General features: G+C 38.1%; 1 protein-coding gene across 2 annotated transcripts; it reads left to right on the top strand.

Moving 5' to 3' along the window:
- Positions 1 to 1,698: 1,698 nt before the first annotated feature.
- LOC133538652 (uncharacterized) lies at positions 1,699 to 104,977 on the top strand. Of its 2 annotated transcripts, none has more exons than XM_061880336.1 (65): positions 1,699 to 1,815; positions 11,078 to 11,168; positions 12,740 to 12,758; positions 12,858 to 12,891; positions 13,082 to 13,204; positions 19,227 to 19,426; positions 19,500 to 19,603; positions 23,259 to 23,371; positions 23,451 to 23,684; positions 23,766 to 23,840; positions 26,915 to 27,174; positions 28,240 to 28,321; positions 30,902 to 31,045; positions 31,135 to 31,328; positions 31,499 to 31,650; positions 33,833 to 33,945; positions 34,018 to 34,194; positions 34,268 to 34,299; positions 34,445 to 34,542; positions 36,351 to 36,373; positions 36,460 to 36,481; positions 40,371 to 40,398; positions 40,484 to 40,562; positions 40,639 to 40,785; positions 40,864 to 41,075; positions 44,640 to 44,740; positions 44,822 to 44,940; positions 45,013 to 45,192; positions 47,294 to 47,334; positions 47,415 to 47,512; positions 51,239 to 51,261; positions 51,368 to 51,389; positions 51,459 to 51,486; positions 53,706 to 53,790; positions 53,868 to 54,014; positions 54,083 to 54,294; positions 54,374 to 54,477; positions 57,492 to 57,610; positions 60,242 to 60,397; positions 63,275 to 63,489; positions 63,574 to 63,659; positions 66,209 to 66,339; positions 66,426 to 66,551; positions 66,629 to 66,819; positions 66,897 to 66,985; positions 72,343 to 72,473; positions 72,555 to 72,682; positions 72,772 to 72,889; positions 76,962 to 77,180; positions 77,260 to 77,430; positions 80,645 to 80,794; positions 80,876 to 80,940; positions 81,012 to 81,141; positions 83,133 to 83,218; positions 83,299 to 83,428; positions 88,108 to 88,298; positions 88,388 to 88,478; positions 88,554 to 88,683; positions 88,775 to 88,965; positions 92,893 to 93,054; positions 93,135 to 93,271; positions 98,929 to 99,071; positions 99,148 to 99,242; positions 100,558 to 100,798; positions 104,431 to 104,977. In XM_061880336.1, exons 2-65 carry the CDS (start codon positions 11,117 to 11,119, stop codon positions 104,511 to 104,513), a joined length of 7,782 nt encoding a protein of 2,593 aa, XP_061736320.1. In that variant the 5' UTR covers positions 1,699 to 1,815; positions 11,078 to 11,116; the 3' UTR covers positions 104,514 to 104,977. The 2 variants fall into 2 exon arrangements, with proteins under 2 accessions (XP_061736320.1, XP_061736319.1); XM_061880335.1 differs by having other exon boundaries at positions 12,740 to 12,757; positions 12,851 to 12,891.
- The last annotated feature ends 8,781 nt before the right edge of the window (positions 104,978 to 113,758 follow it).

The raw sequence follows: 113,758 nt of genomic DNA on the forward strand, positions 1-113,758 counted from the left end.
ATCCATCCATCCCATCCATTTTCTACCGCTTATTCCCTTTCGGGGTCGCGGAGGGCGCTGGCGCCTATATATATATATATATATATATACATATATATATATATATATATATATATATATATATATATATATATATATATATATATATATATATATATATATATATATATATATATATGCGTGTATATATATATATATATATATACATATATATATATATAGGCGCCAGCGCCCTCCGCGACCCCGAAAGGGAATAAGCGGTAGAAAATGGATGGATGGATATATATATATATATATATATATGCGTGGCACAGTGGGAGAGTGGCCGTGTGCAACCCGAGGGTCCCTGGTTCGATTCCCACCTAGTACCAACCTCGTCATGTCTGTTGTGTCCTGAGCAAGACACTTCACCCTTGCTCCTGATGGGTGCTGGTTGGCGCCTTGCATGGCAGCTCCCTCCATCAGTGTGTGAATGTGTGTGTGAATGGGTAAATGTGGAAGTAGTGTCAAAGCGCTTTGAGTACCTTGAAGGTAGAAAAGCGCTATACAAGTACAACCCATTTATATATATATCCATCCATCCATTTTCCACCGCTTATTCCCTTTCGGGGTTGCGGGGGGCGCTGGCGCCTATATGAAATACTCGAGTTGATGAATTGTAGATATAAATATGCTCCTACCCTCTTAACCCCAACCACGCCTCCGCTCCACCCCCGACCACACCCCCCACCCCCCACCTCCCGAAATCTCAAGGTTGGCAAGTATGCCTAGGTGGGAAACGCACGGCCCACCACTGGTTGTAGGACAAGGACATTTTATTCATTTGGCAATATGCTTCACATAACCAAACCCAAAAAAATAATTTAAAAAAACATGGCATGAAACACATTTTAGTTGTCGAATAACGTAATTTTGATTGGAATAAAAAAAAGTACTTATATTTTATTACTCCAATATTCACAGTCTTAATCTTTGGTGGAATTTCCGCCCAATCTGAGGTAAATAAAATGTTCCATTTCCAACCAGATATCTGTTCTTGTTAATTATCACAAACCCACTAATAGCGGAGGTTTGCCAAAAATGTGGTCAAATAATACAAATGGCCCCCAGCCTCTCAGTGGAAAAAGTTCTGACTAAGCTGCAACCACACTGACAACCAAGCTAAATGGTCAGCTGCAATAACTATTCCCATATTGTTCATTCTAGCAAACTAGCAAACCAGTTCAACCAGACCTGTGGCAGCAGGCACGTGCAAATACACCACCCACACATTTTTTTTTTTCAACATTTTTTGCTTAGGTCATATTTGGCGGAAGTTGTATTTTTCCTTCCAGTAAGTAACTAGTCCAGCAATCCACATCAAAAACAATGTGTATTTACTGTGTGGTATAATAGGGTTATGACATCTAGTAGATAGGGGATTTGTTTCCCCCTTAATTATTCAATTTTTTTAATGTATATCTGCATGTCTTATTATCTGATTTTTATGTCACTGAACAATGTTTCAGCCTTCTTGCAAAAAAAGCTGTACAGTTAGAAGAACAAACAGTGAGCCCGTAAAACCACTTCTGTAAAAATTTAAATACACCATAATTACCATACAGAAATTAATACTCTTCAAAGCCGCACAAATACAAATCTCAACCCTCCTGGAGCACTCCTAAGAGCCGCAGCACCGCCCCTGACAAGCCCTGCATTGTACTGGGGACGTATGTGTCATAAGACCTCACTTATACACCTGTGTCTCATGTGTCAGCACTTATATACACACTCACACACACACAAAGACGCTGAACTTTGCAAAGACGTGATTTGGTAAGACCAATTCCATTACTTTCCAACATATTTGTATGGCTCCTCACAGTCAGAATTATTGTGAAAAATGGTGATAATTGAAAAATATCATCTTTAGGATTGAGTTAAAGCAAACGTACTTTTGCTGTGTGAGCCTGTTGTGTATCCCTGGCAAGATCATGTCTGTTGGGAAATTGTACAGTGGGGATCTGAACATGTGATGTACCTCATTAGGGCTTTTTGTCCTGCAATTAACAGCTTGTATGCGTAAACAAGGTGATTTAAGGTGATTAATCGCTTTTATTGTCTTTGGAATTGTTGTATATCGCCCACATTATTTGCATTATTTATACTGTGCTTTTTTTTATTTACCATTTGTGGTGTTTCACATTATTATTAAATAGTTCCTTTATTAACATCGTCAAACAATTATCATTGACCAACGTTATTTTGATTAATAATATATTGCATTAAGGTATTTTTATTTAAATCAATGCTTGTTTTAGTACTGAATGAAAGTGTGTACAGGATAATATGTCTGTATGTATGACGTAAGTATATTCATTATTCAATGCATTAAAAAGTTGCCGTAATTCCCTAAATTGCAGCAAAGTCGTTAATTAATTACCAGGTTGTTGGTTTAAATAATAATGCTTGGATTCCAATGGCAATATCTTGGAATTTACTATTTATTATTTGATCGAATTTGCCTTTTCCAGACTGAGAGACCTCGTTTTTATTTGTCAGGAATTTATCAAAGTTTTCTAACAAAATAAGAATCAATAATTATTATAATGAAATATGCTTTTAAATATTAGATAAATATCAATATATTGTGTACATACACTGCAGCAGTTAATTACTTACAATCAATTGACTATTTATTGATCCAATGCATTAAAGGAGGGGTCCCCAAACTACGGCCCACGGGCCAGATACGTCCCAAGTTAAAAAAATAATTTATTTAATTAGATTTTTTTTTTAAATTTTATTTAAATCATATTGCCTAAAAATGCCTTTTCTCAACGAAAATTTGACATCATTAGCGGCAAGTGTGCACTCTTTCAGTCAATTAGTATATATATATATATATACATATATATATATACATATATATATATATATATATATATATATATATATATATATATATATATATATATATATACACACACACACAAAAAACAGTGATATTTTCCTTTGTTTGTTTTTTATTGTAGTCACATGGTTAACATTTTGAAGACTTGTGTATGCGTGTGCTTGTTAATATATATATATATATATATATATATACACATACATATATATATATATATATATATATATATATATATATATATACATATATACATATATATATATATATATATATATATATATATATATATATACATGCCAGGGGCAAATTGTTCCAACCCAATGCAGCCCCCAGGTAGATAAGTTTGGGGACCCCTGCATTAAAGTGTGCAATTAATGTAATATTATTATTATTATTAATAACGTATTGAGACCTATAATATTTAAAGTTGTTAAATATCAATGTTTATGACTAAAGTCCTTTTAATAACGAGTGAATACATTTTACATGTGTATGTCTGCAGCTATCGATAATTTTAGTATTCGAGTAATCTATCGATAAGTTTGTTCGATTAATCGAATAATCGGATAGAGCACACTTTATAACCTCAGTGCGTATTTCACGGGAAATTGTTGACGATTTTTCTGCTTGCCTTAGCCTTCATTTTTAAAAAAAAATTTAATAAATGCATATGAACATCATTAAAATAGAAATTTTAACATGTGTGCATTAATTTTAAAAATATATATATAAACTCCGGTGCCACACAGATCACAGCACCCGCACACCACCGCTCTCATGTAAGCTCTATCCGAGCACACCATGCGGTCCGGATTTGATCCATTTGTATTAGTTACACTTATCAAAATATTAATAGAAGCATAAAAAGTTTTTTTCTAATCAAATTAAACAATTTAAATTATTATTTTTGCAGCCCCTATTACATGTACGTTAACGTACATTTAGGTTTTAGTGAAGAACCAAATTTGTAATTCCAGTCTTGAACTGAAAAGGGTTTGATCAACCCAGTTTTAAAAGTGATACTGTAGTACATACATAAGGAATGCAAAAAGGGATTAAAAAAGAACATGAACCTATTCAATGCTTTTCAACAAAGGTTCGGCTTTAGTAAACATCACAGACTGTGTTCATCAAGTTCCTGTTAGAACCAGCTTGAACAAACACTTGAGATTGCTATTGACTGGTCCACAAATAGATGAATGTTGCAATAGGGGCACGTTAAGAATTAGGGCAAAACTGCTGTACAGGGTGTCATTTACACATTTTTTCCTTTCTATTATTATATGTCTATGGATGTTCTCATGCATTCAGGTCATTGTATTTTCAGGGCAGTCAATCACAACTGGAGTTTGTCTTAGAAGACGTTTCGCCTTTCATCAATGTCGCCTTCATATGTAAATGCTCATAGACTTAAACTGGTCAGATCTAGTCTTGGACCTCGATTGGTCGGATCTAGTCATTAAGCTGGTGCCAAAACCCTAATGTAAATGTAAGGTAATACAAAACCCAAAACCAGGGAAGTTGGCACGTTGTGTAATTTGTAAATAGAAACTGTTGAACTTTGCGCCGAGAACAATCCAGATGGTTCGGTTCCTCTTTGTTCCGGAGGACACAACTTCCACAGTTTCCATAAACAATTTGCAATGTGGACTTGTAATACCACAGAACACTTTTCCACTTTGCATCAGTCCTGCTTCGATGAGCTCGGGCCCAGCGAAGCCGGTGGTGATTCTGGGTGTTGTCGATAAATGGCTTTTGCCTTGCATAGTAGAGTTTTAAATTGCATTAACGGGTGTGGCAACAAACTGTAATTACTGACAGTGGTTTTCTGAGCCCATGTGGTGATATCCTTCACACATTGATGTCGCTTTTTGATGTAGTACCGCCTGAGGGATCATAGGTCTGTAATATGTGCAGTGATTTCTCCAGATTCTCTGAACCTTTTGATGATATTACGGACCGTAGAAGGTGATATCCCTAAATTCCTTGCAATAGCTCGTTGAGAAATGTTGTTCGACAATTTGTTCACAGAGTGGTGACCCTCACCCCATCGTTGTTTGTGAATGACTGAGCTGCTTTTATACCCAATCATGGCACCCACCTGTTCCCAATTAGCCTGTTCAGCTGTGGGATGTTCCAAATAAGTGTTTAATGAACATTCGTCAACTTTTCCAGTCTTTTTTGCTACTTCTGCCAACTTTTTGAAACATGCTGCAGGCATCAAATTCCAAATTAGCTAAAATTTGCAAAAAATAACAACGTTTTCTAGTTCGAACGTTAAGTATCTTGTCTTTGCAGTCTATTCAATTCAATATAGGTTGAAAAGGATTTGCAAATTATTGTATTCTATTTTTATTTATGATTTACATAACGTGCCAAATTCACTGGTTTTGGGTTTTGTATAATAAAAAGAAAAGATGTCGCAATGCAAAAGAGCAACCCTTCTGTCAATGCCAACATTTGTTAAAATTGAATTTCCCCCTTATTGGCATTGAGGTATTGTGTGGCAAAACTATCGCTGTGGAACGAACACTAGCAGCCCGAAATCAGTCTTTGGACTGGAATCATGAATTTTGTCACTGAAAAGTGACCAAAAAAAAATGATATGACTGATGTGTACACTTGTACATCACCATGCAGTGGATCATCTTCTCTCGATATACAATCCTTAGGTATGCAGAGCCTGCTACAACTCCTAACAACGTCGCCCAATTAAGTCCACTATTACTTTAAATGTTATCCGATAGGAAATGTGCTGTCAAAATAACGTTTACATGAAATTAGGCGGATGTCACTAATGCTGGTTTCACGGTCACCTGAATGAAACTGATACGAAATTGTCGGTATTTTGATGTCATGTTAGTCAGGTGCCACCTCGCCCTAAACGCAGAGCCCGCGCTGCGTTTAGGGGCTTCGCTGTCAATGTGGGGCCCTGTTTTGTGTGAAGAAGCGCATGTCAAATGGAAATTATTGAATGAAAAGGCGCTTGTCATGCTTTTACTTTTTACAAACCCCGTTTCCATATGAGTTGGGAAATTGTGTTAGATGTAAATATAAACGGAATACAATGATTTGCAAATCCTTTTCAACCCATATTTAGTTGAATGCACTTCAAAGACGAGATATTTGTTCAAACTCATTAACTTGTTTTTTTTTTTTGCATATAATAATTAACTTAGAATTTCATGGCTGCAACACGTGCCAAAGTAGTTGGGAAAGGGCATGTTCACCACTGTGTTACATCAACTTTTCTTTTAACAAAACTCAATAAACGTTTGGGAACTGAGGAAACTAATTGTTGAAGCTTTGAACATGGAATTATTTCCCATTCTTGTTTTATGTAGAGCTTCAGTCGTTCAACAGTCCGGGGTCTCCGCTGTTGAATTTTAGGCTTCATAATGCGCCACACTTTTCTCAATGGGAGACAGGTCTGGACTGCAGGCGTGCAAGGAAAGTACCCACACTTTTTTTTTACGAATCCACGCTGTTGTAACACTTGTTTTGCTGAAATAAGCAGTGGAGTCCATGGTAACGTTGCTTGGATGACAACATATGTTGCTCCAAAAGCTGTATGGACCTTTCAGCATTAATGGTGCCTTCACAGATGTGTAAGTTACCCATGCCTTGGGCACTAATACACCCCAATACCATCACACATGCTGGCTTTTGAACTTTGCGCCTATAACAATCCGGATGGTTATTTTCCTCTTTGTTCTGGAGGACACCACGCCGTCTATTTCCAAATATTGTTAGAAATGTGGACTCGTCAGACCACAGAACACCTTTCCACTTTGCATCAGTCCATCTTAGGTGAGCTCGGGCCCAGCCAAGCCGGCGGCGTTTCAGGATATTGTTGATAAATGGGTTTGGTTTTGCATATTAGAGTTTTAACTTGCACTTACAGATGTAGCAACCAACTGCAGTTACTGACGGTGGTTTTATGAAGTGTTCCTGAGCCCATGTGATGATATCCTTTACACACTGATGTCGGTTTTTGATGGAGTACCGCCTGAGGGATCAAAAGTCCGTAATATCATCGTTTACGTGCAGTGATTTCTCCAGATTCTCTGAACTTTTTGATGATTTAATGGGCCGTAGATGGTAAAATCCCTAAATTCCTTGCAATAGCTCATTGGGAAATGTTGTTCTAAAACTAATCGACAATTTACTTAAAAAAGTGGTGACCCTCGCCCCATCCTTGTTTGTGAATTACTTAGCATTTCATGGGAGCTGCTTTTATACCCAATCATGGCACTCAACTGTTACCAATTAGACTGCACACCTGTGGGATGTTCCATATAAGTGTTTGATGAGCATTCCTCAACTTTATCAGTATTTATTGCCACCTTTCCCAACTTCTTTTTCACGTGTTGCTGGCATCAAATTCTAAAGTTAATGAATATTTGCCCAAAAAAAATGTTTATCAGTTTGAACATCAAATATGTTGTCTTTGTAGCATATTCAACTGAATACGGGTTGAAAAGGATTTGCAAATCCTAGTATTCCATTTATATTTACATCTAACACAATTTCCCAACTCATATGTAAACGGGATTTGTAGAATGTAAAGACAGATTTCTCGTCAAACTTCCAGTTTCTCTCGTGGCGTGAGTCACTCGTACTTGAAATTCTAAACACAAGATTGAAATCCATGTCGGAGATGAAATTTTGTAAAGTTTTTAAACTTATATTTTAATGATGTAAAAATTGTTAAATACGTCAAACTTCAGCATATCATGTTGTTCAAGGTGATATATCTTGCCGATTGTATTGTACCGTATGTCCCGGCAAGAAATCTGCGTTCAAAAGACTCCGGCTTATTAGTGATTCCTAGAGCTCAAAAAAAGTCTGCGGGCTATAGAGCGTTTTCCGTTCGGGCTCCAGTACTCTGGAATGCCCTCCCGGTAACAGTTCGAGATGCTACCTCAGTAGAAGCATTTAAGTCTCATCTTAAAACTCATCTGTATACTCTAGCCTTTAAATAGACCTCCTTTTTAGACCAGTTGATCTGCCGCTTCTTTTCTTTCTCCTATGCCCCCCCCTCCCTTGTGGAGGGGGTCCGGTCTGATGACCATGGATGAAGTACTGACTGTCCAGAGTCGAGACCCAGGATGGACTGCTCGTCGGGACCCAGGATGGACCGCTCGCCTGTATCGGTTGGGGACATCTCTACGCTGCTGATCCGCTTGAGATGGTTTCCTGTGGACGGGACTCTCACTGCTGTCTTGGAGCCACTATGGATTGAACTTTCACAGTATCATGTTAGACCCGCTCGACATCCATTGCTTTCGGTCCCCTAGAGGGGGGGGGTTGCCCACATCTGAGGTCCTCTCCAAGGTTTCTCATAGTCAGCATTGTCGCTGGCGTCCCACTGAATGTGAATTCTCCCTGCCCACTGGGTGTGAGTTTTCCTTGCCCTTTTGTGGGTTCTTCCGAGGATGTTGTAGTCGTAATGATTTGTGCAGTCCTTTGAGACATTTGTGATTTGGGGCTATATAAATAAACATTGATTGATATAGTTTATATAGTTGTGGGATACCCACGGTTTTAGCCTTTCAAAGCTCCTATTAGACCACCAATTTTTGACCACGGTATTTGTCAAATCCCAGTTACGGTCTCGACTGGAATCGCCCATGTTTGCATTCTATTCAGTTGTAAAAATGACACAGAAGGAGCATCTGTAACCGAAACGTTTCTAACTCCTGTTATATGTTGGAGGCTAACCAGTTGAGTCTTTTTGGAATGATTGAAAGGACAGAGTTGATAGGTGATGTTGCGGACCACTTTTTTTGTTCAGGGATGGTTTTCAACCTTGACATTGATGTTTCCCTTCATTCACCTTCCGTACCATCTGTCCTCCTTGTCCAGAATCTGTAAATGTGTGTTCTCTAAGGAGGGCTGTTTCTCCTTGAGGTGCAGGTAGACAGCTGAATTTTGGCCTGGAACATTTGCCTGTTTATGCTGTGCCATACATTGACCTAGTGGTTGGTTTGTTTCCCCAATGTATAAATCAGTGCATTCATTATTACACTGGACAGTATACACCAGATTATTTTTGTGAGTGTGGAGTGTCCAGTCTTTTGGATGCATTCGTCTTTCTCAGGGTGTTACCCAGTTTATAGTGCACTGGGGTGTTGTATTGGTTCAAGATTGGTTCATGTTCCTTCTCGAACTGAATATACTTTTCACAAACAACCACCTGGGTCAACCACAGGTTTTGAGGATTTCCCTCAAGTTCTTATGTTCTTTATCTGCCTGTGGGATTGTGGAACGTCACCCGCTCTGAGTGGTAGGGTTCTATTTATGCCCGATTTGTGTGGGTTGGTGGTGTGAGTCAAAAAATATCTAAAATGACTGATTTTGGGCAGGGAAGTGGTCATTCCACAGTGATCGTTTTGCTATCAAATACCTCAATGCTAACGAGGGAAAATTCCATTTTTAGCAAATGTTGATGGCATTGACAGAAGGGTTGCTCTTTTGCATTGCAATAGGGCAGAACCCGTCCATCCATTCATTTTCTACCACTTGGCCCTTTCGGGGTCGCGGGGGGTGCTCGAGCCTATCTCAGCTGCATCCGGGTGGAAGGTGGGCTACACCCTGGACAAGTGGCCACCTCATCACAGGGCCAACACCGATAGACAGACAACATTCACACTCAGAACTATATATATATATATATATATATATATATATATATATATATATATATATATATATATATATATATATGTATATATGTATATATGTATTAGGGCTGCGAATCTTTGTGTGTCCCACGATTTGATTCAATATCGATTCTTGGGGTCACGATTCGATTCAAAAATGTTTATTTTTTTTCAATTCAACACGATTCTCGATTCAAAAACAATTTTTTTCCAATTTAAAAGGATTCTGTATTCATTCAATACATAGGATTTCAGCAGGATCTACCCCAGTCTGCTGACATGCTAGCAGAGTAGTTGATTTTTTTTTAAAGTTTTTATAATTGTAAAGGACAATGTTTTATCAACTGATTGCAATAATGTAAATTTGTTTTAACTATTAAACGAACCAAAAATATGACTTATTTTATCTTTGTGAAAATATTGGACACAGTGTGTTGTCAAGTTTATGAGATGCCATGCAAGTGTAAGCCACTGTGACACTATTGTTCTTTTTTTTATTTTTATAAATGTCTAAGGATAATGTAAAGTAGGGATTTTTAATCACTGCTATGCTGAAATTATAACTAATATTGATACTGTTGTTGATATTTATTTTGTTCCACTACTTTTGGTTTGTTCTGTGTGGTGTTGTGTCTCCTCTCAATTGCTCTGTTTATTGCAGTTCTGAGTGTTGCTGGGTCAGGTTTGGTTTTGGAATTGGATTGCATTGTCATGGTATTGCTGTGTATTGTTGTGTTGAATTGATAAAAAAAAATAAAAATAAAAAATCGATTAAAAAAAAGAGAATCGATTCTGAATCGCACAACGTGAGAATCGCGATTCATATTTATATATATATATATATACATATATATATATATTAGGGGTGTGGTAAACCTCACTACCTGACAACCTGCAAAGCAGTGCTGGCTATTGGGTTGATAGTTCAGGCTTTGACGATCCAGATTTGAGTCCCGGATCGAACACAATGCAGGGACAGAACCAAATACAATATTCAAGTAGCCTGCTACATGGAAATGTTATTTAGAGTAAGTAGAGAGGTGATGAGATTGAGAAGCTGGTGACAACAAAATGTAATTGTTAAGCTCTATTTAGCAGAGAAATAAACCTTCATATTACACAGAAAAGATAAAAAACACATCATGTTCCCATGCTAACAAGTTGTATTTTGTTGTTTAAGAGTAGCATCAAGCTCTTTGTGTTCATTGTATAGACTTGGACAGTGTCGAATTTCAGCATTCTTCTCAGTGATGCAAAACAATATCTGAAACTCTTTGTGTCACAATATGATGAAGGTCACAGATTGTACTAGAGAAGTATCTGACTGGCCGCTCCCTGATTAGTATCGGCCGCGTCGCTCACATTACCAACTATCTTATGAGTTTAAACACAATCTAACTTTGATGAAACACAGACAGCATAAGCAGATGAGAATGGATTTACAGTAAATACACTTTATTGATCAGTATTCAAGTTTGATGTTGAGTGATTCATCTGACATCTCTGATATTCTCTCCAGAGATTTGCGCCCAGCCATCCTCATGAGAGCAGTGGCATCATGAAGTCACTCTATATTTTCCTGCTCCTCTACTTCCTGTGGGGCTGCGTTGGTAAGAGAAGATCAGCTTCTTTGTGATCGGTTGCTTTTCTGCTCAATAAACAGTGCAACCTCTGGGATTTGAGTTATTGGTTCAAATTTATACAGTTTCTCATAAAACCTCATGGAAATCATCTTTTTCAACCCTTTTTCAAAGTTATGTTTTAAGCAGCGTGTTAACATTTAAAATTATACATGTACAGCAGGGGTGTCCAAACTTTTTCCACAGAGGGCCGCACACGGAAAAATTTTGATACTTTTCATTTTCAAACCATAACAAAATATATGGATTTTTTTTTAATCCTTAGGGCTCCTGGGGAGCATAGAAGGTCTCAGTCACTAAAATGTTAAAAATAAGTCAAATTATTATTATTTTTTTTAATTTAATGCTTACAGTAAATCTCTATACCAACTTGAGGTTGATATAAAGTAAAACAAATACAGATTTATGCATTTTCTATCAAAGACAACTTTGTTTTTTATAATAAAACTGAAATATCCAGTTTCAGGAGAGTTCCTTTATTTAGCAATTAAAGCCCTCAAAGATCAATAATGCAGGACACCATTGATTTTAATTATTTGATATTTTTGAGTAATCACAGTGAAAAGTTAAATAAAATCCGACTAAATATATTTGAGATCCGAAAGGTTCCCCACTCATAAAGTGATACATTTTTATTAGTTTATTTTTTACTTTTAACACTTAAATTTCAAGATCAACTTCTGATATATCTAACGATTTGAAGTTTGAACTATTATTTTGTTTCGTTTTATGCTCTTTTGTCAAAACTTTGATGTTTTTATATGGCAACCACACAACACATGCAATATTTTTTCCACATAAAACATTTTAAAGTGATCATTTTTAAGTAATAATTCATTATAACACAGATTTTTTTGTCCTTTTTTTTTTTTGAGCAATGGAAAAAAAAGAAAATAAAGACAAAAGGAACGAAAAAACTGCCTGCATGGCAGCTTTGTGTCAACATTGGCACTTTTTCTCATTAGATTTCACCTCATTCCACTTTTTAAAATGTTTTATTTTTTATTTTTGCAATACTATCAATTTTGCAATTTTGCAGAATGTGTGGCAGGCCAGTAAACGATTAGCTCCGGGCCGCAAATGGCCCCCGGGCCGCACTTTGGACACCCCTGATGTATAGGAATACAAATAGAGACACTTTTGAGTGTACAGTATAAAAAATTATAATCGTTGATGGATCATAAGTCAAATATATAAAGTAAAACTTGATTTATGTAACTTTTATAATGTAGTTTTTCAATGTGTATGTTTGGGTGGATTCACTGAGACTGGTTTGGTGACTTAGACTCAAAGATTAATGCAACAATGCTGCTCTTTTACCTAGTGGGTAAACAATAGGATAAAAAACACAAAGAAATCGTGAAAAAGGATGTAGACTATGCTGACTTTGTGCTCACTCTATTGATGGCAACAAAAGTTTTAAATCTAACAGATTTAATCATGCAAACTGTACATTCGTACTTTTCCATGAATCCTTTCTTCGACTGAATGCACTGATTGATAATCACCTCATCGTGTATTTGTTTGTTTACCCTGAACAGTGCCATCAAGTCAACAAAGGTAAGATGAGAACTAATCCGTTGCATATTTTTTTGCATAATTAAAATTTTACGTCATCCTTTTTGTTTGTGTGTTCATTGCCGTGCAACACGGATGCAGAGATGAAACCTGCAACTCAACAGGAACCTGCTCCGTGAGTGAAGCAGAGCATTTTGCACTTATGAAACTGAGTGGGATTTTGTCTTTTGTGTTTTTTTCCCTTTCACTTGTTTCTTGATAGGACCAAAATCACTTCATACATACTGACCATCTGCTTTTTTTGGACAATCTATGTTAGTTTCATCTGTCTTTTTTGGTCAATGATGATGATTATTGTCTCCTAGGTACCAGATGCAGCGTCGGGCTTCCTCCAGTGCGTGGGCTTACCTGCATCAGATACCGGACGAGATCACTTGCAGAATGTGAAAGGAATGCTCGAAGCGGCAATGGACATGTTCACCTTCATGGTAGGCTGGAATGATCACACCCACAATCAAATATTTGGTACATGACTAAAGGAATGTTGTTGCAAAGTCTGACTTGACAGGTTCATTGTTCTTTACCGCGATTTCATAACATGGCACAGGCTAACAATTTATTTTGGTCATATGTTTGGTAGTTGAGGCTAACCAACAATGCCAAACAAAGAAACAAATGCAATATATTGGTCGGTTTGTTTTTTGTTTCCGAGGACTAGTCATTTTCATTTTAGTTGAATGGAATAAAAATGAAAATCCAACCATTTAGTTGATGGAGTTTCTACTTTTTGACATGAAAAAAGAAGAACACTTATTAAATTTTCAAAACGCTTTCTGTTTTTCAATTCCATTCATGAACAGTAAATTTAGTGACCCAAAGGACATTGTTCATTGTCAAAAAATGTTTCAAAATCCATTTCAAGATGCCAAGGTTGCCCAGAAGTTGATATCTGTAGACATTGACTTGTACGTAGGTCAACAGAGAAGAACACAATCAATCAATCAATCAATCAATCAACCAAAGTTCATTTATATGGCCTTTAATCACAAGTGTCTCAAAGGGCTGCACAAGCCACAACGACATCTTCGGCTCAGATCCCACATCAGGGCAAGAAAAAACTCAACCCAATGGATGTCAAGTGGACGTCCCGAACTGATGCAGGGATGAGTGGTCCACCCCGCGTCCTGACTTTGAACAGCTAGCTCCTCATCTGTGGTCACATGGTGGTTAAAGTGTCCGCCCTGAGATCGGTAGGTTGTGATTTCAAACCCCGGCCGAGTCATACCAAAGACTATAAAAATGGGACCCATTATACCTCCTTGCTTTGCAATCAGCATCAAGGGTTGGATTTGGGGGTTAAATCACCAAAAATGATTCCCGGGCGCGGCCACCCCTGCTGCTCACTGCTCCCCTCACTTCCCAGGGCGTGATCAAGAGTGATGGGTCAAATGCAGAGAAAAATTCGCCACACCTAGTGTGTGTGTGACAATCGTTGGTACTTTTAACTTTAACTAATTACCTCTTCACGCAGGAGAGGAGTCAGAGCAGAAGAGAGACAGCAGATCAACTGCTCTAAATAGAAAGGTCTATTTGAAGGCTAAAGTATACAAATGAGTTTTAAAATGGGACTTAAATGCTTCTACTGAGGTAGGAAGCAAAATGACTGATAGAGTGTAAATGAAGTTTAAGTTATGGGATGTATTTGGTCTGTGTACCTTCCATCCATCCATTTTGTAACACTTATTCCCTTCGGGTTCGCTGGAGCCTATCTCAGCTACAATCGGGCGGAAGGCGGGATACACCCAGGACAAGTCTCATGTACCTTTTGTTTATCCATCCATCCATCCATCCATCTATTTCCTACCGCTTATTCCCTTTGGGGTTGCGGGGGGCGCTGGTGCCAATCTCAGCTACAAGTCGCCACCTCATCACAGGGCCAACACAGATAGACAGACAACATTCACACTCACATTCACACACTAGGACCCATTTAGTGTTGCCAATCAACCTATCCCCAGGTGCATGTTTTTGGAAGTGGGAGGAAGCCGGAGTACCCGGAGGGAACCCACGCATTCTCAGGGAGAACATGCAAACTCCACACAGAAAGATCCCGAGCCCGGGATTGAACCCTGACTACTCAGGACCTTCGTATTGTGAGGCAAACGCACAAACCCCTCTTCCACCGTGAAACCCCCTTCCGTTCATTGTATTTCCAATTCTTTAATGCAAATCAAAAAACTAATTTCGGACCATTTTCTATATTTTCATTTCTGAAACAAAATTTGGACAACTATTTAATGACATTTTTTTAAAACGACAATAGGACTCCTGCTGAACAGAGATGTTACCGTTATGCTAAAAACATGCTAAACAAAGGAAAAGTTAATTTGTCATCACACAGATAACCAAGCATTTTGGCATTTATGATGTTTGTGTTTATCTGGAAAAATAAAAATCCATAAAAGGAAAACAGCACAAAATTAAATTTTTGGGCAATATTTGAATGAAAATCAACCCTTTTTTGTTTGTTTTAAAATCTGCCATACATAATAATAAAAAAAGGCCGTAATTTTGTTTTTGATTTGCATTTCAGAATTGGAAATAGAATGAACGGAAGGTAGATGCACCATATTTTTTTAAACCTAGCCAAACACCGATGCAGTACATTTTGTTTAACCTGCAAGCCAATGTCCACGGTTATCTACTGCCCGGTAAGCTTGTGTCTCAAATGGATACGCAAAAAATGAAAATGCCCTATATCCATTTTGTCCAATTTCCAATTGTGCATAAAATCAGAAATTTTAAAATGTATTTGTTATCTGTTTTGTTTTTTTATTTTGGGTATGAAAACAAATATTGGAAAAAACATTTAGCTATTTCTTGTTTTTATTGGTGGTTTAATTTTGAAAAATGAAAAAATGAACAGCTGGGAGGGGTTTCACGGTGGCAGAGGGGTTAGTGTGTCTGCCTCACAATACAAAGTTCCTGCAGTCCTGGGTTCAAAACCAGGCTCAGGATCTTTCTGTGTGGAGTTTGCATGTTCTCCCCGTGAATGCGTGGGTTCCCTCCGGGTACTCCGGCTTCCTCCCACTTCCAAAGACATGCACCTGGGGATAGGTTGATTGGCAACACTAAATGGTCCCTAGTGTGTGAATGTGAGTGTGAATGTTGTCTGTCTATCTGTGTTGGCCCTGCGATGAAGTGGCGACTTGTCCAGGGTGTGCTCCGCCTTCCGCCCGATTGTAGCTGAGATAGGCGCCAGCGCCCCCCGTGACCCCAAAAGGGAATAAGCGGTAGAAAATGGAAAATGGATGGAATAACTGGAAGGTACACAAACTGTCCGTGTCATTCTATTTCCAATTCTGAAACACAAATCAAAAAATAAAATTTGGCGGTTTTTTGAATTTTATTTTATATGGCAAATTTTAAAACAACAAAAAAGATACATTTTCATCAAAATATTGCCATAAAATTGGATTTTGTGCTGTTTTCCTTTTATGGATTTACATTTTTCCAGATGGACTCAAAAATCTAAAAAACATGTTCATCCAAAATGCTATCTCTGTGATGACAAATTTAACCGGGAGCAATATTTTTGCTTTTCCTTTGCGTTTAGCATGTTTTTAGCATAAGGGTAACATCTTTGTTCAGCAGGCGTCTTATTATATATAAGTAAACATTGATTGATATTGTCGTTTTAATACAATGTAATTAAGTAACGTTTGTTTCAGAAATGAAAATAGAAAAAAATGGTCCCAAATTTTTGGGGGGATTTGCATTTAAGAATTGGAAATAGAATGAATGGAACGTACACGGACCCCGAACCATACATGTTTGTCAATCAGCAAAATTCTCCCTGAAATTCAGTTGAAAATAACGACGATCAGTCGGAAAGACTCTGGAATATTCAGTTCAACATAGCAGCAAAACTTACAGAGTAGAGTCCCTTCTACTAAAACTAAATAGTAGCACTGATCATAAATAACACTTAGGTCACAGAGAAAGTAAAACTACTATATTTAGTCCAAAACACTAGAATGGAACTACAGAAGTGGTGTGCCAAACAATAAACCATGAAGGGAAAAAAGCAAAACCCAGACCCGAATTCTAACCTACCATTTTAACCCTTACAGAGCACTCTGGTAATACTTAAAACATTGGAAAACAAATTCAACAAATAATTGTTATATTATTTAAAAATGTTTGTTACCACTATAAAATACAGTTGCTTTCAATATATTTCATTACGGTATTTTCAGAACTACAAGTCAGATCTTTTTTCCCAAGCTTTGAACTCTGTGGGTCATTTTCAAAAATGCGGTTAATCCATGAATTTTTCTCCTAACGGATAATGTTATGGAATGGATTATCCAAAGAAATCAAACTGTTCAAACTCGAAGTGTTTACAAAGTGCAAGGTAGATGAATCCGTCAGAGTTAGTTGGTGACGAACCCCAAGATGCAGAGATGGAGGCAAGCATGGAGTGAGAAAACATGACTTAATAAAGATACTAAAACAAGAACAAACCAAAGGGGTACAACAAAAGCCGCGCACGAGGCGGATAACCAACTAAGAGAGCTAGCATGGGAGCTAGAAAATAAAAGGAGCTTAGCATGAAAGCTAGCAAAAACAAAAAGGGGCCTAGCGTGGAAGCTAGCGGGTAGCGAGCAAGAAAACAGAAGTCGTTACTTGTAGAATGAAAACAAAACAGAAGCAGGGAACAAAAGACAGTAAGCTACAAAAAGAAACCGAAATATAGCTTACCGCTACGCTGCAATCACACGACACGACAGGACAGGAATGACAATATGGAAGTAACATCGACAATAACCCAGCACTGACTGGATGGGAAGACAGGTCTAAATAGGAGCGGGCTGATTGACACCAGGTGTGGCCAGGTGCCAATCAGCCGCAGCTGAGGGGACACAGCAATCAGGGAAAAAGACAGGAAACAGATAAAATAAGAGCGCTGACAGGAACTAAAGACAGGAACTAAAGATAGGCAATACTACACACACACAGGAAAAACTAAAACACAAACAAACTGTCAGGCCAGGGGCAAGCCTGACAGAATCCTGATAAACATTTTGAACCTTATTTAAAAAAAGGACAACATCTTACTCATGTGATTAAATTATATTTGCCTAAATTTAGAACCACTTTAAAATCAATGTGCATTTCAGTGCGTGGAGTCAGTCTGTGGAACAACTTAGGGGACGAGTTAAAAACGTGTTCTAGCATGATTCAATTTAAAACACTGTTTAAAAAAGAAGTACTGAAGGAGTACGAGGAGGAAAGAGAGTGATGCCCTCAGCACAGAGCGATGGAAGACAGGTGTATGGTCGGAGAGTGTTTGGGCCCGTGTGTGTGTGTGTGTGTGTGTGTGTGTGTTTTGTCTCGTCTTGTCTTGTCTCATGGTATTGTTAGTGTACAGGAGTTTTTCTTGTTTTGTTTATAGAGTATTGTTTTTGTATTATATTGTTTATGTCAAATGTGGAATGAGTGAGAGGGGTTGGGCTATTATAAGCAGCTGCTTCATCCAACCCCTTTTCAAGCCTTGCATAAATATCTTCGCCAACATGTAAAAAAAACCAAAACTGTGTTTAGTTGTACTGTGCAGGTTTGAAATAAATATTTCAATTCAATTCAAATATGAATAAAGACATCAATTACTTTTCTGCTTTATCAGCTGTTTTACCGCCGTGCCAAAGGCACAATTTGGAGACAATAAAGGTATGTACATAAACATTTATAAATTTTTTCTATGTAAATATATCATAGAAAAAATTTGTAAATGTTTATGTACATACCTTTATTGTCTCCAAATTGTGCCTTTGGGGCTTCACGGTGGGAGAGGGGTTAGTGCGTCTGCCTCACAATACGAAGGTCCTGCAGTCCTGGGTTCAAATCCAGGCTCGGGATCTTTCTGTGTGGAGTTTGCATGTTCTCCCCGTGACTGCGTGGGTTCCCTTTGGGTACTCCGGCTTCCTCCCACTTCCAAAGACATGCACCTGGGGATAGGTTGATTGGCAACACTAAATGGTCCCTAGTGTGTGAATGTGAGTGTGAATGTTGTCTGTCTATCTGTGTTGGCCCTGCGATGAGGTGGCGACTTGTCCAGGGTGTACCCCGCCTTCCGCCCGATTGTAGCTGAGATAGGCGCCAGCGTCCCCCGCGACCCCGAAAGGGAATAAGCGGTAGAAAATGGATGGATGGATGGATACATATTTCATTTCACAACAACGTACCGGTTTATAACAGAAGCTTATAGTCCGATGCAACTAATTTAACTTTTTTCAAATTTCAAATTTATCTTGTGCGACTTTTTGTCCGGAAAATACGGTTTATATTTTTTTCCTGTGTGATCCTTTACCTGTGTTCTCTGATTGGCTGGTATAAATCACATGCTTCAGCTGCCTTACAGTGTGCATAATGTGTGAATAATGTCACCCAATATGCCTTACTCTTTTTTTCCGCCAACCTGCTTTCAACTTTATCATCATTTTGCAGAGGTCCAGTGCAGAAAGAGTGCCACTTTTCCACCTGCTGGCCAATATGACTTTGGACCCTGAAGCAGACCCCCTCCATAACGAGGCCCTGGTGAAGATGTGGCTGGAGGTCAAGATGAAACCATTGCTGAAATCCATAAACAGGCACATGCTGGCTTGTCTCAGCACCAAGAACTTCAGCTGCTCCGCCTACCAGACCGTGTATGTCGCCGTCCATGCTGCGACTCCTTCTTTCATGCCGACTGCCGTCTGAATCTTCTGCATTTTCTTGCAGCGTGAAGGAGCTCAGCCACCATTTCTCTGAGATGATTCCTGAGAGACAACAATGGGTCTACTCATTCTTCATGTACCCATTTCTGTCGGGAAATGGAGTAGCTGGTACAGTAATGACTTTTAGTTCATTTCTTTCAACTCTAAGCTGAAAGTCCAGACTTCCAACATGTTGATTGTTTTTATTTCTAATCCACCAGCATAAATCATTAAAATTCATTCTTCCGGCCGTTTCAAAAATTGCAGTAAAATGGTCGGCTCAACGGATTGTCCATCACTTAAACAGCAGGTCCCCTTCTCTCCACGCCATGCAGTTTGGTTTCAGATCCAAGCATTCCACCGAAATGGCTACATGCCTCCTTACTGAGATAATACAATTATTTCTTGATAAGGGTGGAGTCTTAGGGGTGGTGTTTTTGGACCTCAGGAAAGCATTTAATACAGTAAATCATTCTGTTCTTCTTACCAAGCTCTCAAAATGTAACTTCTCTCAAAATGCTGTGAGCTGGATTGAATCATATCTGCATGATCAAACACAACCTGTATCAGGATAGAATAGGATAGGATAGGTCTTTATTGTCATTGTACAAGTACAACGTAACTGTTTTCAGCACAAACCCGTTCAAAATTAGACAAACAAACAGTGTACAGGGTAACAGAACAGGAACGCTGATGGGTCTCCACAAAGCGTCCCGTAAAAGATGGGGAAAGAGGTAAAACGCTGGGGAAAGATGAGTAAACAAATACAATGTAGACTGGGCTCTTAAGGGGGCCCAGTCTGGAGTGGGGAAAAAAAAATCCAGAGCAAAGCACGTATACATATTAAATACATCTCGAGATATCTAGCAACAGAGGGAAGGGAGTGTCAGTATTAGTATCAGTGTATCAGAGTATCAGTTAACAACTGTCGATCTGATTGTCTAAGGCAGGGGTGCCCACACTTTTTCTGCAGGCGAGCTACTTTTCAATTGACCAACTCGAGGGGATCTACCTCATTTATATACATCATTTATATTTATTTATTTATGAAAGAGACATTTTTGTAAACAAGTTAAATGTGTTTAATGATAATACAAGCATGTGTAACACATATAGATGTCTTTCTTTCACGAAGACAAGAATATAAGTTGGTGTATTACCTGATTCTGATGACTTGCATTGATTGGAATCAGACAGTAATGATGATAACGCCCACATTTTCAAATGGAGGAGAAAAAAAGTTGTCCTTTCTGTACAATACCACATGAAAGTGGTTGGTTTATGGCATCTAATTCATCCAGCTTCCATACACTTTACAAGAAAAACATTGGCGCCAAATTCCGTAGCACGGCTTTATCATAACCCTAACCCTCTAGCCCTCACCCTAACCCTAAACAAATAACTCTAAATTAAGTCTTTATTACTTACAATATGTTCCCCTCGTGTCCAAATAACTCTAAAATAAGTATTTGTTACTTAGAACAGTGGTTCTCAAATGGGGGTACGCGTACCCCTGGGGGTATTTGAAGGTATGCCAAGGGGTACGTGAGATTTTTCAAAAATATTCTAAAAATAGCAACAATTCAAAACTCTTTTATAAATATATTTATTGAATAATACTTCAACAAAATATGAATGTAAGTTCATAAACTGTGAAAAGAAATACAACAATGCAATATTCAGTGTTGACAGCTAGATTTTTTGTGGACATGTTCCATAAATATTGATGTTAAAGAGTTCTTTTTTTGTGAATAAATGTTTAGAATGAAGTTGATGAATCCAGATGGATCTCTATTACAATCCCCAAAGAGGGCACTTTAAGTTGATGATTACTTCTATGTGTATAAATCTTTATTTATAACATAATCACTTGTTTATTTTTCAACAAGTTTTTAGTTATTTTTATAAATTTTTTTCCAAATAGTTCAAGAAAGACCACTACAAATGAGCAATATTTTGCACTGTTATACAATTTAATAAATCAGAAACTGATGACATAGTGCTGTATTTTACTTCTTTGTTTTTGTTTTACAACTAAAAATGCTTTGCTCTAAATAGGGGGTACTTGAATTAAAAAAATGTTCACAGGGGGTACATCACTGAAAAAAGGTTGAGAACCACTGACTTAGAATATGTTCCCCATACTAAAGTGTTACCAAAAACATATAAATTTGTCTTGAATTTGAAAAAAAAAAAAAAAACATTTTATTTTTCACTAAAGAAGGTTTCAGTGAATGCGCATATGAAACTGGTGGGGTTCGGTACCTCCAGCAAGGTCAAGAACCACTAAATTTGTTATTTTCGTTTTTTTCATTATCTGAGCCTGAACAATGTTTTATTTTGAAAAGTTTTTTTTTATTTTGAAAAATGACCGGATTCTCTCGGTGATATCTTGATCACCTGAGCGCCAAAATTGAACACAGCTAGCAAAATGAGTAAAAAACCGACGTCTTTGGAAAGTTTCCTTGCGAAGGGGAAAGGCACAGCGAAGAGAGAGAAGAACAGCCTAAGACTTCCAGCAAAAAGAAAGCTTTTAATAGACGGTACGAGGAGCCGTACTTTAATTGAAATATGGATTTATCACAACAGGTGAACAAGCCCGCTCTGCATAATATGCAGCAACAAGAGGCGATTTCAGCCACTTAATGACAGCGAAAACATTAAAGACACTTGAATGACGGCGAAATCATTAAAGGCTCACAATTTTGAATCCATCCACAAGTAAGGAAAACTTGGATTATTCACTTTGTTACGTACTTTTTTATGCCGAAAGAGGCGATTTCCGGTCATTACAGCCGAGTTTTTTTTATTTTATTTTTATTTTATTTATAAATTTCAACAATTACAAACAGTAAGTCAAACAACATTATGAAAACAGTACAAAACAGCGCCAGGGGTTTGTAAATTCAAAATAAAAATAGAATACAAAAATCTTCTTCCGCTTATCCGAGGTCGGGTCGCGGGGGCAACAGCCTAAGCAGGGAAACCCAGACTTCCCTCTCCCCAGCCACTTCGTTTAGCTCTTCCCGGGGGATCCCGAGGCGTTCCCAGGCCAGCCAGGAGACATAGTCTTCCCAACGTGTCCTGGGTCTTCCCCGTGGCCTCCTACCGGTTGGACGTGCCCTAAACACCTCCCTACGGAGGCGTTCGGGTGGCATCCTGAGCAGATGCCCGAACCACCTCATCTGGCTCCTCTCCATGTGGAGGAGCAGCGGCTTCACTTTGAGTTCCTCCCGGATGGCAGAGCTTCTCACCCTATCTCTAAGAGAGAGACCCACCACCCGGCAGAAGAAGCTCATTTTGGCCGCTTGTACCCGTGATCTTGTCTTTTTGGTCATAACCCAAAGCTCATGACCATAGGTGAGGATGGGAATGTAGATCGACCAGGAAATTGAGAGCTTTGCCTTCCGGTTCAGCTCCTTCTTCACCACAATAGCGTCCGCATTACTGAAGACGCCGCACCGATCCGCCTGTCGACCTCACGATCCACTCTTCCCTCACTCGTGAACAAGACTCCGAGGTACTTAACGTCCTCCACTTGGGGCAAGAGTACACAGTGGATTCACGTTTATTATTTTTTCAAAACAATCAACACCATCGCCCATCATTAATTAATAAATTAATAAATATTTCCATCATGCCTCCGTGGTTTAATTTCACATTTTTGGGACTTATGCAGATGCCAAATACACAAAAGCAGGTATCACAAACAATTGGTTTTGCATTACAGGTTACCTTTTAAAGGCAGATTTTTTTCATCAGTTTTTGTTGCCTTTCCATGCAGGTTGTGTTCATCCAAACGAAAGCAGTGAAGACTGGCTGTTGAAGAATTTTGGTGCCTTCAGTGTTATGGCCAGAATGAACGACCTCTCAACAATTAACATCATCTTCGATGGCGTGAGTCCTGTTGTCTGTCCTCTCGCTTTTGGTTGACTTATTCCCATCCTTCATGCCTCCATCTCTTTTCTGCACACAGCTGGAAGTTCTTAACCTGCTGTCCCCGCAGCAGAAGGCCGAGCTGCTTTTAAGGCCCGAGGTGGGAGGTTTGAGCAACGGCTCTCTTCACCTCGTATTCCACAGTTTGATGGCAGATGGCCCACTAGGGAACTATGGAGGAAACCACAACCGGACCGGGCCCGGACATTCTTATTCTCCCCCGCCCACTGACAGCCCATATTTACCAGCATCCCCTCACAACAGCCTGGGAGAGGTGTGCTCTACTACGGTCTCGCACTGCTACTCCCAATAAAACTGTTTGTTTGCATAACTGTTGATGCTCTCCCACCACCAGGTGATCACAGGCATCATGACGGCTGTCAAACCCATCGGCAGCTTCGTTCATGATTTTGTGTGGTTCACCAAACAGGTACAAACATTCATTCATTATGATTGTAGCTAGGGCTGTGAATCTTTGGGTGTCCCACGACTCAATTCAAAATCGATTTTTTTTTCAATTCAACACGATTCTTGATTCAAAACCGATTTTTTTTCCAATTTAAAAGGATTCTCTATTTATTCAATATAGAGGATTTCAGCAGAATCTACCGTAGTCTGCTGACATGCAAGCAGAGTAGTAGATTTTTGTAAAAAGCTTTTATAATTGTAAAGGACAATGTTTTATCAACTGATTGCAATAATGTAAATGTGTTTTAACTATTAAAGGAACCAAAAATATGACTTATTTTATCTTTGTGAAAACATTGGACACAGTGTGTGGTCAAGCTTATGAGATGCCATGCAAGTGTAAGCCACTGTGACACTATTGTTCTTTTTTTTATTTTTATAAATGTCTAATGATAATGTCAATGAGGGATTTTTAATCACTGCTATGCTGAAATTATAACTAATATTGATACTGTTGTTGATAATATTAGTTTTTGTTTCACTACTTTTGGTTTGTTCTGTCGTGTTTGTCTCCTCTCAACTGCTGTTTATTGCAGTTCTGAGTGTTGCTGGGTCAGGTTTGGTTTTGGAATTGGATTGCATTGTTATGGTTTTGCTGTGTATTGTTTTGTTTGATTGATAAAAAAAAAAAAAAAGAGAATCGATTCTGAATCACACAATGTGAGAATCGCGATTTTTTTTTCCCACACCCCTAATTGTAGCATACTAAATTTCAAATTTAGAAAAATATTATTTTAGTAATACATACAGTAAGTCACATCAGGATACTTTACTTAGTAGTAAGTACTATAACAAAACTTTAAAGCTTTTTAATTAAGGGCCGTTGCTGTATGGCTGCCCTCAGAGGGCCGTATGAAGATTCACTCATGATATTATTACAAAATTGCCTGTGCATTTGATTATAATTTTTTTAACGTACACTGTAAAAAAAAATTGTCCTCGGTTGCCAAAAAATTACCGTAAAATTTGCAATGTCTTTTCACAGCATATTAATGTAAATTGAAAAACAACACTACTGTATTTTCTGACAACTGAGCTACTTATTTTTACAGTAAAATCTATTTTCATATTTGCAATAAACAATTTGAAGGATATCTTGCTTTGAAATCATGAGTGAAGCAATTATTTAAGCATTTATTTGTATCTTAACAAAAATATAATACAATATTTGTTGCAATATTTAAAAGATAGGCAAATACATGCAGTCCATGGGTTTTTTTTTACTGTCAAAATGGAGTATACTGGCCATTGTTTCCTTGTTTTATTTTTGCAAAAATATGTATATATATTTTTATATTGCTCTTTTTATCTTTGGGATGAACATTATTATGTAAAGTCAAAGTTATTGTTTGTTGCTGCTATTTTTGTTTTACAAAATTTAATTATTTGAGCATGTTGTACTCCATTGTAATCTTTTGTTTTGTGATAGTGTGATGTTTTTTGCCTGGACCCCAGGAAGAATAGTCTCCACTGCGGTGTAGACTAATGGGGATCCTTAATAAAGTAAACTAAATGACATTTAGTGAGAGAAGATGAAGTACTTAATTGACACTTATTATTTACAGACTTTCTCAGGCCATATGAACACAAAAAGATGGCTCCTTGTTCTGAAGTATTATAATTTCCCCCCCAAAAAATTATGCATGTAAATATAATTGTTTGTATATATTAGGGGTGTGGGAAAAAAATCGATTCGAATATGAACCGCGATTCTCGTGTTGTGCGATTCAGAATCGATTGTCATTTAAAAAAAATCTATTTTATTTTTTTTATTTTTATTTTTTTGTATCAATCCAACAAAACAATACACAGCAATACCATAACAATGCAATCCAATTCCAAAACCAAACCTGACCCAGCAACACTCAGAACTGCAATAAACAGAGCAATTGAGAGGAGACACAAACACCACACAGAACAAACCAAAAGTAGTGAAACAAAAATGAATATTATCAACAACAGTATCAATATTAGTTATAATTTCAGCATAGCAGTGATTAAAAATCCCTCATTGACATTATCATTAGACATTTATAAAAATAATAAAAAAGAACAATAGTGTCACAGTGGCTTACACTTGCATGGCATCTCATAAACTTGACAACACACTGTGTCCAATATTTTCACAAAGATAAAATAAGTCATATTTTTGGTTCGTTTAATAGTTAAAACAAATTTACATTATTGCAATCAGTTGATAAAACATTGTCCTTTACAATTATAAAAGCTTTTTACAAAAATCTACTACTCTGCTTGCATGTCAGCAGACTGGGGTAGATCCTGCTGAAATCTATGTATTGAATGAATAGAGAATCCTTTTAAATCGGGAAAAAAATGGTTTTTGAGTGGTGTTGAATTGAAAAAAAATCGATTTTGAATCGAATCGTGACCCCAAGAATCGATATTGAATCAAATCGTGGGACACCCAAAGATTCGCAGCCCTAGTATACAGCGTATCTTACTCATACTGTATAACAAATAAAAAATAATTTAATAATTAAGTATAAGGATGTATTGATAATAATATATGGTAAACAATACTTTTTTAGTAAGTTTAAGAGAGCTCTTAGCAAAAAACCCTTGTATCTCAGCACTGTCCTTCACACACACTTTCGTCCTTCCCATGGTTGGAAAACAAAGTTAATAATAAAGTTAATATCCAGCTATAAGCTATCGCAAGTAAGTAAGAGCAGATGTTTTCGTCGAATCTTACGGTATTCACTGTGACATTATTTCCACGCCCACTAATACCTGGGATGCTTTGTATCTCAAATTTTTGCTTGCAACTGAAAGCACAACAATTAGCCCACAGACAGCTCTTATCTCAAGACACTCTTAGGTTGGGGCACACTTGAATTGAGTTACTACTGTACTTAAGTAACATTATTACGATTATTATTTCTAATGACGGATTTGAATATAACAATAATGTTTATAATAATGATACTAAAAAAATAAAATGTATCATTGATTTTTCATACCCAATAAATGTATCATTCCTACATTCGTACAAAAATATAAATGTTCATCTTCCAGAGGAACGTGTCTGAAATAAGAGGCAGCACTATGATGCAGTTCTTTCTCAACTGGACACTGGCGGAGATGGCCAGTATTTACAAACCAAGGGATCATCCGCCACCGCCACAACCACTTTATCCCGTGGAGACGCCGGAATGCAACACGACAGAGATGGAGGACTGGTACCTACGTGTGGTGATGCCCGTTCTGCGGAGATTCTCCAAGGACGACCAGTCCCTGAGGAGTCCCCGCCTCAAGCTCGCCTTCTGTTACATGTAGTAAGTCCAGCTTTTATTAGCGCCAGCCTGGAGCAAAGAAATGTCATTGTAACTATCTGTTAGATCTTTGATTCTAGAGAGAATTTTAAACTGTTAAACTGCAACGTTTAATTTGGTTTATACCTTTTTAATAATTTTCTTGATACCGTTGTGTAATTGCAACATATCCTTTTGTAATATATTGACTTCTTTCTTGTAACAGAATTTCATTCGCGTAAAATGACATCTTTTTTTATTTATATTGCACCTGTATTTTTTTTTAATACCACTTTATTTTTGTAAAATGAGTGACTCTTTGCAGTATATTCAAAGCGTTTTCATAACATTTTAACAGTTTACTAGTCATATTTTGACTTTATTATCAAAATATATTTGCTATATTTTAAGAATAATGTTGCAATTTTTGCTGTTGTAAAATGATCGTATATTGTAGTTCTAGAGGAAAATTAAATGAAAAAATATATACAGTACAGGCCAATAGTTTGGACACATTCTCATTCAATGCGTTTTCTGTATTTTCATGACAATTTACATTGTAGTTTGTTACTGAAGGCATCAAAACTATGAATGAACACATGTGGAGTTATGTACTTAACAAAAAAAGTTGAAATAACTGAAAACATATTTTCTACTCTAGTTTCTTCAAAATAGCCACCCTTTGCTCTGATTACTGCTTTACACACTCTTGGCATTATCTGGATGAGCTTTAAGAGGTAGTTGGCTGAAATGGTGTCATAGTTTTGATGCCTTCAGTGACAATCTACAATGTAAAGAGTCATGAAAAAACAAACAAAAAAAAAACGCAATAAAATGAGAAGGTGTGTCCAAACTTTTGGCCTGTACTGTATATCATCTTTGTAATTTCAGTAAATATTTCTGCAGCAAAACGAAAAAGACACCATTGTCTGTGGTGTCATCCTTTTCTTTACTTGAGTAGGATTGTTTAAGGCATTTTGGGAAAGCTTTTCATTCACATAAGGTCTTTGGTCTCCACAAGGTAACCTCTCATCATTTACTTATAATAATAACCAACATAAGCAAGTTATACTTTGTCTTGTCTTGCAGCAAAATGGATCACCATATTGACTATGAAATTGATGAAGTCCAGGATGTTTGCAGTGTCACTCTCAATGGGAATCCTTGTGGGGTAAAACATTGTTTTCTTATTATACTTTACAGTATACCAGGGCTATTCAAATACATAATGAAGATGGCCACGGTTTCAAGAGCCCAAAGTCTCAGGGGCCGGACATCAAAATGTGGATGTTTCTTTAGAAAGTGCCTCCGCAGGTTATATTCCTTTGAAACTGTGTTTACTTTTTTACAAGGTAAAAACATCAGCTTTCACACTGCACTGTCAATAAATTAATTATTCTGCCCTCGCTATTTGTTTTCCAGCGTGTGCAGCGAGACCCATGAAGAAACAATTTTGTTGATAATCTATATCGCTTCTTTGGAAATATTTTTCTTCCTCTGTTTTATTTGTTTATACATCTCCCTTTAATTCGGTTTGTAAGACTGCAAATGTAAAAATTACGAAAGTATAATGTCCATTGTGTATTTACATACTTATTGTCCATTGTGTATGTGACATAAATAAAACAATTTTTTTGTGTTAATACACACAGCAAACATTGCACAAATTTGGTTCACCACGGTTAAACCTAAGGTGTAACTTCATCGCCCTCTGCTTGTCAAATTCACCAGTTTTAATTGCCAGAGTTAAAAAGCCAAAAACGACACGACCACAAATACAAAAGCGTCACAAAGTCAGCAATTTCAGTAGATTCATACTTGTTAAAAGTCAGAATTTTGCTATTTATTTAGATTTTTTTCAGGGTCCATAGTGCCATCTTCTTCTACTCACCCAACGCCACTTCAGTGTGACACAATATCATGATGTTGTTTTTTAATCAATCAATCAATCAATGTTTACTTATATAGCCCTAAATCACTAGTGTCTCAAAGGGCTGCACAAACCACAACACAAACCACTACGACATCCTCGGTAGGCCCACATAAGGGCAAGGAAAACTCACACCCAGTGGGACGTCGGTGACAATGATGACTATGAGAACCTTGGAGAGGACGAGAGCAATGGATGTCGAGCGGGTCTTAACATGATACTGTGAAAGTTCGGCAAACATTGAATCTGTCATCTGTTATGGCATCTCTAACCTGACTCTCGCTAGATCCTTGTAGTTCGCTGAGCTCTACACAAGGATCTGGGAGTTCTAAATAGGAGATGTATTTCAGAAGGTGGCGCCTTGTAAAAAAAAATCCTTGTATGTGATTGGATAAACCAATTGTCCGTTATCTTGAATGACGTGCCACTTCAACCACTCACATCGAAATCAACCCGCGACGCTCATTAGAGTGACGCTGGGAAATCCAAACCCGGTCGGAAGACGAGCCAAAACATCCTTTAAAACCACTGTCTGTTCATCTTTATCTTTTAAATAATTAATATTCGATAGATTTGACAAAACAGTTGCAATTGCAGAATCCATGTCAGCACATGACGCAGCGAGGGCTCCGTGCCACCATTGTTGTTTGAATCGAACAGTCGCTTCGGCGCTACATCACATCTATGAAATCCCGCCCGGCGATCCTGATTGATTCATTATTTTTTGCTATCTTGAAGAAGTTTGCGATGCCTTCAAGCCCAGACCCTTGTGTGGACCTCAGCGAACTACAAAGATCTGGCGAGAGTCAGGTTATGGCATCTAAACGTGGTTTGGAAATTTGTCCGTCAAACTCAAAACCCAACTTCAAAACCTTACCAAGAGAGCTGGTAAGATAATTGGCATGCAGCCCCCTTGTTCCCTTCAAGAAATATTCGACAAGACCGTGAGGAAGCAGGGTCTTAAAATCACCCGTGACCCACACCATATACTTTATAGTGAAATTGTGTTGATGCTAAATGGTAAATGGTTCAGAACAGCAACTTACAAACTCAACAGGTATAGATTTTCCTTTGTTCCGCTGGCAATCAAAGCACTTCACAACAGAGAACTACTGTAATAACCGGATGCAATAATAAGGAGTGCAATACGGGAGGTGTGCAACACAGGGGGAGTGTAATGTGTGATCTCATAACTAACTGATATACCTGTGCACTGTTCACTGTCGTCACTGTATTGATGGATGAACCGTATGTATGTATGTATGTATGTATGTAAAACGCTGTGTCTTGATGTCCAAGACAAATTTCTCCTCGGAGACAATAAAGCTAATTATTTTTATTATTATTATTATTGTTGTTATATGCTTCGCTGTTGCACCCTGCGTAGTCGTGGGAGTACTGCATACGTGATAAACCGTATTTTGAATGGTTTTATCAAGCCTATTTGTGTGTTGTTCGACGGGCCAAATTAAAAGTTTGGTGGGCCGCCAGTTAAATGCACCTGCTGCGTATCATTGATCAAGGTCAATGTATTCTCAGGGCATTGAATTGATCGCAGCAGGACTATTCATATTTTCTTAGAAGAAGTTTGTCCCTCATGCGAACAGTTTATCAGTTAATGCTTACAGACTTAGATAGGACTGCTCCAGTCTGAGAGGATGGTTTTGCTCTAATGTGATGCGTACATCCGTTTTTAGTAGACATCTGTTAGCACAACAGCAGTCGTATTACACAGCATTCCATTAACTCGTATTATTGGTCACAGAACCGAAAGTTCATGTATTGTATTCCTCATCCCTGTGTCGTCATTGTCGCCTGCAGATGACGGACGCGGTAGAAAATGTGGCGCACATTATGCACTGTGCCGCTAAAACCAACCTGACTCTGACTGAGGGGAACATCATGAGGCTGATTTGGGAGTTGACGAACCGGCTCAACTTACTGATCAATGAGTTTGCCACAGCAGTGAGTTTAAAAAAAACTGTATACAAGTGATTTCCATGCAGATTAAGGCCAAATATGAGATATATCACCGATTCTTTTTGTGTTTGCAGAACTTCACAGAGGTGTCGTATGACTTTAGGCATATCTTTGAAGAAAGTAACGCTGTCATGGAAAACCTGGAAGACCCGGAGTTCATTACCATGTGGTTCTATGTAAAGTTGATGCCCCTCCTGCCCAAAATTCCCAATGACTTGCTTTTCTGCCTCAGCAACAAGAACTTCTCGTGTCCTGCCTACCAAACTATGTGAGTTGACTGATTTTTTTCCTTACTGTGATGAAACATTGACAAAGAGCTATTTGAAAATTTGCCCTATGAGAACACTTGACCAAGGACAGATCCAATATACTTACATAGCTGGCTCACTAATGTTAGTAATAAATAATAATGTGGAATATTCTGCTCTATTTGTGCAGTGTTGCTCTCCTTAGCCAACACATGAGTGACTGGGATTTCAATTCAGTGTACATTGAATACCATTCCGATTTGGAGTACTACCAAAACGTCTACAGTACCTTCATTTACCGCTTCATAAAGAGATCTTCTGGACTTCATCACAACATGTCCGGTTAGTAAACAAAACGAATGGCTCTGTGAAAATGGTGTTGCCCGGCGTTTATTTTCATATGGTAAAAAAAAGCAGGAACAATACAGATTATGCAAATAATATTGGGGGGGGGCTGTGACTCTTTGCCCCCCTAACAATTTGATCCGAATAATCCAATTCAGATTTCTGGGGTGACGATTCGAGTGATAATCAATTCTCAATTGAACACGATTTTGGATTCAAACCAATTATCGCTATGTATTTTTTGGTATAATAATTATAATGAATAAACCCTATGTCAAAACAGGTTACAGATAAGATAAACTTAGTTGTGACTTTGACTTAGACTTAAACCAACTTTATTGATCCACAAGGGAAATTGTTCGTCACAGTAGCTCAGTTTCAAAGGATGGAAAGCGTGAGGATGGAGAGGATAATGCAAGAATTAAGTAGACAAAAAATGTACCATAGTGGCACTATAGAAAATAACATATATGTAATATTTACATATTATATACAACAAACCACTGGCCACATCCATCCATTCATTTTCTACCGCTTAATCCCTTTTTGGGGTCGCGGGGGGCGCTGGCGCCTATCTCAGCTACAATCGGGCGGAAGGCGGGGTACACCCTGGACAAGTCGCCACCTCATCGCAGGGCCAACACAGATAGACAGACAACATTCACACTCACATTCACACACTAGGGCCAATTTAGTGTTGCCAATCAACCTATCCCCAGGTGCATGTCTTTGGAAGTGGGAGGACCACAACAGACTGAAAAAAGATTTCCAACAGATTGCTGCACACATTAAAGGACCTAAGCTTCCTCAAGAAAAAGAGTCTTCAATTGTGTTGAATAGAGATGGCCTGAAAATTCTTTTTTTTTTTTTTTTTTATTTAATAAAAAGAAAAATAATGGTAATTTTGGTTTGATTTGTTTTTTTAATCGAGTTTTGAAAATTATGAATTGATTTGAAATTGGTATAAATAAGATAAAGGATACGGACACAATGTCCATTCAAGTTTGTAGTACTGCAAGGAAAAAGATTTCAGATTTTAGTGAGCATCTGAATAAAGGTTAAGATATAGGAATTTACATCAATACGACACACTAAAGACAATACAACTAATAGTTAGGAAATACTACAGTTACTATTTTAAGTAATTATGACTTTGATCCAATGTGCATCTTTTCATAGATGATGCTTTCATCTGCACAATGAGGAAAATTAGCAGTGCAAATAACAATAAGACAGTTTTCCTAAATTGTTGCGACATAATTATTCCACATTTTTGTATGCCACCAAAAGTTCTATTTCTAAAACCTGGGGTATCAAAACTCATTTTAAATCGGGGGGCCACGTGGAAAAAAATCTACTCCCAAGTTGGCCGCACTGGTAAAATCACGGCACAATAACTTACAAATAAAGACAGACTTTAGATTATTTTCTTTGTTTAAAAATAGAACAAGCACATTCTGAAATTGTACAATTCATAATGTTGTTATTTTTTTACACTTACATGCTGTGATTAATAGTAGATAGATAGATTCTATCTTTTGTTGTCGTTATTTATACCTTCTGAATAAATTATGTGATAATGTTCATCAATCAACTCATTGGTGTTAATTTTCAATCTATCAAGATAAAAACATAAATCAAAATCAAGTTACTGTATGTTGTTTATGTAGTTTGATAATTTCCCTCAACTGATGTACTAACATCATGTGGTTTATTTTGTACATATGTAGTATCATCTACAAAGAATTGCTATTGTGACATCCAGTCGTCACGTTTAGAACAGCTGTTTCTTTCATTCGGGGCGGTATAGATCGGTTGGTAGAGTGGCCGTGCCAGCAACTTGAGGGTTCCAGGTTCGATCCCCGCTTCCGCCATCCTAGTCACTACCGTTGTGTCCTTGGGCAAGACACTTTACCCACCTGCTCCCGGTGCCACCCACACTGGTTTAAATGTAACTTAGATATTGGGTTTCACTATGTAAAGCGCTTTGAGTCACTGAGAAAAGTGCTATATAAATATAATTCACTTCACTAATTCACATTCAAATATTTTAGGTCAATTTTTGTACTTAGCAAACTCATCCCACGGGCCGGATAAAACCTGTTGGTGGGCCATATGTTTGACACCCCTGTTCTAAACAGAATAATTATAATTTCAATAACTTGCATGTATGTTTCAGATGTTTGTTTCTCAGCCAACAACAGCAGAGACTGGTTGTCGAAGAACTTCGGTTCCTTCTCGCAGTTCCCAAACGTGACAGACTTCTATGACCTCAACCAATACTTCTCAGGAGTGAGTCGGATCTGAACTTTTAATGACGTAAACGCTCATCAGTTAACCTTTGTCACCTCTTCTCCTTTCTAGCTGGATGTTCTGGATCTCCTTTCTCAGCTACAGGTGGCCCAGATGATCATCCTACCTCTTCCGACGCCACCCGAGAAGGAGGTGGTCATCAAGGAGGTGTTTGACTTCCTGCTGGAGTACCCCAGAGAGAGAAAGCTAGTCTACGTCATTGGATTGATGACCTGGTTGGCTTACACGGTAACTGCTGCTCTGATGGCCCGATGGTGATGAACCATCAGTATGTTAAATTATGATATTTTTGATTCGGCAGACCAATCCTCCCTGTACTACCTACTTAGCTGTGTGAGTATACATTATTGATAAATGTGGGACTAATCTACAGCAAATGGAAGTGGCTGCTGTTATTACTTCAACATGTTAATCAAAGGATTTTACATTGAAGGAGCGAGTGCTATTGTTATTGGATTTTTTTGGTATGTTTGTGCAGTTTGGAGCGTCTTCAAAGCATCATGGGGTCTGTTCCTCCTGACTTGGAGCCACAAATCAGGCACGCAGTGGACACATTTATCCGACTTGCCCCACAAGGTAAACAAAGCTCAACAAACATTTGTTCTATTTAATTGACCTGAATAATCTTTTTAATACATATATTTTTTCAAACACAAAAATACTTTTTTTTATCATTTTTAGATTAGATCAGGGGTGTCAAAGTCAAGGCCTGCAGGCCAGATAAGGCCCATGAATGAATGATCTATGTCCCCCAGGATGATATTTGATTAGTATTAGAAGCGGCCCGCAGGCCACAGCCACCTGCTGCTGTTTTGCATGCACCAATACTCCATCAGTGTTGGTGCTAGGAATTTTCAAAACGGGGTCCCACAGTAAATATTTAGGGTCCCACTTTTTTGTAACTGTTTTGAAAACAAATTATAAATGTATGCATTATTCTGTTGTATCTCACATTCTGTATTGTGTTTTGGAAAAAGGTTGTCATGAATGTTCCTTAATTCATAAAAAAAAAAATACAAAGGAAAACACATTTTTATTCATATGTAAATGTAATCAGTTATAAATATTCATTCACTTTCTTCTTTCCTTAATGGATCTAAACTTTACCGCTGCCTGTATTTTTTTTCCATATTTTCACAATGTGTTTGTTCTTTTTTTGGCCAAAGTAAGACAAAGAAAACAATCTGAAGTTGTCTTTATTTTTTAGTTTTAATGCCATGATTTTAATAGTCCGGCCCGCGTGTGCACAGATTTTCTTCCATGCGGCCCCTGAGCTAAAATGAGTTTGACACCGTTGGATTAGATCACGGTTTCTTTACTTTTTTGACTTGAGAGCCCAATTGTTTCACTACAGAGGGGCCCACTCAAATATTAAGACTGAATTAGTAATCTTACTCTTGATTGTAATTACACTTAATTAATCTAACCTATTTACAGTTTACAACCATGTGAAATTATGTGAAACCACGTGTTACTCCCAAGGGTTAATATTTATATAACACATAAACCTTACTTAGGTCAGGTTAAAAAATAATTACTAACCAAATATCCTGCTTAAGAAGGGACTCATAAATGACTGACAAATATTGTGCTAAAATACATAAACTAGATTATAATAACATAATAGAAAATAAATAAACTACATTAATAATTAATATGTTTCTTAAATAATTGTTCAATAAAATCAAACTGCAAATAAAAATACAGCTTCACTACTTTAGTTATAATCTATGCGTTTAAGAAACTTCGTTATGACTTTAGCTCCAGACTTCTTCTGTTTGTTTGAGATTGTCGTTACTGCCACATGTGGTGGAAAAGTACATTACAACTGAGTACAGCTACAGTTATACTGACTGGCACAATGCTTGAGAAACACCAGCTTAGATATTTAGTACTTTTAAATAAAAAATACATGAGCGTGATAAAATAATTTCCACAAAGTACAAAACACAAATTCTAAATGAAATATTTTCATAGCAAGAGCATACAAAACCTATGTACAACTTTTTAAATACGTTATTGCATATTGTGAGAGACCTCTTGACATGAAATAATACTCTTAGGTCACCTTTACAATCTTTTAATCTAATATAGTAATGCTGCCTGAGACTGAGCTTTTTCATTGTCCAATTTACTCTGTAAAGAACCAGTCCCATTGGCAGCAAAACAGGCCCAGTGCAATATACTACCACCACCATGTTTGACAGTAGGAGTTGTGTTCCTGGGATTAAAGGCCTCACCTTTTCTCCTCCAAACATATTGCTGGGTATTGTGGCCAAACAGCTCAATTTTTGTTTCATCTGACCACAGAACTTTCCTCCAGAAGGTTTTATCTTTGTCCATGTGATGTAAACTGTAGCTGAACATTTATGTTTTTATTCCAGATTGTCTGCCGCAAGAAATTCTGGTAAGATTTACTCCATCAACACTGTGACTTTAGCTGATGAAAATTAAAAATTAAGTAAAATTGATACCATATCGTTTTATCCACAGTGCAATCTGAACATCGTCAATGGTAAGCTGTGAACTTCTTCTATTATAAATTATACAACCCAAATGATGAGTTTCATGATAAAACACCACAACTACAACATTGTTTTAAATACCTACCAGACACTAAAATGCACAGTAGCTCTACAGAATTGTTCAGGCTAACATTTGCAGTTCCACTTTAGTGTCAATATATTTGACAAAAAATATATATACCTTTTTTGTAAGTTTACAACTTCATTCTCGTACTCAGTTTTATTTAACTTTTCATTATAACAGAAATTAATTGAGAACCACTGCTTAAAAGTGTGAAACATTTTAAACAGAAGAAACATTTCTCATCAAAGGTGAAACACTTTCAACTACAAGTATTGCCGGAATTTAGCGTTTGCTTTACATTTGTATTATTTACAAATGCACTCAAAAATAACGAGACTATTTACATAAAAATATTGCATTAAAGGTAAATTGCACTTTTTTGTAACTTTTCCTATCGTTCACAATCCATATGAGGGACAAGAAGACAAAAAGTTGTTTTTAGTTGTTTTTTCAGCATTCCATTTTTATTTAATAATCGACTTGTTCTCAGTGGCTGGCAATGCAGAAAATGCATACAATACTTCATTTACGTTCTGTAACCTGTATAATAACCAAGCTGTAGCGACCAGGGAGGTCTTTTTCCGGTTTATTTTGGGTGGGCACTCCATTTATGTCGACAGAGCTTGGTTCCAAGTCTTACTTCAAGTCAGCTCTCTCGGCTTTCTTCTTCTCCAACGTTTAAACCTCTCTTTGTGCTCGCTTCTATAACCAGCAGTTCTTATATTCAGGTTCAAAAAGATAAGGTTGTGAATCCTCATTTGTCCAAAAATAGCCATCTTCGTACTCTATTACCAAGTCTGCCATGATTTGAACACACACGCATTTTTTCCCCAGAAGTAGGAACACACTTGTGTTGACGAAAGTCGGAAGTACTTTGCTATGGGAACGGAAATAAATGCACTGATGAAATACGTTCTGGTAATGCTTCGAAGGACCAAAATATGGTAAATATTGTACATATTACGTATTGTTATGAACGTGTCTGTTACTACATTATAGACATATTTGCAGTGTGTGTGTAAAAAGTTGGAGGGTTTTTAAGTAGTTTTAGAGGGCTTTAAAGGCTACAACGGTGACTCCCATTAGCCGCATCTTGCAAGCCATCCATCCATCTTCTTCCGATTATCCGAGGTCGGGTCGCGGGGGCAGCAGCCTAAGCAGGGAAGCCCAGACTTCCCTCTCCCCAGCCACTTCGTCCAGCTCTTCCCGGGGGATCCCGAGGGGTTCCCAGGCCAGCCAGGAGACATAGTCTTCCCAACGTGTCCTGGGTCTTCCCCGCGGCCTCCTACCAGTTGGACATGCCCTAAACACCTCCCTAGGGAGGCGTTCGGGTGGCATCCTGACCAGATGCCCGAACCACCTCATCTGGCTCCTCTCGATGTGGAGGAGCATTGGCTTTACTTTGAGCTACTCCCGGATGACAGAGCTTCTCACCCTATCTCTAAGGGAGAGCCCCGCCACACGGCGGAGGAAACTCATTTCGGCCGCTTGTACCCGTGATCTTATCCTTTCGGTCATGACCCAAAGCTCATGACCATAGGTGAGGATGGGAACGTAGATTGACCGGTAAATTGAGAGCTTTGCCTTCCGGTTCAGCTCCTTCTTCACCACAACGGATCGATACAACGTCCGCATTACTGAAGACGCCGCACCGATCCGCCTGTCGATCTCACGATCCACTCTTCCCCCACTCGTGAACATCTTGCAAGCGTTTTTTTAAATAATTTTTATAATCCTTAAAAATATAAAATATATGTGTGTTCTTGTCTCTCATAGTGATTGTGAACGTTAAACAAAATTCCAAAGTAAGTGCAGTTCCCCTTTAATCATATATTAACATTAGTGCTGTCAAATGATATATTTTACAAAATGGATGGATGTATGGATTAATCACACGTTTGAATTTGGATTAATCATGATTAATCACAGGGTATTACTCGCTTGCATAATTTAAATCAATTTACAAAAGACCCCGATATTTTGACACAAAAGCAGTTGTACTGTCAGAAGGTAATACACAAACATTTTTAAAGACTAAATTCAATGCTAGTCATTTTAGGTTCAAATTTAGGTAATTATCTAAAGTCTGTTTTGAAGTCATATTTCTCTCCTAACACACCAGTTAGAGCAGGGGTCTCAGACACACGGCCCGCGGGCCAGTTGCGGCCCGCAAGACGTTATTTTGCGGCCCGCACCGTGATATGTAAATTTAGGGCTAGTGTGGCCTGCAAGTTTTATATCAATAGCGCTTGACAGCGTCATATTTGCTATAATTACCAACCCTCCCGGAAAATTTTCCGGGAGACTCCGGAATTTCAAGGCAATCATTCAAGGGTAATCATTCCCGCGAACATCTGTCAGTTTTCACCCAAACAACAATGTTCATTGGGTGCCGTCTTGACACTGCCTTTGCCGCCCTCTACATCTTGTACTAACAGCGTACCATTCCAGACATTTCTGTATTGGGCTTTTATGAACAGAAATCATAGCATCCACCTTTTCATCAAACATACAGCATACAGTCTCAGCCACATGTTCTGTAACGTTTCTGCAAACACGTGTCAGTGACTGCAAGGCATACTTACAGTTCACACTCACGGTGGCAGTTTAAACAAGTTTATCACTGTTACAAATATGCGCCACACTGTGAACCCACACCAAACAAGAATGACAAACACATTTCGGGAAAACATCCGCACTGCAACACAACATAAACACAACAGAACAAATACCCAGAATCCCATGCAGCCCTGACTCTTCCGGGCTACCACCAAACCCGTCGGTGGAGGTGGACAGTTAGGGCTGCAAGGTGTTCTAGGGTATTGCTTCTGTTGTGTTTATGTTGTGGTACAGTGCGGATGTTCTACCAAAATGTGTTTGTCATTCTTGTTTGGTGTGTGTTCACAGTGTGGCGCATATTTGTAACAGTGATAAACTTGTTATACAGCCACCCTCAGTGTGACCTGTATGGCTGTTGATCGAGTATGTCTTACAGTCACTCACGTGTATCGACGTAAGAGTTCTGCCGTATATAACAAGGCCTGCACGCTGTTAATATGATGTTTAGTCGATAGCGATAACATTTAGTAAAAGGCGGTAAAGGCAGCGCTAACACGAAACCCTCATGGTATTGTTAACTGGGTGTAAATCAGGATTAATATTTGGACAACGCTTACCCCGTGAAATTGTCGGGAGATACACTTATATACGGGTGTCTCCTGGATAAATGGGGAGAATCGACTACTATGTTGCTAGGGTGGGTAAGCCGTTCAAAGAAGGTGAATCCATTAAACGTGCATGTTAGAATTTTGAAGTAATCTTTTCTAGCGGCCCAACCTCACCCAGTGTCTGCATCCAGTGACCCCCAGGGAAATTGAGTTTGAGACCCCTGTGTTAGAGTTTCCTCACTCATCTTTGTATGAGTTAACCTGATCACTGAACGTAGAACAACCCTCGCTGCCTTTCAGGTGACCATTTGTGGTTAGGGTAAAGGAGCGTGTGCGGTCAAAATAAACTGTGTGATTAACATGCGTTAATACACGATTAATGCTATAATGTTTGTGATTAATCGCATGTGTTAACACATTGACAATCCTAAAAATATATATTTTAGATATTTATTAGGATGCGTAATAAGGTAATGAATCATCATGATTATGTTTTCCAATAATAAAAGTGCCTCATTAACACTTAGGACTATCTGCAGTTAGGTAAATAAACACTCTCAAAACTCACAATTTAAAGAAATACTTTGAAAAAATACGCACCACCTGGCCACTATACAAAAATGATTTTAACTGTATTCAATTTCGCAGCTACTGACGTCTGCAAAGGAATCAACAGGTAAGATAAATCTCATATTTCGCAATGCTGCATGCCATGTTGTTGTTGTTGTTGTTGTTGTTGTGCTAACATGCTATTCTCGCAGCTCTGAGCTTCAATTGCACTTTGACACATCATCAGACGTCCCCTGCATCTTCACCCTGGAGGAATATGCTTGTGCAAAGGTAGGTTACTCTTTTTTTAAAATTTTATTCTTTGCTGATTTAAGATTGACTGACCTGTTGACCCGTCTCACATCAGCTGCCAAACTTCACGGCCAGTCAGCTGGCATCCCTGATGTCATGTGGTGGGTCCAATGTAAGCAAGCATTCCGTAACGCTGTGGAAGATTGTGCTCACTAAGCATAACGCCGTCTTGGATCCGGCGTTGGACATCCTGGCTGATAAGGTTCATAAAACAATTCAAACAAAAGAAAAGGATCAATTAAAAAAAGATAATTAGTCAAAGTCGTGTGTCTTTCTGCAGCCTGTAAATGAGGTTGTAGGGTCAATGTCAGCCATTTTGGATGTGATCGGAGAGATCCGACTGGCATTGCTGAGTGATGAACAGCTGAATAACAGCACCGTCATCGCCAAGTGGTTCTCCAGGCGCCTCGCACGCTTCCTGCCCATGGCGTCGCCGACTTTCCTGCGATGTCTGAGCCTCAGGAATTTCAGCTGTCAAGCATATCAACAAATGTAAGCGAAGCAGTCAAGTAAGCCCTTTATCAAATTTCAATCAGCAAGTTAGAAAAAATACATTTATTTTATGTTTTAACATCCTGCTCTAATGTCTAAAGCAGGGGTCGGCAACACATGATGTAAGTGGCTAATTAGTTATATTAGCCTACTATCAAAATGATTATGTGTCGCTGGCAGACGCAAATCTTCGTTGACAAATTTATACTACACATTTTTACAACATTGGAAAACATTAGTAAAACTTCTCAGAGGTTGAGATAACTTCTGGAAATTACTGTCTTAGAATGGCCAAAGGTATAGATGTGTTTGTCTAAGTTAATGGAAACGGCAGGCTGTCTTCTTCTAATGGAAGCTGGGTAACGTTTGCTGTGGTCTGGAACAACATGGCACACTAACAACTATCAGAATTGCAGCCAATATTACATACAGATAATGTGTCATGACACATGGAAAAATAAACTAAATACAGAGAGGACATACGTAAAGGAATTAAAATGAGCTCAAATATACCTACAAATGAGGCATAATGATGCAATATGTAAATACAAATAGCTAAATTGCATGTTAGCATCAATAACCCCGGCCGAGTCATACTATAGACTATAAAAATGGGGCCCATTACCTCCCTGCTTGGCACTCAGCATCAAAGGTTGGAATTGGGGGTTAAATCACCAAAATTTTTTCCCGTGTGCAGCCACCGCTGCTGCTCACTGGTCCCCTCACCTCCCAGGAGGTGATCAAGGGTGATGGGTTAAATGCAGAGAATAATTTCGCCACATTCAGTGTGTGTGTGACAATCATTGGTACTTTAACTTTAATTTAAGATTAGCTTGCAGTCATGCAGTGACCAAATATGCCTGATTAGCATTCCATAACAGGTTGATGTTGTGCTAAAGGTGGTATCTTTTAATGTTTTTGTTTTTGTTTTTTTACGAGGATTTGGAACCTTTGCATCGTAGATTCGTCTCATGAATAAAGTGACTAGTTCAATTAAAAACGCAAAATTAAAAAAGTGTCTAAGTTACACCGATAAGTTTATGTTATGCTAAAGGTTAGCGCTTGGATGGCTGTAAATATTTTTACGGCTAATTTTCTAATCTTTATAAAAGGATTATAGTGTACCCATTTTACAAACCCTGTCTCCATATGAGTTGGGAAATTGTGTTAGATGTAAGTATAAACGGAATACAATGATGTGCGAGTTCTTTTCAACCCATATTTAATTGAATGCACTACAAAGACAAGATATTTGATGTTCAAACTCATAAACTTTTTTTTTTTTTTGCAAATAATAATTAACTTAGAATTTCATGGCTGCAACACGTGCCAAAGTAGTTGGGAAAGGGCACGTTCACCACTGTGTTACATCACCTTTTCTTTTAACAACACTCAATAAACGTTTGGGACCTGAGGAAACTAATTGTTGAAGCTTTGAAAGTGGAATTCTTTCCCATTCTTGTTCTATGTAGAGCTTCAGTCCTTCAACAGTCCGGGGTCTCCGCTGTCGTATTTTACGCTTCATAATGCGCCGCACATTTTCGATGGGAGACAGGTCTGGACTGCAGGCGGGCCAGGAAAGTACACGCACTCTTTTTTTTTTTTACGAAGCCACGCTGTTGTAACACGTGCTGAATGTGGCTTTGCATTGTCTTGCTGGAATAAGGAGGGGCGTCCATCAAAAAGACGGCGCTTAGATGGCAGCATATGTTGTTCTAAAAGCTGTATGTACCTTTCAGCATTAATGGTGCCTTCACAGATGTGTAAGCTACCCATGCCTTGGGCACTAATCCACCCCCATACCATCACAGATGCTGGCTTTTGAACTTTGCGTCGATAATAGTATGGATGGTTAGCTTCCCCTTTGGTCCGGATGACACGATATCGAATATTTCCAAAAACAATTTGAAATGTGGACTCGTCAGACCACAGAACACTTTTCCACTTTGCATCAGTCCATCTTAGATGATCTCGGGCCCAGAGAAGCCGGCCGCGTTTCTGGATGTTGTTGATAAATGGCTTTCGCTTTGCATAGTAGAGCTTTAACTTGCACTTACAGATGTAGCGACAAACTGTATTTAGTGACAGTGGTTTTCTGAAGTGATCCTGAGCCCATGTGGTGATATAATTTAGAGATTGATGTCGGCTTTTGATACAGTGCCATCTGAGGGATCGAAGGTCACGGTCATTTAATGTTGGTTTTGCGATGATCTGTCACTTAATTTCTGTTTGTTTCCTGTTTTTTGTATTTACTTCCCGTCAGTGCTCTTATTTTGTAACATTTCCTGTTTGTTCCGCGGAGCACTGTTTCTCCTCACTTGCCGTTGATTGGCAGCCGGTCCACACCGGCTGCCAATCAACATAGGTCTATTTATGTTTTCACTCGAGCACTCCTCAGTGCTCGATGATAATTCTATGTCTGGAACTTTTGTTTGCACGACTGCTTCATGTTTGATGATAATTAAAATCATCTTACCTGCTCTCAGCTCATATGGTTCTTGCATCTCGGGGTAACTAAACGGCAGCCATGCGGTTCCGTGACAGTTTACCGGCCATGCCGCTTACGTGGAGTGATTTCTCCAGATTCTCTGAACCTTTTGATGACATTATGGACCGTTGATGTTGAAATCCCTAAATTTCTTGCAATTGCACTTTGAGAAACGTTGTTCTTAAACTGTTTGACTATTTGCTCACGCGGTTGTGGACAAAGGGGTGTACCTCGCCCCATCTTTTCTTGTGAAAGACTGAGCATTTTTTGGGAAGCTGTTTTTATACCCAATCATGGCACCCACCTGTTCCCAATTAGCCTGCACACCTGTGGGATGTTCCAAATAAGTGTTTGATGAGCATTCCTCAACTTTATCAGTGTTTATTGCCACCTTTCCCAACTTCTTGGTCACACGTTGCTAGCATCAAATTCTAAAGTTAATGATTATTTGCAAAAAAATAAAACAAGTATCAGTTTGAACATCAAATATGTTGTCTTTGTAGGATATTCAACGGAATATGAGTTGAAAATGATTTGCAAATCATTGTATTCCTTTTATATTTACATCTAACACAATTTCCCAAGTCATATGGAAACAGGGTTTGTATATGTGTAAAAAATATAATAGTTTCGATTTTAAAGTGAAACATTCAAAAATACTAGATGGCATACTGTAGTTGCACCAACAACCTCATGATATGCTAATAATTAGCGTGTTAGTAATGTGAACATTTCATATTTATTTTTGAAGACAATAATAGCTAATTGTGGCTCTTGAGTGTAAAAAAGTTGACACACCAGGTTTAAGTATTTTTTCCAATGTTACTGATAATTTTAGACATCTAGAATCCTAATAGCAAAAGATGCTAAATGGGTAAATCATAACAACAAGCTCCTGCCATGCTACAGGTGAGCTAGCATATTATCGTCCACTTGCAATGGAGTGAACTTTTAATAACATGCTTTAAAAGCTCAATTGGGATTTTATGTATTTTTTCGTGGATAATTAGATAGTTCAGTGGCAAATTAGAGTTGGTGGGAAGAACTAACGACACTAAGTAACATTTCAATGTCAGTTTGCAGGCGTTCGTGCAAACCTTTAACAGCCTGGACTCGTTCTTTGATCGGTTGGTTTTGGAGGAATTTATCAAGCGTTTTCTGTCTCGTCCCCACTCAGGTGCTCACGTCACTTATTCCATTTTTTCATATTTTAGAACAAAACATATGAATAATTAAAATGTTTTTACATGGTGTGCAGGCCCTGGCTGTCTCTCCGGATACAATAGCAGTGCAGAGTGGTTGATGAACAACGTGGGTCCATATTCCCAGTATTGGTCTCTCCAAGAGATCCTGATGCTTAACCCAGAGTTCGACCCTGTGAGTCCAATGTCTGTTATGACCTTCTGACCGCCAAACATTATTATAATATTTTTGTTTGTGTGAGTTTAGCTGGAAGCGCTTCCACTTCTGACTTCAACACAACGAGTGCAGCTGCTCTTCTTGAAGCTTCCCGGTCTTCCTGAGCAGGGTGTTATCCTCAACCAACTGTTTGATCAACTGACTGAATCACCTGAGGAGCAGAAGAACATCCCTGAATTTCTCGCGCGCCTTCTGGATTATCTTGACCAGGTACCGGTACCAAAATTATTTTGATACTTTTCGGTACTTTTCTAAATAAAGGGGACCACAAAAAATTGCATAATTGGCTTTGTGTCAACAAAAAATCTTAGGGTACATTAAACATATGTGTTACATGTGTACAGGGGAAAAAGACGGCACAGACAGCGGGGACGTCGTTAACTCTATCTTTATTATATATTACAATAGAAATGGAGTGTGTGAACTAATCAAAAATGTGTGTGGTGTGTGACTATGTGTAGAGATTAGCTGTAGTGTGTTACCGGTAGTGCTGAGCGAGGTGCGGAAGTCCCAGAGGGGGCACGACAGGCTCGGAGGTCTGTGGGCAGGCGTGAAGTCAAGGGCAGGGGTGAGGGGTCAAAGTCCCTGTCCAGGCAGGAGGTCGAGGTCCAAGCGGCAGCCAGGAAACCACAGGGAATACGGGGAGACGAGACATACAGCTTGTGACGCGGATACGGAGAAAGGCTGCTGGAAACGACAAGGGAACACGAGACAAATGAACACGGATGGGGAAATAGTGTGTGCATAGAGCTTGATGAGTCGGCTTACTGTAGTGGAACAGATTGCTACCTTCTGGCCCGGAACGCAGGTTTGCACTGGCTTAAGAAGGCAGGAATCTCATTAGCGACACGTGTGTTCAGTGCTGATTGAGCCGCTTGAATGCAGCCGCCTGCTTCAGCCTGAGTGGCGCGCACCGGCACGCTCTTGGAGTTGCGCCCAGCGCAGTGCACGATTTTATACACACTGGGGTGTGCCCGGGCCGTGACAATATGTTTGTTATTACAATTTTGTCCTTAAAGGGACATAGGGGCGGCATAGCTCGGTTGGTAGCGCGGCCGTGCCACCAACTTGAGGGTTGCCGGTTCGATCCCCGCTTCCGCCATCCTAGTCACTGCCGTTGTGTCCTTGGGCAAGACACTTTATCCACCTGCTCCCACTGCCACCTACACTGGTTTAAATGTAACTTAGATATTGGGTTTCACTATGTAAAGCGCTTTGAGTCACTAGAGAAAAGCGCTATATAAACATGATTCACTTCACTTCACTTAAATAAAATAGTGAACATTCAAGACACATTGTCGTTTATTAGTAAGTAAACAAACAAAGGCTCCTAATTTAGTTGCTGACGTATGCAGTAACATATTTTGCAATTTTCTATTCTATTATTTTGTCAACATTATTGAGGAAAAGTGAAAGGCAAATTGATTATTATTCTACTTGTTCATTTACTGTTAATATATGCTTACTTTCTCTTTTAACATGTTCTATTTACACTGTAATAGTCACTTATTCTTCTGTTGTTTGATTCTTTACATTAGTTTTGGATGATACCACAAATTCAGGTATCATTCCGATACCAAGTCGTTACAGGATCATACATTGGTCATATTCAGAGTCGTCATGTTTCTAAGGACATATTTACTGAGTTTATAAACATAATGTAAATAAAAAAAGAAGATGTTGTGATGCCAAAAAATATCTACGTAATCATAGTAGTATCGACTTAAACGCTCATGTACTTGGTAGCATTACAGTGGATGTCAGGTGTAGATCCACCAATGGCGTTTGTTTACATTGTGACGCCGGTGAGCTTTGGTGTGTAGTCAAACATGTTTAGCTATTCCTTGTCCTGCATGGATGATACTTGTAAGAAACATACTTTGGAGGCGAGGATTAGTGATTTAGAATTAGCTATAACACTGTCGACTGAGGCTGGACTTTAGCCGCTAGCTGGCGAGCCATGTCTTAAAGCACCTTTTCCTGTGGGCATTTTTGTGTTATCACCTTTATTGTTAGTTTTTAAGCCAAAATGTGTCCGTTCTCCCTTTTCCGTCTACACACTGTGTCTGCTTGTAAGTACTCCATGATTGTGCGCTGCCGAACATGCCCCTCTGCTCGTAAACTAGCAATGACATGACAAGGGGGGCGCGGACCGGTACCTTTCCGACGCGGTATAGTACCTAATATGATTCATTAGTATCGTGGAACTATACTAATACCGGTATACTGTACCACCTTACAAGGTACTAATCCATTTATAGTTTGAACACACAGTAGAATCTCGTCAGTAACCAAGTTTTCTTTTTCCTAGGATTCCAATGGAAACTTTTCCTGTTCCTCATACAAAACACTGTGAGTTCACACCTGACGTGCTTTGTCTCACTTAAAATGAGTTGGAGGAATGTCATGTTCATGTCTTAATGATGCTACAGATTTGCCAGACTGGACTTGGCTGTGGTGAAAGTTCCACTCAATGTGGCGTCAATCATCACGGACAGAAAGAGGGAGCTGTCCAAACTCATTCCCCCTGGTGAGATGCAAACCAGATCTTTTAAAACACACCCTGCTACACCGCAAATTATTTGCCACTTGCCAAGATTCTAATTCTAGAAATGTCCCTAGTTTTAAGAGTTATTTATGTCAAAGTTAGTTGGTGTCGAACCCCAAGATGCAGAGACGCAGGCAGGCATTGAACAGGCAAACATGATTTAATTTAAAACACTAAAACAAAAACAAACAAAGGGTTCAAACAAAAAGTGCGCACGTGGGCGGATAACAAACAAAAGGCCTAGCGTGGAAGCTAACAGGTATCTAGCAGGAAACAGATGTCGTACATGTAATAAAAACAAACTTGGAAGCAGGGAACAAAAGGCAGTAAGCCAAAAACCGCAATCAAACATAGCTTACCGCTACGCTGCATAGACAAGACAAGGTACGACACGACAGGAGCGATAATACATCACAAGAGCGACAAGAAGTGACATCGACAAATCATACAATAATCCAGCACTGAATGGAGGAACAAAGCAGATAAAAATAGGATTGGGCTGATTGACACCAGGTGTGGCCAGGTGCCAATCAGCCGCAACTGAGATGAAACAGCGCTCAGGGAGAAAGACAGGTAACTAATAAAATAAGAGCGCTGACAGGAACTAAAAACAGGAAATACTAATCACACAGAGGAAAAACTAAAACACAAACAAACTGTCAGTGGCAAGCCTGACAATTTACTTATTTATAGCCATTGACTAATCATAATTTTAGCATGAATAATTATATTTTGTCTATTCTAGTCCTAAAATGTTAAAATTGAGAAAATAACTATTCAAATAAAATATTTTGTTTTTTCCCCACATAGAAAATCTTGTTTAAAGATTTTGCTTTATTTAAAGTGGAACTGCACTTTTTTGGGAATTTTTCCTATTGTTGACAATCTTCACGAGAGACAAGAAGACAACATTTTTTTTTAGTTTTTTTCCATTCTAACATGCAAACATCGGGTCGCTAAATAAATAAATCAAAAACATTTTCTTGAATACAAAAGAAAGTAAAACAATATAAAAACAATTACATAAAAAATAGTAATTAATGAAAATGAGTAAAATTAACTGTTAAAGGTTAGTACTGTTAGTGGACCAGCAGCACACACGGTCAATACGGTCTGTATCCCTTGCAGACTGTATTGTTCTATATTGTAGAAACCGGAATATTAATAACAGAAAGAAACAAGCCTTTTTGTGTGGGGAGGGAGTTTTTTTGGGTAGGTCCACTAATTGTAAGTGCACCAACCCAAGTAAGTGTGTTTTTTATGTTGATTTAATAAAAAAAAAAAAATAATAATAACATTGGGTTGTTGTTGGTGGCTAGCAATGCAGCTAATGGAGCAATCAAATCTACCTCTAAATTACTTAAAAAATGCTTTCAAAAACCGTCAATAATACTTCATTACACATGTTCTATAACCCGTGTAATAACCAAGCTGTAGTGACATTGTTATTTTAAGAGCAAAAAATGAGGAACTGTTTTGCCAGCGTAGTAACACATCGGCGTGCTTCGGTATTAGCTTTAAAAGCTAACTACAGAAAGAGATAAGCTAGCTTCTGTGTTAGCATCTGAATCAAATTTGAGTTTGTAATGCTCAACACAATGCGATAAGACACCAATCTGTACTGAGTGAAAACATGAACAATCATATTACAGTATCTGTAAAGTATTAGCCTACGTTTCATGTTTGGTTTGTACACAGCTAGCCAGACGCATATGTACTGTAGTTGTACTAACACGCATGACATGTTGTGTGTATCACGATCAATATAAAGTGACTCACTTGATGGACAGTTGTGCGTTTGGTCCAGCTGGCGGGGAACATTTTTTCTGGTGTATTCGGGTAAGCACGCCATTTATGTCGAAATAGCATTATCTTCAAATTCCACATTTTGCAGCTTTGAGTCACGCCGACCTCACTCTCTCGGCTTTCATCTGCTCCAACGTCTCACTTTTCCTTTGTGCTGGCTTCTAGAAGCAGTAGTTCATCCTCTGTATTCTCGGCTTCAAAAAGATAAGGTTGTGAATCCTCATTTGTCCGAAAATAGTCTGCTGATTACTACACAGAAGTAGGAAAACATATTTGTTGCCAGAAGTCAAAGTGCGCTGCCATGGAAACGGAAATAAATGCTCCAAAGAAAAGTTATTAAATATCAAAATACGGTAAATATTGAACATGTTACATAATGTTATGAACGTGTCTGTTACTAGAGACTATACATAGACTTGGAGTGTGTATATAAAATGTCGGAGGGTTTTGAAGTTGTTTTAGAGGGGTAACTCCCATTAGCCACATCTTCTAAGCGTATTTTATCATCTTAAAAAATATTTTTTTTAAAAAGACATGTGTTCTTGTCTCTCATAAGGTTTGTGAACAATAGGCAAAATTCCAAAAAAGGTGCAGCAAGCTAACTAATGCCTTTTTTCTGGAAAAACTTTTTTTTTTTATCTGACATGTTCTGATAATTTTTAGATATACAAATCTTAATTTCGAATGTTTTATCAAGTAAAATTATCTGTATCGACACAGCAAGGTAGTTTCACCAGTTTTTACTATTTCTCTTTAAATCTATTCTTTATATCTTAGCTCTTTTGTGCAATTCAATTGCTGCCTCTTTACCGACAAAAGTTGTGATTCTGAACTATTCCTGCACAATCTGATGAGATCTAATACAAGAACCACGGAATAATTTTGAATTTGGTAAAAACTAAATATTTATTGTGGTTAATCGTTGCAAGTCCAAAATAATTCATGATACTCTGGCCATATTGTATGATAGAATAGATCAAATAAACACAGATTTGTCTCTCAAAAGTTTTTTTGTTTGGATTTTTACCACACATAAAATGTACATCAAACCAATAATATTTAAAAGGTTAAAAGAGACATACATATAGTAACAAATCGGAAAAAGTAACATGTAAAATAAAAAAATTTTACGTTACCAAATAACGTTTTAACGAAAGGGAGAGAAAGAAGCAGAGGAGGTGGCCAAACAGACATACAACTGAAAATACAATACAAAGACAAACTACTGTTGTGTAACTATATCTATTTTATATACATTGTCAAAAATGTTAAAGATGATTGTTCATTTAGACATAAAGTTTCACGTCGAAAACTATGCATACCTTTTTCAACATAAACAAATACTGTATTTATGACCACATTTAGAGCAAGAGGAAATATAAGTCAGGAAATAGCGGTCAAGTAGCAATTGAACATGAAAAGGTAACTCTTTAGTATGGGTAACATATTCACCATTAACTAGCTGCTTATTAACATGCAAATTAGTAACATATTGGCTCTTAATTAGTCATTATTAAGTACTTATTAATGCCTTATTCTGCATGGCCCTAACCCTAAACCTCTAACCCTAACCCTAACCAAAGAACTCTAAATTAAGTTTTTTGTTACTTACAATATGTTCCCCTGGTGCCCAAATAACTCTTAATTAAATCTTTGTTACTTAGAATATTTTCCCCATATTTAAGTGTTACCCATGAAAATATAAATTATGTCTGGGATAATAAAAATGGTTAAAGTTACCAGGATTCTTAGGAGTTGTATAAAAGACCGTGTTTCAAGAATTGGCTGCTACTCAAAAGTCTGTAACAGTTTCCATCCATCCATCCATTTTTCTACCGCTTATTCCCTTTGGGGTCACGGGTCTGTAACTGTTTGTTCATAATGATTTGTGTTTGTTTGCAGGTTGCATCATATACAGCAGCGAGGTGATGCTCCATAATATCCCTTTTTTAATGATTGGTACAGACTTTATGGCAGTATAACTTTTTGCAACTAAACGTATTCTTTCTCTCTCTCTCTCCCTCCGATCAGTGCCACGTGACCTCATCCAATGGTAACTGCTCTTAGATTCACCTGTAAAATAATGCTTTATTGTCACTCACTCATGTGTTGCTGTTCACAGAGACGGAGATTTGTATGGGAGTCAACAGGTGAGTGTGGTTCTGACACAGGTGCCATGGCTCAGGCCAGTTAAGAGAGGGCAAAAGACAATACCAGAATTCAGATGATTGCCACATGGGGTTCTTAATACAAGAGTTACAGTAGAGCAGGGGTCACCAACGCGGTGTCCGCGGGCACCAGGTCGCCCGTAAGGACCAGATGAGTAGCCCGCTGGCCTGTACTAAAAATAGCTCAAATAGCAGCACTTACCAGTGAGCTGCCTCTATTTTTTAAATTTGATTTATTTACTAGCAAGCTGGTCTTGCTTTGCTCAACATTTTTAATTCTAAGAGAGACAAAACTCAAATAGAATTCCAAAATCCAAGAAAATATTTTAAAGACTTGCTCTTCACTTGTTTAAATAAATTCATTTATTTTTTTTACTTTGCTTCTTAGAACTTTCAGAAAGACTATTTTAGAGAAAAATTACAACCTTAAAAATTATTTTAGGATTTTTAAACACATATACCTTTTTACCTTTTAAATGACTTCCTCTTCTTTTCTGACAATTTAAATCAATGTTCAAGTATTTTTTTTAATTATAAAGAATAATAAATACATTTTAATTTAATTCTTCATTTTAGCATCTGTTTTTTCGACGAACAATATTTGTGAAATATTTCTTCAAACTTATGATTAAAATTCAAAAAAATGATTCTGACAAATCTAGAAAATCTGTAGAATCAAATTAAAATTTTATTTCAAAGTCTTTTGAATTTCTTTAAAAAAAATTGTTCTGTAAAATCTAGAAGAAATACTGATTTGTCTCGTCAGAAATATAGCTTGGTCCAATTTGTTATATATTATATCAAAGTGCAGATTGGATTATTACCTATTTAAAAAATGTCATCAAAATTCTAAAAGTATTCTTAATCAGGGAAAATGACTAATGATGTTCCATAAATTATTTTTTTTTTTTTTCAAAAAGTTTTGTATTAGCTAGTTTTTCTATTCATTTTTTTCGGCTGAATTTTGAATTTTAAAGAGTCGAAATTGAAGATAAACTATGTTTCAAAATTTTGTTTTAATTTTTTTCTGTTTTCTCTTGTAAACCGTTCAATTAAGTGTTTTTTTCATCATTTCTTCTCTACAAAAAACCTTCCATAAAAGGAAAAAAAAATGTACGACGGAATGACAGACAGAAATACCCATTTTTTATATATATATAGATTTATTTATTAAAGGTAAATTGAGCAAATTGGCTATTTCTGGCAATTTATTTAAGTGCGTATCAAACTGGTAGAGTTCGCATTAATCAGTACCCAAGAAGTAGCTCTTGGTTTCAAAAAGGTTGGTGACCCCTGCAGTAGAGCAACATGGAGGAAATAAAATGTAAAAAATAATCCCAGTGAATCAGTCCAGGTGGGCTGCGATGTGGGTGAGTGGGTAGCATGTTGTCTCACTGTCAGAACGAGAAATCACACATCTCCCTGCATAGTCAAGTCCAGTCAATGGACAGTTGTCTGTTTGGACAAGCTGGCCGGCGAAGTTTTTTCCCAGTTGATTTTGAGTAAGCACGCCGTTTATTATCGGCATAGCTTGGCTCCAAGCTCCCCATTTGCAGCGTCATGTCATGCTGGTCCTGACTCGCTCAGCTTCCGTCTGCTGCAACAGTTGGAATTGGGGTTTAAATCACCAAATGATTCCGAGCGTGGCACACACTGCTGCTCACTGCTCCCCTCACCTCTTTAACTTCACCCTCTCTTCGTGCTTGCTTCTATAAGCAGCATTTCGTCCTCTGTACATTCAGGTTCAAAAAGATAAAGTTGTGAATTCTCATATTTTCAAAAATAAGTGTCTTCATAGTCTTACCAAGACTGCCATGATTGGAGCACACATGTGTTTTTTTCTCCTGAAGGAGGAACACACATTTATTGCTGCAAATCGAAAGTGCGTTGCTAAGGAAACAGAAATAAATGCGCTAAAGAAATAAGTTATGGTAATGCTTAAAATGACCTAAACATGGTAAATATTCTACATATTACATATTGATTGTGTCTGTTACTACATTATATATACACTTGCAATGTGTATATAAAACATTAATGAAGGGTTTTGAAGTTATCTGGAGGGCTTTGAAGGCTGCAATGGAGACTTCCAGTAGCTGAGCGAATAGAATGAGGCAAAAACAAACCCATTGTCGAGAGAATATAATTCATGTAATTCCAAACATTTTATTATAGGCCTATATGTATATTTTTTCAAACAGCACAGCGCTCCAGCTCCACCTGGAGAACAACACGTTGGAGGGACGTTTTTGTGACTTTGCAGTGGAGGAATTTGCATGTGCATCGGTAACCTTTCTGCATTTGTTTAGGAATGTTTGAGTGTGTGACCGCCATTCACCTTCTTTGCTCTTTTGACCACACAGCTCACATTGCTAACAGCCCAAGATCTGGCCATGATATTAAATTGTAACCGTTCAGCCAACGCCAGCGGCTCCACGCCCATCTGGAAGCTCCTTCTCTCCAAGACCTCTCATGTGCTCAATCAGTCTCTGGAGCTTCTTGCCAACATGGTAGCACAATCGGAATTGTTGTGATTACTGATCAGAACAAGGTGTCTCAGGTGTGTTTCTTTGTGCAGACGTATGATCCCCAAAATCCTGCGTCATCCGTGATTTTGGACGCTATCGGAGAAGTCCGTTTGAACTTATTCCCCGATTCCTTCATTAACGATCCGGCCTTCATCCAGCTCTGGTTCAACCGCACGCTGCGCCCATTTCTACCCGCAGTCTCCTCTAACTTCCTGTCATGTCTTACAACCAAGAATTTAACCTGCAACACCTACCAACAAATGTAAGACCTTGTCCTCACAACTGGTACACCCTGTTCATTATACTCAACCAACCCCTTGGGGACAATTTCCTGCCCCTAGTGTGCAGACGCTGAGTCTTGTGAAGCCAGACATGAGTATCACCGTACAAGCAAGAGTCTTAAGTCACTTCATTAAGGTCTTCCTAACCCGTAATGACACGGCTGGTGAGTACAAGGTCTTGGCTTTTACCTAACACTAAGTAATGCAGTGGATGATGCGTTAACTGTACGACAGGAAGTACAACTCTTTTTTTTTTAATTCTTTTTTTTTTTTGTCCTGTCCAGCTTCTCTGGCAAATCATATAGTTCAGGGGTCACCAACGCTGTGCCCGCGGGCACCAGGTAGCTCATAAGGACCACATGAGTAGCCCGCTGGCCTGTTCTAAAAATAGCTCAAATAGCAGCACTTACCAGTGAGCTGCCCCTATTTTTTAAAATGTATCTATTGACTAAAGCAAGCTGGTCTCGCTTTGCTCGACATTTTTAATTCTAAGGGAGACAGAACTCAAATATAATTTGAAAATCCAAAAAGATATTTTAAAGACTTGGTCTTCACTTGTTTAAATAAATTCATTAATTTTTTTAATTTGCTTCTTATAACTTTCAGAAAGACAATTTTAGGGAAAAAATACAACCTTAAAAATGATTTTAGGATTTTTTAACACATATACCTTTTCACCTTTTAAATTCCTTTCTCTTCTTTCCTTACAATTTAAATCAATGTTCAAGAATTTTTTTTTTTATTATTGTAAAGAATAATAAATATATTTTAATTTAATTCTTCATTTTAGCTTCTGTTTTTTTGACAAAGAATATTTCTGAAATATTTCTTCAAACTTATTATGATTAAAATTCAAAAAAATGATTCTGGCAAATCTAGAAAATCTGTACAATCAAATTTAAATCTTATTTCAAAGTGGATTTTAACCTATTTAAGACATGTCATCAAAATTCTAAAAATTAATCTTAATCAGGAAACATTACTAATGATGTTCCATAAATTATTTTTTTAATTTTTTCAAAAAGATTCGAATTAGCTAGTTTTTCTCAAATTTTTTCAGTTGAATTTTGAATTTTAAAGAGTCGAAATTGAAGATAAACTATATTTCAAAATTTAATTTTCATTTTTTGTGTGTTTTCTCCTCTTTTAAACCGTTCAATTAAGTGTTTTTTTTTTTCATCATTTATTCTCTACAAAAAACCTTCTGTAAAAGGAAAAAAAATGTACGACGGAATGACAGACAGAAATACCCATTTTTTTTTATATATATAGATTTATTTATTAAAGGTAAATTGAGCAAGTTGGCTACTTCTGGCAATTTATTTAAGTGTGTATCAAACTGGTAGCCCTTCGCATTAATCAGTACCCAAGAAGTAGCTCTTGGTTTCAAAAAGGTTGGTGACCCCTGATATAGTTGATGTAGATGCCCATATCGGCTGTACAAATTTACTTTACAAAAGAGAAGTGTGGAATACTTCTCTTGTTGCCTTATTTGTATTTGACTTTATTAAATGGATTTATATTATTATTAGGCGTAGCCGGGCCGTAGCAGGAGGGGGTAGAAAGACGAGAAAAAAAAGAAGACTGGAGGGGGAAAGTGTGGGGACAAAAGGGGTATAAGACAGAGAGACAAAAACAACAACAGCAAACACAACAATAACTACAACAACAATAGAACAACATCAGCAAATACGATATGTACAAATGTGATAGTAAAAGTGATAGCAAAGAAGTATTTAGTGAAATAATACAGAAATGACAATGAGCTTTATCACACTACAAATGGAGCAATACAAATACCAACAGAAATAGCACCATTGATAATGAATAATAACATTAATCTACCTATTTTATCAACAAAACAATTGTTCAAATGCAACATTACATACATGTAATGATAACTTCAAATACAAAAGAAAGCAGGTAAATGGAGGGGAAGAAAGAAAAGACAACCATATCAACCATGTAGATTGTTATAGTAACAATAGCTTTGGCTTTGTCAGTATGCCATTTGTTATCCAGTTTACCCTAGGGCAGGGGTCACCAACCTTTTTGAAACCAAGAGCTACTTCTTGGGTACTGATTAATGCGAAGGGCTACCAGTTTGATACACACTTAAATAAATTGCCAGAAATAGCCAATTTGCTCAATTTACTTTTGATAAATAAATCTATATATATTTAAAAAATGGGTATTTCTGTCTGTCATTCCGTCTTACATTTTTTTTTCCTTTTACGGAAGTTTTTTGTAGAGAATAAATGATGAAAAAAACACATGAAAATTACATTTTGAAACATAGTTTATCTTCAATTTCGACTCTTTAAAATTCAAAATTCAACCGAAAAAAATTAAGCAAAAAACTAGCTAATTCAAATCTTTTTGAAAAAATTAAAAAAAGAATTTATAGAACATCATTAGTAATTTTTCCTGATTAACATTATTTTTAGAATTTGAAATGAGATTTAAATTTGATTCCACAGCTTTTCTAGATTTGCCAGAATAATTTTTTTGAATTTTAATCATAAGTTTGAAGAAATATTTTACAAATATTCTTCGTTGAAAAAACAGAAGCTAAAATGAAGAGTTAAATTAAAATGTATTTATTATTCTTTACAATAAAAAATAAAAAAAATACTTGAACACCGATTTAAATGGTCAGGAAAGAAGAGGAAGGAATTTAAAATGTGAAAAGGTATATGTGTTTAAAAATCCTAAAATCATTTTTAAGGTTGTATTTTTCCTCTAAAATTGTCTTTCTGAAAGTTATAAGAAGCAAAGTAAAAAAAAATAAATGCATTTATTTAAACAAGTGAAGACCAAGTCTTTAAAATATTTTCTTGGATTTTCAAATTCTATTTGAGTTTTGTCTCTCTTAGAATTAAAAATGTCGAGCAAAGGGAGACCAGCTTGCTAATAAATAAATACAATTTAAAAAATAGAGACAGCTCACTGGTAAGTGCTGCTATTTGAGTTATTTTTAGAACAGGCCATCGGGCGACTCATCTGGTCCTTACGGGCTACCTGGTGCCCGCGGGCACCGGGTTGGTGACCCCTGCCCTAGGGTAACAACGTTAATATATGTTTGATTAAACATGATTATATGCATGAGTGTATGTGTATATAAGTAAAAGTCTTTAATCATATGTATTTGTAATATTTCTCTGCCTTTTTGGTCTAGATCCCAGTTGTAGCTCACACAGCGACAACAGTGGTGAATGGTTACAGCAGAACTTAGGCGCATTCTCTCACTTGGTGCTCTTCAGCGAACTGCAGATGCTCCACTCCAACTTTACACCGGTACTTTCCTCACTGACAGAAGTTTGTTTTCATTCCCCAAAACCGGTGTGAACAGATTGAGGATTTTTTTTTGTGTCTAAATCTAATGGCGTGTGTCTTAAAAATTCCTGCGAGGGACGCCCAAAAATATAGGTTTCTTATCTCTGGTCCGTATGGGCCGCCGTTGTTCTCAGATGTAATACATTTTTCCACCACTTGTGGTGCTCAAATACACAGAAAAATCCAGGACTAAAGTCATGGAAGTTTTTTAGGCACAAAAAATATGACTAATAAATTATTTTTTTCCTTTAAGCACAAAAAATAATTGTATGTTAAAAAAAAAAAAAAAGTCCCTTCATATCCAGTATATTTGGGTAGTATTTATTATTTTAATCAGCCTGACCTATGGTTTGTTTTAAAGAAATAATAATTTTTGAGATTGACACATGGTTTTATATCATGTGACAAGGTTTTAAACTGTATGTAGGTTAGATATTATTATTGAATTCGATTAAAATTAAGAGTAACAGTACTAATTCAAGTGGTCATATTTGAGTGGGCCCCCGGCTGCTCTCTAGTGGATAAGTTGGGCCCAGAGGTCAAAAAGGGTTAAGTACTCCGGATCTATTACATGACTAAAATATGACTTCATTAAATGACATGTAAAATAAGTTATGCAATTGGCAGTTAAACAATTAAATTGTGAAATGTAATCTTAGATATTAATATTGAAACATATTATTAATTATATATTTAATCTTGCATGTATTTCATGGTCAATCTACAGTGTATACATTGGTACCTCGGGATAGAAGTTTAATTGGTTCGTACCCCAAAAAACTTGGTTCAATTAAAATCAATTTAATCCATGTTGTTCACCCCCCACACCACAACTTTAACACGAACCATGCTTTTTAAATAGGAAAATAAACTTTTAGATAATAAATATTGTATGCAAAACAATACAATAGTACATAGTAAAAACAACTGCAGTAGTTTTATGAATAAATATAACAATAATGTACTGTATTTACCATGGAGAGTGGATTTGTATCTCTTTCTGGCTACCTCTCCGTCAAACACACCATCAGCAGCGACACATGTCCACCGTTTAGAAAATATTGGCTATCCTACGATCAAATCGGCTACACCTCATTCATGTTTTTTGATTGTTTATTTTCTTTAATTCAATGACTTGAATCATCCGCTTCTTCCCAACACCGTCCTTTATATCCACTTTACTCCTTCGAGCGGCTGGAAAACAAAGTCATGTTGATATCCAAAGTTATTGATAGCCCGTCAGACAGCAGATGTATTAGGCGGAATTTACCGGCATACTTTCCAACCTTGAGACCTCCGATTTCGGGAGGTGGGGCGTTGTTGGGGGCGTGGTTAAGAGGGGAGGAGTATATTTATAGCTATCCATCCATCCATTTCCTCCCGCTTATTCCCTTTGGAGACGCGGGGGGCGCTGGTGTCTATCTCAGCTACAATAGGGCGGAAGGCGGCGTACACCCTGGACAAGTCGCTACCTAATCGCAGTATGTGTAGAAATCTTTATTTATAATTGAATCACTTGTTTATTTTTCAACAAGTTTTTAGTTATTTTTATATCTTTTTTTTCCAAATAGTTCAAGAAAGACCACTACAAATGAGCAATATTTTGCACTGTTATACAATTTAATAAATCAGAAACTGATGACATATTGCTGTATTTTACTTCTTTTTCAACCAAAAATGCTTTGCTCTGATTAGGGGGTACTTGAATTAAAAAAATGTTCACAGGGGGTACATCTCTGAAAAAAGGTTGAGAACCACTGCTCTAAAAGCCGTAGATGTTATTGTCACATATGCATAAACAGTAGATGGCAGTGTTGTCCTGTTGAAGAGTGTCACAAAATTGCTGTTTACGGCAGACGAACTGCTTTATGGTAGACGAAAGCGTGACTGCTGTTGTTGTGTGTTGTTACCGCGCTGGGAGGACTTTAATGAGACTGCCTAACAATAAACCCACATAAGAAACCAAGAACTCGATCATTCTACAGTTATAACGTCATTGGGCAGACACTCTGTTTATATTGTGGAAAAGCGGACGTGAAAACAGGCTGTCGACACGTCACTCGGGTCCGCATGGAGCTGGAGGGGGCGTGGCCTCCAGATCCGCCTGAATTTCGGGAGATTTTTGGGAGGAAATTTGTCCCGGAAGGTTTTCGGGAGAGGCGCTGAATTTTGTGAGTCTCCCGGAAAATCCGGGAGGGTTGGCAAGTATGATTTACCGGCTTCACTGTGATAGTCGCTATGCCAACTCGCAGTGTGGAGGCTCATAACCCACAATTTTTCTCACGTTATAAAGCATAAAATCTAGCTGTGACGCACTCGCATCCCAAGGTTCCACTGTATTTCATGGCCTCATTATTTATTGAATAATATTTTTCAAATAATGTAATTATTGAATTGCTTTATGCATTATTGCATTTAAAAGTTTTTCAAAAACCATTTGCATGAAATTAACTATTGATTAATAGTTTAAACATAATCAAGCTTATATTATAATATTTTCATTGAATTCATGTAGCACATTGAGTGTCAACATAAAATATAATGTATATATATATAAGGTAAACATTTGTGTGCCTTTGTGCCTGTATACAGATGGAGGCCTTACCATACCTAACGATCCGACAGTTAGCTGATGTGGCGTCCTCGCCTGGTCAGCTGGTTAGCCCTGCTATGGTTGACATCTTGATGCAGCATGTTCCTGACCACTTCCTGGCCAACTTCTTTGATGATTTCTCTCCATCTATCACGGTGGGTGTGTGAGGAAGACTTAACGTGTACTGTATATCTGGGGTGTCAAACTCATTTGAGATCAGGGGCCACATGGAGAAAAAGCTACATCCAAGTGGGCCGCACTGGTAAAATCGCGGCACGATAACGTAAACATAAAGACACCTTCAGATTATTTTCTTTGTTTAAAAAAAGAACAAGCACATTTTGAAATTGCACAAATCATAATGTTATTTTTTTTCACTTACGGTACATGTTGCGGTTAATAGTATTTTATCTCTATTTGTCGTAATTTATATTTTCTGAATAAATTATACGATAATGTTCATCAGTCAACTCATTGGTGTTAATTTTCAATCTATCAAGATAAAAAAATATATATCAAAGTCAAATTACAGTATGTTATGTATGTGGTTTGATTGATTGATTGATTGAAACTTTTGTGAGTAGATTGCACAGTTCAGTACATATTCTGTACAATTGGTAATGGTAACACCCGAATACGTTTTTCAACTTGTTTAAGTCGGGTGTCCACGTTAATCAATTCATGGTACAAATATATACTATCAGCATAATACAGTCATCACACAAGTTATTCATCGTAGTGTATACATTGAATTATTTACATTATTTACAATCAATTTGATCATTTTCCTCGACTGATGTACTAACATCATGTGGTTTATTTTGTAGATATGTAGCATCATCTACAAAAAGTTTCTATTACAACATCCAGTGAACACATTTAGAACTACTGTTTTTTTCATAAAAAAATGTAAGGTTAATTTTTGTACTTAGCAATTAGTGTACCATTAGCAATTGGTGTACCATTAGTGGTTCTCAATTCTTTTCTGACAGAATTTTTGAGGTGAATTGAATGGAAATATTGTTGAGAAGCTGTTCCTATTAATTCATTTATTTGTATGTGTGAAGTTTGTTGACTAGCACTTGCTCCAAATGAAGAGCTAATTCTACTTAAGGATGTACAGTATATCCTCATTACTGTGAATACTTCAGGGGTGTCAAACATAAGGCCCGCGGGCCGGATCAGGTTCGTAAACAGGTTTTATTCGCCCCGCGGGATGAGTTTACTAAGTATAAAATGACCGAAATTTTTGAATGCAAGAACTTGCTGTTGTAAAGGTGTCCAGTAGATGTCGCAATAGCAATTCTTTGTATCTATGTAGATCAGGCGTGCCCATTATGTCAATCGCGAGCTACCGGTCGATCGCGGAGGCTTTGTCAGTTGATCGCAAGCCAGGCATTAAAAAAATAGACATAAAAATGAGCAATTATCAATCTTCACTAAGACTTCACTTTCGTCAGTTGTTTGACATTCTCGGCACCCGAGGATCTTGTGAGATGACACTGGCTGCTGCGAGCTCATTATAAAGAAGAAAATCACTGACAGGAGGGAGAGAAACACTTTTTATTTCAACAGACTCTTGGGCCGTACCTGCTGTCAAAACTCTAAAGACCGACTGCACAGTTCCTATTTTCACCATAAAAGACCTGCTTCATCCTGCCTGTGCTAACAAAATAAAAGTCTCAGAAAGCTAGCGTGCACAAGCTAGCAAGCTACGGAGTTTGATGCCAATGTATTTCTTATAAAGTTGTTACACCTTTCCTGCTTCCGGTGCCTAGACCGTAGTCAAGGAGCGCAGGGGAGACACTTATCCAGGGCCGATGGATTCTCGGGGCAACACCCCTTCATTTTACCAGGCAGTGGGTCTTCACAATTCCGGACTCCAGGGCAAAATGACGAGTCCAGCGATTAGTTGCAAATCGTGGCTTTTTATTCACGTCTTGCACACAGTCAAAATCCCACACAAAACACTAGCCACTCCCCCGCCCTCAGCGACCGCTCCCTCTCCTCTCTCGCCCATACACTCACTGACGTCACTCACCTGCTGTCACACATTTAAGGGCCACACCCACATATGCTACTCTCATAAGTGTTTGAAACGAGTATGCAAGTTGGACAAATGAGATGCCAAATCCAACCACTGTCATGTAGTATTGGACCGAAAGGAGGACTTTTTTCTCCTCCATTTGAAAATGCGGACGTTATCAGCACCACTGTCTGATTCCAATCAATGCAAGTCATCAGAATCAGGTAATACACCAATTTATATTCTTGTCTACATGAAAGAAAGGTATCTATATGTGTTAAACATGCTTGTATTATCATTAAACTCCATTAACTTGTTAACAAAAATGTCTCTTTCATAAATAATTAAATATAAATTATATATATGAATGAGGTAAATCTCCTCGACTTGGTCAATTGAAAAGTAGCTCGCCTGCAGAAACGGTGTGGGCACCCCTGTTTTAGAATATGCTATATATGTAAAAAAAATAAAAATAATAATAAACCACATGATGTTAGTTCATCAGCACATCTTGTAATTTGATTTTGATATTATTTTTTTATCTTGACAGGTTGAAAATGATCACCAATGAGTTGACTGATGAACATTATCACATAATTTATTCAGAAAGATAAATAACGACGTATACAGGTAGAATACTATTAACCGCAACATGTAAGTGTAAAAAAACAACAACATTATGATTTGTACAGAATGTGCTTGTTCTATTTTTAAAGAAATAAAAACAATTTGAGGTTGTCTTTATTTTTAAGTTATCGCACTGTGATTTTATCAGTCTGGCCCACCTGTGAGTACATTTTTCTCCATTTGACCCCCGATCTAAAATGAGTTTGACACCTCTGCTGTAAACTTTATTACTGTTGGCAGTGTGCTTAAACAGCACCAAAAACACCACATTCACAACTATTGGTAGCACTTGTTGCGATTGCAGTATATGATGTTGCAAATATTACCAGTACTGCTAATAATACTCGTTTGATTGGCTGACATCTCAAATGTTCTGCAGAGTCACCAAGAAGTAATCCCAGCACCAGTGAGGTCGGCCATGTTGGAGGTCGTGTTCAATCGAGCGAATCTCTCCCATTCGTCAGTCAACGATTCCGTGGTCTCGGTGTGGCTCCGCAGTCGACTGGGCCCCTTACTGTTCAACATGTCTCATCAGCACGTTTCCCCGTTCTTCGAGATCCTGGCGGGAAGGAACTGCAGCCTCGAGCAGGAAGGGTGAGAATGAAAAATAAAAAATTAGATATTGACTTCAGTACTGATTGATGGTCACTAAAAACTGTTCTCTGTCTGATCCATTAGAGTCATGAACCTGAATATGTTCATCCCCAGTCTCACTGCAGTAACGCATAAAGAAATACATAACCACATCATCCAGGCTCTTCAAGGTAAACAAGCCATAAAGTTTAAACTAGGTGAAACATTGCATTATATATTTTTTTAATTCTCAGTGAATAATGTGTGCATCTTAATACCAAAATTCAGGTATGCACTGGGGATTACGGTCCGTGTACCTTCTGTTCATTCTATTCCAAAATGCAAATCAAAAAACTAAGTTAAGGCCGTTTTTCGATTTTTACTGTGTATGGCAGATTTAAAAACAAAAAAGGGTTGATTTTCATTAAAACATTGCCATAAAATTTTATTTTGTGCTGTTTTCCTTTATGGATTTAAATATTTCCAGATAAACACAGAAATCCAATTCATGTTCATCCAAAATGCAAATGTGTGGCTATCTGTGTGATGACAAATTGAACCGGAAGCAGTATTTTAGCTTTTCCTTTGCGTTTAGAATGTTTTTAGCATAATTGTAACATCTTTGTTCAGCAGAAGTCTTATTGTCGTTTTAAAAAAAAGTGTCATTTAACAGCTTTCCAACTTTTGTTTCAGAAATGAAAATAGAAAAAATGGCCCAAAATAGTTTTTTGATTTGCATTTAAGGAGATACAATGAACTCTGACCTAAAATACCGCTTCCGGTTCAATTTGTCATCACACAGATAACCACGCATTTTTGCATTTTGGATGAACATATATTTGATTTTCGTGTTTGTCTGGAAAAACAAAAATCCACAAATGGAAAACAGCACAAAATCCAGTTGTATGGCAATATTTTAATGAAAATCAACACTTTTGTGTTTGTTTTAAAATCTGCCATGTATATTAAAAATCTTAAAAAAAGGCCCTCACTCTGTTTTTTGAGTTGCGTTTCAGAATTGGAAATAGAATGAACGGAAGGTACACGGACCAAATATCTATAAATAAGTGTGATTTGGCAATGGTTTAATTAACAGTGACCCTTATTAGGTGGACGTCTGTGCTCAACAACTATTAAAGTTGCAATTAAATTCGAAAAAATGTAACTATTAGACTGAAGTCATATATTGCTTTGATAATAATTAAGAAAATAAAGGGGTATAACAATATCAAATTAATAATAATAATACATTTTCTTTACAATAGACTTTATATTTCACGGAAATCTCGTTAAGTGCTACAACCAGAATTGAAGCAGAATTTTATTCCGAGATCCTCCTCCACTATTACAAAAAAAGTCACTCTTTTTCATTTATTTTTTCATTTATCCATCCATCCATTTTCTACCGCTTGTCCCTTTTGGGGTCGCGGGGGGTCGCTGGAGCCAATCTCAGCTGCATTCGGGCGTACACCCTGGACGAGTCGCCAGCTCATCGCAGTTTTTCATTTATGTGAAACATTTTTTATAGTTTTATAACTAAACTTGAATTTAAATTGATCCATGTTTTGCGCTAAAACAAATCTATGGGAAATAAATTGTTCATAATTATTTTTTTTGTGCAAAATATCCTATTAGTAAACATTCCTGAGACAACTCTAATGAGGGATACAACCCAGTATGGTTGCACTAATGCTGCACGCCACAGAGGACAGTGAGAATGTATAGAGAAATTTGCCATTATATTCTTATCAGGGATGGAGCAGAAGGGGGCTAGGCATATACCTCGTTGGTAAAATTTCACATGAAGCGCCCTGTCATTCATTAATTGACATTTTACATGCAATTCCTCATTCAGAACAGGCTCTATGCACAACTATGCATCATCTGCATATCAGGAGGGTCTACTGCAGTTAGGTATTGGACAAAAAATAAACTTGCTTAAAAGAGATAATAAAAAAACAACAAGAAATGAACAAGTTGCATGTTTACAACTGTTTTTGAAACAAAATCATAGAATCACAAGGCAGAATATGCAATTTAATGAGAATAAATGCCTACTGAGAAAACAGATTTTTTTAAATAAATTAGTAATATCACCAAAAATATTAACATTTTTACGGCAAAAATAAAGACGCAATATCAGGAATGCATTTTGTATTAGAATCATTTGTTAATACAGTATCGTGGTTTAAAAATACTGAATTTCCCAAGGCTAAAGTTAGAATATTATGAAAATAATGTGCTTTTGGTTTAGTGCTCTTGTCTTACTAGTCAAATGGTAAATAATTGGTAAATGGTTGTACTTGTACAGCACTTTTCTACCCCTTTTTAAGGAGCCCAAAGCGCTTTAACACTATTTCCACATTCACCCATTCACACACACACTCACACACTGATGGTAGAGGCCACCATGCAAGGCGCTAACCAGGTACCATCAGGAGCAAGGGTGAAGTGTCTTCCCCAAGGACACAACGGAAGTGACTAGGATGGTAAAAGGTGGGAATTGAACCAGGAACCCTCAGATTGCTTGCATAGCCACTCTTCCAACTTCGCCACACCGTACAAAACATATATTACTAGAATTTTTCATGAGAATTAGGTATTAGTTTTACAAAAAATAAGTTGGAATATTGTTCAATTTGAAAATAATAAGATTAAAGACTAAATATTGTGAAAAAAACACAGATTTTTTTAAGAATGAAGTGAAATTAATTATTTGATTGCCTTTTTCATATCACAGAGCCCACACCCCTACGTTGCTACATCAACGGCCACAGTTACTACGACTTCCTGCAGAGTTGGTTCTTGGGTTTCCAGTTGCCCAACCTGACCACCTTCCTGTCCCTCATGCCCGAGGACCGCATGAAGCAGGTGTGTGTCCGCCAATCAGACATTCATGGACACATCAAAGCGCCAAGTGACCAGGATCTACTTCTTATTTGTTGTTGTGACTCAAGTTGGTGAACTCCATGTCTCCGATGGAACTTGGCGACTACCTCCGCCTTCCTGACATTGTTGACGACAACACCACACTTTGCTCCATCTTCAGCATCTATCACTTGACACCTTCGTTCGTGGAGCTGGTGTGTTAATATTTAAACGTGGGTAAATAAATACATGAAGCACCGTGATGACCCAACCACATCATTCTACATCGCAGGAGATGCTCCCAGAGGCGGTGCGAGAGCCGATGTTGCCGTGCCTATGGCCCATCGCTCTCAGCAACACCACGAGATCAGAGGTCAACGCCTGGTTTGACCAACGTCTCCGCAACTACTTGGGATTCCTCACAAAGAATCTTCTCAGAAGCAACGACACGTACAACGCCACCTGTGTTGCTTTCCAGAAACTGTATGTTTTAGTTGCAGTTATTTTGACGTCATTCTCGGAACGACATGTAATCTTGATATTTTCTCCTTTCCTTTCAGTGTCTCAGTTCTTGGGAATTTCCGCTACGCTGGTGTGGACTTTGCGAGGCGAGACGTGTACGATACGATCACAACATACCTCAACTCTGGTCAGTCCAACTTGTCATCTTTAGCATAAGGAATAATGTTAGTAAAAGGTTTACTAATGGTGTTATTTTTGCTCGTAATGAACAACTCGCCAGTCAAACGCTCTTCAACACAATAGAAGAGGCATGGCTAGACTTAGACTTAGACTTCCTTTTATGGTCATTCAAATTTGAACTTTACAGTACAGATAACAACGAAATTTTTGCGGAACCTCTTTCTAGAGTCCAGCAGTGAAACCAGTTCTTGGTGGGGGTGGGAGAAGTCTCTGTAGATTTTCTGAGCCCTGGTCAGGCAGCGGCTTTTTACGATTTTCTGGGTCCTCACCATTCTCTGCAGAGACTTTCAGTCTGAGGCCCTGCAGGTTCCAGTCCGGACAGACAACTCCCTGAAAAAGAACTAAGGGACACCTTGCAGTGTTTTTTTTTTTTTTATTACTTTTTTCATTTCTTTTTTATTAGCTATTAACCATAGAGGTTGAATGGAGGCCACGGAATTACTTTTGTTAGTTGAAAATCTTTCAGAGTTGCATTCATTAAATGACCTAATGACTGACAATCTACTCGGGCTGCAATGATTTATCAATTATAGAGATTATTTCATTTAGAAAAAAAAAAACTTTGATTCAAGTTCTGTGGCTTCGATTAATAGTTTGAGTGTAATTAATTAAAAGTGATCAAATCCGGACCGAAAAAGCTTTTTGCACTGCCACTGCAACTGAGCGAACATGAGAGCGATGCTGTGTAGGTGGCGTGATCTATGTGGCAGCAAATGTATTTTTGTATTTTTTCATTTTTATCAATGCACAGCAGATGTAAAAAGTGCAATTTCTCTGTTGATGACATCCATTTATTACATAAAAAAAGAATGAAGGTAATGTAAAACAAAGAAATTGTTGTTTATTTCAACCAAATATCAGAGGTGGGTAGTAACGCGCTACATTTACTCCGTTACATCTACTTGAGTAACTTTTGGGATAAATTGTACTTCTAAGAGTAGTTTTATTGCAACATACTTTTACTTTTACTTGAGTATATTTATAGAGAAGAAAAGCTACTTTTATTCCGCTCCATTTATCTACATTCAGCTCGTTACTGATTTTTATCGATCTGTTAATGCACGCTGTTTGTTTTGTTTTGTCAGACAGACCTTCAAACTATCGCAGGCATCTATCACATGCCTGCGTTTCACCAATCAAATGCAGTCACTGGTGACCTTTGACTCTGTTTCACCAATCAAACAGAGCCAGGCGGTTACATGATCAACTGCACACTTTTTTTTCTATAAAGCTTTATTTATAAATTTCAACATTTACAAACAGTTGAAAATAATAATCAAAGTAAGTACAAAACAGTATAAAAAACGTACAAAACAGCGCCAGGGGGTTGTAAATTCAAACTAACTAAAATAGAATGCAAAAAAAAAAAAAAAAAAAAAAAATATATACATATATATATATATATATGTCTTGATTGGATTATCCAGAGAATAGTGCTCGATACCGTGGTAGAGCGCAATATGTAGGTGTGGGAAAAAATCACAAGACTACTTCATCCCTACAGATCTGTTTCATGAGGGGTTCCCTCAATCATCAGGAGATTTTAATGGAAGCATTCACATACAATGGTTTATATAGAGCACAGAGTGGGTGGGTACAAGCAGGCGTAGGGTGTGGTGATTGGCTCATGTGTTACCTAGGAGGTGTTTCCGTCTATGGCGGCATGTTGAAATTATTTCACTGCGCTTGTTGAGAGATGATAGATCTGGATGATATATAATAAACAGTTTCTCTTTTAAGCATAGGTTGCATCTTTTATTACCACTGTTGTAAGGTGAGCTGGATGCAAGAATTTGCCATGTTATTGAATATTCAACATTATTGTCTTTGAGGTTCCAAATGTGTTTGCTGAGTTCTGTAGAATTCTGCAAAGTCTGGTTTCTAAAGGAGGCGTTGTGATTATTACATCTTGTTTTGAACGCTCCTTCGGTTAATCCTACGTACGTGTCGGATGTGTTAATGTCCTTGCGTATTACCTTTGCTTGGTAAACGACTGATGTCTGTAAGCACCTTCCGTTGAGAGGGCAATCTCTGAAACCAATAATGAATGTAACTGTCGCAAGAAACCTGATTGCCCTCTCAACGGAAGGTGCTTACAGACATCAGTCGTTTACCAAGCAAAGGTAATACGCAAGGACATTAACACATCCGACACGTACGTAGGATTAACCGAAGGAGCGTTCAAAACAAGATGGAATAATCACAACGCCTCCTTTAGAAACCAGACTTTGCAGAATTCCACAGAACTCAGCAAACACATTTGGAACCTCAAAGACAATAATGTTGAATATTCAATAACATGGCAAATTCTTGCATCCAGCACACCTTACAACAGTGGTAATAAAAGATGCAACCTATGCTTAAAAGAGAAACTGTTTATTATATATCATCCAGATCTATCATCTCTCAACAAGCGCAGTGAAATCATTTCAACATGCCGCCATAGACGGAAACACCTCCTAGGTAGCACATGAGCCAATCACCACACCCTACGCCTGCTTGTACCCACCCACTCTGTGCTCAATATAAACCATTGTATGTGAATGCTTCCATTAAAATCTCCTGATGATTGAGGGAACCCCTCATGAAACAGATCTGTAGAGATGAAGTAGTCTTGTGATTTTTTCCCACACCTACATATATATATATATATATATATATATATATATATATATATATATATATATATATATATATATATATATATATAAACTAGACAAAGTGCAAAGCCATAGGCTCACTCAATCTCAGTAAATAACTTACATTTGGAACAGATCACCATCGTTTTCACAGCTTTTTGGTTGTTAGAGGTAGAGTGTTTTAATGTGGAGTTCTAAATATTTTTTAAAGGCATAAAAATCAGGTCGGGTATTGAGAAACTTACATTTATGAATATAAAACTTAGCCAATAGTATAATGAGGTTGCAGAGGTAAAATTCATTTTCAATTTTTTTTCAATACAGTGTAAAACCAAATATATATTATTTGATATATACTATTGTATTAGTTGCTTCAGAGATATTCCTGGCTCTGAATTTGTTCATTGCTTTATTCATGTTTTTGTGCATTAATTGTTGCCGTCATCATTAAACGAACAGGTTACTCAATATTTGGGTGACTACTCCTTACTTTTACTTGAGTAATATATCTCTAAAGTAACAGTACTCTTACTTGAGTACAATTTTTGGCTACTCTACCCACCTCTGCCAAATATGCATTGTAACTACCTAAAAATTGTGTTTTATTCAATTACTCAATCAAACAAACTAATCGATAGATTACTTGCTTGAATAATTAATAGCTACAGCCCCATACAATCTACACACACAACTTTCTATTCTGACTCCAACCAAAATTTAATTTGATGTGCAGGTTTCGGAACAATATAAATACATGGGAAACAAAATGTTGGATAGGGCTTAATAATATTTTGACCAAAGTAACAATAAAATTGTTGTCCTGGTTGAGCCTACATTAAAAAATTGTGTTTTATTCAATTAATCAAACAAACTAATCGATAGATAACTTGATTGAATGATTCACAGCCACAGCTCTATACAACCTACACACACATATATTTATTCTGGCTCCAACCAGAATTTAATTTAATGTGCAGGTTTTGGAATGTACAAAGCCCATAACGGGACTTGGATATTTTGCAAGATCTCGCAATAGGTTTTATTTCCTATGTCAGTGAACCGGAAGTATAACAGACACAGCGATGTTGAACCGGAAATGAAACAGACACAGCAATGGAGGAGCGGGAGCCTACCCATCATTTGTGCTCTGTTGTGGGACCATAATACGATTTGATGTCTTTATATGTTAGGCCAATACTAAAATAGAAATCAATACATTTCTCCCACGGATGATGGGTATGCTCCTCCATCGCTGTGTCTGTTTTACTTCCGGTTCACTGACATAGGAAAAAAACCTTTTGCGAGATCTCGCAAAATATTTTTTTCCCTCCAGGTCTCTTTAGGGGCTACGTAGCAAGTATATAGAATAATGGGAAACAACATTTTCAATAGGGCTTAATTATGTTTTATGCAAAATAACAATATTAACAGAATAAAATACAACTCTCTCATGCTTAATTTACAATAACAAAAATGAGGTGGCGATTTGTCCAGGGTGTACACCGCCTTCCACCCGAATGCAGCTGAGATAAGCTCCAGCGACCCCGAATGGGACAAACGGTAGAAAATGGATGGATGGAAGGAAAAAAAATGTCCTCTAATATAAGTTTGTCTTGCTTAACATAAAACAGATACATTCCGTATGCAACTTTATGGTTGAACAGAAGTCTTCAACTTTCATGTGACTAAACTAAACAAGAAAAAATACCTTCTTGAAAGCTATTGATGTTGAAAAATTGAATTTACAATAACATTGGAAGTTGTTTTTACTCTTTAAATTAGTTTCAAGCTGGTTTTTTTTGTCCTGGTCATCTATTCATGCAAATCATATTGTTGATGTAGATGCACATATTTGTTGTATGGGTTGACTTTACACAAGACAAGTGTGGGATACTTCTGTTGTTGCCTTATTTGTATTTGACTTTATTAACTGTATGTATATACATTTTTGGCGCAGCCAGGCCAGAGCGGGAGGGGATAGAAAGAGAAAAAAGAAAGACAGAGGGGGAAATTGCAGGAACAAGAAAGGGATAAGACAGAGACAACAAACACAACAATAACAACCACAACAACAAAAGAACAGCATCAGCAAATACGATATGTACAATATAGTTTCAAGCTGAACATAAAGACTTTGTCCGCCCTGAGATCGGTAGGTTGTGAGTTCAAACCCCGGCCGAGTCATACCAAAGACTATAAAAATGGGACCCATTACCTCCCTGCTTGGCACTCAGCATCAAGGGTTGGAATTGGGTGTTAAATCACCTAAATTCTGTTGCTCACTGCTCCCCTCACCTCCCAAGCGGTGAACAAGTGAATGGGTCAAAAGCAGAGGACACATTTCACCACACCTAGTGTGTGTGTGGCAATCATTGGTACTTTATGATATTTTTGAATGAATGTGTAAGAGAATAATTGATTTACTTACTCAATATTTTATTTAAATTTGCAAGTGGAGATTGAAAAACTTATTAATAACATAGTATTGTTGCTTTTGCTTTGGGTTTGCTAACAAAGCAAATGTAGTTCACATTATTGCGCTAATATTCTAATGTTAACACTTTAGCATAGGGATTGTCATTCCTTCATCTGGAATCAAACTGTAAACAAAGTTTATTGTGAATTCAACCCTCCAATAATGTCATCTTTAAAATTGTCATTAAAGCGACAGAGCCACGGTGTTATGACGCAAGCGACCCAGAGCTGAACTCGACAGCCTGGTTTGCGGACTACATCGGACCCTTCATTGACTTCATCAGTTTGCACGATTTGCTTTTCACATTCGGATCAGCAGAGGTACTTCAAGGATTGTTTTTACTTAGTGCATGTATCCTTTGTAAGCTACATTACGATACATTTAAACATTCTTTGCTCCAGGTTCTTCAGGTGTTCACCGTGGACCTCCGGAACATCGCCATCTTCAACCAAACTGCTGTGCCTGTCAATGTCACCAGCTACTACACAGAGCTGCTTTACAACCAGGACAACAACTTCAACCCTCTACTGTTAGTAAACACATATTAACTTTGATGTTAGCACAGAAATAAACCATGTCAAATGAAATAATGATTGTGCATTTTGGCCATTTTGGTAGCCTTCCACTGCTGTTTCGTTGCTTTGCGCCGGGGACGGCCTTCAGCCAGTTGTCAGCAGACGAGAGCATGATAGTTCTTCACAACCTGACTACCCTCTGCACCAACTTGGACCCCCAGGTGAGCGCCAGTATTGTGTAGGAATAAGACTCGGGCTATGCTTTTCTGGAGGAAATGGCACTCCTCACCGTACTGCTGATTTACAAGCGCTTGACACTGAGTAAGCTACATTTGGAGCCAGACAGAAAACTGATTTTTTGATTGATTGATACTTTTATTAGTAGATTGCACAGTTCAGTACATATTCCGTACAATTGACCACTAAATGGTAACACCCGAATAAGTTTTTCAACTTGTTTAAGTCGGAGTCCACGTTAATCAATTCATGGTAAACTGGCTGGCAATTTGGTGTTTAGAATGTCCGCCCTGAGATCGGTAGGTTGTGAGTTCAAACCCCGGCCGAGTCATACCAAAGACTATGAAAATAGGACCCATTACCTCCCTGCTTGGCACTCAGCATCAAGGGTTGGAATTGGGGTGTGACAGTCTCAAGCCGTCGCCGTGCGGGTTCCAAGGACCACCAAGGAATGACATTATGGCAAGCAGGTTTAGACTTCTTTATTTCAAAGAATAAATGTGTCTTTCCGGGTTGCTTTTCAGCCTTGCCGTCCGCTGCTCGCTCTTCTGCTCTGCTCCAGCTTTTCACCTTCTTGCGTCATCTTCTTTCTTGGGCTCGCTGTCTCTTTCGCTCGGCATCCGTTTCTCTCTTGTTCCGTCTCTTCTCTCCGTCTGTCTCTCCGTTTCTCTCCCCCACGTTCACGGCTGTCGCCCTTTTATGCAGTGAGAGATGATTATTTAATTGTGGCCAGCTGGGCGACCCGCGCACCTAATCACGATTGCGGCGTCGCTCCCGGCGCGCCCCGCCTCGCCGCTCGCTCGCCGACCACGACTCCTCGCCGCCATCTTGCAACGGGCTATGGTGTGCCCTGCCTCGCTGTCGGACTACCGGCTCCGCCTCTCCACGTGAGGGTTATATCACCAAAAATGACCACCGCTGCTGCTCACTGCTCTCCTCACCTCCCAGGAGGTGAATAAGGGGATGCGTCAAAAGCAGAGGACACATTTCACCACAGCTAGTGTGTGTGTGACAATCATTGGTACTTTTTTTTTTTTTTTATCAAATCAACTTAAAAAACACAAGATACCCTTACATTTAGTGCACCAACCCCCCCAAAAAACTCCCTACACCATTTACACTCATTCACACAAAAGAGTCGTTTTTTTCCCGTTAGTAATATTCTGGTTCCTACAATATACAGTATATCAATACAATCTGCAAGGGATGCATATAGTCCGTAAGCACACATGATTGTGCGTGCTGCTGGTCCACTAATAGTACTAACCGTTAACAGTTAATTTTACTAATTTTCATTAATTATTAGTTTCTATGTAAATGTTTTTAAATTGTTTTACTTTCTTTTTTATTCAAGAAAATGTTTTAAATTATTCTTATTTTATTTTATTATTATTTTTAAAAAGGACCTTATCTTCACCAGACCAGGTTGTCAATGAAATTAGATTGCTTAAAGCAGGGGTGGGCATTACGTCGATCGCGATCGACTGGTCGATCTCGGAGGGTGTGTCAGTCGATCTCAAGCCAGGCATTAAAAAATAGACATAAAAATGAGCAATCATCAATCATACCAAGACTTCACTTTCGTCAGTTGTTTGACATTCTCGGCACCCGAGGATCTTGTGAGATGACGCTGGCTGCTGCGAGCTCATATTTAAGAAAAAAATCACTAACAGGGCGGACGCAGAGAAACACATTTTATTTCTAGAGACTCCGTACCTACTGTCAAAACTCTAAACACCGACTGCACAGTTCCTGTCTTCACCATAAAAGACCTGTTTCATCCTGCCTGTGCTAACAAAAGAAGAGTCTCAGAAAGCTAGCGTTCACACGCTAGCAAGCTACGGAGTTTGATGCCAATGTATTTCTCCCCCGCCCTCAGCGACCGCTTTCTCACTTGCTTGCCCACCCGCACACTCACTGACGTCACTCACCTGCTGCCAGACATTAAAGGGCCACACACATATGCTACTCTCATAACAAAGTGTTTAAAAACCAGTATGCAAGTTGGACGAATGAGATGCCAAATCCAACCACTTTCATGTGGTATTGGACAGAAAGGAGGACTTTTTTTTTCCTCCATTTGAAAATGCGGACGTTATCAGCACCACTGTCTAATTCCAATCAATGCAAGTCATCAGAATCAGGTAATACACCAACTTATATTCTTGTCTTCATGAAAGAAAGGAATCTATGTGTGTTAAACATGCTTGTATTATCATTAAACACCATTAACTTGTTAACAAAAATGTCTCTTTCATAAATAAATAAATATAAATTATAAATAGGAATGAGGTAGATCTCCTCGACTTGGTCAATTGAAAAGTAGCTCACCTGCAGAAAAAGTGTGAGCGCCCCTGGCTTAAAGGGTTCTTAAAACCAGGTCCAGTCCAGATTATGTCCATGTCGGGCTCAGCACCACACACCTTCATCTATGTACACTCAAAATTAGGGAACACAACAACAGATTGCATATAATCTATAAATAAAATTAAATTTTCAAAATAAGCATGTATATACAGTCCAGATTATGTCCAGGTCGGATTTAGCAACACACACCTTCATTTATGTTAATTCAAATCATTGGTGCTTTAACTTTTAACTTTAATTTGCGCCAACGACTTAACCGGCCCCTATTAATTCACATTCATACATCAGTGGTGGTGAAGTGTTTTGCCCAAGGACACAACAGCAGTGGCTGGAATGGAGGGAGCAGGGTTTGAACGACCAACTCTTAGGTTCTGGACGATCTATTCTTGATTAGAAAACCACGCACGCACCAGACAAACATGCAATCTCCATGGAGAGATAGAAATTTGAACCTTCGAAATCCTGACTGTGAGGCTAAGATGCTAACCCAGGTGTCGGCAACCCACAATTTTGAAAGAGCCATATTGGACCAAAAATAAATTGTAAAAAAATATGTCTGGAGCCCCAAAAACATATTATAATGAAGAAAACACATGATGTAAGTATCTATATTAGCTATATTAGCCTACTATCAAAGGCTGACACGAATCCTCGTTGACAGAAATGTTGTATTTACATTTTTACAACGTTGGAAAACATTAGTACAATGGAGGCATCCCACAGGATGAGATAACTTCTGGAAATGACTGTCTTAGAATGGCCAAAGGTATAGATGTGTGTTCGTCCAAGTTAAAGGAAACATCTTATTCTATTGGATTTATGACAATCTTTGCAAGCTGGGTAACGTTCGCTGTGGTCTGGAACACCATGGCACACAAACAACGATCAGAAATACAGCGAATATTACATACAGATAATGTTTCATGAGCCATGTAACAATAAATTAAATACACAGAGGACATAAGTAAAGGAAATTAAATGAGCTTAAATATACCTACAAAAGAGGCATAATGATGCAATATGTACATATAGCTAGCCTAAATAGCATGTTAGTATAGATTAGCTTGCAGTCATGGATTGACTAAATATGCCTGATAAGCACTCCAGTAAATCAATAAAATCAACAAAGCTCACCTTTGTGCAGTCACACACAGCATAAAACGTTTGGTGGACAAAATGAGACAAAAAAGGAGTGGCTTAAAACAGGTCCTTCTGTGGCAGCATCGGAGAAAGTTGTACATGTAAACAATCTACGATGAGTTCAAGGATCGCTGAAATTAGTAGGACAAAACGGTGCTTGCCAAATACTCTCATCAGTGAAGCATGTATAACATAAACAGCGGGATTGCTGACAATTAGGAAGGTTTTTGTCATGTTTGTTCTCCCACAGAAAATGTATTAACACAAAAAATATATTTGATTTTTTTCCATTTTCACACATCTTTGAAAGAGGTCCAGGGATCCATTAGATCCATATATGTGTATGTATGTGCGCTTAAGTGGGCGCCCCAACAGTGTGCTTCATGGAATATTTAAGACTTCTATAATTCTCTATCTTTGAGGCATTATGATCAGAGCGTGTCCAAGTCATGTTATTAAAAATGTAGGAACTGTTCTGTGATAAATTATACAAAATGTCTGTTTTGAGCTTACTAATGTTTCAAACATTTTTAAATGAAATCATGACAGGTGTCTTCTGCTTTGGCGAGTAACTTTGGGAACACGATTGACGCGTCAGCCATCGCAGCCCTCGGCAGTGAAAGCGTTGGCATGTCCGAGGGCCAGCTCCAAACCATCAAACCTGAAGACCTACACGCCTCCCTGGACACCCTTGCCAACGTGTCCGACTGGAACGAAGGCCAGGCCAAAGCCATTATTCTGTCTCTCATATCCTCCGGGCTCATTCAGGTGTCCTCCTCGGTTTAGACGTCACTTGGTTTAAATGTGTGACTTCACGGCCAACATGACGTCTTCTTTTTCCTAACAGATCAATAACGCATCATCGCTATTTGAGCTGGGCTCTCTTATCATCGGCGTACCCGCTAATATCTTCATCAACATCAGCAGCTCTCAGTTGATCAACGCATCCCAGAACCCGTCATTCCTGTCGCACCTCTTGACAGCCTCGCCAATCATCCGCCAGGTCTTTGTGTCGCAGGTATGACACTTTAATGGATTCCTAATAGTGCTGTCAAGCGATATCATTTTTAGTCACATTAATCACAGGGAGGTTGTGGATTAATTTTAATTATTCACACTAATGGCTATGTTTTTAATTTATTTTAAATATACATGCAGTTTAGTGTTGTCCTGATACCAACATTTTGGTACCGGTACCAAAATTATTTTGATACTTTTCGGTACTTTTCTAAGTAAAGGGGACCACACAAAATGGCATTATTGCCTGTGTTTTAACAAAAAATCTTACTGTACATTAAACATATGTTTCTTATTGCAAGTTTGTCGCTAAATAAAATAGTGAGCATACAAGACACCTTGTCTTTTATTAGTAAGTAAGCAAACCAAGGCTCCTAATTTAGCTGCTGAATTATGCAGTAACATATTGTGTCATTTTCTATTTTTCTATCATTTCTATTATTTTTCCCAAATTATTAAGGAAAAGTAGTAGAAAATGAATGGTTAATCTACTTATTCATTTACTGTTAATACCTGCTTACTTTCTCTTTTAACATGTTATATCTACACTTCTGTTAAAATGCAATAATCACATATTCTTCTGATGTTAGTTTGGATGATACCACAAATTTGGGTATCAATCCGATACCAAGTCGTTACAGGATCATACATTGGTCATATTCAAAGTCCTCGTGTATCCAGAGACATATTTCCTGAGTTTATAAATATAATATACATTTTAAAAAAACAAAAAAGATGTTGTGATGCCAAAAAATATTGACGTAATCATAGTAGTATCGACTAGATACGCTACTGTACTTGGTATCATTATGGACCAGTACTTTTCAAAGGCGGTATAGTACCGAATATGATGCATTAGTATTGCGGTACTATACTAATACCGGTATACTGTACAACCCTAATACAGTTATAATATGGCATAAAACACGTCTTTCTGTGACAGCATCGGAGAAAGTTTTATGTGTAAACAAACTACGATGAGTTCAAGGATCACTGAAATTCGTAGGACCAAACGGTGCTTGCCAAATACTTTCATCAGTGAAGCATGTACAACATAAACAGTGGGATTTCTACCAATTAAGAAAATTTGTGTCATGTTTGTTCTCCTACAGAAAATATATTAAAACAGGGGCCTCAAACTCAATTTGCCTGGGGGCCCGCAAGAAAAGATTTCTTACAAAAAAGTATTTTTAAATGTCTTTATTTTTATTTTCAACTCAAATTATAATCAAAATATAAATGAACAAAATGAGAATCAAGAAATGTGAGGCAATGCAAATTAAATAAAATAAAAAAATAAATAACGGTTTGAATAGGTCCAGGTTATCGAGGACTGTTATTACTGTCGCGGTGTGACTGCAGCCATGTATGTAAGAAAACCCCCGTCTCCATGGCAACGTCTCTGTTGCTTTCACTCATTTGCCGCTTTTCCACTAACGCAGGGGTAGGCAACCCAGAACGTTGACAGAGCCATTTTGTGTTATGATCCGCTGCCCGGATCATATTATGATAAGATTTTTGAGTCTTTTTGTGTTTTCTGTTGGTTTTAGACTCCTTCGGTTCCTGTTTGTGCACGCCTCAGTTGGTTACCATAGTTACATATTATTTTCACCTGCCGCTTGTTCCGGACGCACACCTGTTTTGTGATCACTGTCATTATTTAAGCCTGCCTTCTCCCGTCAGTCAGTCTGGCTTCCTAGTTTGTTTTCATACAACAAGTAACGAATTCTGTTTTCCTGCTCGCCACCTGCTAGCTTCCACGTTAGGCTCTTTCGTTTATGCTAGCTTCCATGCTAAGCTCTTTTTGTTTGCTAGCTCCCACGCCAGCCCCCTTAGCTTTTTGCCTTCCGTGCTATGATTTGTTTCCCGCCTGATTTATTGCCTAAATAAATCCTTTCGTACCTTCACGCTGTGTCCGAGGCTCGTCTACATTCCTGAGAGAACGAATCCGCATCACCATGCGACCAGGTCGTTACAATTTTGGACCCAAATAACACAACGCTGTCAAGCGCCATTCATATAAAACTTGCAGGCCGCACTAACATTACACTTTCATATTAAGGTGGGGGCCGCAAAATAACGTCTCGCGGACCACGTGTCTGAGACCCCTGTATTAAAACAAAAAAAAATGTTTTTTTTAAATCTTTTTCCATTTCCACACATCTCTGAAAGAGGTCCAGGGAGCCACTAGGGCGGTGCTAAAGAGCTGCATGCAGCTCTAGAGTCGCAGTACAACAATGGATGCAAGCGGAACACAAAATGAATGAACAAATGAAGTGTTTTTACACAGAGACATGGTCATTATTTAAGCCTGCCTTCTCCCGTCAGTCAGTCTGGCTTCCTAGTTTCTTTTCATACAACAACGAATTCTGTTTTCCTGCTCGCTACCTGCTAGCTTCCACGCTAGGCTCTTTCGTTTATGTTAGCTTCCATGCTAAGCCCATTTTGTTTGCTAGCTCCCACGCTAGCCCCCTTAGCTTTTTGCCTTCCGTGCTATGATTTGTTTCCCGCCCTATTTATTGCCTAAATGAATTATTTCCTACCGTCACGCTGTGTCCGAGCCTCGTCTACATTCCTGGGAGAACGAATCCGCATCACCATGCGACCAGGTCGTTACTATTTTGGACCCAAATAACACAACGCTATCAAGCGCCATTCATATAAAACTTGCAGGCCGCACTAACATTAAACTTTCATATTAAGGTGGGGGCCGCAAAATAACGTCTCGCGGGTCGCATGTTTGAGACCCCTGTACTAAAACAAAAAAAAATGTTTTTTTTCTTCATCTTTTTCCATTTCCACACATCTCTGAAAGAGGTCCAGGGAGCCACTAGGGCGGCGCTAAAGAGCTGCATGCAGCTCTAGAGCCGCGGGTGCTGACCAGCAGTCCAACAATGGATGCAAGCGTTTTTTCTTCATCTTTTTCCATTTCCACACATCTCTGAAAGAGGTCCAGGGAGCCACTAGGGCGGCGCTAAAGAGCTGCATGCAGCTCTAGAGCCGCGGGTGCTGACTAGCAGTACAACAATGGATGCAAGTGGAACACAAAATGAATGAACAAATGAAGTGTTTTTACACAGAGACATGGTTCGCACACAGAGGCATATTAGGCTCAACCGAAAACTTTATAAAACGAAAAGTTCGCAAATAGACGGGCTAGTAGACTGTATCACTATCCTGGAGTTTACTTAATGGTGTAATCTGTTTGCCCCTAGATCATCTTACTCAACAGCAATAGTGACGTTATCATAAAGAACGTTCCGGACGATTTGGCAACGGAGATCCCTCCCACTCTGCTGCTGGGCTTTAGCTCAAATGAGAACATTATTGGCGAGCTCAACAGGAAGAAATGGAGACGCACGCAGGTGGGAAATCCTGAAATAAATGCATGTTCACAATCGTTGCTACTGTACACGTCTTATTATGATGTTTTGTTGTTGTTATAGGCTGAGCTCTTCTTTGAGGTGGTAGCCATCCTAACAGCGACGGAAATGCTAGGAAGTCCGGACAAGTAAGTTTGTAGGGTTTTTTTCTGTTCGTCTTCAAATATTAAGATGACCGACAGTGCACGTTTGTATGCAGTTTGTCGTCATCTGTGCTGCAAGGCTTCACGTGCACCGCGGTGAGGACTTTTCAAAAGTCGCAAGTGATCGCGTTAATCAAAGCGTGCCGCAGGAGAGGCACCAACAAGGTCACTCTAGTGGAGACTCAGGTGAGAGAGAAAGTTATGCTAACTTTGGGATTTGTCTTGGCAGGATTACATTGGAACTCCTCGACGGATTCTCAATTAACTCGTACTACTACTACTATTAATAATAATAATACATTTTACTTATAATGCGCCTTTCTGGGCACTCAAGGACACTACAAAATCAAAACAATAAAATCAAATTGGATAAAAACAACAACAAAGATGGATAAGATAAGATGATTATGAAATGAAAATTATGAATGAAATTAAATTGCAGCCACGACTCTTAATGTTTATTTAATGGAGTTACTGTAAGAAATATATTTGAATCCAGATTGGAATTAATTATCGTTTCCGATTGTAAATTGATTCATAATTATTCATATATTTTTTTTTTAATTAATGGTGTTCTTTTTTCATTGCAAATGGTTTTTTTTTTAAGAATATTTTTTTACATTAAAAACATTAAACAACTATTATTGATCATATTATTGTTATTATTGATACTTTTGCTTTTATTCATTTTTATTAAAATTGTTTTTATCATTGTATTTGTATGTCTTTCTAATTGCTTTGTAAATGTCAATTTTAAGGATTATAAAGCTGTGATTGGGTTGGAGTAGGGACTGCTCTTTTTCGGATTTCTGTGGATAAAATGTTAAAAAAATATATATTTTTTTTAAACGTGTTTTAGGCTAACACTGCGTGTAAAGGTTGGATGTCAGCAGCAAGAAAATGTTGTTTTTTACCTGTAACCCATTTTGAAAATGTTCTATTATAGTTTATAAGCCAATTATTAATCTACAAAAATTATGTTGAATTCAGAATCAATTCTGAATTTGAATGGAATCGAATCATGCAATTCCCAAAGATTACTACTTTTACTAATTAGTAGGGATGCGCTAAAGAATCTATTCAATCGATTTATATTCATTCCGATTCAAAATCGATTCCTAATTTTCAAAAATTGACTAAAAAAACATTTCTCACTAAAAAACTTTTTTTTCCATTTGCAAAAAATATATAAGAACACACAAAATTTAAAATCAAAAATTAAAAAGTTGTTTTTAGGCCATCTCCATGCAACCAGAAGGATATGATATTCTAACCTGCTTTGAAAAAGTTTCATTATACATTGCGAGAATCAGTTTAAATCAAATCGTCACCCCAAGAATCCAAATCGGATCCAATTTTTAGTTGCTCAAAGATTCACACCCATACTAATTAGATAGCCCTATTTAAATATTCAGCCATAATATACATCACAAGTGTTATAGAGCAATACTCTAAAATCATTAGTGTTCTTTGTCAGACATAGAAAACTGAGGCTAGTGGACACCTGATGTGCTGATAACATTTGACCTTTGGCTCTGCTGATATCATTCCAAATAAATTGGGTTATTCTCCATAAAACAAGAATTGCTTCCTTTAACAATGTATTAAAAGTGTACATGCAGTCAAGTTTGTAGACATTTCTCATTAAATAGTCTGAAAAAGCGTAATCAACTTTCTCCACATACCGTATTTCCTTGATTTGCCGCCGGGGCGCTAATTAATTTAAAACCTCTTCTCACTCCTGCGCTTACCAGAGGCATGCGGTAAATGTAAGCATGCGCTAATTATTTTAAAACCTCTTCTCACTCCGGCACTTACCAAAGGTATGCAGTAAAATTTGAGTGTGATGTAAGCTTGGACCTTAAATCCTACTGAATAGCTCTTAATCTTCTTCCCTTTATGCGATTTCAAATTACCGGTATTGAAATCAGCCTCCTCCATTTTGAAAATGATGACAGGGGAAGTGTCACTCGTGACATCACGAGTTTGACCAGGCGGTAATACTAAGCATGCGCTAATTATTTTGGGAAGCGATTTTGACGCGGCAATTCATGGAAATACGGTATACTGTCTTGCAACATGTTAGGTCAAAGTTACTTTCAAATAAATAGAATGTAGCTCATATTCTGGTCACACATTTAAATACAAACCTGAATTGTTTTCTCTCCAACAAACAGCTAACCTGCATGTACAACCACATCAGACAGGAGGCAGATGTCACCAGTTTTGACCTTTACCCTCCAGATGTGCTGCTGTATTACGAGTAAGTACATCATTGTTATCTTCATCCTGACTCTGGCTTGTATGCAGTGCTCATGTTAGGTTAATATTTTCCCTCTGCAGCTATTCCTTGGTGCCGCTGGCCAGCTGCAAGTCATACTTTGAGGAGCTGTCGGAGGCAGACTTCTCCGTCTTCTCCCCAGAGCTCCGCTACAAAAGGAATGAATTGTTTTCTAACGCCAGGAGCTGTCTGGTGAGTGCAGAGACAAAACTGAGAGGCTGTGGGCAGGGGCCGCCCCTCCTTATACGCGGATTCTGTGGCGTACGTAGAGCACTGCGATTCATGGGGAGGCATCATTTTGCTTGAACAAGAGCATTTAAAATGTCAATTAAGGAATGACATGTCACTTCATGTTAAATTATACCACAAATTTCTTCACATAACCACATTGGTTACCATGAATTGATTAACGTGGACCCCGACTTAAACAAGTTGAAAAACTTATTCGGGTGTTACCATTTAGTGGTCAATTGTACGGAATATGTACTGTACTGTGCAATCTACTAATAAAAGTATCAATCAATCAATCAATCAATGGTTGAGGTTAAAGGGGAAATGCACTTTTTTTTGCAATTTTGCCAATAATTTACAATCCTTATGTACCGGTAAGTTGAAGTTAAAATACCCATGATTGCCACACACACACACACTAGGTGGGGCAAAATTATTCTCTGCATTTGACCAATCACCCTTGGTCACCCCCTAGAAGGTGAGGAGAGCAGTGAGCAGCAGCGGTGGCCGCTCCCAGGAATAATTTTTTGTGAGTTAACCCCACAGCCTCCGAAGCAGAACCTTCAGGTTCTGTAACAGCTTCTTCCCTCAGGCCGTAAGACTCTTAAACGCATCGTAATTAAATTATCTCCTCAACTCCCCACAAAATGGATTAACTCGCTAGAATTAAAAAAGACAATATAACATACATCCATAGACGTGGACGCATGTGAAAAAGTGCAATATGTTTATCTGTACAGTAATCTATTTATTTATTTGTATATATTTATTTATTATATATATATATATTATTTTTTTTACATTTATTTAATTATATATGCACCTTATTGATTTTTTTTTTATCCTGCACTACCATGAGCTTATGTAACGAAATTTCGTTCTTATCTGTGCTGTAAAGTTCAAATGTGAATAACAATAAAAAGGAAGTCTAAAAAAAACAAAAAACAATTCCAACCCTTGATGCTGGGTGTCAAGCAGGGAGGTAATGGGTCCCATTTTTATAAGACAAGAACACATCTTTCCTTTTTAATGCATTTCTACAGTAATTCGTAAATAAACACTAGCAAAAGTCAGCTAACAATGGAGCCAATTAGAGTCGCTCTATTTCGCCTGTAAAATGCTCTAAAAACACATTCAAAAGCCTTTTTTAAATACCACACTATAAGGATATATTTAATGTAGTAACTGGCACATTTATAATAACATGTAATATTTATGTTACATTTTAAACATACGACAGCGTATTATTTCACAAGACGCATCACAGCGTTTGTTTTACCCTTCAACATCAACAACACTACTACCCACCTCAGACTTGGGGAAAGACAACAAAGACTATTTTGGGACGAATGATGATCCCGAATCTTATATTTTTTAGCTTGAATATAAGGAAGATGAGCTACAAATTTTAGAAGCTGTGTGCTAGATAGATCCAGCTTTGGTGAAACACTAAGCATCATGTAGTAGCATTGCTAAGTTCTAAACAAGAAATACAAACTACAAACATAATGAAATAATCACTTACTGTACAATGTCTGCTCCCACTAGTATGCCAATTGAAGGTACGTTTATATATTCCTGTTTAGATGAAGAATTATTCATAATCTTCATAAAAGAGCATCTTTTTGTGCCGTTCTTGCAATTTCTGGGTCCAAGTTGAATATAAAAATTACCAACTTCTGGGTTTATGGCCACGAAATTATATTATCCAGGTGAGAAGCATGATTTTAGAATGAGTTTAGAATTACTTTTTACCAACTCAGGGGCAATGTAGCAGCTCAGAATGTCAATAGATGTAGAAGTTAGTTAGCTCTACCACAGCGCCGCTAAAAATAGTTTTGTCTGCATTAGCGCTTATAACAACAATATCGCTAACGTTATTATTCAGGCCACGAGATGTAAATGTCGTATTGTTGGCAGTTTTTCGATGTTTCTTTAGAGGGTTTGATGGGTGGAACAGTATACTCTCATTAGCTGCGTTGTTAGTCACTTGTATGAGTTATTTTGCATAAAGAAAAAGAAAAATGTTTTTGTCTTACATAGGAGATTTTGAGTGGTACGCAGAATTCCCCAAAAAAAGTAAAGGAGGTTTGTACATTGTTTTAATTATGCATTATTTTGCACTAACAAATCAGCTACCAAAAACAATATAATCCCCATAAACGTATTTAGTATGAAACATGCATGTAATTGAATTCAAATTAGATGGCCTTGTGGTTAGAGTGTCTGCCCTGAGATTGGTAGTTTGTGAGTTCAAACCCCGGCCGAGTCATACCAAAGACTATAAAAATGTGACCCATTACCTCCCTACTTAGCACTTACCATCAAGGGTTGGAATTGGGCGTTAAATCACCAAAAATTATTCCTGGGCGCGGCCACCGCTGCTGCTCACTGCTCCCCTTACATCCCAGAGGGTGAACAAGGGGATGGGTCAAATGCAGAGAACACATTTCACCACACCTAGTGTGTGTGTGACAATCATTAATAATAATAATAATAATGTTAATACATTTTATTTGGTATAGCGCTTTTCAGTGCATTCAAAGACGCTTTACAGCAGTGGTTCTCAACCTTTTTTTCAGTGATGTAGCCCCTGTGAAATTTTTTTTTAAATCAAATACCCCCTAATCAGAGCAAAGCATTTTTGGTTGAAAAAAAAAAGGTTTAAGAAGTAAAATACAGCACTATGTCATCAGTTTCTGATTTATTAAATTTTATAACAGTGCAAAATATTGCTCATTTGTAGTGGTCTTTTTTGAACTATCTGGAAAAAATAACTAAAAACTTGTTGAAAAATAAACAAGTGATTCAATTATAAATAAAGATTTCTACACATAGAAGTAATCATCAACTTAAAGTGCCCTCTTTGGGGATTGTAATAGAGATCCATCTGGATTCATCAACTTCATTCTAAACATTTCTTCACAAAAAAAGAAATCTTTAACATCAATATTTATGGAACATGTCCACAAAAATTCTAGCTGTCAACACTGAATATTGCATTGTTGCATTTCTTTTCACGGTTAATGAATTTACATTCATATTTTGTTGAAGTATTATTCAATAAATATATCTATAAAGGATTTTTGAAGTGTTGCTATTTTTAGAATATTTAAAAAAAATCTCAAGTACCCTTGGCATACCTTCAAGTACCCCCATTTGAGAACCCCCGCTTTACAGGATAAAAAATTTTAACATAATACAGTTCACAGTAATAATATATAATACAGGAAATACAAGAGTAGTACATTGTAAAATACATAATAACACTGGAGATTTACAAAGCGGGACAGTACAAGACACAGAACACTAATCACAGGTTAAAAGCAGATCTGAAGTGGTGTGTTTTGAGGAGTTTTTTGAAGGTAGGAAGGTCTGTGCAGTCACGGATGGGTTTGGGAAGAGAGTTCCAGAGGGTGGGAACAGCGATGGAGAAGGCTCTATCACCCCAGGTTCAGAGCTTGGTTCTGAGTGGTGGGGAGAGGAGGTTGGCATCAGAAGGGCGGAGACTGCATTGGTACTTTATAGCGCTGCAAATCTTTGGGTGTCCCGCGATTCGATTCAATATCGATTCTTGGGGATAATGTATGGATTTTTTGGATTCAACGCGATTCTCAATTCAAAAACGATATTTTTCCGATTTAAAACGATTCTGTATTCATTCAATACATAGATTTCAGCAGGATCTACCCCAGTCTGCTGACATGCAAGCAGAGTAGTAGATTTAAAAAAAAAAGTTTTTATAATTGTAAAGGACAATGTTTTATCAACTGATTGCAATAATGTAAATTTGTTTCAACTATTAAACGAACCCAAAAATATGACTTATTTTATCTTTGTGAAAACATTGGACACAGTGTGTTGTCAAGCTTATGAGATGCCATGCAAGTGTAAGCCACTGTGACACTATTGTTCTTTCTATTTTTATAAATGTCTAATGATAATGTCAATGAGGGATTTTTAGTCACTCCTATGCTGAAATTGTAACTAATATTAATACTGTTGTTGATAATATTCATTTTTGTTTCACTACTTTTGTTTTGTTTTGTGTCGTGTTTGTGTCTCCTCTCAATTGTTCTGTTTATTGCAGTTCTGAGTGTTGCTGGGTCAGCTTTGGTTTTGGAATTGGATTGCATTGTTATGGTATTGCTTTGTAGTGGTTTGTTGGATTGATTAAAAAAAAATAATAATAATAATTAAAAAAAAAATTATTTTAAAAAAGTCGATTTAAAAAAAAAATGGGAATCGATTCTGAATCGCACAACGTATTCGAGTCGATTTATATTCGAATCAATTTTTTCCCACACCCCCAGTACTTTAACTTTAACTTTTAAACAAATCAGTTACCAAAAACAATATAATCCCCCTAAAGATATTTTGTCTGAAACATGCATTAAATTAATTCAAATTTGATTTAAAAACAAAAGTGAACATTTTTTGTAAATAGGGATTCAGTTCCAAATAAAATTCTGCCGCAGACTTCAATTTAGCCTGGGGCGGCCCTGGTTGTTTCAGCCGAGGCTTGGATGTACTTCCTTTCTGTGTAAAATCCTAGTTTCTTTACACTAGTTTCAAATGAATCTCTTGACAAGAACGTGGAAGTCTTATGTCATATGTCTTATATCACTGCTTCTTCCAAGGCCATCACCAGCACCAGCCTGACCAAGGACCACATATCGGTGCTTGGAAACATGTGCTGCATCCTGGATGGCTCCTACATCAGCACCTCCGATTCGTCCATCCTGGACAAGCTGCAGCAATGCTCAGACCTCACGGCCGATCAAGCCGCTGCTGTGGAAACTCTTCTGCAAAGCGGAAACACGCCACTTGGGTACGACAGCGACAAGGATAGTCCGAAGTCAAATTTTGGTGTACTGGTATATTTTTAATGAGATGAGAACACTTTTTTTTTGTATCCAGCCCTCCATCAACATGGACCAAAGCCACCTTGGAGGATCTTGGACTATTGCCTCTTTTTCTGACTTCTAACTTCTACAAAAACTTTGACAAAGTACTTAGCCAATGTCTGCATTTGTTTGATGCACAGGGTTAGTGTTTATGTGTCTGTGCTCTTTTTCTGGTGAAGTCAACAAAGAGGAGTTTCCTGAAGGACTTCCTGAAAGCTCTCAGGCGAATGCGCGTGGATCGACAGAAGCTGAAGAGCTTGAAGACGGCAATTAGAATGTCCAATCAAAACAAGGTCAAGCGATCAGTCGGTCTGTCCCTTTTTCCTCCTTACGTGCACTTCTTACATGCGCTTCTGCCAAGGCCACGTTCTCAGGCTTTTGTTCTTTGTCGCTACTTTAGCTAACGAGTGCACCGTGGGCAATATCACCCAAGTGACCATCGCTGAGGAGACCTTCCCCTTCGATTATGACGACATCAACCAGTTCAACTGCTGCCTCAGCGCTGACACTGTCCGAGGAAACCTGGCCGCCATCACGGACAAGGTGGACCAGGACGAGTACCTTCAGATTGTTCTGGAAAAGCTGCGAGAGGTACAGTAGGCCCCTGCCAAACGTTATGGCACTTGCTTCAAAAAGAACCACTACTAAATAGGACTGGGCGATATAGCCTTTTTTTAATATCTCAATATTTTTTGGGCCATAGCCTTGAATGAACACTTGATACATATAATCACGGCAGTATGAGGATTCTATGTGTCTACATTAAAACATTCTTGTTCATACTGCATTAATATATGCTCATTTTAAACTTTCATGCTGAGAAGGAAATCACAACTAAGTCAATTGACCAAAACTGTATTTATTAAACAGTTATTAAGCAGTAGCACAAACATTCATGTCATTTCCAAAACAGAAAGTTTGAGATTGTCAGAGACATTTTAAAACAAGCTATTAGTGCACTTTTGTGCATGATGTCACTAAGATGACGTATCCAAACCACACTAAATTAAAGTGCACTTTTTGTACAGAACGCCACTACAATAGTTTAAAACAAATAATGTGCACTTTTGTGCATGATGTCACACAAGATATTTAATTAGGTGTCAAATAAAAATGAGCTGCATAATTGGAAATCAAATAGTGTTCGTCCTTCGCTATGTGGTAGTTTACTGCGGACATTATCTCCTTTTGTTGTTGAATATTTTTTTCGTACGGTGTTGATCTGGAAATGTTTGCTTTGGCATTTTGATGGTGTGGGCGTGTGGCACCGAATGGAGATGTGGACATGGGGAGTAAGCACTCTTCATTCTCTAGCACAGGGGTGCCCATTACGTCGATCGCGAGCTACCAGTCGACCGCGGAGGGTGTGTCAGTCAATCTCCAGCCAGGCTTTTAAAAAAAATAGACCTAAAAATGAGTGATCATCAATCTTCACCAAGACGTCACTTAAATGACATTCACGGTACCGGAGGGTCTTGTGAGATGACGCTGGCTGCTGCAAGATCATTATTATGAAAATATGACCGAGAGGAAGGCGAGAAACACTTTTTATTTCAACAAACTCTCGCGCCGTACCTTCCGTCAAAACTCTAAAGGTCTAAAGGCCGACTGCACATTTCCTATCTTCACAATAAAAGCCCTGCTTCATGCTGCCTGCGCTAACTAAATACAGAGTCTCGGAAAACTGGCGTGCACAAGCGATCCCTCAGAAAGCTGGCGTGCACATCACTTGTGCACGCCAGCTTTCCGAGGCTCTTATTTTGTTAGCGCAGGCAGCATGAAGCAGGGCTTTTATTGTGAAGATAGGAAATGTGCAGTCGGCCTTTAGAGTTTTGACGGAAGGGACGGCGTGAAAGTCTGTTGAAATAAAAAGTGTTTCGCGCCTTCCTCTCTGTCATTTTTTTCATAATAATGATCTTGCAGCAGCCAACGTCATCTCACAAGACCCTCGGGTGCCGTGAATGTCAATCAAGCAAGCTACGGAATTTGCCGCCAATGTTTTTCTTGTAAAGTGTATGGAAGCTGGATGAATTAAATGCCAAAAACCAACCACTTTCATGTGGTATTGTACAGAAAGGACAACTTTTTTTCTCCTCCATTTGAAAATGTGGGCGTTATCATCATTACTGTCTGATTCCAATCAATGCAAGTCATCAGAATCAGGTAATACACCAACTTATATTCTTGTCTTTGTGAAAGAAAGACATCCATATTTGTTACACATGCTTGTATTATCATTAAACACATTTAACTTGTTTACAAAAATGTCTCTTTCATAAATAAATAAATATAAATGATATATATAAATGAGGTAGATCCCCTCGAGTTGGTCAATTGAAAAGTAGCTCGCCTGCAAAAAAGTGTGGGCACCCCTGCTCTAGCAGGTGACTTTTCAAATGATGCTACATATTAGTAGTAATGCTACTTTTTGTACCAACGCATTTGCCCCACACTTGACAAATTACGGTTGTCTGTTCGACATATTCCCACTTGAAGCCAAACCACCGCCAGACGATGGACCCCCTGCTGTTTTTCTTGGGAGTTAATTCTTCCTTCATTTGTTACCAGATTGGCACCTTCTTTTGCTCATATTACCACTCTCACGGCTCCGCTAGCATCACAGCTAACGTTACCCATGCTGCCCCTGCTGCACTACCCATGCTGCTACCTCTCTGCTCCGCGAGGGCGTATATGTATGTGACGTATGTAAGAAGGTGCGCTTGCTGTCTGTAAGAAGGAGAGACAAAGAGTGGGAAGAGCCTGTAGTGTAATGCCAGCAGTTAAAAACAACTGCGTGAGAAGGTATACTGGACTATCACGATTTAGTCATTTTCTAAATCGCACAGAGACAAACAAGCGATACATTGAGTATATCGATATATCGCCCAGCCCTACTTCTAAATATGTTATTTGTTCAGTATTTCCCAAGCACCGTTGGAACGTGAGCGCCCCCTAGAGGGCGGCCAAAAAAATATGTTTCTCAGCAGTGGTCCATTTGGGTCGCAGCGGTACTTAATTGTAATACACATTTCCACCACTTTTGGCAGTAATGACAACATCAAACAAACAAAAGAAGTCAGGAGCTAAGTCAGATAAGTTTCCTCAAGAGCAAAAATTATGACTAAAGTGGTAAAGCCGTATTTCCATTTGCATTTTAATTTTATTGACAGTTTATTTAAGAAACACATTGGCCTTCCGGCCAATTGTAGCTGAGATAGGCACCAGCACCCCCTGTGACCCCAAAGGGAATACGCGGTAGAAAATGGATGGATGGATGGATGGATGGATTTATATAAAAATAGGATAACACTTTAGTAAGGGGAACATATTCTTAGTAACAAAGACTTAATTTAGAGTTATTTGGACACTATGGGAACATACCGTATAAGGGTTAGGGTTGAGGTTGGGATTAGGTTTAGGATTGAGGTTAGGGTTGGGGTTGGGGTCTGGTTTGGGGTTAGGGTTAGGGTTACTAATAAGCAATAAGTCTGAGGTTATTGAGGGAAGACTTTTAGTTAATGGGTTACTGCTTGTATAATAAGGCCATGCAGAATAAGGCATTAATAAGTACTTAATAATGACTATTTAAGAGCAGATTTGTTACTAATTAGCATTCCAATAAGCAACTAATTAATGGTGAATATGTTTCCCATACTAAGGTGTTACCAAACAGATACATTTGTTATTAACTTAGTTAGATTATTAATTTTAGTAATTGTATTTATATATATTTTATCAGTTATTATGAGTCCCTTTTTTGCAGGATATTTAAATAGTATTTTTAAATCAGCCTGACCTAAGTCTTGTTAATAATCTTTGTGATTAACACAAATTTGTTATTATTTGACAATGTTTATCCTGTTAAACTGTAAGTAGGTTAAATATAATTATTGAACAATATTAAAATCTATTGCAAGATTACCAAATCAGTGTTAATCTTTGAGTGCGCCCCTTTATCCCTTTTTTGCAGGATATTTAAATAGTATTTTTAAATCAGCCTGACCTAAGTCTTGTTAATAATCTTTGTGATTAACACAAATTTGATAGTATTTGACAATGTTTATCCTGTTAAACTGTAAGTAGGTTAAATATAAATATTGAATAATATTAAAATCTATTGTAAGATTACCAAATCAGTGTTAATCTTTGAGTGCAGCCCGGCCGGGGCCCTTTGTAGTGGAAAAGTTGGGCCCCAAGGTCAAAAAGTTTAAGAACTCTTGCTATAGTTGTCAGGTGCATGGTCTACCACACTGGTTTAAATGTAAAAATTAGATATTGGGTTTCACTATGTCAAGCGCTTTGAGTCACTAGAGAAAAAGCGCTATATAAATATAATTCACTTCACTTCACTACCAAACCATAAAAAAAGTATCGCTAAATAACGCTGGAAATATGAGCATTGACAGCTGACCTCCTGATAACGTTTTTATTAACTGATTTGTGCGACATCTGAGACATGTTTTGACAACCTCTGATACATCTCCACTATTTTGATGTGTGAATAACGGATGCTCGCAGGCCTACGCCAACCAAGCAGCCATCCCGGAGAATCAGGTGGATGTGTTAGGCTCGGCGTCACGTCAAGCCACCATCACTGACATCAACATGTGGACCATCACCCTGATCGACACACTCTCTTCTCTAATGGATTCTTCCAACGGGCCCTGGGACCCCAATCTGGTATATTAAAAATGACAACACACTGCAATATGGAGTCGGGTGACTATTCTTCTGGAAGACCTGTGTGACTCCTCTTGCAGGCTAAGGAGATCATCTCCAAATATTTGCGTCAGGACGGGAACACGCTCGGCACGGCGGAGCTGAACGCCGTAGGAGGAGACAACCTGTGTAGCCTGGACACGAGTGTCCTCCAGAGTATCTCGCCACAAAGTCTCAGGTATTTTTGCATGGTGCATATCGTATTTCCTTGAATTGCCGCAGGGCATATAGTATGCGCCTGCCTTGAATTACTGTCAAACTCGCTTCGCAAAATAATTAGCGCATGCTTAATATTACCGCCTGGTCAAACTCGTGACGTCGCGAGTGACACTTCCCCTGTCATCATTTTCAAAATGGAGGAGGCTGATTTCAATTGGAATAGCATAAAGGGAAGAAGATTAAGAGCTATTCAGTAGGATTTAAGGTCCAAGCTTACATCACACTCAAATTTTTACTGCATGCCTTTGGTAAGTGCCGGAGTGAGAAGAGGTTTTAAAATAATTAGCGCATGCTTACTTTTACCGCATGCCTTTGATATGCGCAGGAGTGAGAAGAGGTTTTAAATTAATTAGCGCCCCGGCGGCAATTCAAGGAAATACGGTAAACGATGAACAAAATGTCATTAGTCCTGCACAAGGACGCCAAAATAGAGCAAGCGCAGCAACAACAAAAAAATGACCGTTTAATTCAACACGAGGAACTAAAAAAGTGCTACTTTTTCTGACCCATACCAACTGAACCTCATGGCGTTTACTGTGTTGCGTCAAACCCAAATGCTACTTAAACACAAAATAAGTATACCACAGTAGAGCCTCGGTTTACAAGCCTAATTGGTTCTTCAATAGTTTCAGTTTCAGTTTATTTTCAGTCTAACAAAACATATTCAAACATAGATCACGATTCAAAAATGAATAACATGACTGAAACAGGCAGAAGCAAAAAAGCTTATATGCCCAACATAAATTTTTTACATTCAATTAAGTTACCTTTTCTAATAATTCTGCAACACAAAAAGAAATATAGTCATTCAGCATCCACATTCAGGCTGCCCCCCAACAAACAATACAAAAATATGTACCTACACACATACACTTTTTTGTAAATAGATAAACATACATACCTTCTAAATACAACATTTAACCAAACAAACATAAATTTCTAGTTCACATAACTTTTTAAAATACATTGTGACATGTTCTTTTTGAAATTAAATACTGAGCCACTCATTTTTATTTCTTTACCAACAGAATTCCACAAATTAACACCGAGAACAGATAAACATCTAAGTTTAACCACTAGTCTTGCTTTTGGTAAAATAAACTTAGATTCATCTCTTAGATTGTATTTGCTGGTCTGTAGAGAGAAGTATTTTTGAATTCCTTCTGGAAGAGTATTTATTTTTGCTTTGAACATTATCTGTGTTATTTTATAATAAACAATATCTTGAAATTTCATAAGTTTTGATTTAACAAATAATGGATGGGTATGGTCATAATATCCTGCTTTGTTTATTAGCCGTACAGCTTTTTTTTGCAGCAAAACAATATCATTAGTTATGGTTTTAAAGGTGGTTCCCCAGAGTTCTACACAGTATGTCATGTATGGAAGTATCAAAGTATAATAAATTGTTAACAAAGAATTATAATTAAGTAATTCTTTAGTTTTATACTAAACACCAAGTGTTTTTGATACTTTTGTTTTTATATAATTTACATGTTGTCTCCATGATCATTTATAATCAATTATAACTCCCAAAAACTTAGTATCAAAGACACGCTCAATTTTATCTCCATTTATTTTAATATTTACTTCATTAGATACCTCTGTTTTGGTACCAAATATCATAAATTTAATTTTAGCAATATTAAGTGATAATTTATTCATATCAAACCAGTTTTTAAGCACTGTCATTTCTTGTTCTATTTTTACCAAAAGTTCATTAAAAGATTTTCCAGAACAAAGGATAGTTGTATCATCAGCAAACAAAAAATGTTAAGAAACTTGATGCATCACAAAAATCATTAATGAAAATTGTAAATAACTTAGGACCAATTATAGAACACTGAGGAATTCCACAAACTATATTTTTGAATCCAGATATCGTATTATCCACCTGAACACATTGTTTTCTATTTTCTAGATAGCTCTTGATCCAGGACAGAGCTGGCCCTCGGTTTCCGTACTTATCCAACTTATTTATTAACTGTCTGTGGTCAATGGTATCGAAGGCCTTTTTTAAATCAATATAGGGTATAACAGGGTTCGTAAGTATAAAAATGTGTATAGTGAAGTACATTTTTTCATTAGAAACAATCTAAATATGAATAATGGGTACCAGCCTCGACCAAAGTCCATATTTTAGTACAGGTTAATACACTAAGGAACCTTGTTTTAGGAACAGCTCTCTAGAGCAGTGGTTCTCAAACGGGGGTACGCATACCCCTGGGGGTACTTGAAGGTATGCCAAGGGGTACCTGAGATTTTTTTTAAATATTCTAAAAATAGCAACAATTCAAAAATCCTTTATAAATATATTTATTGAATAATACTACAACAAAATATGAATGTAAGTTCATAAACAATGCAATATTCAGTGTTGACAGCTAGATTTTTTTGTGGACATGTTCCATAAATATTGATGTTAAAGATGTCTTTTTTTGTGAAGAAATGTTTAGAATTAAGTTGATGAATCCAGATGAGAGGCACTTTAAGTTGATGATTACTTCTATGTGTAGAAATCTGTATTTATAATGAATCACTTGTTTATTTTTCAACAAGTTTTTTGTTATTTTTTATTTTATTGACAGTTTATTTAAGAAACACATTGGCCTTCCGCCCGATTGTAGCTGAGATAGGCACCAGCGCCCCCCGCGACCCCAAAGGGAATAAGCGGTAGAAAATGTATGGATGAATGGATTAATATAAAAATATGATAACACTTTAGTATGGGGAACATATTCTTAGTAACAAAGACCTAATTTACAGTTATTTGGACACTAGGGGAACATACCGTATAAGGGTTAGGGTTGAGGTTGGGATTAGGTTTAGGATTGAGGTTAGGGTTAGGGTTGGAGTTGGGGTCAGGTTTGGGGTTAGGGTTAGGGTTACTAATAAGTAATAAGTCTGAGGTTATTGAGGGAAGACTTTTAGTTAATGGCTTACTGTTTGCAAAATAAGGCATTAATAAGTACTTAATAATGACTATTTAAGAGCCGATTTGTTATTTTTATATCTTTTTTTCCAAATAGTTTAAGAAAGACCACTACAAATGTGCAGTATTTTGCACTGTTATACAATTTAATAAATCAGAAACTGATGACATAGTGCTGTATTTTACTTCTTTATCTCTTTTTTTCAACCAAAAATGCTTTGCTCTGATTAGGGGGTACTTGAATGAAAAATATGTTCACAGGGATACATCACTGAAAAAAGGTTGAGAACCACTGCACTAAGGAACCTTGTTTTAGGAACAGCTCTCTAGAGGACCTTTGCTGATGTTAAATAGAAACAAAATCAGCTGTATGTACTTTAAATGCATTTTACTTTTTGAAATATATACTGTATGACTGGAGCAAAATGGTAAAGTTAGGGATTTTTGGGATTTCTGTGAGGGCAGCAAAGGGACTTCTGTGTGTTGGCCGAGCAGCGGATACAAAACAGTTCAACTTATCGTTGGTATTGTTTAGGCTGGTTAATTGTCACGTAGTGCCGTGGTCGGGTCGGGGTTTGTTCTCCCGGAATGCAGGACGGACAGCTCCGGACGACACGGTGAGGTAGAAGAGGATAATTTAATCATAATAGTACCAAAAGACTGAAACAAACCAAGATAACAGCTTTGCACAGGATCAAGATCCGGGATACACCGAAGTGACGGTTGCATACCGCAAACAATGAAGCCACACCGACTGTGGTGAGCAACGTGAATAAATAGCTCTCCGACTAGTGCTCAACAGCAGGTGAACGTGCAGAGCACTAATCAGAGGCAGGTGAAACCAATTAGTATCCATAGAAACCAAAACCAACACCCAAAGTGCACAAAACAGGAACTAAGGGAGTCCAAAACTAACTGAACATAACTAAACAAAACATGATTCGGATCACGGATCATCACAGTTAATAAAGATATAGTTCATTTATAACCTCCTTGTTATGTTTGTTTTATTTATACGTACTGTATAGTTCTTCATATTCTGTTCAAAGTGTACAAACCTTCACTAAGATATGGACTTTTGTCAACACTGAAACCCAATATTTGTATTTACATTGTTTCTTATGCGAAAACGTTTTGGCTACGTTTACATTGCCAGGGCAAATGTCCAATTTGGATTTTTTTGGGCCGTTTACATTACAAAAAAAAAGGGATTTCTAATGTGAATGCAATCTGACCCGCTTGTGGACATGACGTCGCACGCACTTTGATTGATTGATTGATCGAAACTTTTATTAGTAGATTGCATGGTTCAGTAAATATTTCGTACAATTGACCACTAAATGGTAACACCCGAATAAGTTTTTCAACTTGTTTAAGTCGGGGTCCACGTAAATCAATTCATGGCACTTCAGTGTTTACATAAAAAAAAACATGGCTTTTCCACTCCAGTCGGTCTAAGTATTGGTGCATTTGTGGCCATTTTAAGGGTTTTGTGGAATCAAAGTCAACATTTTCTGAGCTGAATTATTGCGCGCAGAAGATGAAGAAGGAAAAGGACAAATATTTTGGCTCTGGCAGTTTTACGGCATAATTTGCTACGATGTCTGCTTGAAGAGCGACTCTGTGGGCGAGCAGTGTGGTAAAACTTTAACTAAGTTCCTAAAACATATTTTCCCCTGCTTTCTTCTTTGTCGTCAACTATTCATTTTGTAATCGTCTATTCTGCCGAAAATCTTTTGCTTTTTGGAGACCTGCTAGTCAGATGAATGTGACCTTTTCAAGGGAGCGTTCACATTGAGGAAGCATCGCAAATACTTCCGATTTATTGCCACATACGAAAAAGGCCTGGGCCTGGAAAATTCTGAATTGCACTGTTTATCATGCCATATAAAAGTATGATACAGGTCGCATATGGGCTAAACAATTTGAATTGACCTGCAGTGTGAACAAGCCCTCTGATTCACGAACCCTGTTCAAGAACCAATTCATAAATCTTTGAACACAATGTAAAGCGCTATACAGTACTGTACATCAGATGGATGTGCTCCCGGGCACAAAATGGCTGCCGTGCGAGGCATACAATGGTTGGATGAAACATTTGTACACTGAGACAATGTGGTTACACAAAAAACTACTTTTATTTGGTCTGTGGTTCAATGAAAAGCTCGTACGAGGAATTGTTAAATGAGTATTACTAGCGGTACTCAAGAACACATTGATTTTTAGATATAAATAAATGGGTTAAATGGGTTGTACTTGTATAGCGCTTTTCTACCTTCAAGGTACTCAAAGCACTTTGACACTACTTCCACATTCACCCATTTACACACACATTCACACACTGATGGAGGGAGCTGCCATGCAAAGCGCTAACCAGCACCCATCAGGAGCAAGGGTGAAGTGTCTTGCTCAGGACACAACGGACGTGATGAGGTTGTACTAGGTGGGGATTGAACCAGGGACCCTCGGGTTGCGCACGGCCACTCTCTCACTGCACCACGCCGTTCCATATATAAAGTAAATGTAGAAATATAAATGTATTAGCCAAAGATCTGCTGCAATTGGAATCAAATGAAATGTTCCTTTGTCAAGTATTGTCTTTGTCTGTGAGTTAAAGGCTGAACTGTGATGTAAGCCAAAGTCACAAAAAGAAGGCATCTGAACCCCGAGTGTGTCTCCTCCAGAAACGCGAGCACCTTGATTATATCCAGCTGCACACTGGAGAAGAAGCAAGCTCTCTTCATCATCGCCAGAGAAGCTTTTGGAGAAACGACCACGCGCTCTACCGTCTCCATATCCGAGTACAAGCTGGTGCAGCCTTACCTTGGTACGTAAACACTTTTACATACGTACATGACCGAGGTTTCAACGCGTACTTGATCTTGGTGTACGCCCACCTCCAGGGGGAGCGCCGCTGGATTACCTTCGAAGTCTGCTGACCTCCGACGTCAACATGGATGTGGAAACTTTCATTTCACTGAATCCATCCGTGGTTCTGGTGTGTTTGGTTCCTCTCTCGTCTTCAGACTTTGCTTAAAGACCTACTGAAATGAAATTTTCTTATTTAAACGGGGATAGCAGGTCAATTCTATGTGTCATACTTGATCATTTCGCGATATTGCCATATTTTTGCTGAAAGGATTTAGTAGAGAACATCGACAATAAAGTCTGCAACTTTTGGTCGCTAATAAAAAAAGCCTTGCCAATACCGAAAGTAGCAGACGATGTGCGCGTGACGTCACGGGTTGTGGAGCTCCTCACATCTGAACATTGTTTACAATCATGGCCACCAGCAGCGAGAGCGATTTGGACCGAGAAAGCAACGATTTCCACATTAATTTGAGCGAGGATGAAAGATTCGTGGATGAGGAAAGTTAGAGTGAAGGACTAGGGGAAAAAAACTAAAGGCGAAGGCAGTGGGAGCGATTCAGATGTTATTAGACACATTTACTAGGATAATTCTGGAAAATCCCTTATCTGCTTATTGTGTTACTAGTGTTTTAGTGAGATTATATGGTACCTGAAAGTCGGAGGGGTGTGGCCACGGGTGTGGTGACCGCCAGTGTCTCTGAGGGAAGACATGTTTCTCAACGAGGCGAAGCGAAGGCAGCCCTTGGGGCCAGGCTGAGCTTTTTTTCCCTCTCCTCCACGGTGGAAGCATCCCACGTTCAGGGGAGGCCGGTCGGAGAAGGCAAGAGAGTCCACAGCTGCCTCTTTGACAGGTGCACGAGGAACGACGCAAGTTATCCGCTCATGCCTACGGTAAGAGCCGACTTATTACCACAATTTTCTCACCAAAACCGGCCGTTGGACATGTGGTAGGGAACCATGTTCGCTTGACCGCTCTGTTCCAAAGTAAAGCTTCACCGTCATCTTTCGGAAATGGAAACACGGAAACCGGCTGTGTTTGTGCTGCTAAAGGCAGCCGCAATACACCGCTTCCCACCTACATCTTTCTTCTTTGACGTCTCCATTATTAATTGAACAAATTGCAAAAGATTCAGCAACACAGATGTCCAGAATACTGTGTAATTATGCTATTAAAGCAGACGACTTATAGCTGGGATCGGGACTGGAACAACATCACAATCCGTGACGTCACGCGCACGCATCATCATACCGCAACGTTTTTAACAGGATACTTCGCGCGAAATTTAAAATTGCAATTTAGTAAACTAAAAAGGCCGTATTGGCATGTGTTGCAATGTTAATATTTCATCATTGATATATAAACTATCAGACTGCGTGGATGGTAGTAGTGGCTTTCAGTAGGCCTTTAACTTTACTTGCTCATTGGCCCTGTGTTGTTTCAGGCCCTGAGTGTTGAAGACGTCCGCGCTCTTCTCAATGCCAACTTGCCAGAGTTGAAGTCCTACGAGAGTCAGGCGTTGGTGCAAGAGTGGATCCAGAACCAAAGACAGTCTGAGCTTGACACATTGGGGGTGGGGCTTCAGGGAGGCAAAGCTGACCCCACAAGCGCCCCTCGTCCTCCGGTCACACCTGGATCCGGGACTGGCTCTACTACCGCCTCTCCCACACCATCAAATGCCAGTGGTGAGTGTTGGAGTTCTACGATTAACCACATTTGTCCATGAAAATAGATGAACAGCTGTGATACATTTCTAAATTACTCAAAAGAAAAACTGGTTTCGTTTAATAAAATTTACCTAAACGTCTAAAAAAAAAAAAGTCTAATACAAATAAGGCAACAAGAGAAGTATCCCGCACCTCTCTTTTGTAAAGTCAATCAGTTCAACAGACATGGACATCTACATCAACTATATGGTGTGCCTGAGTCGCTGGAAAGGAGAGATTCAAAAAAAAAAAAATTATCTATTTTTTTTATGTAATTAGTTGAGAATGGTTACAAATGAGAATCACAATGTACCCCTAATAAAAAAACATAAATATAATACGTCTATTTGTGGCAGAATTGGACAAAGTTATGTTTAAGTTTCACTTTTACATCTCATGGCACATAAATGTAAATGTGGTGCATTCAGGGAACCTTGAAGTACGAAACAGCAGCCGCAATAATTTTGAAAGACAGGGGAGACTCGACCCACATTACATTAGATGCACTAATAACAATAATGATGATGATAAAGTAAAATGTACTATGAAGTCATTGGAAACTATTTAAGTGAATAATAACTGACAAATCTTGGAGCGTATGCAAAAACCTTAATTTTACATGTGTTTTAAAAGCAACCACTAATTTGTCATCAGTGCATGTACACATACTGAGTGTGTGTATGTGGGGCCAAGACGTCAGCTTTAGGGTGTGTGCCTCTAGTGCAGGGGTGCCCATTACGTCGATCGCGATCGACTGGTGGATCTCGGAGGGTGTGTCAGTCGATCTCAAGCCATTCATTAGAAAATAGACATAAAAATGAGCAATCATCAATCATACCAAGACTTCACTTTCGTCAGTTGTTTGACATTCTCGGCACCCGAGGATCTTGTGAGATGACGCTGGCTGCTGCGAGCTCATATTTAAGAAAAAAATCACTAACAGGCAGAGCGGACGCAGAGAAACACATTTTATTTCTAGAGACTCCGTACCTACTGTCAAAACTCTAAAGAGCGACTGCACAGTTCCTGTCTTCACCATAAAAGACCTGTTTCATCCTGCCTGTGCTAACAAAATAAGAGTCTCAGAAAGCTAGCAAGCTACGGAGTTTGATGCCAATGTATTTCTCCCCCGCCCTCAGCGACCGCTTTCTCACTTGCTTGCCCACCCGCACACTCACTGACGTCACTCACCTGCTGCCAGACATTAAAGGGCCACACACATATGCTACTCTCATAACAAAGTGTTTAAAAAGGAGTATGCAAGTTGGACAAATGAGATGCCAAATCCAACCACTTTCATGTGGTATTGGACAGAAAGAAGGACTTTTTTTTTTCCTCCATTTGAAAATGCGGACGTTATCAGCACCACTGTCTAATTCCAATCAATGCAAGTCATTAGAATCAAATACACCAACTTATATTCTTGTCTTCATGAAAGAAAGGAATCTATGTGTGTTACACATGCTTGTATTATTATTAAACACCATTAACTTGTTAACAAAAATGTCTCTTTCATAAATAAATAAATATAAATGATATATATAAATGAGGTAGATCTCCTCGACTTGGTCAATTGAAAAGTAGCTCGCCTGCAGAAAAAGTGTGAGCGCCCCTGCTCTAGGGCCTATGTGTCAAAGTCAAGGTTCCCGCGGGCCTCGACTTTGAATGATCTATGGCCCCCGGGATGATATTTAATTAGTATTAGAACCGGCCCGCAGGCCACAGTCGCCTGCTGCTGTTTTGCACGCACCAATACACCATCAGTGTTGGCGCTAGGAATTTTCAAAATGGGGTCCCAGGGACCCCGTCAAGTCATAAAAATGGGGTCCCACGGTAAATTTTTGGGGTCCCACTTTTTGTAAACCAGGGGTCGGGAACCTTTTTGGCTGAGAGAGCCATGAAAGCCAAATATTTCCAAATGTATTTCCGTGAGCGCCATATAATATTTTTTAATACTGAACACAACTAAACGCGTGCATTTTTAATTAAGACCAACATTTTTAGAGTATAATAAGTCTCTTATTCTTTTTAATAACATTATTCTAAAGCAAACCAATAATAAATATAATACTTCTTACCATTAATGCGACTTCTTGAACAGGTGCTGTAGAATATGGATGGTTGGATTAAAATGCATGAGAATGTTTTATATTATGAACGTTATTTTTAACACTGTATTTACCAGCGGAATTATTCATTACTTATCTTGTTAAGCAATGTCAGCTAAGATTTATCTGAGAGCCACATGCAGTCATCAAAAGAGCCAAATCTGGCTCTCGAGCCAAGGGTTCCCTACTCCTGTTGTAAGCGTTTTGAAAACAAGTGATAAATGTATGCATTATCCTGTTATTTCTCACATTCTTTATTGTGTTTTGGGAAAAGTTTGTCATAAACATTACTTGATTCTTAAAAAAAAATACAAAAGAAAACACATTTTAATACATTTACTATGATGTTATAAACATTCACTTTCTTCTCTCCTTCATGGATCTAAACTTTACCGCTGCCGGTATTTTTTTCTATATTTTTATTGTCATATTTTCAGAATGTGTTTGTTTTATTTTTGGCCAGAGTAAGACAAAGAAAACAATCTGAAGTTGTGTTTATTTATTAGTTTTAATGCCTTGATTTCCGCGTGTGCACAGATGTTCCTCCATGCGGCCCCTGAGCTAAAATGAGTTTGACACCCCTGCCTTAGGGGATTTGATGATGATAACAACAATAAATAAGTATATTTAAGACCAAATTGGTGGCCACAAAATAATCTTGTTCAATGGCCACACAAATCTGAGGGCCCGCACTACCTGGCATCTGTAAAGCTGACCTTGTCTCTGGTAATATCCTACATTAGAGTTGATGTGCTTGTTGAAAACCAAAATGCACTTCACATGTGTTCGATTTAATCAGACTATCTCTACCCCAAGTGGAGGAGTTCAAGTACCTAGGAGTCTTGTTCACGAGTGAGGGAAGAGTGGATCGTGAGATCGACAGGCGGATCGGTGCGGCGTCTTCAGTAATGCGGACGTTGTACCGATCCGTTGTGGTGAAGAAGGAGCTGAGCCGGAAGGCAAAGCTCTCAATTTACCGGTCGATCGACGTTCCCATCCTCACCAATGGTCATGAGCTTTGGGTCATGACCGAAAGGATAAGATCACGGGTACAAGCGGGCCAAATGAGTTTCCAGGTCTCTCCCTTAGAGATAGGGTGAGAAGCTCTGCCATCCGGGAGGAACTCAAAGTAAAGCCGCTGCTCCTCCACATGGAGAGGAGCCAGATGAGGTGGTTCGGGCATCTGGTCAGGATGCCACCCGAACGCCTCCCTAGGGAGGTGTTTAGGGCACGTCCAACCGGTAGGAGGCCACGGGGAAGACCCAGGACACGTTGGGAAGACTATGTCTCCCGGCTGGCCTGGGAACGCCTCGGGATCCCCCGGGAAGAGCTAGACGAAGTGGCTGGGGAAAGGGAAGTCTGGGTTTCCCTGCTTAGGCTGTTGCCCCCGCGACCCGACCTCGGATAAGCGGAGGAAGATGGATGGATGGATATCTCTACTAATGGAGCATGTGTGCGTGCAGAGCAAGAGTCTAACTGACCAGTGAATATTTTCTGTTGCAGGGGGCCGCCTGAGAGCAGACCCCGGCCGTCTCTTCCTCCTCGTCCTGGGCCTCCTCATGGCGTCCGTGCATGTCGGCCAATGAAGGAGCAGCACCTGGGGCCGTATTTATCAAGCGTCTTAGAGTGCCATTTTACACTTAAGTCCTGAGAATTGGCGAAATTTAGTCCTACTCTCAAACTTAAGGATAAAAAAAGATATTTATCAACTTTCTTAAGTCTAAGAATCACTCCTACTCTCCACGATATTTAAAAGACCTTCGGAGGTGTCCTAAGTGGTTAGGAGTTGCCAGCGGGGGATGGCACTAAGGCGAGAGAGACGTGCGCGAATGTTCAGGGAGCGGAAGGATGTCCTGGCTTTGTTTGATGACGAGCAGCTGATCAAATGGTATCGTTTAGACAGAGCGGGTATTATTTTTGTCACAGATTTAATAAGGGGCGTCATCTCATCAGCAACATCACACAGCAGAGCTTTCACAGCAGGACTAATGGTCATCACAATGCTTCCATGTATCGCCACTGGGAAAATGCAACAGTGTCTCCTCCTCTCGCCAGTTTGGTTTTCTTTTCGATTCCATGTTGATTTCTGCATGTGGCTGCAGTTGGCTAGTATACAGTGGGGCAAAAAAGTATTTAGTCAGCCACCGATTGTGCAAGTTTTCCCACTTAAAATGATGACAGAGGTCTGTAATTTTCATCATAGGTACACTTCAACTGTGAGAGACAGAATGTGGAAAAAAAAACTAGGAATTTCACATTTTAGGAGTTTTAAAGAAATTATTTGTAAATTATGGTGGAAAATAAGTATTTGGTCAACCATTCAAAGCTCTCATTGATGTAAGGAGGTTTTGGCTCAAAATCTCACGATACATGGCCCCATTCATTCTTTCCTTAACACGGATCAATCGTCCTGTCCCCTTAGCAGAAAAACAGCCCCAAATCATGATGTTTCCACCCCCATGCTTCACAGTAGGTATGGTGTTCTTGGGATGCAACTCAGTATTCTTCTTCCTCCAAACACGACGAGTTGAATTTTATACCAAAATGGATACATGGATGATACAGCAGAGGATTGGGAGAATGTCATGTTGTCAAATTAAACCGAAATAGAACCTTTTAGTATAAACTCAACTTGTCGTGTTTGGAGGAAGAAGAATACTGAGTTGCATCCCAAGAACACCACACCTACTGTGAAGCATGGGGGTGGAAACTTCATGCTTTGGGGCTATTTTTCTGCTAAGGGGACAGGACGATTGATCCGTGTTAAGGAAAGAATGAATGGGGCCATGTATCGTGAGATTTTGAGCCAAAACCTCCCTCCATCAGTGAGAGCTTTGAATGGTTGACCAAATACTTATTTTCCACCATAATTTACGGATAAATTCTTTAAAATTCCTACAATGTGAATTCCTGGATTTTTTTTTCCCATTCTGTCTCTCACAGTTGAAGTGTACCTATAATGAAAATTACAGTCCTCTGTCATCATTTTAAGTGGGAGAACTTGCACAATCGCTGGCTGACTAAATACTTTTTAGCCCCACTAGATATAGAGCCACCCACACCAGTTTCAAATTAGTTGCCTGATTAATGATTTTGAAAGAAAAGGAAATGTTTATTTTTGATTCATTGCCAATATTGTTTGTTTGTTTTGTAATATTTTGTAGTTTGTCAAAATATACACTCCCATTGTCCACTTAAATATTTCTAAGATGTTTCTTTATTCTTAGACAAGGGATTCCCTTCCGTGATTGGTCATTTCGATGGACACAGAAATGATGTCACCTAAAATTCCGTTTACGGCACATAGTAATGTCGTAATTCAGCTCTGAGTGTGACACTTAAAATTCAGTCCTACCCTTCGCTGAAAGTGTGAGTAAGACGCTTGATTACTAACTTTTAAACGCAGCTTTCAGCGAAGAATTTCTTTACTCATAAGTCAACTCTTAACAAACTTCTTAGGAGTAATTCTAAGAAGCTTGATAAATACGGCCCCTGATCTTTTCTACGACTGAAGAATACATTCTTTTTTTTATGATCAAATTAACTGTGTAACAAAAAATGACAGCTATCAATCTTTACATGATTGTATGAGGTACTGTACGTCCTTTAGATGCCATTACATGTGCAATAATGATCTACATAATGTACTTTTGACTGCTTACATTTTTTAAAAATAAAGTCCTGCTTCTGAGACCGTGCAGCAGCCACATTTGTAGTGTCATCACCTGCATCATACAAACACCTGTGTCACGTCGCCCTTGTCAAATCTCTCCAAACTCATCCCAATCGTTTGTGCTGCAAACATTTTTGGTTTAACTCTTACAGTTTTTAAGTTGTAAACACAGCTGAATCACATCACGGTAATAACTTAAAACCTACATTAGTTAAACCAGCGATTCTCAAACTGTGGAACACGGGCTCCATCAAGGGTGTGTTGAATAAATACTTGATTAAATTACAGTGTTTTATTTTCCTATATATTCATATACAGTGTTACTGTTCAAACTTATGTTGAAGTGGCCAAAAATATTAAATATACTTGTTTATTAAAACTTATCCCCTTTTTAAATGTTCTTTTTCTCCCTCAAGTTAAATTAAAAAGTTTTGCATCAAAAACAAAACACAAAACAGGTGGGACGGGTTTGGGGAGATTTTGAGAAAGGGATGGTGCTGGTTATGAATCATATTTTGTTACTAACTTAGAAATTATAAAAGTATTTTTTTAAGTTTACTATAATAGCACAAACGACTAGAACAGGTTTGGAGAGATTTTGACATAGTTGCAATGTAGTTATGATTGATATGTTAATTAACTATAATAATTAGACAAATATTTTTTGGAACAAGTTTGGGGAGATTTGGACAAAGTGAATTGTAAAGTTTTGGCAACTTAATTATAATAGACCAACATTTTTACTGAACAAAAAAATGGAAATGGGACAAGTTTGAGGAGTTTTTGACATAGTTGAGGGTTTTTTATGATTAATAACACTCATTACATGTAATGAAGGGCTGTAACAAGCTGTTTAAAGTATTGAAAGTATATTTTAATATACCCACAAAAATGTATTTATGACAGTGTAAGGTTGTCCATTGCATCTATTTTATGAATTTGAAACTTTTTTTTTGGTACTTTATTTTTCTTTTCTTTTTCTTATATTTTTGTTGCGGGGGGGGGGTCTGTTTCTCAGTACCTGTATTAGGATTTCCCCATCAAATGAATACATAATGTTTTATTCTTTTTTAAATAAATGTACAGTATATTTGTATATATACAAGAGGGACAACGGGTTGAAGATGAATGAATATATATATATATGTATATATATAAATTTTTTTCCTGAGGTAACTCCTGAAGGAATCAATAGAGTACTATGTATCTATTTATATATATATATATATATATATATATATACGTATATATGTATGTATATATATATACTGTATATATATATATATATATGTGTGTGTGTATGTATGTAATTTCCTCATTGTAGGATGAATAAAAGTGTATCCTAACCCTAAAAAAATATGTATTTATGACAATTTGACAGAATTCTCCGCAGTAGCGTAGAAATACATTGAAAAAGTGACTCGCTACAACACTCGTATGATGTCATCTTTTCTCTTCTGTCAGCACACACACACAAATTATTGCATTCCGCGACCCCAAAAGGGAATAAGCGGTAGAAAATGGAAAAAAAAAATCTTTATTTTATTTATTTTTTTACTTTTAACACTTAAATTTCAAGATCAACTTCCGATATCTCTCTCGATTTTAAGTTTGAACTATTATTTGGTTTTCTGCTCTTTCGTCAAAACTTTGATGTTTTTATATGGCAACCACGCAACATTTGCAATATTTTTTCCACATAAAACATTTTAAAGTGATACTTTTTAAGTAATAATTCATTGTAACATAGATTTTTTTGGGAGCAATGGAAAAAAAACAAAAGATAGACAAAAGGAAAAAAACTGCCTGCATGACATATTTGTGTCAACATTACCTCTTTTTCTCATTAGATTTCACCTCATTCCACTTTTTTAAAATGTTTTATTTTTTCAATATTATCAATTTTGCAATTTTTGCAAAATGTGTGGCGGGCCGGTAAACTATTAGCTGCGGGCCACAAAAGGCCCCTGGGCCGCACCTTGGAAACCCCTGGTATAATCTGACAGAGGGCGGGAGTTAGCCACGAAATTGGACCAATCAGAGGCTTTGTCTTCTGAGGTCAGGAAGTTGAATTTCTCAAGAGCGGCAAAAAAAAAAAAAGTGTGGATTTAGCGTGTTTTATCTTACATAAAAATATGTGAACGAAGATATTTGATGCTATCAACACGCCAGCCATCGACACAACTGTAAGTTAAAGCTGTTTGTATTTCTGTGTTTGGTCGAAAAGCGCTACTTATCGTTATTCCTGTTTAAACGGTGATGAAAAGTAACATGGAGGCTGCCAATATTTAAGTCAATGTAAATAAAATAAATACAATATAAAAGACAAGGGAAACTGTAGACTCCTGGTTAGTTAGTTGGTTAATTAGTTAGTTAGTTAGTTAGTTGGTACAGTAAAACACAACTTAAAAAAAACCCGATACTATGTCAAGAGCTCTGATAAAATGAGCTGGAAAACTCATGTAAAAAATATACAACATAAAGTAGCAAGAAACACGTCAATAATGAATAAAGCCAAATATGTTCTAGACCAAAAATCACTTCATATTCTCTACTGCTCACTAGTGTTACCATATCTGAGTTACTGTGGAGAAATATGGGGAAATAACTACAAAAGTGCACTTCATTCACTAACTGTGTTACAAAAAAGTGCACTTCATTCACTAACTGTTACAAAAAAGTGCACTTCATTCACTAACTGTGTTACAAAAAAGATCAGTTAGAATAATACATCATGTTGGATATAGAGAACATCCATCCATCCATCCATCTTCTTCCGCTTATCCGAGGTCGGGTCGCGGGGGCAACAGCCTAAGCAGGGAAGACCAGAGTTCCCTCTCCCCAGCCACTTCGTCTAGCTCTTCCCGGGGGATCCCAAGGCGTTCCCAGGCCAGCCGGGAGACATAGTCTTCCCAACGTGTCCTGGGTCTTCCCCGTGGCCTCCTACCGGTTGGACGTGCCCTAAACACCTCCCTAGGGAGGCGTTCGGGTGGCATCCTGACCAGATGCCCGAACCACCTCATCTGGCTCCTCTCGATGTGAAGGAGCAGCGGCTTTACTTTGAGTTCCTCCCGGATGGCATATAGAGAACATACAAACCTCTTATTTATTGAATCAAAGATACTGAAATTCCATGACATAGTGAAATTGCAAACAGTTAAACAAATTATACACAAAGCAAACAATAACCAGACGACTTGAAAATAGCACACAAAGTAGACTTAGAGCCTGATTTACTAAGATTCAAATACCACGGGCTGAATAACATGTGCAATCTATAAACCTGCGTGTGCTACTAGTGAACGTGTTGCATGCAGCTTACCAACATGGCGTGTGCAATTGTAAAGTGGTGCAGACTGCCTTAAGTGAGGATTCTGTGTGTACTTTATAGAACATCACCAATGATACTCATTTACTGCACATTGTCATCATGCTCCTACCTGTGGGGTTTTGATATGTTTTCAAACATGCAGAAGACATGTACTATTTTTATTGGGCATTTTAGAAACAGTCCTGCAGTGCATCTACATTAAAACCACTTTTTTTTTTTAAGGCTGAATGTGCGCTTTTTGGAGAACGGTTGTATATATCCACTCAGGAGGCAAAAAATGCATACTTAAATATATTTTTGATTTATTAAATATTTGAATATTTTATGGAAAAATGACCATTAAAAATGAGACACCAAAACACAATTACAATTATGTATTTATTATTATTATTAGGGACGGCGTTGCGCAACCCGAGAGTGGCCGTCCGCAACCCGAAGGTTCCTGGTTAAATCCCCACCTAGTACCAACCTCGTCCCGTCCGTTGTGTCCTGAGCAAGACACTTCACCCTTGCTCCTGATGGCTGCTGGTTAGCGCCTTGCATGGCAGCTCCCTCCATCAGTGTGTGAATATGTGTGTGTGAATGGGTAAATGTGGAAGTAGTGTCAAAGCGCTTTGAGTACCTTGAAGGTAGAAAAGCGCTATACAAGTACAACCCATTTATCATTTACTCAATAATATACAACAATTCTTCTCAACAAAAGAGGAGAAATATAATCTTAGAGAAAAATATAATTTAAAACATTTGTACGCACGTACAACACTTAAGACCTTCAGTATATCTGCATGTGGAATTCAATTATGGAATGGATGAAGCAAAGCAATCAAACAATGTACTAATACGATCCAATTCAAGAAACTCTTCAAACTGGAAGTGTTTACAAAGTACAAAAAAGAAGAACCAAGATAAACATTCTAAATTTATTCACCCATTCATTCTTTCATTCTCAAAATAATCTTACTTATCTCGTATTTGGACTAAAACTTATTTCACCAATTGTTTATTTATTTATTTTCATTGTGATTACTTATGGAGTATATTGTGATTACATTGAGAACCGGAAGTGAACAAAAGTTCAAGCAACTGTTATGTAAAAGAAAAGGGGTGGGATTAAATACGCTCTGCTTCTTCCTACTCCTTTTCCAACATGTTGAAAAGAGAAACTGGAAATTGTGATGTATCATGTTGTATGCATGCATGTTCCAAATAAACTTAACCTCAACCTCAACCTTAAACTCAAAGAACTGGTAAGTTTTTCTGTGCCAATAAGTGTCGAATACAGAAACCTTGAGGCAATAAACTAGTTTAAGAAGAATGTTTTTGCATTGTTAATAAGACTACTGTACTTTTCAGTTTTCGTAAACATTGACTATTGTGTGACGTCCTATTAAAGGGCCACTGAAATGAAATGTTCTTATTCAAACGGGGATAGCAGGTCCATTCTATGTGTCATACTTGATCATTTCGCCATATTGCCATATTTTTGCTGAAAGGATTTAGTAGAGAACATCGACGATAAAGTTCGCAACTTTTGGTCGCTAATAAAAAAGCCTTGCCTGTACTAGAAGTAGCAGACGATGTGCGCGTGACGTCACGGGTTGTAGGGCTCCTCACATCCTCACATTGTTTACAATCATGGCCACCAGCAGCGAGAGCGATTCAGACCGAGAAAGCGACAATTTCCCCATTAATTTGAGCGTGGATGAAAGATTCGTGGATGACTATAGTGAGAGTGAAGGACTAGAAGAAGAAAAAAAAATGCGAGGGCAGTGGGAGCGATTCAGATGTTATTAGACACATTTACTAGGATAATTCTGGAAAATCCCTTATCTGCTTATTGTGTTACTAGTGTTTTAGTGAGATTATATGGTCGTACTTGTAGAACCTGAAAGTTGGAGGGGTGTGGCCATGGGTGTGGTGACCGCCAGTGTCTCTGAGGGAAGCCACGTTTCTTCTACGAGGTGAAGGCAGCCGGGCTGAGATTTTTTTTTTTCCCCCCTCCTCCACGGTGTAAGCATCCGACGGTTGGGGGCGGCCGGTGGGAGGAGGCAAGAGAGTCCTCAGCTGCAGGAGGAAACGACGCAAGCTCTCTGCTAATGTCTAGTGTAAGAGCTGACTTAATACCACCATTTTCTCACCAAAACCTGCCGGTTGACATGTGGTCATTAACCATGTTCGCTTGACCGCTCTGTTCCAGAGTAAAGCTTCACCGTCATCTTTCGGGAATGTAAACAATGAAACACCGGCTGTGTTTGTGTTGCTAAAGGCGGCCGCAATACACCGCTTCCCACCTACATCTTTCTTCTTTGACGTCTCCATTATTAATTGAACAAATTGCAAAAGATTCAGCAACACAGATGTCCAGAATACTGTGTAATTACGCTATTAAAGCAGACGGCTTATAGCTGGGATCAGTGCTGGATCAAAATGTCCGCTACAATCCGTGATGTCACGCGAACGCGTCATCACACCGCGACCTTTTCAGCAGGATATTTCGCGCGAAATTTAAAATTGCAATTTAGTAAACTAAAAAGGCCGTATTGTCATGTGTTGCAATGTTAATATTTCATCATTGATATATAAACTATCAGACTGCGTGGTCGCTAGTAGTGGGTTTTAGTAGGCCTTTAATTTTTTTTAAAAATACTGCAAAATAAAACAAATATTTATTTATATGTACATTTATTCAGTTATAAACATTCATTCACTTTCTTCTTTCCTTCATGGATCCAAACTTTACTGCTGCCGGTATTTTTTTCGATATTTTTATTGTAATATTTTCAGAATGTTTGTTCTATTTTTGGCCAAAATAAGACAAACAAAACCATCTGAAGTTGTCTTTATTTTTTAGTTTAATAGCATGATTTTAATAGTCTTACTAGATTTTCCTCCATGCGGCCCCTAAGATAAAATGAGTTTGACACCTTAAATTCAGTTTAAGAATTAGGCCATCAAGATAGAATAATGGTGGTGGTTGATTAAATGTGGATGAGGGATACTTTATTGTACTTTCATTTTTTATTTTCCCCCTTAGAGATTGCCACCTTATCGTGGTTAACTTAATCTTCAGGTGGGAACCCAAATTGTACAGGTGTGAAAGTAGAGGACTGAGTTATTGCAATCCTCTGGGTTGGTGCTAGGAATTTTCAAATTAAGTCATAAAAATAGGGTTCCACACGAAATTTTTGGAGTCCCACTTTTTTGTAAGCGTTTTGGAAAAAAATGAAAAATGTATGCATTTTCCTGTTATAGCTCACATTCTACATTGTGTTTTGGTAAATGGTTGTCATAAATGTTACTTAATTCCTTTAAAAAAAAAAGATGTTTCAATGCCATGATTTTAATAGTCCGGTGTGCGCCGATGTGGCCCCTGAGCTAAAATTAGTTTGACATCTTAAATTTTAAGTTTAGGAATTATGCCATCAAGTTAAAATAATGGTGATGGTTGATTAAATGTGGATGAAAGATACCTTGTTTGATTTATTTTACTTTCACTTTTTTTGTTTCCCCTAAGAGATTGCCACTTTATTGTGGTTAGTCTTCAGGTGGGACAGCCAAGTTGTACAGGTGTGAAAGTAGAGAGAGACCTGACAATGTGCAAAAATCTTCTTCTCCAGGTTGGAGTTGGACAAATAGGGCCTGATGTACTAAAACATGTGCAACATGATAGCACATGCAAAGTTGATCTAGTAAACGTGTGCAAAGTGGATTGCAACTCTTCAATGAGCAGAATAATGCGTGCAATCCATTTTCTGTCTCCGCTTCATTCATCCATCCATTTTCTACCGCTTGTCCTTTTTGGAGTCGCGTGGGGGTGCTCAAGCCTA

Source organism: Nerophis ophidion, linkage group LG20, assembly GCF_033978795.1.
Source record: "Nerophis ophidion isolate RoL-2023_Sa linkage group LG20, RoL_Noph_v1.0, whole genome shotgun sequence".
NCBI lineage: Eukaryota > Metazoa > Chordata > Actinopteri > Syngnathiformes > Syngnathidae > Nerophis > Nerophis ophidion.

Bases quoted from the DNA above. Each gene is read 5' to 3' on its own strand.
- LOC133538652 (XM_061880335.1), top strand. From the start codon at position 11,117: ATGAAGTCACTCTATATTTTCCTGCTCCTCTACTTCCTGTGGGGCTGC. The intron at 44,941-45,012 runs GTGAGTCCAATG...GTGTGAGTTTAG, and splicing joins TTAACCCAGAGTTCGACCCT to CTGGAAGCGCTTCCACTTCT. The intron at 47,513-51,238 runs GTGAGATGCAAA...GTTTGTTTGCAG, and splicing joins GTCCAAACTCATTCCCCCTG to GTTGCATCATATACAGCAGC.